Raw genomic sequence first — 140632 nt, 5'->3', positions numbered from 1 at the left:
AAGGTCTCTGTGAGAATTCAGTGAGAAAAGTAATTCAACAAATATTATTTGCCAGGAGTCTCCAAAAATGCTGGCTGTGCAAGGCATTGGGAGGCTATGTAAAGGCACTTGGTAATCGCTAACAAACGGGAGGGATTATTGTAACCACAAAAGAGAAAACATCATATTCCTGTGTGTTACCCAAATAGCATTGCCAAGCAATATGATCCTAGCTAGAACTCATTTAAGTACTGTTATATTCCAGACAGTGTACTAAGCTTTTCATATCATCATTTAATCCAATAGACAACCCTCTGAGCTAGGTGCTATGATTATTCCCATTGCATAGATAAGGGAACGGAGGTTTATAAGAGGTTAAGTAACTTTCCAAAGAACTTTGGAAACTGCCAGATGTGCCAGAACTACATTAGAATGCAGGCCTCTTTCACTCTTGATATATTCAGACTTGGGCCAAATCTTTGGCCCCTACCTCCCAATATTTGCAAGACTTTAAAAGGTAATGTTTATATGCTTTTAGATCATATTTGGTGTGACCTCTCTTGTCCCCCGTGCTTCTCCTTTGTTTGGTTTTAAACAATAATCCATGCTGATGTTACAGAAAGCATTGGCATTAGACAGTTTTTTGCTCCAGGTGCTTTCCTTTGCCATGTGACCAGCCACACAACATTCCAGGGGGTCAGTGGTGTTCCCCTTTACAGATGGGGAATGGGGGCACAGGCCAGTGGAGGGACTTGCTCAAGGTCCCACTGCTTGCTAGTATGGAACCAGGACCATAGACCAGATCTCTTAACTTCCAAGTCAGGCTGTTACCATGTTTCCTTTTGGGGGAGGGGTAAAGGGATGCTGAGAGCCCAAACATGTTTGGCCGAATCCGGCATGTAAAAGATATTTTAAAAGGATAATTCAGATTTATTGAGCACGAAACATTTCTAGGCATTTTAGGGAGGGTTCCTATGTTTTAACTTATTTAATAAAGATATTCTGAGCAAATAAAATAGTCCATTCATGCTTACCCATACATGCCTGGTACATGCCTGGCACATGCCTGGCACATGCTTGGCACATAGTAGGTACTCAATATATTTGTTCAGTGAAGTAAAAGTTTCAGGCTTTCCGAAGAAACTCTTATTCTTTATCTTTTTGGGAAAAAAAAAGCTCCCAGGATGTTTTCCAAATCTACACAAAAATTTTAAAATGTGATACGGGTGGAAGAACGCATCCGCTTTGTAGGAACCTAGACTGGTACTGGTTTGCTAGCTTAAAGTAACTTCAACTGAGAAAGATGGGCAACAGGGAAGAACATACAACATACAAATTCAAAATGGCATGTCCTAGCAAAAAAGCTGCTCCCACCTTCCACTCCTTCACCATGGCAGGCATTGCTAATAGATCACGGCACAATTTCCTGCTGATCCTGGACAGAGCCTCAAGTCCTCTAACACCTTGCTCCAGGCAACTACCACTGATCCATCAGAACTGACACTCACACTGAAATCTATTTGTCATCCCTCGTAGACTTAAAGGCTTTTTCTCTGTGACCTAAGGGGACCAGAGAACCAGTTCAAGCTGTTTGTACATCTCTTTGACTGCCTAGAGGACAGGAGGGGCCCAATCTATAAAGCTGTACTTTGGGATCATTCTGATTTTGTTTAAACTTTATTGAAGAGTTATTGGTCTGGATTATAGAATCTCTGAATGGGTTACTATGTGTGGCTGTGAAATCTCTAAAATACCTTTATAAATAAGCTAGATCCCTATTGGTCCAAAATTATTGGACATAGTCCTGCCTATGGAAAGGATTGAAACAAAATAACCTCCAGAAATCATCTCTGGTCCTATTATTGGATTTTCCCACCAGCTGTTAATAACAGTATCTCTGACACAATCTGTGTATGTTCAAAGTTTCAAAGAAATCTCTAGCTCAAAAATGTTGAGAAAGAAATTGGGAAAATTCTTTCATCTATGATTAAGGGATGTCTTGTGTGCATTTAAAAATATTTCCTAAAATATGCATTTGTAGCATGTTAGAAACTTTAAAACAGAACCTTTTTTGGAACCACACACTGTATTACCCTTGATAGGATCCCACATGTTAAGCCCTCAGAAAATACCATAATACAATTTACCCCTAGAACTGATGAGCTAACAGATTAAAATTAAATCAAAATCTTATCTTCTCATTAATGCACATTCTCAAGGAAGACAGTTACAAGAACAGCTAAGTCATAGGATGGTTAAACGATGTCTTGATTTCACACTGTGCCATTTTAAATACAATGACTCATAATTCTGAAATTTATCAAAATTTCCTGAGCAGGTGTATACCTAGAAAATGATATTTAAATTAAAACTGTTAACCAATATAAGCAGAGCTATACACTAAAAGCTTGGCTTGGAATGGCAGCAAATTAACATAAGATGTCAATCTAATAAGAGTAAAAGCATTGTAGAGGTTCTTGTCCAAAAGAGGGGCCTGAAGAATTTAATTGATCCACATCAATCAGCACAGGACGTCACTGTTATTCCAATCATGGAGAACTCCACTGTAAGCTGCACTAACATTGAAACCAAATGAGAAAGACGTGCTCCTGGTGTAGAACCTAACCCTATGACAGAGGACCTTCATTGGGGAAAAAAGGAAAAGTTAAAAGGAGTTAACTGTGAGCTATCTGTTGTTGTCACTGTGAGAAAATATACACTTTAATGAATTTTCTAGTTTAAGAGAGAATACTTTGAGCTGTTTTTTAAAATACCATATATATCCAATAAACTCCCTAGAATGTTAATAATCTCTGTGAATCCCAAGAAAGAAGAAAATTGAACTGACACAGAAATTATATCAGGCATAAATCAAAAGTTTATGAGGCTAAATATGTATCAGTAATATTCACCATTTTTTGAATGCTTACTTTGTGCCAGGTATTCTTATATGTATGCAGCCCCACAATAATCCTGTGAGGTCAATGCCCCATTTCACAGAGGAAGAAACTGAGGTGCAGGGAGGTTGTACAACTTGCCCCAAGTCAGTAAGTGGCAGAGTAGGGATCTGAACTCAAAGTCCACCTAGTTTTTAGAACAATTGATTCCATTTTTTTTGACGTCCTAAGTGAGGCATGCTGGTAATGTGGATGATGAGGAGCCTTACATAATTATTTTGAGGTTGGCTCAAAAAATGTACAGTCCTATTGTAGAAAGAGACGCATAAAAAACAAATGATGTCAAAGTCTAGATGGTCAAATGCATGAATCTGATTGTCCTTCCTTCCCCGTATGATTACAGATTCATTCTCCCTGGATGCCTTTATGTTGCATTGCTGCTCTCTTGTCTAACTTATACTGGCTGGAAGTTTTTCTTTTATCAAAAACCAATGCATTGATATTTGACTGAATATGGCACTCTGAAGTTTCCATAATGAGAATTCACACACACACACACACACACACACACACACACCCCAGGTGGGTATGGACCTCTACCATGAGAATTACCTGTTTATGTGGTTGGTTTACATATTATTAAATCACCCATCTGATCTCTAATGGCAGCCCTGTTGACACTGTCTGACCCAGTTTGACAATCTGGATAGAAATTGTAGGGTTGGCTGTTCAATGGCTGTGACTTTTAACAGCACTGCTTTTGGGCCTCAAATCAATTCTCTCTGTTTACAGACCATTTCACAGCCCTTTACCTACAACATCACTTGTGTCAGTCCCATAAATACTTTGGTGTATATAATGCTTGAATTAGCATAATGGTTTAGCCTCTGAGCTCTTAGCCCAAAGAAGGACACATCAACATGCTCTCTTCACTTAAGCAATTAAGAGCCATTATGCTGCTTCAGTGGAAATATCACCAAGGTTAAAGACAATCCCAAACAGCCCTTTTATTCTAAGTCTAATAAATGGGGCACAGAAATTGAAATGTTAGTAAACAGTCCTACTTGCAAGCTCTTTTTGGATCATGCTTAATCAGACCCTTGTACACCAGACATCTGCAACAGATTCAGAAATGTATATATTGAATTGTTCATTTCATGCAAGAAAACAGTTTGCTGATTTAATTTCAAAGTCATAATGAGCACTGATTTATTTTGCCAACCTTTTAAAATTTTAGCATCATTTCATAAAAAATATTTCTATACTTTCATTATTCAATATGGCAAAAGTTACATTTTTAAAGGTGACAATTTCGTTGTGACTTTTAAACCAAAAGATATTTCCAAGGTCTTTCTATATTTTTTCTTTTTAGATTTTTAAAATTACTTTATTGAGGTATAAATTTGCATATAATAAAATTTAACTTTAAGCGTACATTTTGATGAGTTTTGGTAAATGTATATAATTGTGTAACTACAACTACAATCAAGATGTAGAATATTTCCATAAACTGAGAAAGTTTCCTCGTGCCCCTTTGCAGTTAATCCTCTTCCCACACCCCTGATAACCAATGATCTACTTTCGATCACTAGTTTTACCTTTTCTAGAATTTCATATGAATAGAATCAGATGGTATCTACTCTTTTGTGTTTGGCTCCCCATATTTCTTTTTCTTTTTTTTTTTAATCTTTATTGGAGTATAGTTGCTTTACAATGTTGTGTTAGTTTCTACTGTACAGCAAAGTGAATAAGCTATACATATACATATATCCCCTCTTTTTTGGCTTTCCTTCCCATTTAGGTCACCACAGAGCATTGAGTATTCCCATATTTCTTTATACCTTTTCCTCTATATATTAGCAGTGAGAAGGTAATGTGGGAAACATAAACTGGGTGGAATTCTGGTTCCACCACTTCTGGCTCAATGACCTTGAGCAAGTGATTTAAATTCTCTGAGCCTTGATTTCCTCTTCTGTAGAATGGAGATAAAACCCCCACGTGGTTTATAGGGGGTGTAAATAAATCTGTGTATGTACTTAGGTTAAGCATCCAGAAAGTGCTCAATAAATGTTAGTTCCTTAGATTGGTCATGCTCTCTCCAGCCATTTAATTTCTTTAACGGTTACCCGCTACAGCTCTTGCTATGAATGAATACAGTGACAGGATTCAGACACAAGGGTACTTTTTCAGGTTTTGGGAATATTCTATATCTTGATTGTAATGATAATTACACAATTGCGTACATTTGTCAAAACTCATCAAGTTATACCCTTAAAATTGAATTTTATTACCTGTAAATTATATTACAATAAAGTTGACTTTTAAAAATTTTTAAATAATGAAGAAATACAGAAAGAACTTGGAAGTATCTCTCAGTCTAAAATTCACAGGTGGTAAGAGATACCCGCAACTCAGTGCTTCATCAACCGAGCTTGCTGCTTTGTTCAAATAAGGGAATTATTCAAGAACAGCACATCTGATATCACCAGCAAAAGCCCTACATGTTGTTTTCATAAACCACTGTCTTTGTGTTGACTTTAAAAGCTTAATAAAGCAATTGTGAAAAACAGACTCACAGACATAGAAAACAAACTTATGGTTACCAAAGGGGAAAGAGGGTGGGGGAGGGATAAATTAGGAGTTTGAGATTAACAAACTACTATATATAAAATCGATAAACAAAAAGGTCCTACTGTATAGCACAGGGAACTATATTCAATATCCTGTAATAAACCATAATGGAAAAGAATATGAAAAACTATATATATATATATATATATATATATATAAAACTGAATCACTTTGCTGTACACCAGAAACTAACACGTAAATCAATTATACTTCAATATAACAGAAAGAAAGAGAGAAAGAAAGCAATTGTGCAATGAGCTAGGAGAAGTTGTGTGCGAGAAAGACTCGCGCGTGTGTGTGTGTGTGTGTAAAAGAGAGAAAATGCAGTTAAGTGACATTGTATTGACCATCTTGAACTAACGGCTTCAAAATGCCATAAACAGCCTGTTGGATACAGAACAGTTTTTTGAAGCATCACTTGCTTTGGGACACCTTCCCCAACTCCCACCAATACCCCATTCTGAGTCAGATGCCCCTTCTCTGTGTTCTGATGTTACTCTGTCCCTACCTCTATCACATGATTTATCACATTGTATTTCAATTACTTGTCTATGGGCCTAGTGTCTATCCTTGTCACAAGACTGTGCAGTCCCTGAAGAGAAGCAATTTTTCTTTTTTTCTTTTAACATCTTTATTGGAGTATAATTGCTTTACAATGGTGTGTTAGTTTCTGCTGTATAACAAAGCGAATCAGCTATACATATACATATATCCCCACATCCCCTCCTTCTTGAACCTCCCTCTCACCCTCCCTATTCCACCCCTCTAGGTGGTCACAAAGCACCGAGCTGATCTCCCTGTGCTATGCAGCTGCTACCCACTAGCTACCTATTTTACATTTGGTAGTGTATACACGTCAATGCTACTCTCTTACTTTGTCCCAGCTTACCGAGAAGGACTTTTTCTTTGTGTCTTTATATTCCCAGCACCCTGAGCAGCCCTCAGTAGGGGCTCAATAAAAGTTTGATGAATAAATGAGGTCTTACTCACATTACCTCCATTTATAACATTACAAAAAACATTTATCCCAGGCTTTCTTTAAATGGTGATTTGGGTCCAATGTATATGAGAATCTGAAGTAACAAGGGAGCCACTAAAAGGCATGAAAAAATAATGACTGAGGAGAAGATAAGAAATACAGTGGGAGGAGAGGGAATAGTTAAGAGAAGTGACTTTAGTCCTTTACTCCCAGAATCCCTGGTTTGGGTAAACTGTACCACAGGAGTTCTGAGTCCAGGTCCAGAGCCAGAAGACTTGGGTTAGATTTCAGCCCTGGCAAACTGTGACCTTGGACTAGTTACTAAACCTTCCTGAGCTTCAGTTCACCCGTGACTTCACTCCTCATTGTAAAATACAGAAAATAATATTAGATGTCCTTCCCAGGGTTTCTGTGGAATTGAATGGGGTGATGCACATAAAGTGCTCAGCACGGTGCCTGGCACGCTGTGAACACTCACAAAATGCTAATTTTCTAGCATGTTTCAAGAGTGGGACTCTGGAGTCAAACAGATTAGATCTGAATTTCAAATCTTTCCAATTCAGCCACCCATTATCTGTGCGAACCTTGATAAGCTACTTTTGTTTTTTTGGGCACACCATGCGGCTTGTGGGATCTTAGTTCCCCAACCAGGGACTGAACTCCGGCCTTTGGCAGTGAGAGCACGGAGTCCTAACCACTGGACCACCAGGGAATTCCCTTGACAAACTACTTATAACCTTAGGTTCCTCAACTGTAAAGTGAGCGTAGCAACAATACCCTCCCAGAGGGTTATTTTGAGTATTAAATGAGATAAAGAGCTTACATCCTGACTGGCACATAGTAAGTGCTCAATAAAGGTTCGTTATGATCCTAGCTTGACAGGATTTAGCTCTACTGTTACCATATGAGCCCTGCTTCTCAGCAAGAAGCTTTTGAGGTCACATGGCCTGGGTTCTACTTTTCTGCTTCCAGTTGTATGGAGATATAATGGACATACAGCACTGTGAAAGTTTAAGGTGTACAGCATAATTTGACTTTACATACATCATGAAATGACTCCCAGAAGTTTAGTGAACATCAGTAATCTCACAAAGATGCAAAATTAAAGAAATAGAAAAATAATTTTGTTCCTTGTGATGAGAACTCTTAGGATTTGCCCTCTTAACATCTTTCCTATATACCATACAGCAGTGCTAATTATCTTTATCATGCTGTACACTACATCCCTAGTACTTATTTATCTTACAACCGGAACTTTGTACTTTTTGACTGCCTGCATCCAACTCTCCTACCCCCATACCCCGCCTCTGGTAACCATAAATCTGATCTCTTTTTCTGTGAGTTTGTTTGTTTTTGAAACATAATTGACCTACAGACTATGTTAGTTCATGTTACACAACACAGTGATTCAATATTTCTATACATTTCTAAATGATCACCATGACAAGTCTAGTTACCATCTGTCACCATACAAAGATATAACATAATTATTGGCTATATTCCCCATACTATACATTTCATATCCGTGACTAAATGATTGGGGTTCTTAATATGGCTTTGCCAATCTCCCAATTGCATACAAGGCACCTAACCTTCCTGGATCTGTTTTCACCTGTAACATGGAGATGATAACCCTCACTTCACTGTCTTGTTGTGAAGATTAAATGAGATCATATGTAATAAGGTGCCTAATGTATATGCGTTCTGCTTAATAAATTTTAGTTTCCAGTCCACTGTTTCTCCCAGTCAGGCACACTTGCCCTTTCCTTTCTACCTATCCAGACATCTTCTCCCCTTCAAGACACACCTAAAAACCCCACCTCATTCTGGAAGCTGTCTGGGAAGCTGACCCACCTTGATCTCACAAATGGATTGAATATCATATACTGTTCTTATTTTGCTGATTCTGTAAATTAGTCTCGTCTCTCCAACTGGACTGATTAATCAACCTCTCTGAGTCATGGAACCCTCTGATAATCAGCTATTTCTTTGACTCTTCCCTCAAAGATATTCACATATACATGGAAATTTGCCAATAATTCCAAGGTGCTAATAATATCCCCTGAAACCTCCGAAACAGATTATGATCTCCCTGAGAGCAGTGACTACGTGATACTCTTTGTATCTGGGGCTAAGTTTGAGTAAAGACTGGGTGGGTGATGGACCAATTAATGTTCTGGCTCAGAAGATAAGTGTGGCAGCACCTACGGAAAGGCGCAGGTTGCTGACCAGGGCGCAGGATGAGAATCTTTTTAGCGGCATCTCAGTCTTTAACTTTTCCAAAACAAAGCAAGTCAAAATCTAAGGAGGGTACACAAATATTGGAACAATAAAAAGAAATATGGAAAAGGAACCATGAAAATATTCCGTTCTTGCACCACAGATGTGTCTAGTCAACGGAAGCCAAAAGAGTCCCCATCTCCACTTCTCTTCGGACCCAGGTCACAACTTTTCCCTGGGCTTTGCAGCCTCACATTCCCCCTTTTGGGCTGGATGCTTGGTTTGACTGGTTTTTTTTTTTAACGTATTGGCCTTTGGGTTTGCGATTTAAAAGTTCACTTTTGTCTCTGCTCACATAAAATTCTTTGATTTTGGTTTTCCAGTCTGTCATCCTTGATCTAATGAGAGAGGTGCCATGTATGGGATGGAAGCAGAAAGCACCCAACCTGAATCCTAGCCATGGCTCTGAGTAACAGTCTGTGCAGCCTTGGGTAAATTACCTGTCTTTGTGGCCTCAGTTTCCTTCTTCATGCAACTTGGAGATCTCTCCCAGCTCCAACCCTCCACGATTCTGAGACACTGCAGTGATTCATGGTTGGAACTAAAGGAGTGTCTAAAAGCGTCCCTGTTGCGCATAACGAATGTATGGAGAATGGCTAGGAGGTATGGGTTTTAATGGTTCAATTACTAGGTTAAATGAAAGGTGTACCATATGTACCATACAAAGTTTTCTAAACCATCCCACAAAATATGCTCAACACTAGACAACAATGAATATAAGCTTTTTCTCTTTGATGATTCAAAAAACTTACAGATCTTATATCCACTGTTCAAAGCTACAAAAGAAAAATGCAATTTTTCATGCTTTCAGGTTGTGGTGATCTGGAAAAATGGGAGTAGCAGTTCTCACCAAAGTGAAATATATATCTTTAGATCATTTATTGTACCTCTTCCTACAGCACCTGTATAACATTGCTGATAAAGAAAGTAAATGGCATAGTAAAGACCTTTCTTGCTACAATGAGTATTCTTTTGGCAGAGAATGATCATCAAAACATCTTAACGTTCTGATATTCTAGTAACAACATCTGCCTACAACAAAAGCTGGAAGCATGTGAATAGCCAGTTTCTAATTTTATCCTGCCTATTCAGACTATGCAAGAGGAAAAGAAGATGATAAATAGCCAGAGAGATTTTCTTGACATCATGCTTAACTGAAATTTCAAAATAAATCAGTTGGGCTCATTTTTAAAGACCTGCAACTAAATTATCATTGGGTCCTTTTGTTCTACTCCCAACTAGGTTTCTGAGGGACAAGTGGTGAGACACAGTGAGATCTGAAAATGGGCCACAGTACGCAAACATTGCAGTTTGGTTTGATTTAGTCTAACTCTTGTGTAATAACTTTCTTTGAAGTGTGGGTTGGGGAGCAGCTTAGAAGCCCGAGGCCACAAGTTCATCTTGTTCCTGTTGCAACTTGGATTGCAGTCCCCACACTATGTATCAGAGGCTTGGCACTGGAGTCCCCGGCTGATCCGGAGTGGAGCCCTCACCCACTGTGCAGCAGCGCAGCTGAGAGACAACACGGTTATGCTTGCTTGGGAAAGCCAAACTCTAAAAGGACACAGGTGGGTCTTCGAGGAGCCTGTGAGCCAGAGGAAGCTCTCAAGGTAAGGAAAGCGGTTAAAAAACCATCCACCTGGTAGAAAGATTGATAGTTTCCCTGACCTTGGGAGAGGCTGGACACATTTCCCGATTGCTGGCTGGCCTCTCGCCTTCTCCAGCTTTGAGGATTGTTACTTCTCTGCGGATCCTCTGACCCAAGCAAATCTCAAGGCAAGTCCCCTGCTCCTCTCTCGTCTGATTTTTCAGCAAAGTGAGGGCGTTGGACCAAGTGATCTGTTAGGCCCCATCTACTCTAAAATTTGGAGATTCTGACCTTGTGACAGTTTTGTAGCCCCCAAGGGACTAGCTTCCTTCCTCCCATTGGTCACATATTTTCCGGCAGCCTGAGTTAGACCCTTAGAGCTGATTTGGACCATGGACAATTCTAGTAAATAATAATACCTGCATTGTTCCTTAGAACTTGTAAAATACATAGAGTATTTCATTCGGTCCTTAAGAAACCCTTTGAGGAAAGAAAGGGTATCATCCTCCTCATTTTGTAGAGAGGGGAAGTTATGCTAAGGGAGGTTAAGTCACAACTGCCAAGGCGAAGAGGGTGCTACAGTCAGGGCCAAACCTCCAAACGCAAGTTCCTTAGGCTGGATAAAGCACACACATTCAATAACAGACACGTGATGAGTCTCACAGACGGGAGCAGTGAACCTTCTGGGAATCTGCCTCAGAATTCAGCCAATTAGATGAGAGAGTGGCAGGGACATATATACACCACCAAATGTAAAACAGATAGCTAGTGGGAAGCAGCCGCATAGCACAGGGAGATCAGCCCGGTGCTCTGTGACCACCTAGAGGGGTGGGATAGGGAGGGTGGGAGGGAGATGCAAGAGGGAGGGGATATGGGGATATATGTATATGTATAACTGATTCACTTTGTTATAAAGCAGAAACTAACACACCATTGTAAAGCAATTATACTCCAACAATAAAGATGTTTAAAAAAAAAAAGAATTCAGCCAATTAGAGCCTCCAGCGCAAACTGTGTTTGTGTGAAGAGGCGAAACCCCAAAAAGAGAGTATAGAGGTTGGAACTGCTTTTCACTTCCAAGACAAAGACTCTTGGCCTGACTCTAGGGGACAAAGGTTGTTCTTCAACTCCCCGTGCAGGGCCCTGAAAGGGCGAACAAAGGAGGGGGTTGCGGAATTCATCTTCCATAGCTAGAGGAAGGGCACCAGTTCAAACCAGGGGCACTGGTGGAGGGCTGGTGGGAAGTGACGATTTGGGGTGATGTACTCTGGGCACTGAGCACCGACTCTATGCCAAGCCCTCAGCAGAGCTTATGACTGTTGCTTACCTCTTGAATTGTCTTCTGTCTCAGCCCTGAAGGAATCCTGGGATGAGGTAGGGAGCCTGTCAACAACCTAAAGGTAGGGTGAAATAAATAGGGTGTGTAACGCTGATGGGGGGTATTAAAACACGTACACACACGCACACACACCTAGAAAGTATGCCTTCCTCTGCGGCATATAATTAAAGAAGTGCGATGCTTGGGGGTGGAGGTCCTCCCCGTCTGAGTGCAGGGCCTGCTGGGCCAGAGGAAGGACTAGGGCGGCTAGAAGCAAGATAGACGCTAACGACGTCACCAACAACGTGGGAACGAGCAGTGCACAGCGGAGTGACACACTCCAAAGATACACCCAAGTCGGCGGCTCCCACCAGGAGGGACAGCAGGGCAGTGGCAGCAACAGCAGAGGCTAAGGGGCAACACGTGTAGAGCCACATCAGCTGCCGCAGTAGAACAAACTGTCAGCGAATGTTCCTGAGCTGCTCTGGGATCAGGAAAATGTCGAGACAAGAAAGGTATATAAGCCTCAGACGAAGGTGAAGGGGAGATGCAATTAGAGCTTAACCTCCAGGAACCCTTATCAAACTAAAAGTGTGATTGTAAAAATATGATTGTTTTGAGTCTTGAATCAGTCAACTTTCATCACAGACAAACGCTGGGTCTACAAACCCAAGAAGGTGAAATTTCACAGGAACATATGTAAGTCCTGCACGTAGATTCGAAAAATCAGTTAAACTGAATAGGACTGACAGGGTAAAAAAGACTTAGCTCAGGGGTTTTGGTGACCAGAAACTCAGCAGGTGCTAATGATTTGGCTGCTAAAAAAACCCCTACGAACCTCAGGCTACATTGATGAAAACGCACGTCCGGGCCACTGGGCTCTTGTGGGTAGTACAGTCATCCCTTGGTATCTGCGGGGGATTAACTGCAGGACCCCACGCAGCTACTAAAATCTGTGGATGCTCAAATATCTCATATAAAATAGTGTAGTGCAGCTGGCTCTCCACATCTGCGGGCTCCACATCACAGGAGTGGGCCCACTGTATTATGATGGTTTGTTGGTGCTGTTTCTGAAGAGGATCACTGACATTTCATGCTTGTCTCCAGAAGCACAAACAAGATGTAAGGAGTCCAGAAACCATGTCCCACAAGGAGCAACTGGAACTAAGGAAACCTCACGGGGATCCAAAAGTCATCTTTAATTTCTGAGTAAGACTTCTTCTTGAAAAAGAATCACACTTGTGTGGCGTTATGGGATATAACCAGAACCAAAGATTAGAAGGCCAATTTTGGCTCAGTGTAAAGCAGAACTTTCTAATAGAACTGTTCAAAGGTAGAAGGCGCTGCCTTAAGAAGTGGCAAAATCCCCGTCTCTGGAAGTGGATTTCAAGCTGAGGCTGGATGATCTTGTGTCCAGGATACTACAGAAATGGTTCCTGCATTAGGTAGAAGCTTGGACTAAGTGACCTCTGAGACTCCCTCCAGCTCTTAGAGACCAGGTTAGGGTTCTTTGCCTTGGAAACCAGCAATTCCGTTCTGGAGACGAAACCCCAGAGGAACCCAGCTCTTCCGTGGACCTGTGGGGTGCAGAGGCCTGCCATAGCTTCTGTCTCAGAACTCCCCTTCTCAGCAAATGATAACGCTCCAACTTATTTAGAATCTGGAAATAAGAAATGTATTTTTATGAAGCAAGTAGGTGCTTGTCTTCCTCGTGCCCCCTAAACGCAATCAACCAAATGTATTTTGCCTGAGTCTCTGAAGAACGTCTCAAAAGTCCTTTCTTCTTCTCCATCCCCAGTAACACTGCCTTAGTTCAGGCCGTCATCAGCTTACCCTGGGACTTTTTCAATAGCCTCCTTACCTCCCCTCTTATCTCCTTCAATACACCCTCTGTAGTGCAAGAAGAGTAGTTGTGAGAACTTGGCTTCTGTTTTTTTTTAAAGTGAGAAGTACCCCTGGGAAAGAGGGTTATTTTAATTATTTATTTATTTATTTATTTATTTTATTTATTTATTTATGGCTGTGTTGGGTCTTCGTTTCTGTGCGAGGGCTTTCTCTAATTGTGGCAAGCGGGGGCCACTCTTCATCGCGGTGCGCGGACCTCTCACTATCGCGGCCTCTCTTGCTGTGGAGCACAGGCTCCAGACGCGCAGGCTCAGCAATTGTGGCTCACGGGCCCAGTTGCTCCACGGCATGTGGGATCTTCCCAGACTAGGGCTCGAACCCGTGTCCCCTGCATTGGCAGGCAGATTCTCAACCACTGCGCCACCAGGGAATTGGCTTCTGTTTTGAATAGCTCCCCACTGACCGCATGGGAGCTCTTAATGTTGCATGGAAAGCCCTGCAGCCTCATATTCTGTGACTTCCCACGCATGCCACCACCCCCTACACACCACACACACACACACACACACACACACACACACACTCACACCTTCTGCTTCAACAATACCAAACTATTTGTGACTTTTCTGAGCATACTATACTGTTATGCATCTTTGCGCCTGCGCACACTGTTCCCCCTTTCTGAGATGCCTTCTTCCTCTCCAGCCCCCACCTTACTCACCATAACTCATGTTTACACTTTTTCGTACATAAAAGCTTTGCTTGGGTATAACCTTTAAGAAGCCTTCTTTTAATCTCCTCCCCAACTCACCCCATCTCCCAAAGTTAATCATTCCTTCCTATTTGCTACCTCTACACCTCTGCACATGGTCCTCTTACAGCATTTATTATGCTGTATTGAAATACAATTACTTATGTGTCTGTCTTCTCCACTGTTCTTAGGCTCCTCAAAGGCAGAACCAAGTAATATTCATCTACAAATTCCTTGCACTTAGTTCAGTGTAAGTAGATCTCTATATTTGTTGAACTGACCTGACAGAGGGATCTTCATGAACATGTCTATCATTTGCTATGATATTGGACTTTGTATTGTAATACACATGGACACCAAGCTCTACAATGAAAAACAACGTGAAACTATTGAAATTGCCCAGTAATTTTAAGTTAAATAAAAAGGACCCAGGGCTAAGAACTTAGTCTTAGAATGGAAGAAGGGGAAATTCTAACCTGTAAGTTTCTGCTACCCTTATTGCTTTTGTCTTGAAAAGATTTAATCAGGAAGCTGATCCCAAAGAACATTGGGCTTCTAGTCTTGACCTCCTAAAGACGATATTCTCAAGTCAGAAACTGAACCACTCATTTTATCAAACATTTACTGAGAGTGTACAAAGCATGGTGGTAAGCACTGGTATATTCCAGAAGAGATATTTTGAGGCTAAAGTGAAAAAATAGAAGAGCTTTACCGTACAGAGTTATAGGGCCATTAATATGTGTAAGTAGACTCTTGGCTTATAGTTATCCTATACTATGCACAATGACAACTTTTAAAATAATAGTTAACATCTACTGAGTGCTCATTATGTGCTATGAACTACCCTAAGCCCTTCTTTTATGCATTCAACAAATATTTATTGAGGTCTAATATATTATAGGCACTCTACCAGGTGCTAGGAATCCAAAAGTAAACAAAACATACAAAAACAAAACCCCCTGGTCCCTAGGAATTTACATTCTACAGGGGAAGACACAATAAACAAACAAATAAAACACATAGAATGCCAGGTGGTGACAAGTGCTATGGAGAAAGGTAAAACAGAACAGAAATAGGAAGAGCCTGATGTGGATGAGGCGGTGAGGGGGGTGCAGTCATCAATGAGGTGGTCAAAGAAGATACTGGTGACAAGGTGATATGCATGCAAATACCTAAAAGTGGTAAGGAAACAAGCCATGAGAATATCTTGGGGAAGGGAGTTCTAGGCAGAGGGCAAAGCAAGTACAGAGACCTAAGGCAGGAGCCTACCCGACATGTCTGAGGGACAAGGAGGCCATGTGGCTGAGGAAGAGTGAGTGATGGACAGAGCTTGAGGAGACAAGGTCAGCGGGGTAACTGGGGACCAGAACATGAAGGACCTTGTTAGTCATTATGAGGACTCTGGTTTCCATATTGAGTGACTGGGGCCCCATTTGAGGGTTCTGACATGCTTTTTGTTTGTTTGTTTTTTTAGTTGCAGTATGCAGAATCTTTAGTTGTGGCATGCAAACTCTTAGTTGTGGCATGTGGGATCTAGTTCCCTGACCAGGGATCCAATCTGTGCTCCCTGCATTGGGAGCACGGAGCCTTATCCACTGGACCACCAGGGAAGTCCCTGACGTGGTTTTTAAAAGATCTCTCTGTTGGCTATGTTGAGAATAGACTATAGGGGGACAAGAACTTAAGTACAGAAGCTATTGCAATAATCCAGGTGAGAAATGACAGAGGCTTGGAACAGGATGGTAGCAGTGGAGTGCTGAGGAGAGGCTGGTTTCTAGATGTATACTTAAGTAGAGATGGCAGGATTTGTTGATGGAATTGATACAAGGCATGAGAAAGAGAGAAAGAGGAATCAGGGATGACTTCATGGGTTTTGGCCTGAGCAACTGAGTAGCTAGAACTGCCCTTTACTGAGACAGAAGACTGTGAAGAATGCAGCTTTTTCTTGGTGGTGGGGGGGGGGGCGGGCAGGATGGGGAGGAGAGATCAGGGGTTTAACTTTGATTGCATTGCATTTGAGATGCCTACTAGATATCCAACTGGAGATGTAAAGCAGCTAGTTAAGGGAGAGAGTCAAGCTGGAGTTATACATTTGGAAGTAGGCACCATATAGACGGTATTTAAGGTCATGAAACTGGAGGAAATCATCAAGGAGTATAAACATAGAAGAGAAGAAAAAAGACTGAGGACTAAGCTCTAGGGCACCCCAACATTTACAGATTAAAGAGATGAGGGGGAACTTTAGAAGGAGCAGTGAAGGAGGAGAAAGACCAGGACAGCAAAGATCACCCTCTGAAATCCTCATGCAGGTATGTGGCTAGAAACTATCCCTAAGCTCCCTTTTCTCATCTCCCTTAAATCCCAAATTTCCCACAATTCCCACCATTAAAATAACTTTATTTTTGTTGTAATTAAAGTATAAGGTGTCTTCCAATTTGTGGGCTACACCACCTGTGGTCCTATTCGGTTCTCCCTTCATTCCAGGTCATATCCAAGTCTTGCCTCAATGTTACCATCTGTGATAAATGATGACTAGTAGCAGATAGAGATGTGAATTCAGGCATTAGAGATGCTGTGTAGACACAGAAAAAGAAGTGTTGTTAGGATCTGGTTATCTTACCTTACTGTAAACCCACAGCCAAGTCAGGTTCAATCAAGGCCATACCCACATTCTCCTGCTCTACATAGATGCACCAAGGTGCCATTTTGCCCTGCCAAAATAACTCTTGCTGGATAATTCTCCTCACTGTCTCACCAGGCCAAGCACCTGATTGTCAGGAGAAAACAAAAACTATCATTGCAAAATTGAAGTATAGTCAGCTTTTCCTTATTTCTTTTTAACCAGCATGGATGGGGGTGGGAGGGGACAAAAAGCAAAAAGAACATGGTCCTAATGATGTAGCTACAACTTAATTTTTCCAGACAGATCCAAGCCTGGTTCTTATAGACTGGAAAGAAAATCTGAGCAACAAAAGAAGGGTTCTAATCAGAAGAATGTGAACATAAGACTAAGTTTCCCACTGACTGGGCTCTTTCCTAGGTAAAAAGGCTTAGAACAGCTCAAAATAATATCTTATAAGCATTTTGACCCTTTTAAAATCACACATAGCCCTTGAATACAATGAGTAAACAGGCTGGGTGGCTTTAGGTCTGTCCGCAGCTGCAGGCAAGATGATGCATTTAGCCATATCCGCCCCCACAAAGGTTGTTTCCCCCACATGCCACCCTAGCAGTACACGGATGAAAATGTGGATTTTTTTTTTTTTTTTTTTTTTGGCAGCCGAGAAGCTGATACATGATCCTATTACAGTCCTAGGCACCTATTAAATATGATTGAAACAATGCCCATTGGAAGTCTTAAAACCTTAACAACCAGTTTTACTTCCAAAATAAAGTAAACTGCCAAAAGTTCTGATAAAAGTGACAATTTATATTTTTAAGTAGTACAACTGGAATTTTCCTATAGCTATAGACAAAGGAATTCTTACTCAGATAAGTAGAAGAGCACCAATAAATTTAAGGTAGCTTATGCAAGTTAGGCACTAATGAATGTCATCTTCTGTTTTGTCATGAAAAAAGATCTTTCTGCTGCTAAAGGAGACTGATTTAGATTATGAATAGCTGTAGTGATTTGCAAAAATGGCTCCAGAGAGATAGAATGAGACTCCATATACTCATGGCACTTGAGGTTTCTGCCCTTTTTGTTGAAAATTAATTTGTCCTGTGGGTTATTGGATTCTAGCTCAGCCAATGTATATTGCTCAGTCATCACAAATTTACTTAAAATTTAGTGTAGCTGAAGTTCATTCAACAAGACAAAAGTCTACAGTTGAAAGCTTCTAAAAATCTTTTTTAAAAACTGGCTAACAGTGTAATTGAAAGTGCTGGCGTCTAACTAGATTCACATAATGTTTTGCAGGTATCAATATATACTATATTACTATGTTAGAAATAGATTTTACACTCATTTCCCAAGAAAAAGCAGATAGGGAAGATTTATCATCCTTTGGTAAATGGACATTTTGCTTGAAGTTTCCATATTCTGAAAAAATACAAATCCCTAAATTCAGATTTGATTCTGGAGTATGTACCATATAGTTCATTCATTTACGTATTTTATGTAATTTCAAATCAAATATTTTTAAAAGCAAATCGACTATACAACTCCTAATGTTTCCAAATCCCAAACACATTACACTAGAAAAAAATTTTAAGTATCTAAATTCTGTCTCCCTGTTTCAGCAACTCTTACTGCAGGTCACTCACTTCCTACTTAGGATGCTACAACGTAGAGGTTTATAGACTGGGAGGGTCAGAGTAAAGAGAGTCATACTTCAGACAGAGCATCAGGATACAAATCACTTGCTTTTGACAAAGAGAACACTAGTTTAGTGGCCATGCTCCTTTACCCAACAATCATGAGAGGGAAAGAAAAGGGAGTATTCTTCAAAAGGGGCTCTTTTGAGAAGATACAAGGGAGACATAAAAAAAGAACAAGCAGCTAATGGTGAGAAACAGAGCAGTTTTTAATTAATCACTCCCTTAAAGTGATTTTCCTTAAGATAATCTATATTTTTCATTTTTACACATTTAAATATGTGCATTTAACACATTAAACACGTTTAAATGTGTGTTTGACAGTCTTTTTTCCCTTTGAAAATCTAGCTGAATCTCAAAACTTAATAGCTAAAATCACACTAGAGAACCTCAACGGTGATTAGGGCCATTGGGGTAGCTCCTAATTAAACTGATACACCGGAGGCCACAAACATTATTTGTTCAGTTCATTTATAGCTGAAAGATTACTAGATAATAAGACTGCTTTCTATTGAAATAATATATGACAAAGCAATTAACAGCTAAACTGAAGTGGTAAAAACATTAGGATGTATCATCTCATTAAGAGAAGAAAGCAGATAGTATTGGAGGTGACCTAGACCATAGTTTTGGACTTTTTTTGGAGAGCGCCTTTTGTTTTATTCCTTGCACTTAGATTACAACTGAACTACACAACTGATAAAGTTCAAACTCTGAAGCGATCAGCTCTTTGCTTGAGGTACCATTGCGCAAATGAGATACAGAGTGCTAACCAAATCATGACACGGTGGACCGGAAATTTTACATTAATAAACCTCTTCCAGTGGAGAACTAAATAACTTTTACAGTTTTATCTATGGTTATTTGTTTCTCTGAAGATTTATGGTCCTCAGAACAGATATGCATCTTATCTTTCACTTTCCAGATTAAAGAAAGATGATTTCTTAAAAAAATGCTAAAAGTGAACTTGCAAGTCAAATGAAAATGACTGCGCGTGTCAGGTGCACAGGGGGATAAAAATCTGCATACAGCTAAAGAAGGCTGATCTTCTATTACCAATACTGATCCCCTCGCCCTACCTTGAATCAGCCAGGTGCAATCTGTACATGCTTAACCAGGAATTAAAACTCTTCATGCTGCTGCTGCTTTAATTGATTGATGCTAAAAGTTTAGAAAATAAAACCTAACCAGCTATTACAAAGTGCCTTTAACCAAGCCTTTTCCTTTGAAAGCAGGATCCTCAATTGAAACTGGCAGACCACATTTTTAGGTTTCAAGGAGCTCTGTCATTCTACAAGGAATGTGTCTGCCACTTCACAGGATAGCTTGAGCTGAAAGACATGTACTTTGAATCAGAGAATCAATAGAACACTTAATGGACAATTAGGAGAACAGCTGTAGGACTGTCAGAGACCCATCTGTACACAGCTCAAACAGCAAGCCTGGACAGGGCCTGGAAAACAAAGTACACTGCTCCAGGGCACTGGTCCCAGTACAAAACCTCCCTTTCATTTCTCATTTAATGTTAATATAGTGTTCTTTTTCATTACAAATTTTAACACGTGTAGAAAATTATGGAAATTGCTTAAGCCATTTGTCAACTTATATCATGTGAATTGATCAATAAATTTCAGTACTTTGTTGTTAATGTAGATAAATTTTGGCATTTAATTAAGCTCCAGTGAAAATGTGGCCACTTTTAATTTCAGCAGATGCTGCCGTTTCATTTGTAATACATAACTACAGGGGTAAATACAACCCAATCATGAATTATCACTAAATATTTATAGACAACACAGCAATTCAGAAAACAGACACAGAAGATTTTTACAATGAAACAATTACTATGAGCAAAATCTGAAATAGGTGGTGATGAACTCTAATAGGAGCTGTGAACAGAATCTTAATATAGTAGCTCTGCAGAAGAATTCCATATGTATATTTTGGTCTCATGATCCTGCCTCCATAGATTACTCTCTATTAGGCAGAAATAATTTCAGATTCTTTTCACAGAATTGTTCCAAATGTTAAAAGATAGTTTTCTAAGTTTGTGGAAGCTTATGAAAATTCATAAATTAAGATAAAAACCCATTACTTCTTTTTACTAAATTTATTCAGATACAGTTGGGAACCCTCTCTTAATAAGAGGAAAATCTTACAATGCTTATTTCACAGACATGATTTGGATTTGGACTCTAAGGTTGGTCAAGAGGACACTGGGATGGGAAAAGGAGGCAAGATGCTAGACAATGGGAAAAGGAGAATGAACTTTTTAGGCTTCCTCCATATGGCCTGAGGGGTCCCAATATGAAATCCTGTTCCTGACAGCCAGAAGCCCGATAGCCTTAACCCTCCGTGGCGTAGTCTGACATGATAAACTGCTGTATCTCATTTGAGGGGGAAGAGGCTACCTCTTGGTGATTCTGCTGGTGCCTTCAGGGAAAAGGGGATTTAAAATCACATGGCTGTCTTTACAGTGTAATCCACTCCATAACACCCATTCCCACCATTGTCTACATGCTTCAGTAAGAGGGCCCTGCTGGCAGTGTAATCACTGCCTTTTCAGCAGAAAAGCAGACCTGAGTGCTTGTGTGTAGCGCCTTTGTAAGTATTTTTAAAAATAAAGTTTAGGGAGATCAAAGCTGATCCCTCATTCCTATTTTTCCAATGTCTCCAAGTCAAGTTGGCCATCACTGCCACGTCAGTTTGGCACTTTCTGTTGTTCTGGCAGAGGAGTACCTGGTCAGAGAAGACGATTCTCTAAATTCAGACTCTATTAGAGAAATTAGAATGCAGCAGCCAGAGGGAAAATGGATTTGGTCTTCTTGCTGAACCAAATTACACATCTAAATTCCCAGTCAAAATTCTCCCTCTGACTCACTCTCACACGTTCATATTTCTTTTTATTCCAAAAGTTAAATTTCCTGGGACTTGAAGTCTTCTTTTTATACCCCTGGAGAATAAAAGGGGCTGGAAAATTCACCTCAGATCTCATGCAGATAATCAGGGATATTTTTGTAATCTCTGAAATCTAGAATTTCACAACGTCATAATCCTAGCATTTTCCTGAGTTGTGTATGTCTGTGAATTTCTTTGTCTTTAGGGGAAATTGAGGAAAGATATAGGTTATTGCCTGGGCTAAGGAAATACTGGCATTTGTTGTATGTTTGATATGGACATTAAAAAGGTAAGAAAGTTAAGATGTAAGATTGGTTGAGAAACAAAAATTGAGATTCTAAAAAATTGAGATGATCATGGCTTAAAGATGACCACAAAATTCTTTGCCATTTCTCTCATCAGTAAATGGAGTGTATTTCCTCTACCTGTGAATCTGGGCTGGCCTTTTGAGTTGCTTTTGCTCAATAGAATTTAGCAGAAGTGACACTGTGCAATATCCCGGCACGAGCCTTTTGAAGGCCTGGAAGCTACTGCATTTGTGCTCTCTTAGGAGTTGCCATGCACTAAAAAGTTCAGGTTAGACTAGCAAATGATGAGAGGTTACTTGGAGACTGGTCTTGGAAGATGACACCATCTTGGCTGTTCCAGCACAAGACATGACTGACTACAGCTTCATCACGAGGAGCAGAAGAACCTTACAGCTGAACTCAATCTACCCACAGAACCACGAGGAAAAACAAATCCTTCTTAGGTTAAGCCGTGACATTTTCAGGTGATATGTTACATGGCAATAGATAAGTGAAACAGATTTTATACTGGAAATCTCCATTCGTTTTCTTCTCACATCTGACCTTCCTTTTGAAGTTTTGCCAACCGGCAGTCATCACCTGTTTTCCTATTCCTCTTGCAGAAGTGACTCAATAACAATAACACAAAAAGCCAAGATATGAATTGGGAGGGAGGGGTAGAATTTTTTTTTTGAAAAGGAACTCAGACTGGGACTTCCCTGGTGGCACAGTGGTTAAGAATCTGCCTGCCAGTACAGGGGACACAGGTTCGATCCCTGGTCTGGGAAGATCCCACATGCTGCAGAGTAACTAAGCCTGTGCGCCACAACTACTGAGCCTGCGTGCCACAACTACTGAAGCCCGCGCGCCTAGAGCCCGTGCTCCACAACAAGAGGAGCCACCGCAATGAGAAGCCCACGCACCGCAACAAAGAGTAGCCCCTGCTCGCCGCAACTAGAGAAAGCCCATGCACAGCAACAAAGACCCAATGCAGCCAAAAATAAATACATAAATATAATTTTTTTAAAAAAACCGCAGACTGATTCCCTCTGCTCTTAGTTTTCTATTTTCTCTCTTGATGGTTTCACTCACTATCCCAAGTCTACAACAATGCTCAAATTGGACACCAAAGGAAAGGCAACTCCTGTAACAAGAACTCTATCCCTTTTCAGGACTCTAGTCTTGAAAGTCAACTGAACGACCCAATTTACTTAAATGAGAGTAGACTTTTAAAAAGACATCAGTAGATGTTCTGCTATCTATATTAAAGCTACCAAATATTAACTCTTTAAAATGAATTTTCTCTCTGCTAAAAGAACAAACTGAATTCTAATTAGAGCTCTGTCCTACATAGCTGTGTAACTTGGGCAAGTAATTTTATCTTTGGTGGCCTTGGTTTCCTCATCTGTAAAAAGAAGACAATGGACTAGATAATCTTTAAGGTCCCCAAAACTTGGCCACCTTTCAAAGATATATGTCATTTTTCAGGTGACGCCAGCTCACTTGTAATCCCTTATTGTAATCATGTTAGTGTCAACTAAAAGGTCCTTCTCTGTCGCCCAAGGCAGGAGTGAATATATCCCTAATCTAATATTCTACCCCTGAATAATTGAGGTGATTGTATAATTAACTTTCTCTCAGAAAGCATAATCCTATTTTTTTTTTTTTTACTCCATCATTCTATAAGAACAAAGAAGCATGACAATTTGTCTTACAATGCAGTTCTCTAAATGGATACCCATACTTCATAAAGTTCATAAGAAGTCAGTACGTGTTTTGTTTGTGGAAAAGATCTGAGAGGAACTGAGAGAGGGTAATAGCTTTTGCATGGAAGGTAACAGCTTCAAAACTTACTGATTCTTATGTCATATCTGACACTGAAAATGCTGACACTGAAAATTCCGTTGCATTTCAAGGGGTCTTCATGAAACCTTGCTAACTTCTGGGTTTTGTCAGAAACAGGATATTAATGTGTCATATACATCTAATTAAAAAAACAAGCAAAAATAAAAACTTAGGGCTCTCTATCTCATTGCATTACTATAGTAAATATTTGGCATGGTGGATATGGTAAAGTTAGTTTTAACTTATAATATCTAGGAAAAGAACAACATGGTTCATTAATTCTACATACAATCCCAAAATTTAGCAGTTTCAACCATTTATGGAGTCAAATAGATCTGGGGTGGAATCCTGAATGAATCATTTACCAGCTGGGTAGCCTTGGGCAATTTGATTAATCTCTCTGAGTCTCAAGTTTCTTCCGTATAAAGCACAGATTTCTGTCTATGGCATAAAAATGAGATAATGCATATAAAGTGCCTAGAATAGTAAGCACTTAGTAAATAGAAGTTACAACTAAATGTGAATTCCATGAGAGCAGAAACCTTGCCTGTTTCCTTCACCTTTCTATCTCAAGTACATAGATAAGCTGTATAAGTAAAGGATTATTTCTCTGGCCAACAGTTCCAACTTCTTTCCATGGCCTTGTTACATTGTTTATCAAGTAGAAATCATTTCGTTTGAGTTTCATGCCCTGTAACCTCCTCTGCTCATTAAAACAAGGAATGAACCATCTAAAAGATAAAAATCAGAGGGATAAACCCTGCATAGATCACTGATCCCTGGTAAATTAAAAGTTATGAGCATGAACTGAAGACAACCATGGCTCATGTGGAATAGGAGGATCCCTGATCACAAAATAGGTACCTCTGGAAGTTGTACTAACTACCTCTACAAAGGCCACGCCTTAGGTGAGTTTCTGCTTTGGTAAAAGTTTTCTAACAAACAAGCGGATTGGGTTTTAGGGGAGTCCTGTGGAGTAGCTGAAATTCAGTCTAGTAGAGGAATAAAACGAAAAGAGGTTCTAGACAATTTTCCCCAAGTCAATCAGTGACCAAATTGAAATTATAACTCACATTGCTTAATTTTCCAATCGTTATTCATTATTGACCATACTTATTTGCTTCCTGTATTGAGAAACAATCTGCTTAGTGGTATGAAGCAACATTAGAAAACAAGGTATGTAACACATGTTCTCAATCTTCCTTCAAGGAATCCTTCCTTCAGGCTGAATTTGCAACACACCAGAAGAAATCTTACAAAGATCGATGATCAAAGCCTGCCCAGGGGTCCTGCTGCCCCAGATGGAGAATCAATTCTGGTTCATTTTCATATGAACCTACTTCTAGTGTGGCAAACAGTAATTGAGGATAAGATTATTCCATCCCAAACTGTACCAAATCTATGCCTAATCGATCATCTCTTATGAAATGAGTCAGTTTACTGGGTCTCTACATATGGCAGCCACAAAATACAAAAAGATTCACACTCCAAAACAAAACTACTGAAGTCCAATCTTCCTATAATTACAGAGAATTAATATGGCTATAGGTAAAGCTAAAGCCAATGAAGATATAAGACTTAAGAGCAGAAAAAAGAGGGGTATCTGTCAGAGTGGGGGAGTGGGGCGTGTCAAATCATAAATATCGAACCTGGTATTAATTGTTCTAAGCCCTTGATAGCACATGGTATATGACATGAACTCATCCAAATCACAGTGACTACTTTCATCTTTCTCCATTCCCACTCCTGCGAGAAGGAAGACAGCGGGCTACAGGAAATAGGAGCATATAGTTCATAAGAAGCATTACCACAGACAGAACTCGGGCTGAAACTTGGGTTTCTTGTTCTTTGCACTCAGGGTTGAATATACCAAGCTATAGAAGAGCTTTCATTTGATTCTAAATCTTCACTTTCATATCAGCTTGCTTGTAGCTCTTGAGATTTTAAGATCCTAAGAGCTAGTCTATCTAAATGCAAACAACAATAATAATAATGGTGTTTCTTTTCTTTACGTTGTTAATATTAAGAAAGCATCCTTTTTATGTTGCGGAAGTCAGGCAAACCATAATCAAGGTCTGTCTGGGCTTGAGGAGAAGCGGACTCCATTCAGAGATTGTGGGTTTGCTTCAACTTCCAGAGTATACCAGATAACTTCAGAGGATCACAGGGAGCCTAATGCTAGTTCTTCTTGAGAAGCTGATGTGTACGTGTGCATAAAATGTATATTAGAAGTATATTAATGCAATTCTATCTCAACAGATTTAATTCTTAAATGCTACATATACTTGTTTAATCTCCCATTTTAAAAGTAGAAAAGGTTAGATTATAACATCAGGTTAGCTCTCTTTGAAGCAGGTAATAATTAAGTTGATTCACTGTTGCAATTACTGTCAAATCCCCCTTAATTACCAGAGATTTTATAGCAGCTTCATTATACGTCTGCTGTAATGCATTGTGGCCCTAAGGAGAAGTGTTGCAGGAAATTCTGCATAGCACGGATAATTCTACCATGCAGTTACAGCTTCCAGCAAAAGCTTCTGCACGAAATTTATCTTTTTTTGACATTTCTCCCTGTTACCCAAGCAGTTAAATGAGGTAACAATACTAAAATACCTACCTTTGAAAGTTACAATTGATTTCTCCATGGATATTAAAAACAAACAAAAAAAATAGATGAAGGGATAAATTAGCCTTCCATAATTCCTGAAGAAGCATTAAATTATGTTTAATAATGAATTTAGATTATGGCATTCAAATAGATGTGAGATCTATATCTAAATCACAGGTATACCTCATGTTTCTACTTCTTATGGATATTTCTTAATATGATACGCAAGACAACATTATTGCTGAATCCCTAACAGATAATCTTGAAGAGAATTATCAACCACTTTTTATTTATCAATGATTTTTCAACTAATTTCTGGGAAAAGTAATCATTTAAAATAGGTCATTTTTAAGTTTCCATATCACTGCTTGTTTTCACTGGAAAAATCTTTACAAATCAGAGCCTCTAAATTGAGTAAAGTTCAAAACAGATAACTGAATAATGTCTCTCACAGATCTTTTTTTGACCAAGGAATTTACTCCACAGAATATATTAGATTCAGAAAGAGTTGCAGTGTCAATGACACTATTGGCAGCTGTGTTAACAGTTAAGGGCCTGGCTTTGTACAGCAATACAGTTATTAAATTTCTCCAGAGACCATGACTCATTAATCAAATATTCATACATCTCTGTAAATACACACTGAACAGAGAATACCCTCAGAGCTGAGTATCCCAATACAAGTGCTCTTTCATGTAACACTGACAAAATCCTGAGAACATGCGGTCATGTTTTGCATTTCTAATGCACTATGTACTCTTTAATACTCCATTTCCTAAAAACAGAACACAAATGATCTTACTGATGGCAAGTGTTAGAGGGTTACAATTAAAATTATTCCACTATTGCTTCATACCATCTTTTTTTAAAATGAGGACAGTGAATCAATTCTTCTGTTCTTTGTTTACCATCAAACAAGTAATTTTTTCCCAGGCGGATGAAGAAACCCAGGCCATGCTCCTATTAATACAAGAATTTGTATTAGCATGAAAACAACAAATCACTACTTAAACTAGGGAGGCCAAATAACTTAACATATTAGCAGACATGAACTTGCTATATTTTGCAAAGTCCTCAGCCTGTTTTCTACCACTGGGAGTTTTCCCCCTATTGTACAGTAACAAAAGGTCTTTCTCATTTGTGGTCTCTGGAAAATTGGGGTCTGAAGGCCAGGCAAAGAAGAGAGGGCTCGAACTGTCGCCTCATAAGGCTACTAAGATCAGACTCTTCACCTCAGGGTAAGTAAGATGTACTACTTGAAGGGAAGAGAGAAAAGGAGCATCTTACGAAAACTTCCCATCTATTTAGCAGTTTCTCAAACAACGGGAATCTGATTCTCAACGCCAGTAAAACATAAGCAAATCTGTCAAGTGTCTCTCATCTCTTCTTCAACCTCTTCAAACTGCCTGTGTCTTTATTCCCAGTTTTCCAAAATTCTGGCTACATTAGGTAAAAGGCTACCCTTCGACAGTTGGCCCCATTTTCATCCCCATCCAGCCCAGCCTTCCTCCACTCTATGTGCCATTTTCACTAGCGCCTGCTTCTCGGTCCTTTGGAGCCTCTAACTCACTACCCTCCAGGGAAAGTTAGAACAGCCTTTGGAATAAGAGAGGTTTAAATCCCAGATCTGCAAATTATCAACTGTGCTAATCTGGCAAGTTACTGTATCTGAAATGTCAGTTTCTTCATCTGTAAAAGATGATAAAAATAACTAATACCCCAGGATTTTTGTGTAGATTAAATGAAACAATGTTTTTTATAAAATACTTGGTAAGTACCCAATAAATGGCAGCTGTTGCAATTGTTATCATCATTGCAATCATTAATCCTTTCTCTTCACACTGACTCAAACTTTTCTTTCCCTGACGATACTAATTCCCATCTAAACTCAACCAGCAGGGACTCCTCCTTCTATTTGAATCCCTCCCATTGGGGGGGGCTGGTGAGGGTGACTCTGCATTCCCGCTTCCAGGTGCTGCTCTATCATCATCTCACACCCTCTCCTCCTGATGTGCATCCATCTACTTCAACACTAAAAATGCTCCAACTCCTGATTTCAGCCTGAACTTCTTCTGCCTTGCCTATCATCCTCACGACCTTCTGTCATTCCGTTTCTCCCACTTCCTCACTTTAAAGCCTTTGCGAGCCTGGTAAAGTCTATGGACCCATTCTCAGTAAAATATTTTAAAATGTAAATGAAACGCACATGGTTACAAAGGGAATAGTTATGAAAATATTTTGAAATTTGATATATAGTAATATATTGGCTTCTTTATCAACGCATTAATAAGTCCTAGCAGCAAGTCCTACCGTAATTTCAAGGCAGTGTAAATATTTCAAGATAACCGCATTAACCATGAATTTATGATTTCAATGAGTTGCAAAGTCCTAGGTACTGCTAATATGACTATACTTTTTTGCCTACATTCTTAGTGGAAGGAAATGCTATGTTTTAGTTAGATGTTAGTGAAAATAAAGATGTAATTTTTTTCACATCCAAGTTCATAGACCCTTGAATTCTACTCATGGATTCATCAGGTTAAGAAGCTCTACACTGGGCTTCCCTGGTGGCGCAGTGGTTGAGAATCTGCCTGCCAATGCAGGGGACACGGGTTCGAGCCCTGGTCTGGGAGGATCCCACATGCCGCGGAGCAACTAGGCCCGTGCACCACAATTACTGAGCCTGCGCGTCTGGAGCCTGTGCTCCGCAACAAGAGAGGCCGCGATAGTGAAGAGGCCCGCGCACCGCGATGAAGAGTGGCCCTCACTTGCCGCAACTAGAGAAAGCCCTCGCACAGAAACGAAGACCCAACACAGCCGAAAATAAATACATAAATAAATAAAAATTAAAAAATAAAAAAAACCTCTACATTAAATGACTTACTGTTCCTCAGCCCCACCTAAATTCACTAAGTTCATCCATAGACTCTACAGAATTATATCAAAGTAAAACAGACTCTAAGGATAGGGTTTGAGAAATCATCTTCCAATTTTAAATCTTCATGTTTTAAAGTGTTAGAACTAAACCCCAGTTCTTCTGACTTCTACGCCCTTTGTTTCTTCCTTCATACATCCTTGCTCCTGTGGCCCTCCTCCCAGGCATCTACCTACTTAAGTGTACATTTCAGCCTGACCCTCAAGATCCTCAGTAATATAGCTTTGACATATGTTTCATTCTTAATACATATTCTTCTATCCACATCATTGCAGGATGTTTATTATCATCATTCCCTTACTAAATGCCACCAGTGCTCCCTGGTCAGTAGAACCACCAAAAGCAGCCACATGCACCTCAAACATGCCCTATGGGGATAACCCTCCACCCCAACCCCATTTTCATTTAGAAAACATGTCCACGGACCCTGTCTCTGAGTCTTTGTGCTGTTTCCTTATTAGCCCCACTACTTACTTCACCACTGCCTATATACCAGACTTTTAAGGTTCACCTCAAATGACACCTCCTCCATGAAGACATTCCTAATCTCCATAACCAGATATGAGCTCTCTTTTGAAACCAAATACAATTTTATTTTATAGAATTTCTATTATAAGTCTTCTCTTCCCCTACAAAGCGTGACCATCTTTTGGTGTATTTTCCCCACCCTTAAGTAAATTTCTAAGCTTCCTGACAGAAGTGTCACTTTTTTACCTCAAGGTATTCTATAGAGCCCGACAGACACTCAATATTGGAGTGGAATTAAGAAGTTTTAGGGGTTTTGATTTTTTTTCTTTTCTTTTCTAACTCTTGTTCTTCAATGCCAGTTCCAAAAACAAAAAACTTACTCTTAAAGCCTTTTCAAATATTAAGACAGAGATGAATGAAATCTTGACAACAGTTTTAAAGACTAACACTTATTGAGTACTCACTATGTGCCAGGCATTTTTCTAAGTGTTTTTGCATGTTTCCTCACTTAATCCTCACAACAGCCCAATGTGATAGTTACTATTATCTATATTTTATAGATGAGATTAAGTTACTTGCTCAAGGCCATGTACATAGCCAGTAAGTGCTAAAGTCACAATTTGAGCAGAGCCAGTCTGACTCTATAGTTTAACCAGTTCATTTATGCCATCTCCACAGTGGAACACTGGAGCTTGACAGAGAAATTAAGTATCTGTTTTTCCCTAAATATAAGGATTCATAATTTTTTCCAAACTAGTAGTATTAAGTGAATATGTAAAGTCTTAGTTTTGAAACACTTGTTCTGGCTGTAATCTAGTGTAATTTGATATGTTCTTTTACAATATGACCATACCTATACGACCTATCCTTTGCATGTTTTATTCCTTTTCAAACAAGTATCTTTGGTGTTTGGGGCCGACTTCATACTATGTGGAAATTCGATAACACTTTATGTTTTCAAAATAAAGACTGAAAAAAAAAAAAAGAAAAATTTTGCAGAAATTGACAAGCTGAAGTTGATATGAAAATACAAGGTATTCAGAATTGCCAAAATTATCTTGAAAAAAAAACAAAGTTAGAGGACTCACACTTCTCAATTTCAAAATTTACTACAAAGCTATAGTAATCAAGATAGCGTGGTACTGGATAAACAACAAGGACAGCACAGAGAACTATATTCAATATCCTGTGATAAACCATAATGGAAAAGCATATGAAAAAGAATGTATAGAGATGTATAACTGAATCACTTTGCTGTACAGCAGAAACTAACACAACACTGTAAATCAACTATACATCATATACATATGGCATGAGGATAGACATATAGATAAATGGAATAGAATTGAGAGTCCAGAAATAAACTCTTACATTTATGGTCAATTAATTTTCAATAAGAATGCCAAGACCATTCAATGGGGAAAGAATAGTCTTTTCAAGAAATAGTGCTGGGACAACTGGTCGTCCACAGGCAAAAGAAGGAATTTGGACACCTATCTCACACCATATACAAAAATCAATTCAAAATGGATTTAAAAACCTAAATGTAAGAGCTAAAACTATAAAACTCTTAGAAAGAAGTACGTAAATCTGTGTGATTGTGGATTAAGCAATGGTTTCTTAAATATGACGCCAAAAGCACAAGCAACCAAATAAAAAATAGAAAACAGATAAATTGGACTTTATTGGTGTTTCAAAGGATACCATCAAGAAAGTAAAAAAATCCACAGAATGGGAGAAAATGTTCTTAAATCATGTATATCTGATAAAGGACTTGTATCCAGAATGTGCAAAGAACTCTTATAACTCAATACATATAAAGACAAATAAGCAATTTTAAAACGAGCAAAGAACTTGAATACACACTTCTCCAAAGAGGATATACAAGTGGCCACAAACATATGAAAAGATGCTAAACATCCTTAGTCACTAAGAAAATGCAAATCAAAACCAGAATAATGTACCATTTTACACACATTGGATGGTTAAAATTAAAGACAGTAACAAGGGTTGGTGAGGAAGTAGAAAAATTGGAACCTTCATACATTCTTAATGGAATTGCAAAATGGTGCAGCCACTTTGGAAAACAATTTGGCAGTTCCTTAAATAGCTAAACATAGAGCTACCATATGACCAGCAATTCCATTCCTAGGCATATTCCCAGAAGAAAGGAAAACAAATGTCCACATAAAATCATATACACAAGTGTTCACAGAAGTGTTATTCGTAATAGCCAAAAAGTAGGAACAACCAAAATGTCCATCAACTGATAAATAAACAAAATGTAGTATACCCATCTAATGAAATATTATTCAGTCACAAAAAAGAATGAAGTGCTGATACATGCTACAATGTGGATAAATCTGCAAACATTATGTTAAGTGAAAGGAGTCAGCCACCAAAGGCCACATATTATATGATTCCATGCATATGAAATGTCTGGAATAGGCAAATCCACACAAACAAAGTAAATTAGTTAATAGGTACAGGGTTTCTTTTTGGAGTAATGAGAATATTCTGGAATTTGAGAGTAGTGATCACTGTATAACTCTGCAAATACATCTAAAACCAATGAACTGTACACTTGAAAGGGTGAATTACATCTCAATAAAGTTATTTTTTTAAAAAAACATGATACCACGTCATGCCCACTAGGATGGCTGTAAATCAAAAAGACATTAGACTTTCATATAATCTGATACTCCTAAATGACCTTTAATATTATAAAACTTGGACTTTTGAACATCAGCTGACAAAGAAGCACTATGAGCTCTGAGCTGATGCTGTGTGCCAGCTAATACCACAGTCTTTGTGTAGCAGCTTATACAATACTGGATTTTATATTTCATTTCCCCTTATTTTGTAAACATGACAGGAAAATAGAAAAAAGAAAGTGCTAAAACTCACGGTAAGAAATGTAGGTCTCGGCGGCGACACCCCTCCCCGGGCAGGCGCGGGCGGAGCCGGGCCCGCCTCAGCCGGCAGCGGCGGTAGTAGCGCCGCGCTGCGCCGCACCGCGGGCAGCGAGCTCCGCATTCGAACCTCCCTCGCAAAGACAGTCTCCGCCCCACAATGCACCGCGGCGGGCAGCCTTTGAAAAAGCGGCGCGGCTCGTTCAAGATGGCGGAGCTCGACCAGTTGCCTGACGAGAGCTCTTCAGCGAAAGCCCTTGTCAGTTTAAAAAACGGAAGCTTATTTAACACATGGAATGAAAAGTACAGCTCTTTACAAAAAACACCTGTTTGGAAAGGCAGGAATACAGGCTCTGCTGTGGAAATGCCTTTCAGAAATTCAAAACGAAGTCGGCTCTTTTCTGATGAAGATGACAGACAAATAAATACAAGGTCACCTAAAAGAAATCAGAGGGTGGCAATGGTTCCACAGAAATTTACAGCAACAATGTCAACACCAGATAAGGAGGCCTCACAGAAGATTGGTTTTCGATTACGTAACTTACTCAAGCTTCCCAAAGCACATAAGTGGTGCACATATGAGTGGTTCTACTCAAATATAGATAAACCACTTTTTGAAGGCGACAATGACTTCTGTGTGTGTCTAAAGGAATCTTTTCCTAATTTGAAAACAAGAAAGTTAACAAGAGTAGAATGGGGAAAAATCAGGCGGCTTATGGGGAAACCACGGAGATGTTCTTCTGCATCTTTTGAGGAAGAGAGATCAGCATTAAAACAGAAACGGCAGAAAATAAGGCTCTTACAACAAAGGAAAGTTGCGGATGTTTCACAGTTCAAAGATCTCCCAGACGAAATTCCTTTGCCCCTGGTTATTGGAACCAAAGTTACAGCACGATTACGTGGTGTTCATGATGGTCTGTTCACTGGACAGATAGATGCTGTGGATACTCTTAATGCTACTTATAGAGTAACTTTTGATAGGGCAGGGCTTGGAACTCATACTATCCCTGACTATGAAGTTCTTAGTAATGAGCCTCATGAGACGATGCCTATTGCTGCCTTTGGACAAAAACAGCAAACTTCTCGATTTTTTATGACTCCACCACGGTTACATTATACTCCTCCTCTCCATTTTTTGGTTTTTGGTTTTTTAAGGAAAACCCTGCCTAAGATGTTAATCTTGTAAAAAGTGTGTATTTGGAATTTTCTCTGTTTTAATATAGAATATTATAAAGTCAAAATAAAATAAATTGTTTTTAGATTTGGAGTTTAAGATATAGCTGTAGAAGTGGCTTTGATTCTTTTAGATGTCTCATAAAATGAGACTTTTTATATGTTAATGTATAATAAAATTGAAACAAGATTATTTTCCATTTGAAATTTTTGTATAGTTTAAAAATGCTTCCATATTCTTTGTTGGTATTGTGCCACTGCAGAACTTTAGTGCCGAGTTTATATTTAGCTAAACTGTTATGTTAATTAAGAAATGCATAAATCTTTTATTCTTAATATTTGTAATTCTAAATAAATTGATCTATGAAAATTAAAAAAAAAAAGAAATGTAGGTCTCAAATTTCATATAATTAATATAAAGATAGACATAATCATCAGCCTCAATGACATGCTCACTGGACTTTAAGTCAATCAACTGTATGTTTGACTATAAAAGACCAAAAATAAAGAACATCTATGAAATGCTAGAACTATAAGATTATGTCAAGACTATATGATTAAAATAATTTTATAATGCTTTCAATATTTCCATAATATTTTATACTCTCTGGGACAGAACCTTCCTTAAAATATTGTTTGAAAGCATCTATGGCTCAGTTCCTTCACATTCAGCTGTTTTAAGTGTTTACAGGAACATATTATGTACGAAAATAAGAGTCTCTCTCTAGGTCTCTCTCTCTAGACATGGGCTGGTAGCCACAAAACTGGCCAAGCACAGTGAATCAGGTTTAGGAACCAGACACAAGACACAGGAAAGACAACCATGCAAGTCAGAGAGACAATGTCATTACACAAATCAAAAGCTGAAAGACTGATAAGTAGTGGCTCTCTCCATCAAATAGAATGCAGTTAAATTTTTAAAATAAGAATCAAAATTCAACCTATTAAACACAAAATAGAAGACAACATAGACAAGTGAAAATACTATGTTGAGGTAGCAGAAGTGTAGGGTGGATTTTTTTCTATGATATCTAGTTAAAGTAACTTGGAAATAACTTAAATATGTATGTGTATCTCTCCATTAAAACTCCCTGATAAATTACTAGAGTCCTAACTATGGACTACTCCTGACCTGCTCCATTATAGGATCATCCAAGTCTCAGGACTCCTTAATAGTCTCCTTAATCCCAGATCTAATTCCCCATCTTAGATTCATTAGCTATAATTTGATACAACTGAATTGATCAGAACAGTGCTGTATAAATAGCAAGTAGCTACAAGGATGCCACATTGTACAACTCCAGGAGTGCCATTCACATTACACTGAAAACAGTGCCCCCCTGGAGTTATGCAACACAGCAGCCACATATCTACCTTTTGGTATCAGTCAGTATTTACTTTCTACCAATGCCTACATCAAATTTTAAATCATCCCAGGGACTTCCGTGGTGGTCCAGTGGTAAAGAATCCGCCTTCCAATGCACGGGACACGAGTTCCATCCCTGGTCGGGGAACTAAGATCCCACATGCCGCAGGGCAAATAAGCCCGTGCACCACAACTACTGGGCTTGCATGCCTCAACAAGAGAGCCCGTGTGCCACAAACTACAGAGCCCACGCGCTCCGGAGCTCACACACCCTGGAGCCCGCATGCCAGAACTAGAGAGAGGCCCACGCACCACAACAAAAGATCCCACGTGCCACAACTAAGACCCAACGCAGTCAAAAAAAAGAAAGGAATAAATATTTTTCAAAAAAATTTTAAATCATCCCAGCCTTCCAGCCTTTTAAATTCATACTTTTTACCTGTGTCAGTTTGATATGGTGTATTTGCCTAGACACACTCAAAACTTGCTGTCAATAATTCTCTCATCCTTTTGTTATCAGACTTCTATTGGACTCCTAACTTTCCTTTCTTTACCTTTCCTGCTTATAAAATAACTTCTTTTAAAACCCATGAATTCCCAATTCTTATTATATTGTCTTAGTATAATATATAAGTATTATATTTATACTTATTAATTTAATTTTCAGTAACATTATAAATGAAAGATAATTCTCTGTAGAATTTTTTTGTGATTCATTCTTGAATGACAGCAGTATCTGGACTATTGACTTAAAATAGGGGAAAATTGAGTTTCTAAATTTCCGGAGGAATTGGTTAGAGGGTAGCACAATAATTTTTCTACCTAATACAAACATGTATTCTCCACTTTTAGCATATTTTTCTTTTTCTTTTTCTTGAAAGTCTTTATTGAATTTGTTCCAATATTGCTTCCATTTTTATGTTTTAGTTTTTTGGCCCTGAGGCATGTGGGATCTTAGTTCCCCGACCACGGATCAAACCCACACCCCCTGCATTGGAAGGCGAAGTCTCAACCACTGGTTCACCAGGGAAGTAAGTCCCTAAGCATATTTTTCTTATTGTGAGAAAGTAAGTGAAACTTTATAGTAGTTGTGAATATTTTGGGCCATTGCTTGCCACCAATAATGCTGAGGACTTCTGCAATAATGACTCTAAATATAATATTTTCCAAAGTTTATAGGCAAAGAGAAAGTCTTTATATAACCATGAAAGCCACACAAAAATGCTTCAGATTTCTAAACTGACTTAAGATTCAAACTATAAAATGATAGAAAATTTATATTTTAGGATCAATAGGATGTTTCCAATTTTTCCTGGTCTGACATTTCACCTTTTCAATTTGGTACCTGAAGATATTCAGTCTAAATGCTTAACCAAATATAGTACTATTAAATTGTGGTTGATTGACAATACTGAGGCTATAATAAATATTACTGGTTAAGTATTTATTCTCCTAAAATTTTTCGAAAGACATTTGCTCTTCTTTTTATAGAAAATAATAATCCATTATCCTTTCTAAGAAATTGCCTCTATCAACATATTCTGGATATCTTGCTTCTACTTCACTATTATTTTAAATTCTCAATCTCCTCCTTATCTTATGTCTGTTTCAATAGAAATTCATATAGTGATTTAATATTTCCAAGTGTTTTTTCATTATCTGTTCTTCCTATTGTGTTCTGTTTTTGGAAAATCCTTTATAGTGTTTTTATGATTGTGTATGAAAATATAGTCAAGACCTAGATGTACAATGCAAGCTACTGAAAGTGACCTGTGATAAACCATGAAAATAAATCTTTCTCCTAGTAGCAAAGAAATCAGCAGAGAAAAGGGAAAAAAAAGACTGGATTAGTACGATGTGACCAGAAATACAGTGCTTTCTGGCATGGAATAAGAGAAACTAACAAGAGATCTCTAAAAAAATAGAGATTTCTGACCTAAAATTGGATAGACTATACAGATGTTATTTTTGCTATTTTGTTTCCATTCTCCTAAAAATAAGATGAAATTAACATATATATTTTTAGATATGCTTGCCCTTGGACAATGCTAAATCCTAAGGTTAACCGAATTTTTAATCCTCTAAAGTTGTCTTCTCACTAACACAAATTCAATGGGGTTGGTTTAACGTAAAAACAGAAAAATGGATATCTCTGGGAAATTCTTTTGCATAGACTTACACTATAAAGGATCTTTTCATGCAGTCATTCACCAAATGATGACTCTCAAGATTGCCTGCTGGTGGTTAATACATTGACAAAAGGGGATTCAAAGTGTCAAATTTTATGAAGAAGAGAGAAAAGAAAACTTTGCCACCAAAAAGTCACATCAAAATTTTTTTTAATTCATTTCTGAAATGTTAATGGTAAAATCTAGTATCTTAATATTGATGTCCAAATGGAGGATCCTCCTATCATAATTCTAACAGAACACCCATCTTAGAATCTTGTCCTTTATTACTTTCTTTTATTCCAGGCTGAAAGAGATCATCCAATAGCTTTATTGACTGAGTCTACTGGCTGTCAGAACTTTAAATGAAATCTGTGTTCAAAACAAAGTCTGAAACCTCTATTCTAAATCTAATGATGTAGTTTTGTTGCTGTCTTTCCAATAAAAGATTAGCACAAGTTTTGGCTGGTCCTTGGCTGAAGCTGATTTTTTTATTATTAATAGGCAAGATAAATCCATCAGCCTATCTCTCAATTTTCATGAATGCATGCATTCATTCATACGTATTGTTGAATACTTTTTATATGCATATTATTCTAATAATTTCTGATCCTAACCATTTATTCTCAGTCATGGGGATGATTGTATTGTAAGATCTGTCTTGTCTATGCAATATTCTGAGTATTTTCAATATAATGCAATGTAAAGGAAGTTTCTCCCTCCTCTCACCTCAACTTTGTCCAGGTGTAATTTTGTCTCATCCCCCAATATGCTGTGAAAATAACAGAGTGCTATCCTGTAATTCTAAGCTTGTATATAGTCCTTGTAAGAGAACACTTACAGTCAGTTCTGATTTGTTTGAAGCTAATGCTGCTCTCATTTGATGTGTTTGTTGTAGAATCCTGTGACTACTGCAGGTGTATAGGAACAACAAATTGCAGTACTTTAGACGAGGGAGCTGCAGTGTATAAAATCAGGCGTACCACTGGCTTCTTGTTGTACCTGTACTGCTTTCGCATTCTAGGAAAATCAGTATCATACTTAACTTGTCCAGATTTCATCTAGGGTAAAGGAAAATTTTAGATTACTGACTATTTTTTGAATTCAATAAACTATCTTCACCAGGAAGTGCCAAACCTGATTTCTCTCGTCAGGCATACCAAAGCAGTCTATCCGCCCAGCCTCTTTCAGTTTTGCATGTAACTGTACAACTAACAAATAGGCTTCCTGAAGGAAAAAAATCAATGACTTTAAATGATACACAATTTCTTGTCTTATAAGTCATCTTTTCACACTGAAACGTGGAAGCTTCATAAAATAAGTTAATACTTGCTTTCAAAGCAACAATATTATTTGCCTTCATTATAAATAAACAGAATTCATTTGAGACGATGATTTTTCAAATGAAGGGATTAAAATAATCCCATTAAAACCAAAACAAAGGCATTTTATGTTCTTACATCTTTATTAAAGTACTTATTTTGTAAACCTGGCTCAATAATAACTCATACTTTTATATCACAAACTTGCCTTTAAGCAATACATAATACACTTAAGGCAGATTTACCTTACAGATGGCCTCAGCTTCTAAACACCACTGCACTGATTTATACAAATAGCAAAAATCACATGGAGGAGCATCTACTGATATCTTTCCTGGTACTTATCTTTAGATTTTAAAACTGCATAGTAAGTAGAGTTTCCATAAAATTTCATTTTTGAGATAGGAAACAAACAATGTTGCCTTTATCTGTTAGATTGGATGTAGTTATTATGAATAACATAACCTTTAAATCAGTGGGGAAAACCAATACCTTACCTCCACTCCTCAGACAAGGCTCAACAGCAAGCAAAATGAGGAGCCATTATAAAATCATATTGCTAAGTATTACCTCAACTCAAAATTCTGCTTAGGTAATTGTATCATATCACAGCTAAAAATTACTATTTAACATATATCAAGATACATCCAAAAGCATCCTTTGGTTGCATCAATATCAGGAGGCTTAGGCAGCATTGAAGATTCATTCTCTGCTCTTCTGGTCATTAGTATAAACTGAAGCTTTTGAAACTATTTGGCAATCCTATTTTGGGGCCCAATATCACAAAACCTTCAGGAGAATACTGGACCCAGGTGGAAGAATTTGAAGACTGGAAGACTTGCAGTTAAGGTAGAGTTATCATTAGCAGATCTTAGGGAAACAGGAATGCAGCCAGAATCACTTGATATTTATTAGAAATCAAGATTCACTGAATCATTTCTCTTTCAAAAAAATATCTTTAAAACTTGTATATTTTCAAATGTTCTTTTTTTAAAGAACGTACAAAATTAAGGTATTTGTGAAAATAAACCAGTTTCAAGTATACTTGTTTCTCTTCATTTTGCTTCCTTCAAAGGATTTCTTCTCATCAAGCACAAATGTGCTAATCTTTACAGCAAGACGAACTCTTCTGTGCTAAATCTTTTTAATCTTTTCTTTTCATCCTCTGAGAAAAGGTCTTCTTCATTGGTTGTAGTAGATGTAAAATCATAGTCTCTGGAATGACCGTTTACAAAAGTAAATAAGGGATATTTCTCCTTAGAAGAAATTTTCAGCATCTGTAACAGAAAGAACAGAAGAATCCCTTATTGGATGCAATAGTGCACAGTAGAACCACATGATGAAATCTAATGTTTTAGGCCTGAATCTCTCTTGTTAGCTTCTCTAATTTACATTTATCCAGTGCTACTGCTTTACTGTTCTGGCTAAAAGACAAAAGTTGATCAGCATTGTATAGTTTATTTATTGCTAAATACCTACTTCCCCATTAGGACTAGACCATCAGAAATTAACTATATTATCATTCCTACCCAAAACCCCCAAAAGTAAAGTCTTCTGGTCACATTCATTTGAAGGCTTACTAGTGAGTTAAGATTTACCTTCTATTGTTGGTAATAGACAATAAAACAAAATGGCATCACTGATTATGGTAAAATACTGTGAATGTTTAGTACCATAACACAGAAAAAAACATTAAACTAAGTCAAAAGGTCCATTCTAATCTCACTTCTACAACTTACCTTTGATGTGATCTTTGACAAATCACTCTACCTGAGTATCACCTATAAAACTGGGCAAAAGTTATCCAATCTCCTTATCTCAGAGAAATGTTAGGATGACCAAAAGCAATAAAAAGTTATTTTTTAAAATCAAGTTTGGTCTCTTCAAAGATTTCTATATTAAAAAAATATATGTCTGCAATAATCTAGTTAAGATGAAAAACAGTGTTCTTATACACAGTAACAATCCACACTTTACATATTACCTTCTAAAGTTACATTACACAATTTAGAAGTAAAATAAGTAATACCTGGAATTTTGTGAGAACACCGACAACCCTTATATAACCTCTGTCAATATGGGATTCGTTGACAAGCCAACAACCCATTCTAAACCATTTAAATATTTCTGTTAAACAAAGTCTATTAAAAAATTAAAACAATTTTCATTTTAAGGTGCATAAAAATTTTTGAGTGAAGGATGTTTTTATAGAAATAAACATTTCTATAGGTAACCAGGACTTATAAGAATGATTCTGAAAAGTTTATGTGAGTTACAAAGAATGCTGAAAAAATATCAATAGTACTTATACATCATTAATCATGATCAATTAAATATAATTTAAGGATAATTTTAGCAGTAAAAACTAAATTCTCCCAAATGTTGATACTCACCTGAAGGCTCATCAAATTCTTATATATTACATTTATAGATTATCTTGGCTAAAATAAATATGTAGCCCTAGGATACAGATACAATGTTAAATTTAAAATATTTCAATGAGACACTTTATATGAAATCCACTTTCTAATTGAGTGGAAATGAACCATTTAAAAACAATCAAGTACTTAAAAAACCAGACGTGATGAAATATGATCTATCCTATAATTCATATTGTGCTCCTACTTTTTACACGTCTCAAATTTATTTAACTTACATTCTAAAAAAAAAAAGGTAGAGAGAAGGGCACAAATGTGGAAATGAAAAGTAAGAGACAGAGGGGGCCGGCATCTGATCAATCATCTTTCACCTCGAGCCAATGGCTGGAATACAGTTCAAAATTGTTACCATTTTCTATTCATTTAATGTCACTTATAAAAGTCCAGTATCTAACAAGCAGGTATTATTGTATCATTTTCAACTCAACACGCAGAGCTAACATTATCATGTCTTCATCCTTTCTTTCAAAATCAGATGCCTTTCAAATGCTTTTCAAAGCTCTAAGCACCATATCAAGAATTTCTTAGACTTTTCTTTTTTTAAGAATAACCATTGATTTGAACTTCTATTAGAAGAGAAAAGTTTAGTTTTCTTTTTTATACTACAAAATAGGATGCACTGTCAAAACATTAAGGTCCCTCCATAATGGATAATGTTAAAATCTATACAAAAAAAATTCCAAATTAGGTTATCTATATGACTTGGGGTATTATATCAATTGAGATATTATACAAAATAAAGATAATGAAAGACATTTAATAACTTGGGGAAATATTTAATATTTTGTTGTATTTCCTTCTAGACTTTTTTAAGTACAAGTTTAAAATTACTTTAACAAAACTGAGATTAAATTTTATATATAGTGCTTATCCTGTTTTTCCTTTAACATTACATAATAAATACTGAACTACAATCCTGCAGCCTGTGGAATGAAAACCACATTCACAGAAAGACAGACAAAATGAAAAGGCAGAGGACTATGTACCAGATGAGGGAATAAGATAAAACCCCAGAAAAACAACTAAATGAAGTGGATAGAGGTAATATTCCAGAAAAAGAATTCAGAATAATGATAGTGAACATGGTCCTAGACCTTGGAAAAAGAATGGAGGCAAAGATTGAGAAGATGCAAGAAATGTTTAACAAAGACCTAGAAGAATTAAAGAACAACCAAACAGAGATGAACAACACAACATCTGAAATCAAAAATACACTAGAAGGAACCAATAGCAGAATAACTGAGGAAGAAGAATGGATTAGTGACCTGGAAGACAGAATGGTGGAATTCACTGCCACAGAACAGAATAAAGAAAAAAGAATGAAATGAAGACAGCCTAAGAGACCTCTGGGACAACATTAAATGCACTAACATTCACATTATAGGGGTCCCAGAAGAAGAGAGAGAGAAAGGACCCAAGACAATATCTGAAGAGATTATAGTCGAAAACTTCCCTAACATGGGAAAGGAAACAGCCACCAAGCCCAGGAAGCGCAGAGAGTCCCAGGCAGGATAAAACCAAGGAGAAACATGCCAAGACACACAGTAATCAAACTGACAAAAATTAAACACAAAGAGAAATTATTGAAAGCAGCAAGGGAAAAACAACAAATAACATACAAGGGAACTCCCATAAGGTTAACAGCTGATTTCTCAGCAGAAACTCTACCAGCCAGAAGGGAGTGGCATGATATATTTAAAGAGATGAGAGGGAAGAACCTACAACCAAGATTACTCTACCCGGCAAGGATCTCATTCAGATTCGATGGAGAAATCAAAAGCTTTACAGACAAGCAAAAGCTAGAAGAATTCAGCACCACCAAACCAGCTCTACAACAAATGCTAAAGGAACTTCTCTAAGTGGGAAACACAAGAGAAGAAAAGGACCTACAAAAACAAACCCAAAACAATTAAAAAAATGGTCAGAGGAACATATGTGTTGATAATTACCTTAAATATGAATGGATTAAATGCTCCAACCAAAAGACACAGGCTTGCTGAATGGATACAAATACAAGACGCATATATATGCTATTTATACGAGACCCACTGCAGACCTAGGGACACATACAGACTGAAAGTGAGGGGATGAAAAAATTTTCCATGCAAATGGAAATCAAAAGAAAGCTGGAGTAGCAATACTCATATCAGACAAAATAGACATTAAAATAAAGAATGTTACAAGAGACAAGGAAGGATACTACATAATGACCAAGGGATCAATCCAAGAAGAAGATATAACAATTATAAATATATATGCACCCAACATAGGAGCACCTCAATACATAAGGCAAATGCTAACAGCTATAAAAGAGGAAACTGACAGTAACACAGTAATAGTGGGGTAATCTAACACCTCACTTACACCAGTGCACAGATCATCCAGACAGAAAATAAATATGAAGACACAAGCTTTAAAGGACACAACAGACCACATAGATGTAATTGATATTTATAGGACATTCCATCTGAAAACAGCAGATTACACTTTCTTCTCAAGTGCGCACAGAACATTCTCCAGGATAGATCACAGCTTGGGTCACAAATCAAGCCTTGGTAAATTTAAGAAAATTGAAATCTATCAAGCATCTTTTCCGACCACCACAACGTTATCAGAATAGAAATAAATTACAGGGAAGAAAACATAAAAAACACAAACACATGGAGGCTAAACAATACATTACTAAATAACCAAGAGATCAATGAAGAAATCAAAGAGGAAATCAGAAAGTACCTAGAGACAAATGACAATGAAAACACAACAATCCAAAACCTATGGGATGCAGCAAAGGAAGTTCTAAGAGGGAAGTTTATAGCAATAAAATCCTACCTCAAGAAACAAGAAAAATCTCAAATAAACAATCTAAACTTACACCTAAAGGAACTAGAGAGAGCAGAGCAAACAAAACCCAAAGTCAGTAGAAGGAAAGAAATCATAAAGATCAGAGCAGAAATAAATGAAATAGAAACAAAGAAAACAGTAGCAAAGATCAATAAAACTAAAAGCTGGTTCTGTGAGAAGATAAACAAAATTGATAAAGCTTTAGCCAGACTCATCAAGAAGAAGAGGCAGAGGACTCAAATCAATAAAATTAGAAATGAAAAAGGAGAAGTTACAATGGACCCCACAGAAATACAAAGCATCATAAGAGACTACTACAAGCAACTCTATGCCAATAAAATAGACAACCTGGAAGAAATGGACAAATTTTTAGAAAAGCACAACCTTCCCAGACTGAACCAGGAAGAAATAGATAATATAAACAGACTAATCACAAGCACTGAAATTGAAACTGTGATTAAAAATCTTCCAACAAACAAAAGCCCAGGAGCCGATGGCCTCACAGGTGAATTCTATCAAACATTTAGAGGAGAGCTAACACCTATCTTTCTCAAACTCTTCCAAAATATAGCAGAGGGAGGAACACTCCCAAACTCATTCTACGAGGCCACCATCACCCTGATACCAAAACCAGACAAAGATGTCACCAAAAAAGAAAACTACAGGCCAATATCACTGATGAATATAGATGCAAAAATCCTCAACAAAATTCTAGCAAACAGAAACCAACAACACATTAAAAGGATCATACACCATGATCAAGTGGGATTTATCCCAGGGATGCAAGGATTCTTCAATATACGCAAATCAATCAATGTGATATAGCTGATTCAGTTTGTTATACAGCAGAAACTAACACAATATTGTAAAGCAATTATACTCCAATAAAGATGTTAAAAAAAAAATCAATGTGATACACCAATATTAACAAACTGAAGAATAAAAACCATATGATCATCTCAATAAATGAAGAAAAGCTTTTCACAAAATTCAACACCTATTTATGATTAAAAACTCTCCAGGGAGTGGGCACAGAGGGACCCTACCTCAACATAATAAAGGCCATATATTACAAACCCACAGCAAACACCATTCTCAATGGTGAAAAACTGAAAGCATTTCCTCTAAGATCAGGAACAAGACAAGGATGTCCACTCACGCCACTATTATTCAGCATAGTTTTGGAAGTCCTAGCCATGGCAATCAGAGAAGCAAAAGAAATAAAAGGAATACAAATTGGAAAAGAAGAAGTAAAACTGTCATTGTTTGCAGATGACATGATACTATACATAGAGAATCCTAAAGATGTCACCAGAAAACTACTAGAGCTAATCAATGAATTTGGTAAAGTAGCAGGATACAAAATTAATGCACAGAAATCTCTTGCATTCTTATACACTAATGATGAAAAATCTGAAAGTGAAATTAAGAAAACACTCCCATTTACCATTGCAACAAAAAGAATAAAATATCTGGTAATAAACCTACCTAAGGAGACAAAAGACCTGTATACAGAAAATTATAAGACACTGATGAAAGAAATTAAAGATGATACAAAGAGATGGAGAGATATACCATGCTCTTGGATTGGAAGAATCAACATTGTGAAAATTACTATACTACCCAAAGCAACCTACAGATTCAATGCAATCGCCATCAAACTACCACTGGCATTTTTCACAGAACTAGAACAAAAAATTTCACAATTTGTATGGAAACACAAAAAAAACCCATATAACCAAAGCAATCTTGAGAAAGAAAAACAGAGCTGGAGGAATCAGGCTCCCTGACTTCAGACTATACTACAAAGCTACAGTAAACAAGACAGTAAGGTGCTGGCACAAAAACAGAAATATAGATCAGTGGAACAGGATAGAAAGCTCAGAGATAAACCCACGCACCTATGGTCTCCTTATCTTTGATAAAGGAGGCAAGAATATACAATGGAGAAAAGACAGCCTCTTCAATAAGCGGTGCTGGGAAAACTGCACAGCTACATGTAAAAGAATGAAATTAGAACACTCCCTAACACCATACACAAAAATAAACTCAAAATGGATTAAAGACCTAAATGTAAGGCCAGACACCATCAAACTCTTCCTCTATGACATAAATCACAGCAAGATCCGTTTTGACCCACCTCCTAGAGAAATGGAAATAAAAACAAAAATAAACAAATGGGACCTAATGAAACTTAAAAGCTTTTGCACAGCAAAGGAAACCATAAACAAGACCAAAAGACAACCCTCAGAATGGGAGAAAATATTTGCAAATGAAGCAACTGACAAAGGATTAATATCCAAAATTTACAAGCAGCTCATGCAGCTCAATATCAAAAAAACAAACAACCCAATCCAAAAATGGGCAGAAGACCTAAACAGACATTTCTCCAGAGAAGATATACAGATTGCCAACAAACACATGAAAGGATGCTCAACATCCTTAATCGTTAGAGAAATGCAAATCAAAACTACAATGAGATATCATCTCACACTGGTCAGAATAGCCATCATCAAAAAATCTACAAACAATAAATGCTGGAGAGGGTGTGGAGAAAAGGGAACCCTCTTGCACTGTTGGTGGGAATGTAAATTGATACAGCCACTATGGAGAACAGTATGGAGGTTCCTTAAAAAACTAAAAATAGAACTACCATACGACCCAGCAATCCCACTACTGGGCATATACCCTGAGAAAACCATAATTCAAAAAGAGTCATGTACCGCAATGTTCACTGCAGCTCTATTTACAATAGCCAGGACATGGAAGCAACCTAAGTGTCCATCATCAGATGAATGGATAAAGAAGTTGTGGCACATATATACAATGGAATATTACTCAGCCATAAAAAGAAACAAAACTGAGTTATTTGTAGTGAGGTGGATGGACCCAGAGTCTGTCATACAGAGTGAAGTAAGTCAGAAAGAGAAAAACAAATACTGTATGCTAACACATATATATGGAATCTAAAAAAAAAAGGTCATGAAGAACTTAGGGGCAAGACAGGAATAAAGACGCAGACCTACTAGAGAATGGCCTTGAGGACACGGGGAGGGGGAAGGGTAAGCTGGGACAAAGTGAGTGAGTGGCATGGACATATATACACTACCAAATGTAAAATAGATAGCTAGTGGGAAGCAGCCGCATAGCACAGGGAGATCAGCTCGGTGCTTTGTGACCACCTAGAGGGGTGCGATAGGGAGGGTGGGAGGGAGGGAGATGCAAGAGGGAAGAGATATGGGGATATATGTATATGTATAACTGATTCACTTTGTTATAAAGCAGAAACTAACACACCCTTGTAAAGCAATTATACTCCAATAAAGATGTTTAAATAAATAAATCAATAAATAAAAATTAAATTAAATTAAATTAAAAAGTCACAGGGACGTATTGTACAGCATGGGGAATATAGTCTATAATATTGTAATTACTCTGTATGGTGACAGATGGTAACTAGACTTATCATGGTGATCACTTCATAATGTGTAAAAATACTGAATCACTATGTTGTACACTTGAAACTAGTCTAATATTGTATGTCAATTATAATTCAACTTAAAAAAGGAAAAAGAAAAAACACAATTATTAAAAAAAGAAAGAAAAAAGATTAGAAGGAAATGAATTGTAGTGCTAATCTAAAATGGCAGCATCCTAGGTGAAAGACCTATACACTAAAAACTATAAAACACTGATAAAGGAAATTGAAGATGATTTAAAGAAATGGAAAGATATCTCATGCTCTTGGATTGGAAGAATTAATATTGTTAAAATGGCAGTACTACTCAAAGCAGTCTACAGATTTAAGGCAATCCCTATCAAATTATCCAAGACATTTTTCACAGAACTAGAACAAATAATCTTAAAATTTATATGGAACCACAAAAGACCCAGAGTTGCCAAAGCAATCCTGAGGAAAAGAACAAAGCTGGAGGCAAAACCCTCCCAGACTTCAGACAATACTACAAAGCTACAGTAATCAAAACAGCATGGTATTGGCACAGAAACAGACACATAGATCGATGGAACAGAACAGAGAGCCCAGAAGTAAACCCACACACCTACTGTCAATTAATCTATGACAAAGGAAGCAAGAATATACAATGGAGAAAAGACAATCTCTTCAGCAAGTGGTGCTGGGAAAGCTGGACAGGCTCACATAAATCAATAAAATTAGAACACTCTCTCAAACCATATACAAAACAAAATCAAAATGTCTTACAGACCTAAATACAAGACATGACACCATAAAACTCCTAGAAGAGAACACAGACAAAACATTCTTCGATATAAATCATAGCAATATTTCCTTAGATCAGTCTCCCAAGGCCAAAGAAATAAAAGCAAAAATAAACAAATGGGACCTAAGCAAACTTATAAGCTTTTGCACAGCAAAGGAAACCATCAACAAAATTAAAAGACAACCTATAGAATGGGAGAAAATATTTGCAAACGATGCAGCTGAAAAGGGGTTAATATCTAAAATATACAAACAGCTCATACAACTCAATAGCAAAAACAACAAACAACCCAATCAAAAAATGGGGAGAAAACCTAAACAGTTGTTTCTTTAAAGAAGACATACCAATTGGTCAACAGGTACATGAAAAGATGTTCAACATCTGTACCTCAATAAATAAATAAACAGACAAACAACAAGGTCCTACTGTATAGCACAGGGAACTATATTCAATATCCTGTGAAAAAACCATAATGGAAAAGAAATCAAAAAGGAATATATATATGTACAATTGAGAATATACATGTATAAAAGAATATATATACAACTGTACAGCAGAAATTAACATAACACTGTAAATCAACTATACTTCAAAAAATTCAAGAAATAAATACATTTTTTTAAACGTAGTATATTGTAAAATGTACTACTATTTAGCAGTTTAAATGAATAAGCTAGACCAACATGAATAGATATAATCTCCAAGTCACTATCAAATGAAAAAGCAAGTTGCAAAAGGATACATACATTTTTCTATGAATATATAATTAATGACAAGTTTAAGAACATACCAAAAAAACAGTGTATGTTGTTTACAGATACATCAAGTATACTAATTTACACTAATTTAGGATAGTGGCTACCAGTGGGAAGGAAATAGGGAATAAGATTGGGGAAGGGTAATACACTTCGATTATATACATGGGTTTTTTTTTTTCCCTTAAGCTTAGAGGTAGCACATGGGTATTTATTATTCTATCCTCTATATTTCTGTATGCTTGAAATTTTTAAAAACTAATTTAATAAAATAAACGTATTGCAAAGTACAAACTTCTTCAGCCTGGCATTCAATACTCTCCACAATATTATTCCAACCTCCTTTTCTAGCCTCATCCTTCACTATTTCCTATAGCAGTGTTTCCCAAGCCTTGGACATTTATATACCTCCTTCCTTATTTTCACTATATATGCCATCTCTATTACAATTAATGAATATTTTTCTTTTCATAATTTTAACCCCACTAGCCTTGTGCAGGTCAATGATAAGTAGGAAACCACATGTTTAATAAGCCAGCTATTCTTTTTTAATATGAATATACATATATAAGTATCAGAATATTTGTCCCAGGGTCACCTAAAAATATCAAGTATCACACTTTGGGTTACACTGTCTTACACTAGTGGTTCTCAAATTTGGTGTACAAGATTACTTGTGAAGTTTGTTAGAAATGGAGGCTACCAGGCCATACCTCTAGGGATTCTGATTCGTGCAATCAGAAGACAAAAAATCGTGCCCTATATGTACCCATGGCACCTAACAAATTGGACGATTTGCCATTCTCTAGAGAAGCTCTACATTTTTCTTTTCCAATACTTTTCCTCTTGTTATCTCCTCTGCTTGACATACCCTCCCCCTTCTCCCTTAGCCAACAGAAATTAGGCGTACACTTTAGGGCTCATATTAAATATCACCATCACAATAAAGAACTTTGACTTGGATGTGACATCTCTCTCATTTTAACACTCTTCCTTACCCTATCAATTTATCTCTATTTCTGTATGAATGCTTACCATATTCAATGTAATACATGTCTACTTGTCTTATTCCGCCTCCTGAACTATAAATGCTACTTGAGGGCAAAGCCTTGGTCATTTTGTGTTTTCAACATGACAGTTATTCAGATACTTGCTGGACTGAGCTCTGCTAAACACTGAATTAATTTAACAATTTTTATTAACATTTTAAAACTCATGTGGCATAAGCATTAGAATATTCATTCACATAGCATTACAAATTAAACATGAGAATCTAGACTACCTGGCCTCAATTTCAAAATGAGAAAACTGAAAATATATCCTATATAGAAACAAATAATTTAAGATGTTTTAATTTTCAAAGAAAAAAATAACAGTTTAACTAAAAATGCTGAATTCAGGTTTTAAGAAGGAAAATTGCTTAACTTACAATCTTCCAAGCAAAAGTAAATGATCAAGTTATTAACTGACAAAGTGAGGTTTTGATACTGCTACCAAAAAGCTATTAACTTAAGAACAACAGTATAATTAAAGCAAAGTTAATTGACTCTGGCCAAATTCTCAGTACTTCCATATTATATTCCAACATGGTTTCTCATTGCTTTAATACTGCATATTACTTGGATGCATCAAGAGCAATAACTTCTAAGTAGTTTTCCAGTGTAAAGACTATTAGTATAAAACCACAAAACTATCTGTTTTTAATCAGAAAATATCAACATGCAACTCATTTATGAATATTGTTTTTCTCAATTTGGTAACAGTAATTTGGGCTTTTTTCTATTCCAGAGGTAGACTACATCACTGTTCTAAATATACTTATTTCAACCTAGATAAAAAATAAACTAACGGAAACATAAATGGGACTTTTTAATGGAAAATGTTCATCAACGTCAATCTATATTACCATATCATCTGTATTTGTATATTTTAGCACATACATGATACTTTATAAAGCCAGAGAATTGTCAAACTAAAATATACAAATGTATATACTAATTTCAAGTAATAAAAGAGGGGAAAATGGAGAAAACATATTTTCTTATGTTCACTTGGCCTTTCAGGTTGAAAAGAAGAATGAAAAGACGACAACTGTGAGAAATGAGGAATAAGAAAAGGTTCTCACATATCTCATTTTCTCCTCTCCTCATTCATTTTTCTGTCATGTTCCTGTTAAATTTCCTCTTTTACATGGCAGGTCAAGTAAACTAAACCTAACTTAAATGAAACTTTTTATTTAACTTTTCCATTCTATTTTTACGTTATAAAAATAAAATTTCAACCCACTATGTCCATTTTCCTGAATAAAATTAATTGGAAGTGAAGCAGTAATAAGGTATACATATTACAACTGAGCTCAAGTTAAGAATTCCCAAAAATGATTCTAGTTTTAGTTTTACTTACCATAAAAAATGATAACCTATAATATTGATACGAATAAAGAGAGCCATCCAATTAGGCTTACTTCCTAAATAAGTAATTTTTTTACTTTCTAAAGTACTAAATATAGACAGAGTTTATGGCCCTATACATGTTTTAGCAGTACTCAAGGGCCAGAAAAATGCAGAAGTTTAAAGGTAATAAGAGGAGTTAAATAAACCTATTTCCAAGATCCTATAAGTAGAATAGATCAGATTAAACAAGTTTATTGGAAGGTAACAATACAGCTCATTTGATAAAACAGTTCTGAGAAATCCAAAAACACCATTTCTCTTTAAAAAAATCAAAACACTTGGACTAACAAGAAATAATGCACAATTTGGCTTGATCAAATACTTCATTAATTTTTTTCTACCCCCTAAGGTATTGCCCTTTTAAAATCCTCTTCAAATAAAATATAACCTAATTGCTTGCACATGACTAGTTTGCAGAGATTTTTATTTCAACAGTGCCACCTAGTGGAGCAATCAATACTTTCAATTGGTCACTGATCTCATCATCCTCAAAAGCTAGGAAGCCCCAAATAGTTGTATTTTCTGGTTCAAAATATTCTTAATAATATTAACATTCAAGGGGGAATTTTATAAACGAATCATAATCTATAGACTTTTATCTTCTGATAGGCTACCTCTAATAAAAATTAGGTCATTTACAAATATTATTATAATATTTAAAATAAAAGTACCTTAGTGATTTCTTCAGAAGCTCGTTTGAAGTCCTGAACATTTCGACAGTAAAATCCTATTGTACAGCTAGGATCCATTTTTCGAAATGACATCTTTTTGGGAGAAGGGCAGTGGAATGTCTGTAATTTTAAAAGTTCTTTAGGATTAATTTAGTTTTATTTGATGGACTTAAGTATACAAAAATATTACTTAATTTAAAATTTGCTATCTAGCTTTTCTCCAAACTACAAACATGCTTTCAAATGGTGTTTTAGTCTATCCTATGCAGATGATCCCTCCCAATCTCCAAAGCTGTAAAACGTAAGCGCCAACACTGTGTATATTCAATTCACCAAATCTCTACCTGATGCAACATTAGTGCCATTCTGCAAAAGAAAGGAAGTGTGTCAAAAGTGGTGTGCATTTCTAACACTTGCAGAAGGGAAGAAAAATGTGTCTCTGAAAAAGACATGAATAAGCTAGTACAAGGTTTAGAATCAAGTTAGCTATTTCTAAGAAAGTGTAATTAAGTCTGTTTGGTTAGAGATTTTTTAAATGTTTATAAACCTTTGAATAAGAATACGAAGACTTTGTAAACAAATATGCGGGTTCATGAAAATGTTCCATAATGATATGAAAAGAGATCAACGTGAGAGTTTTAGCGATTGACACAATTAGCACATAATTACACATTCTCCCAACCCACTCTTCTACTGAGCTTTACCTCAAGTTCTTGTTCAGGCCCACACAGGATACAGGTGAAAACTGTTCTCTTACGGTCCTTGCCCTTCTCCTCACCAGTCCTCCCGTCCCTTAGTTCACTTTTCTCAAGTGGTCACAGTGCTAAAGATATAAATGAGCTAAGGAGACTGCTCTAGACTCTCTACTCTTGTCAATAGGCTGTGGCTACCAGTAGAGTCCGGTATCTTTAGAGAATGCAAAAGGAGGAAAAGGGCAGAATATAAAGCTAATCATTCCAATGTTTTTTTTCTTCACCACTACACTCTGGTACTTTGTTCAAAAGATTTGTTTTTTAACTGCGTGAATGCTCAGACACTTGTCCTTAAAAATTATTGATGCTACCAAATCTTTTTTGTATGTATAAAAAAAAGTTTATGTTAAAAAGGAGGGCCATAAAAAATATATATATATTCATATTTGCTTATATTTGCATAAAGATATCAAAAATTAACAAGTTTAAGGAGAGGAAGAAAACTGGGCAGATGGGAGACAGGTATGGGAAATTCTTCATTGCATATTTTATATTTTTGAATTAAAGAAGAAGCTCAAGAAATCATCTAGGCTGGATATGAACCCATAAACTTAAAATTTCCCTACATTTAATGCCTGAAACTAAGGGATTTCAACTAGAAACTATCTATTAAAACACAGAAAAATATAGGCTTTCATATTTATGTTCATGGTGAATCAGTCAAAATCACTCTTTTCTCTCCCCCTACATACAGTATTCCTAGTGATCCAATTAATATCCCATATTATCATCAGACGATATGCAAAACGAATACATTCCAAGCTGCTTTTTTTTCCCTTACAGATAGTTCAGTCACATACTAGATTCAAATCCAACATCATGCTAGTAAGCATAGACCAAACAAATGTGTTTTCAAAACTATGACTTCTATGAAATGCTTAGCTAACACTCACTTCATAGTGAGATCCAACCTAGCTAAACTGGAACGTCCAGTGTTCTAGTCAACACAAGTATTGTCTTAGTTGGACTTTTTTCTAACATTGTTTTACCTGTTTTATTTATAAAGAGATATTAAAAACAGATCTGGAAAGGCACAGAAAAGCTAGGTAAACCTGTTAGTTAACAATATACAGGAGTATTACTGTTTAAGGCTCAGACAGTTCTAGGTCATAGTTACAATAAAATTATTCTACATACAAGGTATCTAACAATAGTCATTTGCCCAACTCCTTCCAAAGCCAATAATAAGGAATGTTTATTCAGTTTTTGCTACTTGGGGATGAGAAAGAAGAGCCAAAAGTTTGTACGGTCCAACAAGTATTTTTTTAACCTGTCTACATGGGTGCCCTAAATTATATTAAAGCATTGATTAAAGTTGTCACGTAAGAACCATTGGGACTAAACCGGAATAAGCTTAGTGCTATTTCACTGTATTGCCTCAATCATCATAGATAATAATGACAAACACTAGTTAATCATAGTTGTTTTGATACCTACAAAGAACTTGCAAACTATTCACCAAAACACAGATATAAATCTCTGATGACTGAAAAGTGAAATTGTTATTGGGTGTTCCTACATGAGTACTAGGACTCATATTACAGAGAGGCATTTTATACCATTTAAATTATAATCTTTTGTTCACCCAAGAAGAGTCTGAAACAAACCAACATTAATTTATAATTCAGAATCATTTCTGTTTATTGTAAAACAAGTTAGACTTTAAAATATTTTCCCAAGTGGCATTACACAGCTACGTTCACTTTGTGATAATTCTCTGAGCTATGCACTTAGATTTCTTTTTTAATTTTTAAAATTCTGATGACTGCTAAGAGTAGCAGCTTCTACTTCACAAACACATTTTAGCAAGTATCACTAGATACACTTCTGTGACAATAAAATATGTTTCTGAAAAAACTGGCCAGAGTGAGTCAATTCCCATTTATTTCATTTTTCAACAAACTGTTTATTCATTGCCTCAACAAACAGTTAGATATTAGGCACCTACTAAATGCTAGGCCTGTTCTAGGCTTATTATATGGAATAGTGGATTCTATTACCTAAACATACAAATAATACTGAAACAAATACTTTTAGGTGTAGCTGTGTTATTCTGGTGATTTAGATAAAGCTTCCTAAGATAACTAATTAGAGAATACATCCTTACTAAAAAGCACCTCCTACGAACTGCAGTTCACATGTGTAATTCATAAAGCGTACATCTTTCACCAATGAATTCACTCATCTATCTACATAACCACATCACATCATTCTAATAGCTTTAATGCCACTATTCTCTGAACTTACTAGGATATATTAAAATAGTCACCACTGTATAAACCTCCTAAAACCTGAAACTTGGAATTGGGGGCCCAGGAATCAGAAGAGACTAACATATCTATAATAAGGTTTTTCTTACACTATTAATAGAATATTAATATTAAGGTAATACAATATTACCTTAATAATAGAATAGATTCAGTATTTGTAAAGAGAGAGAATCAGTCATTCTGAAAGTATGTCATAAATAGCATGAAGCAATAGTCTCTGGTTTAAGAAATCTTAACTTATTAAATATATACATGCATGTATACACACACACACACTTCATAAATATGTATAAGAAAATGTATATCCACTAGTCCTCTCATCCCAACAATTGAAACTCTGCCCTGCCCTAGCCACTAGCAATGTGAACCCACAGTTCAACAGACCCTCGCTGCTAAAGCTCATCTTAAACCCGCTTTCTTGGTGTCCCAATATATAAAAAATAAATGCTTCTGTGCATTCAAGAAGTTACCTAATTTCACCAAATTTTACTTTACAAAGTCTCTTAAAATCAATTCTTCTTCTCCATTCTCACTTTCACCCCACTTCAAGCTTTTACTGAAGTGCTGAAGTGTTGCAACAGTCTCCCAATAATGAGCTGCGACCTTCCTAATATTGACTGTATAGACATAACCAGAATATTCACTGACCTGGCATCTTTGCAGAGTCTCTCAAAATATCAGAAGAATAGTCTCTTTCTACTGGCCAAAATAACCAACACTAATAATCTTTTAATTTGCCTATTTTAGACGTCAGAATACTGTGAACAAGTTTCCATCTGAATCTCAAGTACTTACTTTTCTAAGGAGTCAGTTTGACACAGACACACCGGAAATGTAACTCAGACATAGGAATCAGGGCCACAAGACCACAATGCAGCAGCGAGAGAATTACAGTGTGGTTCACATAGCACAATTCTATGTGCCTCCTCCCACAGTATCAATCAGCCAACTAGAAATATTTATTAAAGTTTACATGCAAAATATTATGAAGGAAGGAAGTAGAAAGCAAAGCTGATTCTGGCCTCAAGACACTTGTACTTTAGTTGAGGTAATAGTCTACAAAAAATGCTAGGCTGTTTTATAATGTATCTTTTAAAACCAGTTTTTAATCTTGTGGTTTATCCATTTTCATAATCTACCCCCTAAATACTTATTAGGTATTAATATTAGCTAGCAAGCTATTACTAAAACAAAGTACTAAACCACATTTCCAACTTGTCAAGCCCTTGAGAATTAGTGATCCATGCCACTCAAGCGATTATTTTAAAAGTCTGTAAAAGCATCACCTGGGAAAACAAGAACCAAAACCATGTTAATAATAACGTCTCACTTATGCACTCTCAAAATTTTCTGAATTAAAATGCTGCACATGTATAATTGATTCACTTTGCTGTATACCTGAAACTAACACAACACTGTAAACCAACCATAATACAATAAAAGTTTTTTTAAAATGCTGGATCAGAAAATGATTAACATAAAGGAAAAGAAGACTTTAAGAAATCAAAGCTAAAACAAATATTAGAAACCCAATTAAAACTTGTGAAAACTTAACTAGAGGCTAAGACTTAATTACTATACTTAAAGCAAAATAATTTTGCAGGCTCCTTCAACCACTTTGTCACTCTAACCCAACTCCATCATCTTCTTTATTTTTCTTTTTTTCCCCCCTTTCTTTTTTTTTTTAAACATACCTAACATTTTAAATGCTTCAGTACTATTCAGCTGTATATGTACAAAATTACTTGGAGGCTTGATCATTTATTTTGGTAGGGCTAGGGTATCTAACAAGTTAGAGACAAAGATAAATGAAGAAGAAAGTGTATTGTAAATTAAAATTCAGCAATGAATTATTTAACCTTTGACCACTGTATGTATTATGGTTTTATAAATTAGTAAAATATTTATTACTAACTTGTAACTGTGATACCATAAAAGCGTAGCTGCCTAGCACATCTCTAAATAATTAGAATTTGCTTCATACGGTAAGAAAACAGTACCAGCTCTTTATCCACAGTACCTCAAGAGGGAAATCCTTTATGCTGACATCTACAAAAGATTGGCAGTAATGAGGATCCATGTAAATCAAACTGTCATCTACAAGGACAAAACAGAAGACAAGTAATTCAAAAAACACCTTATTATTACACTGCTTACAATCCAATCTCTATGTAGAATAGCTGAAAAAAATCTGGGAGTAACAGCTTGCCAGACTGATATTCATTGACTGAAACACAGGTTTGCACAGGACAGATTAACTTTTGCATAATCAAATATGCTTGTATAAGCAGAATTTTTATAAAGTGATGAGACTGTCATTTAATTTTTGGTGATAAAATTACTTTCACAAACACACAATTATATTCTACAGTTTGCATATGAAAAATGTATTGCACTACTTTATCCTGACAGGAAGAACATATTGCTTGTCATTTTATCATCAACTAGCACCACTAAAACTGGTAAAAGGTAAATATGTAAATAGCAACTGCCAGAATGTGGCAGCAATATCTTCTAAAGTTTAGTAAAACCAATAAATTATGCCTTGTTTATGCAATAACAGAAATTAAATATACATTTTACAGAATCTAATTATGTTGTGGACCAAATGACAGATGAGTGGCTATGGTAGGACTGATGAATTTATAAGGTACTCATTTTGCTCCGTTAATCATCCTGTTTCTAGATGATCCTATATTAACTTTCCAACTTTTAAAAGAAAACAGAGAAGAAATATATTTTACTAAATCACTAACCTTGAAATCCAGCAAAGTAATATGACTGTTTAGGTTTGCCACCAACAATACCCACACAATATTCAAGGCTTAAAATACCCTGCCAAAATAAATTAATTCAGATTTAGAGTCAAGAGACAAATGATAATTATTCAAAACAACCAAATTTGTATTACTAATAGTAGTAGTAGTTCCCAAATTTTTCACCACCAGTTTTATTTTTATTACATTTTCCCCATGTTCTGAAATCCTTTTGTCCACCAAACTATCTTCCATTTTCTTTAAACCATTCAACAACATTAAACAATTACTATGTGCCAGTTATAGAGATAAACAACATAACCATGGAAAGGCAATAAAAATGCCTGCCAAAGTCAAAATATTTGGCCTTTCAGTTAGCTGGTGCAGCCTTGCTGTGATCAATGTAGTATTTTCATCAGGCTTTTTGAAACGCTAGAAATAATTATTAGACATTGTTACTGTTTTCACTGAAACTTGAGTCTTAGAATCACAAACTAAAAACCACTTTCAATCAATGGCATTCATGACAAAATTTTTACACTACTTCATTTGGAATAAATATAAAGACTAATGAAAACAATTTAATCCAAGGAAAATAATAATTATTACCGTATTTAAACTCAGTTTATTTTACTAATCATAAAATACCAGTGATACCTCAATAAATTGTTTAATATTTCCCTCAGCATCTATTCTAAGCAGAACTCCATTTAAGCTGGGCCAAATAATTCTATACTTTTTTAAAAAACATGTCCATGGAATGGAGTCAATTAAAAACATGTCCAGTGGAATCAATTAATATCCTATCAATAGCTTCTGCATTAATTTTAGCATATATTATGTTAGAAAACACTAATAATGATAAAGTATATGTTATAAAACCCCAAAATATTAAACAATAAACTTTCCTTCTCTTAAATGAGAGAATGTTTCAAAATCTAGAAGATACAAAAATAAAGACTGTATGAACAAATGCCTTTTCCCTTTAACAAGTAAACAAACCACAGTTTTGTTTAAACTTAATTATTTTCTTAAAAATAATATGTGGTGGTTATTGAAAAACCACACACAGAAATTTCCCAAAACCCCAACACTCATCATTATTAACATTTAGGAGAATACCTTCTTGACATCTGTCTGTATTACATATATTCACATATAGTTTATAAATACAATTTTATGTATATGGCATCATACAACATATGCCATTGTAACTTTTGTCACTCATTATCTCATAAACATCTTTTCCTATCAGTAAATATAGATCTATATTATAATATTCAATGGCTGTAAATTTTGTATATTTTCAGTCTTGTGAAAATATCATAGAGGTTTTTTTGGAAAGGAGAACTGCACTGAAGGAATTACAGAAACAGAGAAGGCATATAAAGTTAAAATTTTAGAGCTAACTAAAAAATAAATTAAGATGAAATTATACCAAAAAACTTGATAATAATAGTTATTATTATTCTATTGTTATTATCATTCTATTAACAGTTCTATTATTCTATTGCTTTCCCCCTAAATAAAAATCCTTAACTCAATTAGAGAGTGCCTTACTTTAATCTGAAGCAATCTGATCAGCTGAAATACAATGTTTCTGATATAGGAACCCATGAGGAAGTGAAAGTTCTAAGTCCCTCACAGCCAAGAAAAAAAAGAAAAAATACATATATATATAGCAAGAATCATCACAGACTCTCTTCAGAAAAAGAATGATTTCAGGTAATGGAAGAAAGACTTTGGTTCTTGACACCTGTATTTCCTTTTCAACAGAATAGAGCAGATTTAGCAATAAACATTTATAAGTAGATTAAGAGCTAAAATGCCATTACATATAAGAAGCTGTATCTTTGGAAACCTGAAACACTTTTCAGTTTCTAAAAAAGCTTTTTCACAGTTATCTAGTGGTGAGAATTGATTGAGCTGTATCCATGAAGCAATAAATAAGACTGAAGTAATCAGTCAAAAAGGAAAGTCCTAATTTGTCTTGCTGAAGAAAGAGAACATATTGGATTTTCCTCATTCCAGGTCCTTTTAAAAATAAATAAATAAGTAAACTTCCTGTGGTTAAGAGCTGATAAAGCACCACACCAAATTTCTTTCTCCTCACAGAATGCAGCAGGAGATGGTAACCATCTCTGAAATACTGTGGAATTACCTCAATCAATAAATTTTAAAACTAGAATTGAACGGTGAATTTTAGAGAGTATAATGCACAATGGTTTGGCAGGAAAAAATACAGCTGCTGACAAAGGAGGAGGAGGAAGAAGTGTAGTGGTGGGCAGTGGGTGGGGCAGTGATGGAGGTACAGGAGGAGGTGGAGAAGGAGGAGAAGAAAAGGGAGCGGAAATGGAAGAGAAAGATTACTTTTCTTTTAGGGCTATTAGACACACTATGTTTTCACTGCTAACTGAATGACTCTTTACATGCTCTCCTTTTGGCTTCTGACCCAACCACGCCCTGACCAAGCAAAACATAACACTACTTCACTCAGCCGTTTCAGCCATTTTTACCTGAGAGTTGAAAATTTTAAATGTATTAACAGTCACTACTCTAAAAGGGGACTGTAACATAAATTAAATTAGTAGAAGCTCAAAGAAATGTTACATTTTAGAAAGTCCATATTTTAGGGGAAAATATGAAAAAACAATAAAAGTTCTGGTCTGTGTCACCAGTTTGTTACCCGAATTTGAACATATCACTTAACTTCTGTCATTTCTGTTTTATAAAGACAATCCAGTTCCTAGCTAGTATGAGGGTAAAATGAGATAAATCTGTATTAAAAGTGTTATACAAATATGAGAGTTAACAAATATTTGCTGAGCAGCTCCTATACGCTAGGCACTAAGGATCACTTTAACAGCTAACCATGGTTTGTTTCACTACAATGCAGACTCCAATGAATCACTCAACAGCGTTAAGCAGTCCTGCCATCTGATAACTGTTATCAACACCACCAAACAGCAAAGCCCTCAGCCAAATGAAGTATGCCTCAAAGCTATCTGCAGTCCATTTCACCAGGAGTGGGGGTGGCAAAAGAGTCAGTTCTGAGACTGCCTCAATTTCTGATCTTCTCACGGTAGTAGAGAAGGCAGGGGAATTCATTTCAGATTTGGTTACAACCAACAGAGACATGACAACATGCGAGAAAGTCTCGAAACCCTCAGTGGATCCACGAGATGAAATGGTTCATATCTTCCCACATTCCACCAATAATTCTACTAAAGAGTCCACATGTTAGAAATCAAAACCCCACTTTTATCTAGGGTATGTATATGTTATTGGTTATCGTACTGGTATTATTAGTAACAAGTATGCCTGTAACAGTTTAGTAACGATTAGGAAAAGCCAATATACCAGCTAGAAGACTTCCATATACCACATATGGAAAACAAATGCTCTAGGTTTTTAGAATTGGTACAATCTAGAGTGAGGATATATGTTCTACCTATATACATAGGGACCACAATATGGGGTTAATGCTTCATGTGGGGAACAAATCTAAACTTTATTTCAAGATTACTATATGCCATAACACTCCATTCAAAGAGGAATTCTATCTCTGGTCTTGATTTTATTAAAACTATGAAAATAACATAAATACTATACTCTCAACTAGAAACTAAGTAATTCAAAAGTTAAAGTTTTGTAACAAGATAACCTAATTAGACAGGTTCTTCTGGAAAAAAGAATTATGTGTTCTGAAACAGAACAGATTTTTAACTGGTTAATATGAAGAAAACAAAGTTGGAAGCTCCCCATACTATCTTCATCATTTCGGTCTATATAAATAAGTATTCTACCTATTGATGGACCTTATGGTAGCACAGGAAACAAACTAAGAGATAATGCAGCAGCAATTAAAAAAAAACTCATTTTGTTTCAATAATTACCTAGATATAGTTTAATGTGGGTTTTATGAATAAACAAAGGTACATACATTTAAAAATCACAAATAAGGATGATGGGAACTGTAGACATATTTCAGACTATGATTATTGCTGCACTGAATCCCCTTAATTAGCTGCAAAGATTAAAAGCCTTTTTATTTTGTCATAGAACACCTTACTCTTCAAATCACATCTGATCTTGTAATACTGAAATTTAAGGTCTCTAATGTCAAACTTTACAATCTACAACTATAAAATCATCACTACCCATTTCATAGAAAAAAGATTGCAAACCTTCTCTATTTTTCATATCAGCCAGCATTGTCTTCAAAAACTTTTAGCTCTTATTTCATACCTTTACAAAATCTAAATAGTCGGCATTGGTTCTTTCTCCACCAAGTCTAACAGGAACTAGAATAATAACAGCTTTGTCATCTGTATTATCAGAGGCCATGGAAGTGCACTGTTTATCAATTACATCAGAACTGTAAACTGAGAAAAACACAATTAATATGTATTAAATTTTATAAAAATGATTTTCAGAAACATTTGTACCCTAATTTCCCCCCCACAATGGCCAGTCATATGATCTCTGACATCACTAACAAGGTCTCAATGAGTTAAAAAATACCTACCTCATTTATGCATTCAATAGATATTTATCAAATAACTACTATATGGCACTGGGTCCTCAGCAGTGAGCAAAATGGAGAAAAACCCCTCCCTCATAAGGCATACCATCTAACACATAGGGAAGTAGACAATAAATAAGTAAAATATAAGATATGTCAGATGATGATAGGTGCTTTCAAGAAAAACAAGGGAGAAAAAGATGGATAAGAAATGTAGAGAAGGGATGCAATTTAAAATAAGGTGGTAGGGAAGTCAAGACTTAAAGAAAGAAAGAAACCAAGAAATGCAGATACCTGGGGGGAAGAGATTCCACATAGAAAGATCAGCAAGTGCAAACGTCTTAAAGCAGAAGCATTGCCAGCTTGTTCCAGGAACAAGAGAGCAGTGCCTCTGCAGGGAAGTGAGCAAGGGGTACAATAGTAGAAAATGAGGTTAGGAGATAAAGTTACAGATGGGGAGAGAACGAAGACAGATTGTGGGAAATCTTAAAAGCCATTAATAAAGACTTCAGTCTTTACTTTGAGTGAGATGGGAAGCCGCTGAAGAGATTTTTAGGAAAGGAATGTCCTGCTCTGATTTATACTTTACCAGTCTGGTTCCTGTGTTAACAGACTGCAGAGGGCAATGGCTGAAGCATAGAGAAGTTAGAAAGCCACAGCAGGAACCCAGCAAGAGATGATGGCGGCTTGAACAAAGGCAGTAATTGTCAAGATATGGAACGGTCATGGGATGATCATGTGGAGGTGGTGAAAACTGATCAGTTGAAAATTAAGAACTCCCTAATACATTAAACATAAGATGTGAGAGGAAAAAAGGAGTCATAGATGATTTGAGTGGTTTTCATATAAGCAAACAGAGTAGGCGGGCTGCCATTTACAAAGACATAGAAGACTGTAGGAAGGGAAAATATAGAAAGGAGGAGTGGGAATTCAGTTTCAGACATGCTAAGTTTGAGATATCTATTAGACATGCAAGCAGGGAGGATGAGTAGGCAGGTAAGGACATAAAAGCCTGCATTTGGGGACAGGTCTGGGATGGAGCTATAAATTTGGGAATTGACAGGACCCAGACGGTACTGTAAAGCTATGAGACTGGGTAAATCCAAATCTGTATACACAGAAAAAAAAGTTGAGATCTAAAGACGTAGCACAACACACCAAGTACTTTAGAGATAGGGGGATAAGGAAGAATCCGCACAGGAGCCCGTGAAGGAGCAGACACAATGGTAAAAGGAAAACCTGAAGAGTAGTGTTCTGGAAACTAAGTAAATAAAACATTACAAGGAGTGGGGGAGAAGTCAACAGTGTCAAATGCTGCCGACAGATTGTGAGGTAAAGACTGAGAAGTGACAACTGGATTTAGTGAGATTAAATTATTGACAAGAGTAGTTTTGGTAGAGTGGTGGGTATGAGAGCCTAAGTGGATAGTTCAAGAGAAAATGGGTGGATTTGGTGGAAGCAAATACAGACAAAACTTTATTTTGTTTTGTTCAACAAAAAAAATAGTTTTATTCAAAACTTACTTTACACCCATACTCCCTGTCAGCAAACTCTTTTACTCTTCCACAGTTAGCTGATTAACAAATTCTGCCACTGCTGTCCCAGTTCTTCCCTAAATTCCAAATTTAGATTATGAGCTATCACAGTCTCCTGTTCACCCGCTTCCCTATCCTCCACAGTCAGTCTAAACCGAAGCCACAAAAATGGAAAAACAGTTCTTTCCATGTTTCAATTCTGTCATTTTATTTTTGCTAAACTACTCAGTAAAGCCTTCTAATTATAAACCTTTAAATTCTCTCACTTTTCTGAGGCAGTGCACACATGACCATCCCTATCTTCCACTTGCCACTAGTAAAAGTATTTCCACTAGCATATACAAGTTCTTCCTTATCAAATGCTTCTTACCCTTCAGTCTAATTCAACACACATTGATTGATGGCCAACTATTCATTGAAGTTTTCTATGCCAGAGAAATATAAAAGTAAATAAGATCCTTACTTCATAGTGTCTGGCTCAATTGTTTTGGTATTTTTCCTTCACTTTCAACATATGTAAGGGCTATGAAATAATCCAATTCCATAGCACAGGCTCACTACAGCAGTGATTGCCAACCAAATGGTTCTGGTACCTTTCCCCTACCCCTGCTACCTTAATAATCATTGATCTACAAGGAGATACAGATAAGCACAAAGTGATATTAAAAGTGAATTACAAGCACAATATTTAATAGAGGTATTTCCAAAATGTTACAGAACACAGAATAATAAACTAATTCTACCTGATGGGAGTTGGTAAAGGCTTCACCAAAGGTGTACCTTCGAGCGTGTTCATAAAGAACGAGTAAGAGTTAACAAAAGACATTTTAATAATAAGGGGCATTCTAAGCAGAGGCAATAATATCAGCAAAGACATGGAAAAAAAATAATGATAGTATGCCCAAGGAATGGCTTGCAGGTTGATGGTACTTTGGTGTATCAGCACGGAAGATAGTGTTGAGAGGTGATGCTGGAAATGTAGGTCAAGACAAATGGTAAAGAACTTCATGTGCTTTACATGCTACAATAACTTGAGACTAAATAGACAGTCATTGGTTTTAAATTAAGGGACACAATCAATTTCTTTTGATCAGATGAATGAGAAAAAGAAAAGAAAGATAGGGAAATCAAGTTAAAGTCCAAGTTAGAGATAAGGGTCTGATCTAAATCAATGAGAGTGAAGAAGAGAGAACAGATTTCAGATGCATTTTTTTAAGTATAATTTGTTAAGCTTTGGTTGACTAACTAGATATAAGCAACGAAAAAAGAGTCAAGAATAAGTACGCACGCATGTGGACATGATACTATTAGTGAAGAGAAAATAGAAAGCAAGAAAGGAGTGGTGTAGAGGGGAATGGCAGGGTTAATCTTAAACACGCTGAATTTGAAGTGTTTGTAGAACATCCAGATGGAAATATTTGAAGGACAGCAGAAAATACGAGTTACCTCATATTAACACAAGTAGCACTAGAAATGCAGTTTTAGAAGTCCTAGTATATAGAGCACAGTCCTAACTACTTAAAGGCATGGAAAAATATGCAATTACAAAGGAAGAGAATACAGAATGAGAGGAAGAGAAAATGAATAGAAAGTGGAGCTTTTAAAAACACTAATGAAGATGGGGGTGTGGAGGGGAATTATTAATAGACTCTGGCTTCACCTAGTTCCTAACCTCACAATCTATCAAAATGCACTACAGTAATATAAACTCTCCCTTTAGAATTTTAAACATCAGTGTTCAAAATTTTAAGATCTACTTCAAATTACACAAACCACTTAGATATTGAGTAGCTTTGTGTTCTTTAATTAACTAACAATATGTAACGCATAAGACCAAGGCTGATTGATATCAATAAAAGCACAAAAGGCAAATTCATAAATTATTTAATGACTAATTGTTTAAGCACATCCTCTGGCTTAATTAGAACTCTTAACACAGTACATTTTACTTGCAAGATTTCCTACCTGAAAAGCAAATACAGTACCTGCAAAATTCACACACTCATCTGAAAACTTAAAACTTTCATGTTCATATGGCTATAATCATGGCTTATCAGTCTTTCTTAAAAATCCCATTAACCTTAACAAAAGGCCGAACAAAATGCACGTGTATTTGGTAACGATTATATCCACACTATAAACACTAGTCAGTTACCAGGGTAATCACAAGCATTTTGTAAATACCCTTATATTAAACATAATTGAAGTATATTTAACTTTCCCCAAACATATTTTATCCTCTTAACAGCATTTCGGTAAAAAATAAACAACATGAGGTGCTTTATTTTGAAGGCACTTTTATTTTATTAGGAAATTAAGGTCTCTATTTTATCCCCAATAGAGTTTCAAAATTACTATAGATACTGGTCATTAAACAGAATAGCCATAACAATAAAACAAAGCAACATTCTGGACAATAGCTGCATCATGATCAGATGATTTACTGAAGGACTAGTGAGAAACAAATCAAACAGAGAATTTTCCTTCCTTGAAACACATCCCCAATGAGATGAGACTTGGCAGACATGCACCCCAAGTATATACCTATGTTAAATTTTCCCACCTATCTTTTTTAAGTAGTCATTTTAAATACTGAAATCTTCCTTAAGAACTTATTTTAATATTGCAACTAATAATTCATAGTATATATTCAATCAAGAAATATTTAATCAGTGCCTATACAGGGTGCAATGTAGGAACAAAAATGTGTAAAACATGGTCCCTACTTTCATCATTTACAGTATAATTGGGATAAGCTAAATACTTATGAAAAATCTAATTATAAATGGTATTGGGAAAACTGGACAGCCACATGCAAAAGAATAAAATTGGACCACTATCTTATACCATACACAATAATTAAATCAAAATCGATCATCAAAGATTTGAACACAAGACCTGAAACCACAAACTCCTAGAAGAAAACAGGTAGACAGCTCCTTGACATTGGTCTTGGTGATAATTTTTTTTAATTTGACACCACAAGGCAACAAAAGCAAAATAAACAAATGAGGATACACCAAACTAAAAAGCTTCTGTCCAGCAAAGGAAACCACCAACAAAATGGAAAGGTAACTTACCAAATAGAAGAAAATATTTGCAATCATAAATCTGATAAGGGGTTAATATCCAAAATATACAAAGAACTCACATAATTCAACATCAAAAAAATAAATAATCCAATTAAAACATTGGGCAGAAGATCTGAAGAGACATTTTTCCAACGAAGCCATACAAATGGCTAACAGGTACATGAAAAGGTGCTCAACATCACTAATCATCAGAGAAATGCAAATCAAACCACAAGATATCATCTCACACCTGTTAGAATGGTTATTATCAAAAAGACAAGAAACAACAAATGTTGTTGAAGATGTGGAGCAAAGGGAACCCTTGTGCACTGTTGCTGAGAATGTAAGTTGGTGCAGCCACTATGGAAAACAGTACAGTGGTTCCTCAAAAAATTAAAAATAGAACTACAATGTGATCCAGCAATTCAACTTCTGGGTATTTATCTGAAGAAAACGAAACCACTATCTCAAAAAGATAAATGCACCCCTTTAATCACTGCAGCATTATTTACAATAGCCAAAATATGGAAACAACCTAAGTGTCCATCAATGGATAATGGATAAAGAAAATGTGGTACGTATATACAGTGGAATATTATTTAGCCATAAAAAAGAATGAAATCTTGCCATTTGTGACAACATGCATAGACCTTGAGGGTGTTATGCTAAGTGAAATAAGTCAGACAGAGAAAGACACATACTGTATGATCTCACTTATACGTGGACTCTAAAAAGCAAAACAAAATGAATAAACAAAACACCAAGCTCACAGATACACAGAACAGACTGATGGCTGGCAGAAGTGGGATGGGGGGACACAATGGGTGAAGGGCGCTAAAAGGTACAACTGCCAGCTATAAGATAAATAAGTCATAAGGATATAATGTACAGCATGGGGATGGGCACTATAGTTAATAATACTGTATTGTATATTTGAAAGTTCTCATCACAAGAAAAAAAAATTTCTAACTATGTATGGTGACGGATGCTAACTAGACTAATTATGGTGATCATTCACAATATATACAAATATTGAATCATTATGTTATACATCTGAAACTAATATAATGTTATATATCAATTATACCTAAATTTTTAAAAAGGTTTGACCAAATAAATGGATAAAAAGTAGAATTATATAATACATTCCTCACCTGTACAATCTTGCGCAACATAAATAGTTATTCCTTGTAAATCTGGGTGTCTTGCTTCTTCAACTGCTTTTCTAAGAAAATAACAAGCATTATCCTTTAAAATCCTAACTAACATTTCCAGTTAATAACCAAAGATTAAATTTAAGGGAAAAGAAAGCCATCATTTTCTTGACTTTCCTATTTACCCTATAGCATCTGCTTTCAAAACTATCATCTGAATGGTATCAAAAATCAAGTCAATTTTTTCAAAGTAGAATATTACATAAAATTACTCAAAAAACATTAAAACATAAGTTTAAAAAACATATTTTAAAATTCTTGGGTACAAAGGTGTGAACCCCACCCTGCCCCCCAAAAAAGAATTTCTCTCAAACTCACCTGGCTATATTAAATGTTTTCTACCCAGTGGTATTACAATATGCTTCAAGGTTTGCTTCATATTAACTGACATTACTGACTAGCAAAGTATGATTGTCCTCTGGTACATTTATGAAAGATTTTTTCTTTTCTTTAAACAATAGCATGACCTTTTTCCTTCATTCAAAAACCTATATGACCTGAACAAATGAATTTTCTACTTTCAAGTCTTAGAATTCTATAAGTAAAACTGCAAATTGAAAAGTATTTCCAAGTGAGTACAATATTCTCAATGCTGCACATGAAGTGAGAAAAAAAATCACAATAATATATGTAAAAGGAAATTACACAAATTGTGGAAAAATACTTTTATTTAACTGTATCTTTATAATTTTTTAACTTAACATGCCTTATTATGCATGTTTGTATGTGTTAATATAAAAGAGGGATGGGAAAACCATGGCCCATAGTCCAAGCATGACCTGTGGCCTGTTTTTGTACAGCCTGCAAGCTAAGAATGGTTTTTACAGTTTTCAACGACTGTAAAACAAAAAAAGAAAAAAAAGAGCAAAATAAGCAATAGAGCCCTTATATAGCCTGCAAAGCCTAAACTATTTACCATTAGGCCTTTTACAGAAAAAGTGTTCTGATCCCTGGGGTACAGAACATAACATCTTGAAGAGCAGAAACCATGCTTTTATGATTATGTTTTTATACATGTCATACCAAGCTGGACTTGACATTATTAACAATCCATTTAATAATATTAGGCAACTACTTTTTCAAGTATAAGCATCTGACCTATAAAATATAAAAGCCTGTTAATAAGCAAAAGAAACCTTTGTACTAATTTGGATTTTGTATATTATTCTAAATAGACTAAATTTACTATAACATGCTGTACTTGGATGACAATATTAATGATTCAGTTAATAATAATAGTGGGACACAATAAATAAGACAATTTTTTTAAAAACTTACGTAGCATCCAAATAATTGGCACATAAAAAGCTGAGGTATAGTGAAATTTGACTTTCGACTTTTTTCTAACTACTCTGAATGTCACAGACACTTTATTTTACTATGATATAATTATAATATTAATAGTCCCATACATTTACAATTCACAAGAATTTGATGTGTGCAAAGAAATGCTGAAAACATCAATTTTAGCTCTTGACATTTCATTACACTATCAGTACATTACAGCCCACAGGTTACACTATTAAAAAAAAAAACTATAATGTTATGCATGTTCCAAGGTTGAAAGAGTTGTTAGTTTTTAGAACATTTCAATAAGGTAGTCTAATGAAAACCTGGTTAGAAGGAGACCTTGGGTATCTATACCTATGAGCAAAAGAAGAAAAATTTGTCAGTAGATAAATTAAATGTAACTAGAGTCACAACATGTCTTGTTTTTTCCCTAACAGTAAATGAAAGCTACTTTATGAATATTCTCATACAGTTAGACTTTAAAAGTTCCAATAATACATATGCACTGCAAAAATCACTATCTCTGAGCCTGAGGACCTCTGTCACAAGATGAAAGATTTTAAAACAATTTTACCTTAAAATGTGAGCAACCACAGCTGGTCCATACCAATCTCCAGCTTTTTTCCCAGACTTCTTTCCATACTCTATTAGTTGATGTAAACCAAAGAGAGCCAAGCGGGAATCACCAAACCAAGAGATGATTTTCCTGTGATAAATTTCATTTTGCATTTCACGATCATCAGAATATCTCCCGATTGTTTCCTTCAGAGAAATTGTTGGGGTTTTGAGTTCTCTTTCCACTGAAAGCGATGCTTCGAATGATGCAGTAAATTTTTTTACAGTGTTGGAAGTCCATGATTCAGAGTCTGAATTTTCAATGTTCAAAGCATCAGGCCAGGTCCAAGCTATAGCAGTTCCAAAGCAAGGTGTTCAGATCTTTTAAATAGTTAGACTTTAACAATTCTACTAAAATAAGTATGTAGCATTTAAAGTCATATGGGTTACTAAACTAAAATAGCAAAGTCAGAAATAGGCAAATTTATAGTGACAGAAAGTAGATTAATGGCTGCCTATAGGGAAGGAGGGGTATTGGGAATGACTGCTAATGGGTATGAGGTTTCTTTGGGGGAAGATGAAAATGTCCTAAAATTAGATTATGGGGATAATTGTAGAACTCTGTAAATATACTAAAAACCACTGAACTGTTGTTCACTTTAAATGAATGAAATTATGGTATGTTGATTATATCTAAATAAAGCTGTGTAAAAAAACAAATAAAGGTACAAGCAGAGGAAACATGCCAATATACCAATGATGTTTACTTTTGAGTTGAAATATTATTCTCCAGACTTTTCTGTAGTTTCTAAAGTTTTTTAAATGGGGATATATTACATATAATCAGGAAAAAATTACCGAAATGAAAGAGAAAAAATAGTAAACTTAGGTACAAATGGACAATTCTGGAATATGTTTTTCTTTCTTTTCTTTTTTTTGACAGTGCTAAGGTGGCATAAAGACTTTTGTATTCCATTACCAGTACCGCTCACCAGACATCCAGTCTTGACTACCCAAAGGCACAATAAACATATTCACTAACAATCATAGTATTTATGAGAGTTTAACTTCAGAAAGTGGATTTTGTTTTGGTTATATGTTAAAATAGAAGTTTGACCATGGAAGTTTAATATTTCTTTGCAAGGTGTTTTTTTTCTCATACAGTCCTTTCAAAATAACTTTATTATTTAGGGAATAACATCAATTCTCTAGTAAATGAAGTTAATAAATGAAGTCATTAGAGATCAAAGATTCCCCCCCAAATCAATTATATCACTACCTCACTGTTTTCAATAACACAACAGTCCCCAAACATTCATGTAATTTCAAGCTAACAAAATGAGTCACAGATTCAGAGACCTAGTCAGGAGTGTGAAAAGTATTCCAATTCTTGTCCATGACTGCATGAGACTATAAATAAATCATCCCAGAAAAAGCTGAAAAATTCGTTTTCCTTGCAATATCCACACTGCTCTTGAATAAACATTCTCTCCAAATGACCTCATCAATAATCCCTACAGGGCTTCCCTGGTGGCACAGTGGTTAAGAATCCGCCTGCCAATGCAGGGGACACGGGTTCGTGCCCCAGTCGGGGAAGATCCCACATGCCGCGGAGCAACTAGGCCCGTGAGCCACAACTACTGAGCCTGCGCGTCTGGAGCCTGTGCTCCGCAACGGGAGAGGCCGCGACAGTGAGAGGCCCGTGCACCGCGATGAAGAGTGGCCCCCGCTCGCCGCAGCTAGAGAAAGCCCTCGCACAGAAACGAAAACCCAACACAGCCAAAAATAAATAAATAAATAAATAAATAAATTTTTTAAAAAATAATAATAATCTCTACAGAAAGGTTATTAAATATTTGCCATGCACTGCAGAAAACTGTCTGACACTTAAAAAAATAAAACGACACTTACTAATAACCAGATATGATAGCCTATAATGGTAAACTAAAATCCTCCAACAAATGTACACATTATATAAAAATGAACTAATAGAAATGGTAAGAAAGGTGGCACATTGGAAAAAATATATGTAAGTTAGTATCAATGACATTTCTGAGAGTCTAAAAGTCTAAGCATGATGACCTTATTAAGAAAATGCCCTAATCAATTTAACTGATTATAATCACATTTATAAAGATAAAAATAATTTTAAAGCATAAAACTGTAAAATTTCTTAAGATTTAAATAATGTAAAAACATTAACTGCTCGAGCAACAGTCAGCTCTACCCACCACCAGAGCCTCCCATCAAGCCTCTTAGATAGCCTCAACCACCAGAGGGCAGACAGCAGAAGCAAGAGAAACTATAATCCTGCAGCCTGTGGAACAATAACCACATTCACAGAAAGATAGACAAGATGAAAAGGCAGAGGGCTATGTACCAGATGAAGGAACAAGAAAAAACCCCAGAAAAACAACTAAATGAAGTGGAGATAGGCAACCTTCCAGAAAAAGAATTCAGAATAATGATAGTGAAGATGATCCAGGACCTCGGAATAAGAATGGAGGCAAAGATTGAGAAGATGCAAGAAATGATTAACAAAGACCTAGAAGAATTAAAGAATAAACAAACAGAGATGACCAATACAATAACTGAAATGAAAACTACACTAGAAGGAATCAATAGCAGAATAACTGAGGCAGAAGAACGGATAAGTGACCTGGAAGACAGAATGGTGGAATTCACTGCTGCGGAACAGACTAAAGAGAAAAGAATGAAAAGAAATGAAGACAGCCTAAGAGACCTCTGGGACAACATTAAACGCAACAACATTCACATTATAGGGGTCCCAGAAGGTGAAGAGAGAGAGAAAGGACCAGAGAAAATATTTGAAGAGATTATAGTCGAAAACTTCCCTAACATGGGAAAGGAAATAGCCACCCAAGTCCAGGAAGCGCAGAGAGTCCCATACAGGATAAACCCAAGGAGAAACACGCCGAGACACATAGTAATCAAAGTGGCAAAAATTAAAGACAAAGAAAAATTATTGAAAGCAGCAAGGGAAAAACGACAAATAACATACAAGGGAACTCCCATAAGGTTAACAGCTGATTTCTCAGCAGAAACTCTGCAAGCCAGAAGGGAGTGGCATGATATACGTAAAGTGATGAAAGGGAAGAACCTACAACCAAGATTACTCTACCCGGCAAGGATCTCATTTAGATTTGATGGAGAAATCAAAAGCTTTACAGACAAGCAAAAGCTAAGAGAATTCAGCACCACCAAACCAGCTCTACAACAAATGCTAAAGGAACTTCTCTAAGTGGGAAACACAAGAGAAGAAAAGGACCTACAAAAACAAACCCAAAACAATTAAGAAAATGGTCATAGGAACATACATATCGATAATTACCTTAAATGTGAATGGATTAAATGCCCCAACCAAAAGACATAGACTGGCTGAATGGATACAAAAACAAGACCCATATATATGCTGTCTACAAGAGACCCACTTTAGACCTAGGGACACATACAGACTGAAAGTGAGGGGATGGAAAAAGATATTCCATGCAAATGGAAATCAAAAGAAAGCTGGAGTAGCTATACTCATATCAGATAAAATAGACTTTAAAATAAAGAATGTTACAAGAGACAAGGAAGGACACTACATAATGATCAAGGGATCAATCCAAGAAGAAGATATAACAATTATAAATATATATGCACCCGACATAGGAGCACCTCCATACATAAGGCAACTGCTAACAGCTATAAAAGAGGAAATTGACAGTAACACAATCATAGTGGGGGACTTTAACACCTCACTTACACCAGTGGACAGATCATCCAAAATGAAAATAAATAAGGAAACAGAAGCTTTAAATGACACAATAGACCAGACAGATTTAATTGATATATATAGGACATTCCATCCAAAAACAGCAGATTACACGTTCTTCTCAAGTGCGCACGGAACATTCTCCAGGATAGATCACATCTTGGGTCACAAGTCAAGCCTCAGTAAATTTAAGAAAACTGAAATCATATCAAGCATCTTTTCTGACCACAACGCTATGAGATTAGAAATGAATTACAGGGAAAAAAACGTAAAAAAGACAAACACATGGAGGCTAAACAATACGTTACTAAATAACCAAGAGATCACTGAAGAAATCAAAGAGGAAATCAAAAAATACCTAGAGACATATGACAATGAAAACACGACGACCCAAAACCTATGGGATGCAGCAAAAGCAGTTCTAAGAGGGAAGTTTATAGCTATACAAGCCTACCTAAAGAAACAAGAAAAATCTCAAGTAAACAATCTAACCTTACACCTAAAGAAGCTAGAGAAAGAAGAACAAACAAAACCCAAAGTTAGCAGAAGGAAAGAAATCATAAAGATCAGAGCAGAAATAAATGAAATAGAAACAAAGAAAACAATAGCAAAGATCAATAAAACTAAAAGTTGGTTCTTTGAGAAGATAAACAAAATTGATAAGCCATTAGCCAGACTCATCAAGAAAAAGAGGGAGAGGACTCAAATCAATAAAATCAGAAATGAAAAAGGAGAAGTTACAACAGACACCGCAGAAATACAAAGCATCCTAAGAGACTACTACAAGCAACTTTATGCCAATAAAATGGACAACCTAGAAGAAATGGACAAATTTTTAGAAAGGTATAACCTTCCAAGACTGAACCAGGAAGAAACAGAAAATATGAACAGACCAATCACAAGTAATGAAATTGAAACTGTGATTAAAAATCTTCCAACAAACAAAAGTCCAGGACCAGATGGCTTCACAGGTGAATTCTATCAAACATTTAGAGAAGAGCTAACACCCATCCTTCTCAAACTCTTCCAAAAAATTGCAGAGGAAGGAACACTCCCAAACTCATTCTATGAGGCCACCATCACCCTGATACCAAAACCAGACAAAGACACTACAAAAAAAGAAAATTACAGACCAATATCACTGATGAATATAGATGCAAAAATCCTGAACAAAATACTAGCAAAGAGAATCCAACAACACATTAAAAGGATCATACACCACGATCAAGTGGGATTTATCCCAGGGATGCAAGGATTCTTCAATATACGCAAATCAATCAATGTGATACACCATATTAACAAATTGAAGAATAAAAACCATATGATCATCTCAATAGATGCAGAAAAAGCTTCTGACAAAATTCAACACCCATTTCTGATAAAAACTCTCCAGAAAGTGGGCATAGAGGGAACCTACCTCAACATAATAAAGGCCATATATGACAAACCCACAGCAAACATCATTCTCAATGGTGAAAAACTGAAAGCATTTCCTCTAAGATCAGGAACGAGACAAGGATGTCCACTCTCACCACTATTATTCAACATAGTTCTGGAAGTCCTAGCCACGGCAATCAGAGAAGAAAAAGAAATAAAAGGAATACAAATTGGAAAAGAAGAAGTAAAACTGTCACTGTTTGCGGATGACATGATACTATACGTAGAGAATCCTAAAACTGCCACCAGAAAACTGCTAGAGCTAATTAATGAATATGGTAAAGTTGCAGGATACAAAATGAATGCACAGAAATCTCTTGCATTCCTATACACTGATGAAAAATCTGAAAGAGAAATTATGGAAACACTCCCATTTACCATTGCAACAAAAAGAATAAAATACCTAGGAATAAACCTACCTAGGGAGACAAAAGACCTGTATGCAGAAAACTATAAGAGACACTGATGAAAGAAATTAAAGATGATACCAACAGATGGAGAGATATACCATGTTCTTGGATTGGAAGAATCAACATTGTGAAAATGAGTATACTACCCAAAGCAATCTACAGATTCAATGCAATCCCTATCAAATTACCAATGGCATTTTTTACGGAGCTAGAACAAATCATCTTAAAATTTGTATGGAGACACAAAAGACCCCGAATAGCCAAAGCAGTCTTGAGGCAAAAAAATGGAGCTGGAGGAATCAGACTCCCTGACTTCAGACTATACTACAAAGCTACAGTAATCAAGACAATATGGTACTGGCACAAAAACAGAAACATAGATGAATGGAACAAGATAGAAAGCCCAGAGATTAACCCACACACCTATGGTCAACTAATCTATGACAAAGGAGGCAAAGATATACAATGGAGAAAAGACAGTCTCTTCAATAAGTGGTGATGGGAAAACTGGACAGCTACATGTAAAAGAATGAAATTAGAATACTCCCTAACACCATACACAAAAATAAACTCAAAATGGATTAGAGACCTAAATGTAAGACTGGACACTATAAAACTCTTAGAGGAAAACATAGGAAGAACACTCTTTGACATAAATCACAGCAAGATCCTTTTTGACCCACCTCCTAGAGTAATGGAAATAAAAACAAAAATAAACAAATGGGACCTAATGAAACTTCAAAGCTTTTGCACAGCAAAGGAAACCATAAACAAGACGAAAAGACAACCCTCAGAATGGGAGAAAATATTTGCACACGAATCAACGGACAAAGGATTAATCTCCAAAATATATAAACAGCTCATTCAGCTCAATATCAAAGAAACAAACACCCCAATCCAAAAATGGGCAGAAGACCTAAATAGACATTTCTCCAAAGAAGACATACAGACGGCCACGAAGCACATGAAAAGCTGCTCAACATCACTAATTATTAGAGAAATGCAAATCAAAACTACAATGAGGTATCACCTCACTCCTGTTAGAATGGGCATCATCAGAAAATCTACAAACAACAAATGCTGGAGAGGGTGTGGAGAAAAGGGAACCCTCTTGCACTGTAGGTGGGAATGTAAATTGATACAGCCACTATGGAGAACAATATGGAGGTTCCTTAAAAAACTAAAAATAGAATTACCATATGACCCAGCAATCCCACTACTGGGCATATGCCCAGAGAAAACCGTAATTCAAAAAGACACATGCACCCGAATGTTCATTGCAGCACTATTTACAATAGCCAGGTCATGGAAGCAACCTAAATGCCCATCAACATACGAATGGATAAAGAAGATGTGGTACATATATACAATGGAATATTACTCAGCCATAAAAAGGAACGAAATTGAGTCATTTGTTGAGACGTGGATGGATCTAGAGACTGTCGTACAGAGTGAAGTAAGTCAGAAAGAGAAAAACAAATATCGTATATTAACGCATGTATGTGGAACCTAGAAAAATGGTACAGATGAGCCGGTTTGCAGGGCAGAAGTTGAGACACAGATGTAGAGAACGGACATATGGACACCAAGGGGGGAAAACTGCGGTGGGGTGGGGATGGTGGTGTGCTGAATTGCACGATTGGGAATGACATGTAGACACTGATGTGTATAAAATTGATGCCTAATAAGAACCTGCAGTATAAAAAAACAAACAAACAAAACAACTAATACTAAACTTTCATTGGGTTATTTGTATGGAAATATGTTAATATAAATGTTTCAGACATTACATGAAATTTCTAAAAATCTTATATTTGTATTTGTATGGAAATATGTATGGAAATATGTTAATATAAATGTTTCAGACATTAAAAAAAAAAAAAAAAATTAACTGCTCAATAATTTTCTGCTCAAAGTCACTGCTGTTGACCTGCCCAGAATTTACTGAACTGGAGATAATCCAGAGTTCAATCAAAAAGAACTAAATGATAACAGCAACAAAAAATCCAAAGACTACTAAAATTTGAACTTAATTAACTCATAGTGGTAGTCATGAATAACACTTATGTTTAACCTGTATGTTTGAAAGGTGAATGGCCCAGTCCAACAAAGATGTTACATGCTAGATTAGTTACAACTTTAGAAGACATATGGGACTCAGGAAATTAACATCAGGGAATTTTATTCAGTTTGCAAGCTAGAGTTCAAATTTAAAAAACAGTAACAATAACAAAACCCCCCAAAACCAGAGATTTGATTTACCTCTACCAAGGAAGTGTAGTACGAGTCCTTGAGCCAACAGCATCTGGCCAGTTCTTAGTGTACAGCCCCAACCACAGTCTGTTGTCAAAGCTGAGCCTTCTATTGGAGGAAACTCTTCCCTGTAGGTAAGCCATATTCTTGAAATGAAGTCTTTACGAAATTCTTCTACACTTCCCGCAATCACATGATCTTCTACTGTACATCCTGAGCTTACAGGTAACAGTTCATTTTCATCTACAAAATAAAAATATAAACTATACTCTAAATAAATGCAAAGAAATGTCAATAATGGTACCATAATCTCATTACTCTCCGTACAGAGCACAGCACAATCTTTCTAATTCTTTTTTTTCAATTTAAATGAAGATAAGTCTCATGTTCCTCCTATTCAGGCTGTTATGAAAATCAAATGAGAATGAATGCTGAAATGTTCTGTACACTCTGGTGCTAACTAATATAAGGTATTATCAGTACTACTGTTATTAATAATAATATCCTATATTCCGAATATAATCAACTCTCTTATGAGGACATAATATAAAAATATATTTTCTTATTGCCTCATTTGGCTCAGGATATAGATATTAGTGCTCTCTAAAATGAGATTTGCAAATAAAATATCATGATTTATCAATATGTAAAAATGTATGTAATCACATAACTAGTTCTTAAAATCAAATAAAATGTGCACATTGTATTTATTGTCATGAATATTTATACTCAAATTATAAAATCAAAACTAACAAGCTAAACAGTAAGAATATAAAATTCTTAAATATATTTGTATCCTTTCATGTTGAAGTATATATATTTTTAAATTGCTGTGACCCACATATATCATTTTTAAAGGCTTTTCCAAATTGATTATCTCTTATGCAATTTCTATGTGAAAACTATGGTCACTATTTGCCCAATAATTTACAAAACACTAGTGCTCAAAATGAACTAACATTTCTTGATTCCTCCAGACAGAAAGTCTTAGTCATCTTTTCAACCTCAGAATGAAGCACAGTGCCTAGCACAAATAGATCCTAATAAATGTTGGCTGGCTTGGGTGGGTGGATGCATAGGTAGATAAATCCGCCCGTAACTCTCAATTCCAAGGAGTTTAATTTCCAATGCCCTTCTAAAGGATGTTAAAGCAGTGTTATCATGCTTTTATTCCTCATCTTTCCTGCACCTATCCCTTTTCAAGCTCATTCTGAAAAAAATTACAATCACCCAAACTTCATAATATTCAGCTTAATGGAGCTAAGTTGTAGCATATAGTGTCAGTGGTAATGAAAAGAATACATGCCGGGGAGACCTTCAAGATGGCAGAGGAGTAAGACGTGGAGATCACCTTCCTCCCCACAAATACATCAAAAATACATCTACATGTGGAACAACTCCTACAGAACACCTACTGAACGCTGGCAGAAGACCTCAGATTTCCCAAAAGGCAAGAAAATCCCCACGTACCTGGGAAGGGCAAAAGAAGAAAGAAAACACAGAGACAAAAGAATAGGGACAGGACCTGCCCCTCTGGGAGGGAGCTGTGAAGGAGGAAAAGTCTCCACACACTAGGAAGCCCCTTCACTGGCGGAGACGGGGGGGTTACGATGGGGGAAGCTTCAGAGCCACGGAGGAGAGCGCAGCAACAGGGGTGCAGAGGGCAAAGTGGAGAGATTCCCTCACAGAGGATCACTGCCGACCAGCACTCACCAGCCCGAGAGGCTGGTCTGCTCACCCGCCAGGGCGGGTGGGGGCTGGGAGCTGAGGCTCGGGCTCGGAGCACAGACCCCAGGGAGAGGACTGGGGTTGGCTGCGAGAAGACAGCCAGAAGGAGGCCAGTGCGCCACAGCTAGCCGGGAGGGAGTCCAGGAAATACTTTGGACCTGCTGAAGAGACAAGAGACCATTGTTTCGGGGTGCATGAGGAGAGAGGACTCCTTCCCCATGTGCCCACAGAAGGCAGAGTACCACCTAAGCAAGCTCCAGAGATGGGCACTAGCTGCGGCTATCAGCTTGGACCCCAGAGACGGGCACGAAATGCTACGCTGCCACCGCTGCCACCAAAAATCCTGTGTGCAAGCACAGGTTACTACCCACACCCCCCCGGGAGCCTGTGCAGCCGACCACTGCCTGGGTCCCAAGATCTAAGGACAACCTCCCCGGGAGAACACACGGTGCGCCTCAGGCTGTTGCAATGTTATGCCAGCCTGTGCCGCCGCAGGCTTGCCCCGCATTCCAATTATGACTATTGTACCCTCTTTCTCCCTGGCCTGAGTGAGCAAGAGACCCCTAATCAGTCGCTGCTTCAACTCCCTCCTGTCTGGGCAGGGAACAGATGCCTGAGGGTGACCTACACGCAGAGGCGGGGCCAAAACCACAGCTGAACCCCAGGAGCTGTGCGAACAAAGAAGAGAAAGGGAAATTTCTCTGTGCAGCCTCAGGAGCAGCAGATTAAATCCCCACAGTCAAGCTGATGAACCCTGCATCTGTGAAATACCTGAATAGACAACGAATGTTCCCAAAATTGAGGCAGTGGACTTTGGGAGCAACTGTAGACTTGGGGTTTGCTTTCTGCATCTGATTTGTTTCTGGTTTTTATGTTTCTCTCAGTTTAGTTTTTAGCGCTTGTTATCACTGGTGAATTTGTTTATTGGTTTGGTTGCTCTCTTCTTTTTTTAATTTCTTTTTTATTTATTTTTCCCCCTTGTTTCTCTTTTTGTGACTGTGTATGCATATGTTTCTTTGTGTGGTTTTGTCTGTTTAGGTTTGCTTTTACCATTTGTCCTAGGGTTCTGACTGTTCTTTTTTTAATTATTATTTCTTTTTATGAGTGTGTGTGTGTACGTTACTTTGTGTGATTTTGTCAGTTTTGCTTTTACCATTTGGTTTGGGATTCTAACTGGTTTTTTTCTTTTCCCCTTTTTTTTCTTCCTTTTCTTTCAAGCCATGGGGCTGGCAGGGTCTTGGTGCTCCAGCCGGATGTCAGGCCTGAGCCTCCAAGGTGGGAGAGCCAAGTCCAGGACATTGGACCACCAGAGACCTCCCAGCCCCACGTAATATCAATTGGTGAGAGCTCTCCCAGAGATCTCCGCCTCAACGCTAAGACCCAGATCCACCCAATGGCCAGCAAGCTCCAGTGCTGGACTCCCCATGCCAAACAACTAGCAAGACAAAAAAACAACCACACGCATTAGCATAAGGGCTGCCTAAACTCATACTAAGTTCACAGACATGCCAAAACACACCACCAGACACAGCCCTGCCCACCAGAAGATCCAGGCCCACCTACCAGAACACAGGCACCAGTCCCCTCCACCAGGAAGCATACACAACACACTGAACCAACCTCACCCATTGGGGGCAGACACCAAAAACAACAGGAACAAAGAACCCACAGCCTGTGAAGAGGAGACCCCAAACACAGTAAGTTAAACAAAATGAGAAGACAGAAATACACAGCAGATGAAGGAGCAAGGTAAAAACCCACCAGACCAAACAAATGAAGAGGAAACAGGCAGTCTAACTGAAAAAGAATTCAGAATAATGATAGTAAAGATGATCCAAAACCTTGGAAATAGAGTGGAGAAAATATAAGAAACGTTTAACAAGGACCTGGAAGACCTAAAGAGCAAGCAAACAGTGATGAACAACACAGTAAATGAAATTAAAAATTCTCTAGAAGGAATCAATAGCAGAATAACTGAGGCAGAAGAACAGATAAGTGACCTGGAAGATAAAATAATGGAAATAACTGCCACAGAGCAGAATAAAGAAAAACAAATGAAAAGAATTGAGGACAGTCTCAGAGACCCCTGGGACAACAATAAACACACCAACATTCGAATTATAGAGCTCCCAGAAGACGAAGAGAAAAAGAAAGGGTCTGAGAAAATATTTGAAGAGATTACAGTTGAAAGCTTCCCTAACATGGGAATGGAAATAGCCACCCAAGTCCAGGAAGCGCAGAGAGTCCCACACAGGATAAATAAAAGGAAAAACACAGCAAGACATATATTAATCAAACTATCAAAAACTAAATACAAAGAAAAACTATTAAAAGCAGCTGGGGAAAGCAACAAATAACATACAAGGGAATCCACATAAGGTTAACAGCTGATCTTTCACCAGAAACTCTGCAAGCAGAAGGGAGTGGCAGGACATATATAAAGTGATGAAAGGGAAAAACCTACAACCAAGATTACCCCACAAGGATCTCACTCAGACTTGATGGAGAAATTACAACCTTTACAGACAAGCAAAGGCTAAGAGAATTCAGCACCACCAAACCAGCTTGACAACAAACGGTAAAGGAACTTCTCTAGGCAGGAAACACAAGAGAAGGAAAAGACTTACAAAAACAACCTGAAAACAATTAAGAAAATGGTAACAGGAACATACATATTGATAAATGTAAATGTAAATGTACCTTAAATGTAAATGGACTAAATGCTCCAACCAAAAGGCACAGACTGGCTGAATGGATACAAAAACAAGACCAATATATATGCTGTCTACAAGAGACCCACTTCAGACCTAGGGACACATGCAGACAGAAAGTAAGGAGATGTAAAAAGATATTCCATGCAAATGGAAATCAAAAGAAAGCTGGAGTAGCAATTCTCATATCAGACAAAATAGACTTTAAAATAAAGACTATTAAAAGAGACAAAGAAGGACACTATATAATGATCAAGGGATCGATCCAAGAGGAAGGTATAACAATTGTAAATATTTATGCACCCAACATAGGAGCACCTCAATACATAAGGCAACTGCTAACAGCCATAAAAGAGGAAATGGACAGTAAAACAATCATAGTAGGGGACTTTAACACCCCACTTTCACCAATGGACAGATCATCCAAAATGAAAATAAATATGGAAACACAAGCTTCAAATGATACATTAAACAACATGGACTTAATTGATATTTATAGAACAGTCCATCCAAAAACAACAGAATACACTTTCTTCTCAAGTGCTCATGGAACATTCTCCAGGAATAGATCATATCTTGGGTCACAAATCAAGCCTTGGTAAATTTAAGAAAATTGAAATCGTATCAAGTATCTTTTCCAACCACAACGCTATGAGACTAGATATCAATTACAGAAAAAAAATCTGTAAAATATACAAATACATGGAGGCTACACAATACACTACTTAATAACGAAGTGATCACTGAAGAAATCAAAGGGGAAATCAAAAAATACCTAGAAACAAATGACAATGAAAACACGACGACCCAAAACCTATGGGATGCAGCAAAGGCAGTTGTAAGAGCGAAGTTTATAGCAATACAATCTTACCTTAAGAAACAAGAAACATCTCAAATAAACAACCTAACCTTACACCTAAAGCAATTAGAGAAAGAAGAACAAAAAAACCCAAAGTTAGCAGAAGGAAAGGAATCATAAAGATCAGATCAGAAATAAATGAAAAAGAAATGAAGGAAACAATAGCAAAGATCAATAAAACTAAAAGCTGGTTCTTTGAGAAGATAAACAAAATTGATAAACCATCAGCCAGACTCATCAAGAAAAAAAGGGAGAAGACCCAAATCAATTGAATTAGAAATGAAAAAGGAGAAGTAACAACTGACACTGCAGAAACACAAAGGATCATGAGAGATTACTACAAGCAACTACATGCCAATAAAATGGACAAGCTGGAAGAAATGGACAAATTCTTAGAAAAGCACAACCTTCCCAGACTGAACCAGGAAGAAATAGAAAGTATAAACAGACCAACCACAAGCACTGAAATTGAAACTGTGATTTAAAATCTTCCAACAAACAAAAGCCCAGGACCAGATGGCTTCACAGGTGAAATCTATCAAACACTTAGAGAAGAGCTAACACCTATCCCTCTCAAACTCTTCCAAAATATAGCAGAGGGAGGAACACTCCAAACTCATTCTACTATGCCACCATCACCCTGATACCAAAACCAGACAAAGATGTCACAAAAAAAGAAAACTACAGGCCAATATCACTGATGAACATAGATGCAAAAATCTTCAACAAAATTCTAGCAAACAGAATCCAACAGCACATTAAAAGGATCATACACCATGATCAAGTGGGGTTTGTCCCAGGAACGCAAGGATTCTTCAATATACGCAAACCAATCAATGTGATACACCATATTAACAAATTGAAGGATAAAAACCATATGATCATCTCAATAGATACAGAAAAAGCTTCTGACAAAATTCAACACCCATTTAAGATAAAAACTCTCCAGAAAGTGGGCATAGAGGGAACCTACCTCAACATAATAAAGGCCATACGTGACAAGCCCACAGCCAACATCATTCTCAGTGGTGAAAAACTGAAAGCATTTCGTCTTAGATCAGGAACAAGACAAGGTTGCCCATTCTCACTGCTATTATTCAACATAGTTTTGGAAGTCTTAGCCATGGCAATCAGAGAAGAAAAAGAAATAAATGGAATCCAAATCGGAAAAGAAGAAGTAAAGCTGTCATTGTTTGCAGATGACATGATACTATACATAGAGAATCCTAAAGATGCTACCAGAAAACTAGTAGAGCTAATCAATGAATTTGGTAAAGTTGTAGGATACAAAATTAATGCACAGAAATCGCTTGCATTCCTATACAGTAATGATGAAAAATCTGAAACAGAAATTAAGGAAACACTCCCATTTACCATTGCAGCAAAAAGAATAAAATACCTGGGAATAAACCTAAGAAGACAAAAGACCTGTATGCAGAAAACTATAAGACACTGATGAAAGAAATTAAAGATGATACCAACAGATGGAGAGATATACCTTGCTCTTGGATTGGAAGAATCAACATTGTGAAAAAGGCTATACTACCCAAAGCAATCTACAGATTCAATGCAATCCCTATCAAACTGCCAATGGCATTTTTCACAGAACTAGAACAAAAAATTTTACAATTTGTATGGAAACACAAAGACTCCGAATAGCCAAAGCAATCTTGAGAAAGAAAAACGGAGCTGGAGGAATCAGGCTCCCGGACTTCAGACTATACTACTAAGCTACAGTAATCAAGTTAATATGGTACTGGCACAAAAACAGATATATACATCAATGGAACAGGATAGAAAGCCCAGAGATAAACACACGCACATATGGTCACCTTATCTTTGATAAAGGAGGCAAGAGTATACAATGGAGAAAAGACAGCCTCTTCAATAAGTGGTGCTGGGAAAAATGGACAGCTACATGTAAAAGAACGAAATTAGAACACTCCCTAACACCATACACAAAAATAAACTCAAAATGGATTAAAGACCTAAATGTAAGGCCAGACAGTATCAAACTCTTAGAAGAAAACATAGGCAGAACACTCTATGACATAAATCACAGTAAGATCCTTTTTGATCCACCTCCTAGAGAAACGGAAATAAAAACAAAAATAAACAAATGGGACCTAATGAAACTTAAAAGCTTTTGCACAGCAAAGGAAACCATAAACAAGACGAAAAGACCACCCTCAGAATGGGAGAAAATATTTACAAACGAAGCAGCAGACAAAGGATTAATATCCAAAATTTACAAGCAGTTCATGCAGCTCAACATCAAAAAAACAAACAACCCAATCCAAAAATGGGCAGAAGACCTAAATAGACATTTCTCCAAAGAAGATATACAGATTGCCAACAAACACATGAAAGGATGCTCAACATCACTAATCATTAGAGAAATGCAAATCAAAACGACTATGTGGTATCACTTCACACCGGTCAGAATGGCCATCATCAAAAAAATCTACAAACAATAAATGCTGGAGAGGGTGTGGAGAAAAGGGAACCCTCCTACACTGTTGGTGGGAATGTAAATTGATACAGCCACTATGGAGAACAGTATGGAGGTTCCTTAAAAAACTAAGAATAGAACTTCCTTATGACCCAGCAATCCCACTACTGGGAATATACCCTGAGAAAACCATAACTCAAAAAGAGTCATGTACCACAATGTTCATTGCAGCTCTATTTACGATAGCCAGGACATGGAAGCAACCTAAGTGTCCATCAGCAGATGAATGGATAAAGAAGATGTGGCACATATATACAATGGAATATTACTCAGCCATAAAAAGAAAAGAAATTGAGTTATTTGTAGTGAGGTCGATGGACCTAGAGTCTGTCATACAGAGTGAAGTAAGTCAGAAAGAGAAAAACAAGTACCATATGCTAACACATATATATGGAATCTAAAAAAAAAAAAAAAAAAAAAAAAAGGTTATGAACAACCTGGGGCAGACAGGAATAAAGACGCAGATGTAGAGAATGGACTTGAGAGGACACAGGGAGGGGGAAGGGTAAGCTGGGACGAAGTGAGAGAGTGGCATGGACTTATATATACTACCAAATGTAAAACAGATATCTAGTGGGAAGCAACCACATAGCACAAGGAGATCAGCTTGGTGCTCTGTGACCACCTAGAGGGGTGGGATAGGGAAGGTGGGAGGCAGACGCAAGAGGGAGGAGATATGGGGATATATGTATATGTATAGCTGATTCACTTTGCTATATAGCAGAAACTAACACAACAATGTAAAGCAATTATACTCCGATACAGATGTGAAAAAAAATTTTTTTTAATTAAATAAAAAAAGATGTGGCACATATATACAGTGGAATATTACTCAGCCATAAAAAGAAATGAAATTGAGTTATTTGTAGTGAGGTGGATGGACCTAAAGTGTGTCATACAGAGTGAAGTAAGTCAGAAAGTAAAAAACAAATACCATATGCTAACACATATGTATGGAATCTAAAGAAATGGTTCGGATGAACCTAGTGGCAGGACAGGAATAAAGACGCAGACTAAGAGAATGGACTTGAGCATATGGCGGGTGAGGAGGGTAAGCTGGGACGAAGTGAGAGAGTGGCATGGACATATATACACTACCAAATGTAAAACAGATAGCTAGTGGGAAGCAGCTGCATAGCACAGGGAGATCAAATTGGTACTTTGTGACCACCTAGAGGGGTGGGATAGGGAAGGTGGGAGGGAGGCGCAGAGGGAGGGGATATGGGGATATATGTATACATATAGCTGATTCACTTTGTTATACAGCAGAAACTAACACAACATTGTAAAGCAATTATACTCCAATAAAGATGTTAAGGAAAAAAAAAAACGAATACATGGCAAATCTCTATTATCAATGAATTTCTCTCAAGATTAGAGTTTGAATTTAATTCCAAAAAAAAATAAAAATACCTGAAAACTGAATATGGCACTACAAATAAGGCCAAATTTTCCACTTTGGAGACATTTAAATTTGTTTGAAATTGGATATAATAACACATAACTCTCACAGCTCATCCTGAGGCTTGCCAAACACATAGTTCTAATCTCCTATCTTGACAACGTGATTAATTCCTTATCCTTTTAAGATCTAGTCTCCTCTTAATATTTACTCTAAGTATTATTGTGAAACTGTTCATACTAAATGAACTTTGTTGTCTTGTTGACTTTCCACTATAATACTACTCCTGCTATTCCACTTTTTGACTGACTTTCCTTTTCACAGTATTAACTAATTATATCTAGAATGCTTTTTATCTACATCTGCTCCCCCTCCAGATTTCAAGTATTCTAGAGGAGAAGAAATATGTTTATCTTCTAGACCTCTGAATGTTCAGCGCCTAACAGAGTTCAGTCCATAGTAGGTACACAATAAATATTTGTTTTGCTTTGCTTTTGTTTTCTATGATGGAAAAGACTTCTGAGCAGAGGTTTATGAAGAGTGAGAATGCCTGAAAGAACCACTACAAAGGATGAGAAAGAAAGCTGATAAAGGAAATAGAAGAGACCTGCTAGTAATATTGAGGGCTCAGTCAAGGGTGCTTATCGCAATCAAAAATCACAATTACACCACAACTAGAGAGAGCCCGCGCACAGCAACAAAGACCCAATGCAGCCAATAATAAATAAATAATTTTTTTTAAAAATCACAATTAAACAAGCTAATATGAGAAATAATCAGAAGTACAATAAACTGCAGAAATAAACTCTGAAAGAGTACAACTATTGTAATTATCAGGTATGGGATAAAATAAGTATGCATATGTTTAAAAAGTAGAAGGGTACTGAAAGGTGGACAAATAACAGAAAACAATTAAAGTTGACCAGGCACATGTAAAAGAAAACCAAATAAAACTACTAGAAATGAAAAATATAATAAATGAAAATAGAAATTTGGTATAGGTTAAATAGAAAATTATACAAAGCTCAGAAGATAATCAAGGAACCAGAAAAACTAAAGAAATTACTCAGAACACAGCACAGAGAGAAAAAATAACAGAAAATACAAAAAACAAGAATTTCAGAGACATGAAAAACAGTCTAACAGAAAGACTTATCAGAGATGCAAAAGGACAGAACAAGAAGAATGGAGAAAAACTATAATTAAAAGTGGCTGAAATTTCTTCAGATTTTAAGAAATATATGATTCTGAGTAGAATAAAGTGAAATCCACATGAAAGACAGAGTTGATCTTAAAAGCAACCAGAGAGAAAAAACATAGAAATGACAGCTTCAAAACACCAGACAGACTATCTTGTCCTAAAGCGAGCAAAGATTTACTAAACAGAACACAAAAAGTACTAACCATTTAAGAAGATAAAAAAGTTAACCAGACTATATTAAAATTAAGAACTGTGCTCTTCAAAAGATAAACTGAGTGAAAAAGTAACGAAGTAGGAGACAACATTTCCTATAGACATATCCAAAAAAGGATCCATATCCAGAATATATTAAGAAAACCTAGAGAGATAATCTAATAGAAGACATATTTAAATGGAAAAATATTTATGAAAATATGCTCAATTTCATAAGTTAGACAAATGCAAATTAAAATAAAATGTGGCTCTAATAAACACGGAAAAATACCAAGTATCGGTGAGCTGAGAGCAAGCAGAATTTGCATACACACCTGGTAGAAATACAAACTGGCACAACTGTTTTATAAAACTATTTGGTAGTATATACTGAGGCTGAACATATGAATACCCTATGACCCAGCAATTACATTCCCAGGTATACATACTGAATGAAAATCCATACACATGTTCATTCACCAAAGCACATGTACTAGAATATTCACAGCAGGGCTCTTAACGAATGCCAAAAATTGAAAACTATCCAAATGCCCACCAAGAGTAAAATGGATGAAGTGTGGCACATTCACACAATGCAATACTCAGAATACAAAAATATCCAGCTCCCAACAAGGTAAATAACACGACGTCTGGCAATCAATCAAGCATGCAAATAGGCAGGAAAACACAAGCCAAAATGAGAATACTCAACCAATCAAAACTGAACCCAACCTAACACAAATGCTAGAATTAGCAAACAAGTACATTGAAACAGTTATTACAATATTACATATGTTCAAAAAGATAAGTAGAAGAAGATTAAGTAAGGAAGGAAGATAAGTAAGGAAGATTTTTTTTAATGGAACTTTTAGATATATAAACTACAATGACCAAGATGAAAAATATACTGACTAGGATTTATGGCAGATTAGACATTGCTGAGGAAAAGATCAAAAGATTAGTGAACTTGAAGACACAGCAATAGGAACTATCCAAATTAAAACACAGAGAGGAAAAAGAATTTTTTAAAAAATAAAAGCACATCTGTGAGATGTGGCACAATTTCATTCATGCTAATATATGTTCAACTGGAGACCCAGGAGAGGGAAGAGAGGGGAAGACAGAAAAAAATATTTGAAGACAAAATGGCTGAAAAAATTCAAAATTGGTGAAAACTATGAAACAACAGGTTCAAGAAATTCAACAAAACCCAAGCACAAGAAACATGAAGAAAACTATACTCCACATCATAATCAAATTGTTCCAAACTAGTGATTAAAAAAAAATCTTTAAAGTAGTCAAGAAAAAAAAGACACATTATGTACACAGAAAGATAAGGATGACATCAGATTTCTCCCTGGAAACAAAATAAACAAGAAGATAGCAGGGCAACATCTTTAAAGCTACTGAAAGAAAAAAAATCATCAACCCAAAACTCTATACCCAGCAAAAGTATCTTTCAAAAATGAAAGCAAAACCCTTCTTCAGAGACACAAAAGCTGAAGGAATGTATCACCAGCACACCCTGCACTATAAGAAATGTTAAAATAAGTCTTTCAAGCAGGAAAATAATGGATTTTAGCAGATGGAAATATGGATTCACACAAAGGAATGAACACCAAAAATGATAACTATATGAGCAAATATATTATTTTTCTTATTACTTAAATCTCTTTAAAGATATTGACTGTTTAAACAAAAATAATAACAATGTATTATGGCATGTATAAGATACAAATAAATAAAATGTATGACACCAGTAGCATAAAGACCAGGAGGAGGGAAGTGAAGTACACTACTCTAAGGTTCTTATACTATATGTGAGTTGGTATAATATCATTAGAAGGTAGACTGTGATAAGTTAAAGATATACCCTAAAACCTTAAAGTAACCCAGTAAAATAACACAATAAAAAGTTACAGCTAACCAGCCAACAAAGAGATAAAATAGAAATCAAAAAATATTCAATCTGAAAGAAGGTAGAAAAAGAGGAAAAGGGAACAAAGAGCAGATTTAACAAATAGAAACCAAATAGTGAGATAACACACAAACCTAACTATATCAATAATCATATAGAATGTGAATACAGGCATACCTTGTTTTTGTTCTTCACTTTATTGTGCTTTGCAAATACTGCGTTTTTTTACAAATTGAAGGTTTGTGGTAACCCTGTGTTGTCAGATGATGATTAGCATTTTTTTAGCCATAAAGTATTTTTTAATTAAGGTACATATATTATTTTTTTAGACATAATGCTATTGTATACTTAATAGACTATAACACAGTATAAACATAACTTTCATATGCACTGGGAAACCAAAAAATTTGTGCAACTTACTTTATTGAAATATTTGCTTTATTGCAGTGGTCTGGAACCAAACCCACAATATCTCCGATAGGTATGCCTGTAGTCTAAACAACTTAATTAAAAGGCAGAGATTATCAGATTGGATAAAAAAGCAAGACCCAACAATTTACTTCCTACAGGAAACGAACTTTAAATATAAAGAAAAATAGATTAAGTGTAAAAGAACATAAAAAGATATACCATATAACCCTAAGCAAAAGAAAGCTTAATATCAGACAAAGTAGATTTCAGACCAAAAAAATATCACCAGGAATAAAGAAGGGTTTTATAATTATAAAGGGGTCAATTCATTAACTGACCATAACAACTCTAAATGTTAATGTACCCAATAACAAAGCTTCAAAATTGAAGAAGCAAAAACTGATAGAATTGCAAGGAGAAACAAACAAATCCACAATTATAGTCAGAGATTTCAATATCCCTCTCATAAAAACCGGTAGAACAAGTAGGACAGAGCAAGAAGAGAGAAGACGTGAACTCAACCAACGTGACCTAACTGTCCTTATAGAACATTCCAGTAACAGAATACATATTCTTCTCAAGCACACAAAGAACATTTACCAAGTTATACCATATTTAGACCATAAAGCAAGTCTCAATAACTTCAAAGAGATTAGAGTCATAAAAATATTTTCTCTGACCACGATGGAATTAAATTAAAAATCAATAACAGAACAAGATCTGGAAAATTTCCAAATTAAGTAATATACCTATAAACAATTGATTTCATCCTGCACACCCTTTCTTACTAAATGGCAAAAGTCATGTTTCAAAAAATTCCAAATTGTGGGATCTTATTTCCACAACATTTGGGCATAATCTTGGCAACACGTGGAATAACACAGATCCCTGAAAATAGTAGAGATAGTACAAGAACCAAGAGCACACAAAGGAAGACCCCTTGATACCTTACTTTCATGCCCTTTATGTCCTATAAAGAGATCCCTAGGCAAAGCTCCACCCTGGGCTGGTTTCAGTGCAGAAAAAACTTTTATTATTTTCTAGCCTCTGTGCTACCCTCTCTACTTATTTTTTTTTTCCTTTTTTCCATGCACTATTTTGGGGTTTTTTTGTCCATAGGTTAGAATCATTGTCTATAGATGCTCCTCAGCCCCAAAATTAGGAAGGAGAGAGCCTTATCTCTGTTATTCATGTTAAATCATTTGGGTCCCTAAGATAGAACTGGTATACTAGAGATAACCACAGATACAGTTTTTCCTTAATGGTCTCTGGGCCCATCATGTCCTGAACCATCTAAGAGAAAATCTGGTGGAGATTGACCAATGCACAGTAAATCTAAAAAGCTATGAGTACATAATGACACACAGAGAGAAAAGGTTAGCATTAAAATATTTCCAATGAGATAAACAGAATATTATATTTCTGTTGAAGCTATAAAGAAAGTCATGACAAAACAGGGCAATAACCTTAGGACAACTGTTATGAACTAGAAATTCACCAAAGTAATACCATAATTATAGGATTAATAAACCTTTACATAATATGGGTTTGTATACCCACAACAGGAGAAATAATAAAGAAAATTAGTCCCCCATAATCAACAGACCTTTATGTCATATATTTCAAAAGTTTTAAAACTTCATTAACAACCAAAAAAATCCTTAATATGTTACTTCCACCATGTCACAATCCCTTTGTTTTTCTGAACAAATATTCTAATTCCCTTTTACCCTACCTTGATTATTGTGACCCCTCTTATTTTCAAAATGTACATTGAAATCTCTTTTCAAATGTGTATTTGATCTTATTCAGTGTTATTCCTCCCGTTTTCAGAATTATACTTGACTCACTTAAATTTGTATGCTTTTAAGTACAAGGGCCTCCCCCTCTCTGAGGATACCAAAAAATTCCTAGAAAGGTGTAAGAAGGTGGTTTGGGGTTAACTCATTAGAAAAGAGAATCTATAAAGTGGATGATAAGAACAGAAATATGATATTCTTCTGGCTAATGATTCATTCCCTTCATTCTGCATGTAGATATTTTTAAACAGCAAATGTCGTATTTCAAAAACTTCTGAGACTACAGTCTTATTTCTACAAAAATACAAGAATGTACTGTTATACACTATTTAAAATGGCAAAACCAAAGCAAACTAAATGTCTAACAATAGTAGAATGAATAATTTGTGGTAATTCATACAATGGAATATTATACAGCAGTTAAAAATAAACTAGAACCTACACATAACATGGACAAATCTTAAAAACACAACCTTAAAAGCCATAAGCAAGTCACAGAAGCAAAACATAGTTCGATTTCATTTTCAAAAAGGTCAAAAATAGGAAACACTAAATTCCACCACTTTAGGATAGTAGAGTTTTTTGGCATGGGAAGGACTACAGTTGGGTAGAAGCACAAGGAGATTAAAACTTATTCATAATGTTGTACTTCTCTTGTCTAATGAAATTTCATTACTATCCTTGAAAGTGTATACACAAGGCTTTTGTCTTCTCTGTGTATGAGTAATTCATAATTTTTAAAATGTAAAGATTTTAAATAATATAAAATTATTAAAATAATAAAAATTCATATTTATAATAAAGAAAACAAAGAAGAAAAAGTCCTACTTCCACTGGATTCCGTCATATCTGCCATATGTCTTATAATGGTACTAAGATAGGCACTTGTTACTATGGGAGAGGTAGATGAAGATAAGACCAATACGCTGAGATTAGCAGAGTAGGAAGATGGACAGAACGAACATGGGTCCTTGATGATGTCACAGAGGCACTGATTAACCAACCTAGAGCCATCCCTACGTCAGGACTTCCGCTTGTGAATGATAATAAATACCCTTACTGCTTTTAAGCTATTTTGAAATGGACTTTCTGCTTATTTGATCCAATCACATCCTTTCTAATTTGGTCTCTGTTTATAAAAACCTGTACTTCTGTTTTATCATGACTATCATAATCAAATTAATAATTTTGTAATTATTTGTTTAATGTCTCTCATCTACTGGACTGTAAGCTCCTTGAGTGTAAGTACTGTGCCTGCAATACTTTCAGCAGTAACCCCAGTGCCTGGCACATAACAGGCTCTTAATAAATACTTTTGGAATGAATGAATAACCTTATCCATCTAATCCACTAGTAGCGCATACTTGTTTTCAATATTTTTTGTTATTTCAACAAAGCTACAATAAACATCCTTGTACAAGTGTTCTACACATATACAGAGAACTTCTCTGGGGTAAATACTTAAAGGTAGAATTGCTAGATCCTAAGTTGTATGTATTATCAATTTTTCTAAGTACTTTCAAATTCACGAAGAGGTTGTACCAAGTTGCCTCCCATCAGCAGTGTTTGAGTTCCTATTTCTTCACAACCTTGCTAAAATTTGATATCATGAAGCTTTCAAATTTTTGCAAATTTGATAACTAAGAAACAGTATCTCATTTTAATTTGCACTCCCTTTATTACTGTGGTGAACATTTTCTTATGTTTGGCCACTCAAGTTTCTACTTTAAAAGCACCTGTTCATTTCCTTGGCTCATTTTTTTTGAATTGTCCATGTTTTTCATATTATTTTGTAGACATCCTTTGTCTAAGATATAGATGAAGAGATAACAGATGGACAGATAGATCTTCAATGTACACACACACACACACACACACACACACACACATACATATACCAATACAGAGAGAGAGAAAAAGAGAATGAGAGCGCGTATACAAATATCTTCTCTCTCTGTCTTGCTTCTAAACTTTGTTTATGGTGTCTTTCGTGATGCAGATTTTTAAATTTTTATTTGGTCAAATACATCAATATTTTCCTATACAGGCTGTGTTTTTATGTTTTATAAAAGCAGTTCTCTACCCCGATATCATAACCAATAAATCTTTAAAAGAATACGCTTTGGGGAATTCCCTGGTGGCGCAGTGGTTAAGAATCCGCCTGCTAATGTAGGGGACACAGGTTCAATCCCTGGTCTGGGAAGTTCCCACATGCCGCGGAGCAACGAAGTCCATGTGCCACAACTACTGAGCCTGTGCTCTAGAGCCCGCAAGCCACAATGGCGTGCCACAACTACTGAAACCCGCGTGCCCTAGAGCTCACGCGCCACAACTACTGAGCCCACACACTGCAACTACTGAAGCCCGTGTGCGATAGGGTCTGCATGCCGCAACTACTGAGCCCGCATGCTGCAACTACTGAAGCCCGTGCGCCTAGAGCCCGTGCTCCACAAGAGAAGCCACCACAATGAGAAGCCCACACGCCGCAACAAAGAGTAGCCCCCGCTCGCCACAACTCAAGAAACCCCACGCATCGCAACGAAGACCCAATGCAGCCAAATAAATAAATAAATAGAATACACTTTGGCTTTCGTGCATAACAAAGAGCCACACTCGGTAAATGCAGGTTAGCTGCTGTTAATTTTACCGCTTTTACTTTTCTATCCTACCACTCCAGTGAAACTGATCTCTCAAAAGTCATCAGCAATTTCTCACTGACAAATCCTACAGCCTCTACTCAGGTTTTTTCCTGCTTTAACCTCTTTCGAGCATTAGGCACTTTGTCCCAACTTTTCTCCTGAAAATCTCTTTCCTTCAGTCTCTATGATAAAATACTGTCATGGGTTTTGTCCTATATATTGCCTACTCCTTCTCAATTTCATTCACTGATTCTTCTTCATCAGTAGATCCTTAGAGATGAATATTCTCCACCTATACTTTCCATCAATGTGACCTTATTCATTAGCCTCAAATGCTACCTCTTTGAAAATAACTAACCAATCAATTCTAAACCACCTACTTCATTCAGACTGTTTACTTCTGAATGGCCTACTTCAAACACTACATGTCCCCGCAAAATCCACACTTCCTCTAGTATATCACATTTGGTTACTAACACTACCTATAATCCAAGATAGTAGTCTTTAAGTATTCTTTATCTTCTCTCTCTCATGACCTCAAATCCAATCATTTGTCAGATGCTATCAAGTCTACCTTAAAATATCTCAAGTCAATCCTCTCCATTTCCACTGCCCTATATCAGAGTCATCGTATCTTGCCTGATAACTGACTTCCAATGGTTCTTCTACATTGCTATCAGTTATTTTTCTAAAGCATGTATTTAGTTATGATTATCATATGCTCCTTCTGGGCAAGATCAATGTCCTAGCTAGCATGTTCTCATTACATGATCACTGAAAATAATTAAATGAAATCTGGTATTTTGTTGTTCAAAAACCTAGGATAGCTTCCCTGGTGGCGCAGTGGTTGAGAATCTGCCTGCCAATGCAGGGGACACGGGTTCGGGCCCTGGTCTGGGAAGATCCCACATGCCGCGGAGCAACCGGGCCCGTGAGCCACAACTACTGAGTCTGCGCGTCTGGAGCCTGTGCTCCACAACAAGAGAGGCCGCGATAGTTGAGAGGCCCGCGCACCGCGATGAAGAGTGGCCCCCACTGGCCGCAACTAGAGAAAGCCCTCGCACAGAAACGAAGACCCAGCACAGCCATAAATAAATAAATAAACAAATAAATTTAAAAAATTAAAAAATTTAAAAAATTTTAAAACCTAGGATAATAATAACCATTGTAGCTAAGAAGCTGTGTACACCACCCCCTATCTCTCTGATAACTTAGAAAACTTGCTTGAACCAAAAATTCTGTGACATGTAGAAGTTCAAAGCTAGCCCCGCAGATTTCTGTTAATTCTACACAGCTTAAACTCTCTTGGTTCCTCCCCTCCCGCTTCTAACTCCTACAATGATATGAGTTGTCTTTTTCATTCCAGATGCCAAGTCCATCCCCTTTCCAAAAGAACTTTTCCTACATCAAGCGTTTCATAAACTTACCTGACTTTGCTGAAGACCAGAGCACGTCAACAAGGAAACCTCTCGGTGGACATGCAGAATCCAACCACCCTTCTGGCTCGCTCTCCTTTCTCCTTCCCGAGCCCCATACCCTTGTCTTTCTTTCCCTGTATCCCTAATCCTAGTCCAAAACAAAACAGTCTTCTATTTGTCCCATTTGTATCCCCTATATCAGTTAACTTTTCATCTCGAGTTGAGGACCCCCAAGAATCCACTTACTGCTCAAAGTATTTCTTCCAAAAAATATATAACGCTATCCTTAAAAACAATTCTAATAACTTTTTCTCACATTCCTTTTGTCATGAATAATAATATCATTTAGAATGCTTACATGTACAAGAGATATCGCTAAATGCCTACGAAACAGGTATCATTAATACTTAGGGAAATCACATAACTTGCCAAAAATAACAACTAATCAGCAAAAAGAGCCAAAATTCAAACCCACATTAGGTCTCACCCTAAAGCCCGTACTCTCCTCTGCCTGTAAACAAGTGACCGAACTCCTTAGCACAGCATTCAAGATGCTCCTCCATAATGTGATCCTTTTCATAATTCTCTCCCACCATAGTTACACTTGACACTTCTGTTTCCTAAATATACTGTCTAACATCTCAGTGCTATTGCCTTCATCATGCCATTCTATTTACCTAAAATGCATGCCTTCTTTATCCACCAACTTCCTACTCATCTTTCAAGAATACTGTGAGGACTCAATGAGTTAATACATGTAAATTACTTAAAAATCCTGTCTGGCGTACTATAAATACTCAATAAATGTCAGCTGTTCCTATTACAAACCATTTAGGCTTTAGACAACTGCTGATGTGACCAAAACAGATCAATCAAAAAAACGAATGAAAGCCTTGATAATCACATACTGTCACATACATTCTTCCCCTCTCCTCTCTCTCTCTCTCTCTCTCTCTCTCACACACACACACACACACACACACACACAAAACACACACACTCATACATACAAAATACCAGGCAAAGACATATAGTACAAAGAATGCCAGTATTAAAATGAAACATAGTCTTGGTTTAAAATTCAGCCCTGTCATCTAATACCTGTGTGATTTTGGACAAATTATTTAACTTCTCTAAACTCCGGCTTTCAAACGTATAGCATAGGGACACTTAAATCTACCTTGTAGGCTTGTTGTGAGAATTAAAGACATTTCCCAAAGAGTTTAGCATGATGCTTGACACATAATAGGCACTCAATAGGGGACATAAATTATTAAAAGAAAATATAGGATAATTACAGAAAGGATGAGGATATATGAAAATTCAGAAACATCAAATACAGTAAATAATTTCAGAAATTGGGGCATCCTTAAGAATTGGAAAACTTACCATTTTTTACGTTAACTAACGTGATACTTTTAATTATTATCATATATTTTAAAATTATCATCAGAGAACTTGATAAAGAATATTAAGATATTGACTCAAATAATATTTACTTAGCACTCATACGGTAAGTCCAAAATGATGAGGGATATAACAAATGGTGTATGACGGTATGAACTTTATTTTCAAGGAATTCACAAGAAACCCAAACCATATGGCAGTAGTTTATGTGTTACATAAAATACAGGTTTTTAAAAGATAAATGCCAAAACATAGGCATAAAAAGTAGAATGGCAGTTGCCAGGGGCTGAAGGGAAGGGAGGAATGAGGAGTTATTGTGTAATGGGTACAGAATTTCAGTGTTACAAGATGAAGAGTTCCACAGATGAATGGTGATGATGGTAGCACAACATTATGAATGTATTTAATACCACTGAACCGTACACTTAAAAATGACTAAGATGGTAAATTTTGATATGTGTATTTTACCACAATAAAAATAACTGGAAGTAAAAAACAAAAAGAAATATGTCAAAAGTAGGTTAATCTGGAAATAAAATAATGAAAACAATTACACAATGAATTTCTACAAAGATTTTTAAATGGATCACAAATTTAGCACTTACCTTCATATTTAAAATGGTAACACTTTCCAAGCAATAATACAGGGGAATTTCTACTAAAATATGTCTTTGTTTTCAACACCCAACCTAAATGAGAAAAAGAGAAAAACAGTTTTGCAATTAAAGGATTTCAGACTAAAAGTTCAGCAGCATTTTCTTGTATTTAACTTCAAATCACCAATTCTCAATTATGGATGTGCACTTTTTACAAGTGTAGCAAAAGTATTTTGACAATGAACTGAAAATACAGACTACTTATGCTACTTTCAAATAAAGCAAAGTATTTTAACCACATTCTGCCCACTTAAAGAACATGGCAGAGAAAAAAATCTGTTTTAATTTATTTTCAAACAGGTCACAATGTTCTTATGGTATAAAACTTAAAAGGTACAAATTCTACTCCAGTTTCCCTGACACCAACCTCTTTTCCCAAAGGCAACAAATGTTACCAATTTCTTATATTTTCTTCCATTTTAGATATTTTTAAAGGTTTAAAGTATTTGAGTATTCCAGTGAAGTAATTTAGGGAAAAGATCACACAGTACACTAATGCTTATGATAAAAGTGGATCTCTGAAGTTTCCTAGGGAAATCTGTTTTTACCCCATCATTTCAGCCAAATGAGGATTTCTGAAAGTGATGTATAAAGCTTTCAGACATTTTCATCTCAATTTTCCACCTCCCAATCCCCAATCCTCAACTCTTAGTTGCAAACTCTAATTCTTCCAATTTTCTTCCTACTAAACTGTCTGTATCTAAAAGGAACTCTCCTTTTGGTTTTTTATGTTGCCATTAATAGTTCTCAATTTCCTGAGAAAAGCACTTGCCCATTACATTCCTGAATATTCCTAAGTGTATGAAATTCCTGAGTGCTAATGGCAGACTTAAAAGCAGCTCCTAAAATGCAAGAACATATAAATAAAAAGAATCTGAAATTGGGAGTTAAGAGACTTAGGTCTAGTCTTAAGCAGACCAACATTTATATTTAACAGAGTTGTTACAAAATTTTAAATGAGCGATTTTTATGAAAGTGCTCCCTTAAGTACTATAATACAAATAAGCATAAAGAACAAGTATATTAAAATATGTATTTATAATAAAAATCATGCAAGTATCTGAGTTTGGTAGTGAAAAAGAAAGAATGGAGGGACTTCCCCGGTACTGCAGTGGTTAAGAATCTGCCTGCCAATGCAGGGGACATGAGTTTGATCCCTGGTCCAGGAAGATCCCACATGCTGTGAAGCAACTAAGCACGTGCACCACAGCTACTGAGCCTGTGCTCCAGAGCCCGCGCGCCACAACTACTGAAGCCCGCGCACCCTAGAGCCTGCGTGCCGCAACTACTGAGCCCACGTGCCGCAACTACTGAAGCCTGCATGCTCTAGGGCTCGCGTGCCACAACTACTGAGCCTGCATGCTGCAACTACTGAAGCCTAGAGCCCGTGCTCCGCACCAAGAGAAGCCACTGCAAGTGAGAAGCCCAAGCACCGCAATGAAGACCCAACGCAGCCAAAAAAAAAAGAAAGAAAGAATGGAAAGTCAAATACAGTAATCAGGCTTTGGATTACTGCAATACTCCCCCAAAATGGCTTATCTGTAATCAGTTTTTCCCCACTCTAGCATATGCCACATATCCCTGCCAAATTAATCTCCCTGTGGCTCAGCTTTGATTAGGTAACTCGTCTGCTCAAAAACCATCCTCAATGATTCATTACCTAACAGATTTATAATGAACTTCTCTGTGATACTAAAGACTTTCCACAATATGATACAAATCACCTTTACAGTCATCTTTTCCACTACTTCTCATCTATACTCAAAGTGGGCTTTAATATTTGGTTCATACTATTCCATAACAAAAATATCCTCCCCAATATCAGCCCATTTAAATCCATTTAAATCTTCTTCTTCTGACTCAAACACGCACTTCTAAGACATCTTTTCCTGTTCCCACCTATCTCTCATTCTCTTCTTTGAACTCCAATGGGAAAATAGTATTTACTGACCATCTATTTTATACTAGGAACTAAGCTAGGTGCTTTATAGACATTGTTTCATAGGAGTATTATTAGCACCATACTAGAATGATTCTAATCCCCAAAATGATAACAATCCCCTCTCCCCAAAAGGCAGTACTTCCAAAGCAAATCCTAAGAACTTCATAAAAACAACCTCAAAAACTAACAAACAAAAAACCTTTACGGAGGAACTTCTCTCTTTCTCCCTATGCTTTACCCTCTACCTGTATACCCTCTTACCAGTCACCAGCCCTTCCAAAAGAAAAGAAAGGTGAACCTGACAAGTCAGAGCCTGAGGCTTTGCAACGATCTACATTTTACACGAGCAATGAGTTATAGTGCACACACCAGGCAGAAGTTGTCTCTTAATGGCTAGGCCTGGAATTGACATAGCTTCATTTCTAACTCATTCTATTGCTTGATATGAGACACAAGCCAGCCCAGATTCATATGAGAAAAGAGACAACACAAAATGTGATTCACTGAGGACTGTCTTTGGAGACTAGCTACCATAAACAAAATGTTACCAAAAAACCGATAGCCCATTAAGTCAGCAATTTGAAAATCACAAGTCAGGCTTTAAAAGATGCAAACAAGCCAAAGAGCACAGAAATAGTAGAGATGATAATGATTTTCTGGAGGAACAGAAACACCCAGAAGGATGATTTACTTCGTAATATTTTAAAAAGGAAATCAAGTTTACATACCTCATAAAGTCATGTAAATATGGGGGGGGAAGCAAAAATGAAACACTTTTTCAAGAAAGTAAGGTCCAGTTCTTTTAAATTTTAAGTGCTATGCCATTTCTAGTTCCATCTTTATATAATAATATTGACATTGATAAAAAATAATCCTAAATTATGTTCAGTGTATTCAGAGAACAGCAAGAATAGGGAGCAAGGGAGGCTGGGTTTGAATACAAGTTTCAAGACTTACCTAGATATACGACCTTGAATATGTCACCTAATCTCAGTTTTCTAATTTGCACAAAAAGAATACCTTAGAAACATATTAGGTTTAAATCTCAGAAAGATATCTAACTCAGAAAGATATGAAATTTAAATGAGAAGGTACATAAACTACAACATACTAGTGGGTGCTCAATCGATTTTAATCCTTCTTAAACCATCCATACTACACAAACTCTAAACAATGAAAATACATTCAACATTTTAGAATAATTTTCACCAATAAAAATAAAACTAAAATTCTACTCTATAACTTAAAACTATCTAGAACATGTAGTTACCCTGAACAATCTGTTCTTCGGAGATTAGGGATTACCATAATCTTATGATGCCCACTTAAATATCTAGATAGGGAAAGCTACACATATGTAAATAATAGGTTAAATAACAATTCCTAGGTCACTGCTGAAATGTGTTGAGTACCTGTATGACAATGTTCAGACCTTATAAATGAAATCTTCATCACATAACCTATCCATCAGATTAAATGGTTGAAAAAGAACATAAGCCTCTGTTTGCAGATGACATGATTTACACACAGAAAATCCTAAAGAATCCACAAAAAATTATTAGAATAAAAGAGATTATCGAGTTTACAAGATACAAGATCAAATCATAAAAATCAACTGTATTTCTATATACTAGCAATGAAGAGTCTAAATGAAATGAAGAAAATTCATTTTAAAATAGCATTGAAAAGAATAAAATACTTAGGAATAACTTTAACAAAAGAAGTGCCAAGACTTGCACACAGAAAACTACAAAACATCATTGAAATTAAAGACCTAAATAAATGGAAAGACATCCCATGCCCATGGATTGGAAGACTTAATATGGCAATATTCTGTTAATATGCCAATACTCTGAAAATTGATCTACAGATTCACTAAAATCTATATAAAAATCCCAGCTGGATTTCTTGCAGAAATTGATAAGAGGATCAAAAATTCATATGGAAAATGCATGGAATCCAGAACAGTCAAAACAATCTTGGAAAAGAAGAACAAAGTTGGAGGAATCATACTTTCCAATTTCAAATTTTACAAAAAGCTAAAGTAATCAAGAGAATGTTCTACTGGCATAAGAACAAACATACAGATTAATGGAATAGAATTGAGAGTCCAGAAATAAATCTTTACATCTATGGTCAACTGATTTTAGGTAAGTGTGGCAAGACCAGTCAATGGAAAAAGAATATTCTTTTAAACAAATGATGCTGGGACCAGATAGCCACATACAAAGAATAAAGTGGAACCTCTACCTCACATCATATGCAAAAATTAACTAGAAATGGATCAAAGACCTAAATATAAGAGCTAAAAAGATAAAAACTCTTTAAAGAATAGGTGCAAATCTTCATGACCTTGATTTAAGCAACAGTTTCTTAAATACAACATCAAAAGCACAAGCAACAAAAGGAAAAAAAATAGGTAAATTGGACCTCATCAAAAAGTAAAAGTTTTATGCTTCAATGGACACTATGAAGAAAGTGAAAAGACAATCCAAGAATGGGAGAAAATATTTGCAAATCATATATTTGCTGAGGGATTTTTATCTAGAATATATAAAGAACTCTTACAACTCAATAATAAAAAGACAACCCAATTTTAAAACACGCAAAAGATTTGAATGGACATTTCTTGAAAGAATATATACAAATTGCCAATAAATACATAAAAAGAGGATTAACTTCATATGTTCATCAGGGAAATACAATCAAACTCACAGTGAGATACTTCACACTCACTAGAATGGGTCTAATTAAAAAGATAGACATTAACAAGTATTGCTGAGGATGTGGAGAAATTCAAACCCTCAAACATTTCTGGTAGGAATGTATAATGGTGCAAACAGTTTGGAAAACAGTTTGGTAGTTCCTTAAAAAGTTAAACTTAGGGTAAACACATGATCCAGCAATTCTACTCCTAGGTATATACCCAAGAGAACTGAAAACATATGTTTACACAAAAACTCGTATACAATATTCATAGCAGCATTATTCATATAGCCAAAAAGTGGAAACAACCCAAACATCTATCAACTAATGAGTGGGTAAAGAAAATGTGATATATCCATACAATGAAATATTATTCAGCCGTATAAGAGAATGAAATATTGATATATACATGCTACAACATGAATTAACTTTCAAAACGTTATGTCAAGTGAAAGGAGTCAAAAACGAAAGGCCACAAGTTATACGATACCATTTATATGAAATGTCCAGAATAGGCAAATCCAGAGAGGCAAAAAGTAGACTGGTGGATGCCAGGGATTGGAGAGAGGTGGGGAGGAATAGGGAGTAGTTGCTAATGGGTACAAGGTAGCTTTTGGGGGTGATGAAAATGTTCTGGAATTAGATAGTGATGATGGTTGTACATTCCTGTGAGTGTACTAAAAACCACTGAATCATACACTTTAAAAAGGTGAATTTTAGTAGTATATGATTTAAATCTCAATTTTCAAAAAATTAATGTCTATAATCTTCAAAATACAATGTCAAGTTATTATCAAGTTTTAACTGTCTAAATAGCTAGCTGGCCATGACTTCCAGTGAACCAGGAGCCAACAGCCAATTGTGTTTCACCTGAATTTGCGCTGTCAAGGGGTTTTACTAAATTTTATCATTCCTATCTTATGGATATTAACTTCTTCCAGTTGAAACTGGTTCTGCTGAGTATTTCGCCATCGTTGAAGGATTTTTCATCTCCAATTTGTTTCTAGTCTTTAAGTGGGCTTCAAAACCACCATATGATCCCTATTGGATTTGTATGCAAACCAAGAGTAACTAAGTTAAAAATAAGAATCTGATTGTGTTCCTAGAAGAAAGTCGTATGTATCAGCAATGTGAACTTTAAATGGTCTGCTTTGTGTGTTCAGCAGTCTATTTTGCTTGCTTCCTGGTTCATACATGAGGGTGCCTGATGCTGAGTCTGAAAACCTGAGGTATTATCATCACCTGAATAAATTCTATCTTCTTTGGAATTTTCTTTTTTAAAGGACCACATGATATGCCTGAGTTTCTAAGCAATGTTTACGATGGTCTCTGGCTCTCTCTTCAGGTAGTATTCTTATCTACATTCCTTACAGAAATATTTCATTCAAAGAGAATCTCAGCAATTGTCAGTGACTTAATAAGGGAGATAATACATGTCTTCAAATATTTCTTTGGATTTATACAGTTTTCAAATCTTCATACTTACTATATTTCATATTGTTCCAAGCAGATATAAATTTAGTTTTTAGCTTGTCAGCTTCATCTGTTCCTGTGGCCTCCATAGTCAGATTCTAAAGAAAAAGCCATCACTTGATTGCATTCTTCTGTAAGTTTAGACTTCTGTTCTGACATAAAGAAGTTAAAGAAAAATAAGTAATGAGTACATATTATATGGTGCACTATCTGCTAAAGTTACTTAAGTGATTAAATACAACTTGAACTGGAAATGAGCAAATCAATTTTTCATTTTACAGAATAGAATACAATATACTCTAAAAATATTTTAATTACAAAATATATTTTATTGTTGTATATTTTATGTACAATAAAAATTATCACACAAAACCAAACAATAAACTCCCCCAGACACTCACAATTAAGAACAATAACCTAGTAACACAAGTCAGTCTTGGTGAGATTACTCAAGACTTGTTTCATTTGTAATCAGAGAGGGTGATTTGAAATCGTATAAGAAATGGCGACTATCTTCAGAATGGAGGCCTCCACTTATATTGATTGTCACTAGTTTCATATAAAGCCTAGTTGTTTTTTTTAATTAAGGCATTTCCTATATTTCCAATACATCCTTGCTTCCTACTGCAGCATTTTTTTAAAAGTCGAATGGCTTAAATTTACAAGACAATGTTTTCTTACTTTAAAATAAGAATAAATGTAGCTTGTAAGTATTTAACTTACTTGAGAGAAAACTGATATACGTGATACGTAATCTGAAAGAGGAACAAATTATAACTGAAAATGTTTGAGCTTATTTGAAATAATTCACAGACAGTTTTCTTTTCAAGTAAAGAATGCCACACAGAACATTATCCTTTCAGGGTTATAAATATCAACTCAAAGGTATCGATACATTTGTTTCTCTGACAATAGGCATTCCGTTTTATAATATGTATTAGAAGCTACTAATTATACATTATAACTGTGACAGAAGAAAGCACAGTCCACCGGAAGAATTTAAAAAGCCAACGCGACTAAGCACAGAATCCAAAAAAGTGGCATGAGATGTGGCTATTGGGTTAGACAGTGGCCGAAGCACACAGGGCCTTGTAGACCATGTTAAGGGTTTTGTTCTTTATCCAAAGAGCAACTGGTTCCAAACAGGAATATCAGAATCAGATTCTGTGGGTTTGTTTGGTTTTTTTTTGACTCCAACACAGAGAACAGATTGAAAAGGGACAAGAGTAAAGGGTGAGAGTTTACTACTACTGTATAGGATGAGGAGAGAGATGGTAGCTTGGACTAGAGCAGTGGAGGTGGACAGAAATGGACATATGAAGAAATGTCAAGAATTCATTAGGTCTCAGCGATAAAATGGATGTGAAAGGTGAGAAAGAGGAATATGTCAAAGATACACCCAGGTTTCTGGCTTGTGAAATTAAATAGTTGGTGCCAATCACTTAAATAGGGAACATTAAATTAGGGGGACTTCCCTGGTGGCTCAGTGGTTAAGAATCCGCCTGCCAAAGCAGGGGATACGGTTCGATCCCTGGTCCAGGAAGATCCCACGTGCCGCGGAGCAACTAAGCCCATGCGCCACAACTACTGAGCCAGCACTCTAGACCCCACAAGCCACAACTACTGAGCCCATGTGCCACAACTACTGAAGCCCACGCACCTAGAGCCTGTGCTCCACTACAAGAGAAGCCACGGCAATGAGAAGCCTGCACACTGCAACGAACAGTAGCCCCCGCTCACCGCAACTAGAGAAAGCCCGCGTGCAGCAAAGAAGACCCAACACAGCCAAAACTAAATAAAATTTTTTTTAATTATTTTTAAAAATAGGGAACATTAGGAGAAGGGCAGGTTAGAGGGAGAAGATCATGAATTGGATTTATGTGGAGTTTGAGATGGCTCTGAGATATAGTAGGGAATCATTCATTTTTATTTAATCACTCGATAAATTATTGCCAGGCACTGTTCTAGGTAGTGCAGATATAGCTTAGGGCAAAGGGAGTAAAATACTTGCTTTCATGACGCTTACATTCTAGACATTCTAGAGAGGCCAACAAGGCAGTTGGATATATAGCTCTGGAGCTCAAAGGTGAGGTTTGGGTGAGAGCTATTAATTTGAGAATTGCTGATGTACAAATGAAGAGTTAAGAGCTATAAACATGTTTCTCAAGGATTCTGCCTCGTCCATGATGGTACCCCAGCCTTGAGGATGATATTCAAAGCCCTTCATGAAATTACATCTGCCCACTTACTCAGCTTTCTCTCTTGCCACTCCCTCACACGCACTATATACTAAAGCCATTTTTAATATTAATATTAAAGCTTCCTAAACTTGACATGCTAATACCTCCATGCCTTTGCATGTGCTCTTCCCTCCACCTACAATGCCTTCCTGCTCACCCTCATTTTTTGACTGTCTTATTATCATGAGTCCCTACGACCCAGCTTAAGTTTCTCCTCCTCTGGTAAGATTAGTAAGATTTTTACCCTCCTCCCAACCTCAAACTAAGACAGAAGCCCCTCTTCTTAGCTCCTTAGGAGCCTATGTCTTCCTCTATCACAGCACTCATCACACTGTATTGTAATAACTTGCTTCTTACCTGCCTCTTACACCAGACAGTAAACTTTTCAAACGTCCTTAAATTCTGCCTGGCACACAATTGTTTCTCAAAATGTTTATTAAATGAACCAGTGAACTGAAAAATTATGAAACGTAAGCAGTAGTCTTACCTGCTGTAATTAGAATTCTTTAACTGACAACTAGAATAAAGAAAAAAATTTCCTCCACAAAAGTGCATTATTTAACAAAATTTGGAAAAGCAAGAAGGAGAAAAGTTTATAAAATGTGTGATTATATATAGTGCATCCACATGATGGGTTATATATCCATTAAAAATGCTTACAAAGAGTCTGTGAAAATGGGGAAACACTATGCAAAATCTAAAACTTTATGTATCACACAATACTGCCTGGGGGCTGAGGGGGAGGTGAAGGAGTAAAAAAAAGTATACCAAATTGCTGACAATAGTTTCCCTGACAAATTGCGTATGGCTATTTTTTTTTATCACTATCGCTCACCTTTTCCAAATCTTATACAAAAAACACAGGTAATTTTTAGAATTTAAAAAGTTTATTTTTAGGGACTTCCCTGGTGGTCCAGTAGTTAAGACTCCGAGCTCCCAATGCAGGGGGCCCTGGTTCTATCCCTGGTCAGGGAACTAGATCCCGCATGCCACAACTAAGAGCCCACATGATGCAACTAAAGATCCCACATGCCACAAATAAAAAGATCCTGAATGCCGCAACGAAGATCCCATGTGCCACAACTAAGATGCGGCGCAGCCAAATGAATAAATGTTAAAAAATATATATAAAGTTTATTTTTAAAAAGCCACCAACCATGAATCTTCTAAATACAAAATATTTAAAATAAGAGAATGTAAGGAACTTCCATACTGTTCTCCATTGTGGCTGCACCCATTTACATTCCCACCAACAGCATAGGAGGGTCCATTCTTCTCCACACCCTCTCCAGCGTTCATTGTTTGTAGACTTTTGGACAATGGTCATTCTGACCAGTGCGAGGTGATACCTCATTGTAGTTTTGATTTGCATTTCTCTAATAATTAGCAATGTCTAACATCTTTTCATGTGCCTTTTGGCTATCTGTATGTCTTCTTTACAGAAATATCTATTTAGGTTTTCTGCCCATTTTTTGATCGGGTTATTTGTTTTTTTTATATTGAGCTGTGTGAGCTATTTGTATATTTTAGAGATTAATCCCTCGTCGGTCACATCATTTGCAAATATTTTCTCCCAATCTGTAGGTTGTTTTTCATTTTGTTTATGGTTTCCTTTGCCGTGCAAATACTTTGATTTAATTAGGTCCCATTTGTTTCCTTTTGTTTTTATCTCCATTACTCTAGGAGACAAAGCCAAAAAGATATTGCTGTGATTTATGTCAAAAAGTGTTCTGCCAATGTTTTTTGGGGGGTTTTTGTTTTTTTTTATTTTTTGGCTGCATTGGGTCTTTGTTGCTGCACATGGGCTTTCTCTAGTTGGGCAAGTGGGGGCTACTCTTCCTTGTGGTGTGCGGGCTTCTCATCGTAGTGGCTTCTCTTGTTGCAGAACACGGGCTCTAGGCACACGGGTTTCAGTAGTTGCAGCACGCAGGCCCTAGAGCGCGCAGACTTCAGTAGTTGTGGCATGCGGGCTCAGTAGTTGTGCCTCATGGGCTCTAGAGCGCAGGCTCAGTAGTTGTGGCACACAGGTTTAGCTGCTCCACGGCATGTGGGATCTTCCCAGACCTGGAAAGATCAAACCTGTGTTCCCTGCATTGGCAGGCAGATTCTCTTAACCGCTGCGCCACCAGGCAAGTCCCTCTGCCTATGTTTTCCTCTAGGAGTTTTATAGCATCCGGTCTTACATTTAGGTCTTTAATCCATTTTGAGTTTATTTTTGTGTGTGGTGTTAGCGAGTGTTCTAATTTCATTCTTTTACATGTAGCTGTCCAGTTTTCCCAGCACCACTTACTGAAGAGACTGGAGGTTCTTTAAAAAACCAAAAATAGAACTACCATATGATTCTGCAATACCACTCCTGGGCATATACAGGGACAAAACTAATTCAAAAGATCCATTCACCCTAATGTTCACTGCAGCACTATTTACAATAGCCAAGACATGGAAGCAACCTAAATGTCCATCGATAGATAAATGGATAAAGAAGATGTGATACATATATACAATGGAATATTACTCAGCCATAAAAAAGAATGAAATAATGCCATTTGCAGCAACATAGATGGACCTAGAGATTATCATATGAAGTAAAGCAAGCCAAAGACAAACATCATATGAGATCGCTTATATGTGCAATTTAAACAAAAATGATACAAATGAACTTACATAAAGAACAGAAACAGACCCACAGACAAAGAAAACAACCTTATGGTTACCAAAGAGGAAAGGGGCGGGGGAGGGATAAATTAGGAATTTGGGATTAACATATACACACCACTCTATTAAAAATAGATAACCAACAAGGACCTACTATATAGCACAGAGAACTATACTCAATATTTTGTAATAACCTATAAGGGAAAAGAATCTGAAAAAAATAGACCTATGTATGTATGTATAACTGAATCACTTTGCTGTAAACTTGAAATAACACAACATTGTAAATCAACTATACTTCAATAAAAATGAATAAATTAAAAAATAAAAATAAAATAAGAGAATGTACATGCATGTATTTTCTTTCTAAGTTAGAAAGAAAGTAGGCCACAGGGAGGACCTTGATTCAAAGAGTTCCCAATACCAGCTACCAGGAACACTCTGGACAGTCCTTAGCAACAGTGTGAAAGTCAACATGACTTTCAAGTGTGCTGGGGGAAAATCAAGACAAAATGAGACATTTTCTATGAGGAAAGTCTGTATATTAGATAAAGACTCCTAAATAAATAAATAAATAAATAACCAAGGTAAGATGCTGTGACAGATACAGAAATTAATGAGACAAATATACTAACCTCAAGGAACTTAGAGTGGAATAAATTGTTAAATTATTCTTTTACTGTTATTTTTACTTCAAACTCCTGCTACTTATAGACTATTTACTCAGAGTAATTTTACCCCAAACTTGAAACATTTGAAATGTTTTTGGAACATCTCAACTATTTTATAAGAATGCATTTATTGCCATTGTTTAATATAGAGTACATGGAAAGAATAAAATTATTATCATAAGGTCAAATTAACTAAGCTGTTATTAGTTTAACAATTCAGTATAGTTACTTTCCATATAACTAAAATTGAATTCCAATCTTCTATAAAGACAGAAACCCACTTTATTTCCATAACAAAAATTTAAATGGCTGTTTCTAAAAATCCTAACTTTTTAGAGCAGAGATGATTTTGAAAGGTGATCCCTCGAACCATATTAGAAAGTACTATAAACTAAAACACTTTAAAAAGGAACCAAAAATTCCTAATGAGGAAAGCATTTTCCTTACTGCATATTAAAACACATTATAAAACTACAGTAATTAAGTTTAGTAATACTTAAATTTATTGATCTTATTAGCAAAGGATGACACTGAGTAAAACATAACAGGGAGTAGAGAAATAAATCCAAATATATTTGAGAATTTAGTGACTGATACAAGAGATATTTCATATCAGTGAGAAAAGATAGCTGATTTAGTAAATAGTACTGGAATAATAAACTAGCCAGTTTAAAAATAAAGCTACCTCACACATTATAAATTCTAGACCAATCACAGAATTAAATGAAAATGCAAACACATGGCATGTTTGCACATACTACAGGGAAGTACTGATTTAAATGTTTTTAACAGTCTTGTAGAAAAGACCTTTCTAAGCATGGTATGCAATACTAGAAATCAGAAAAGAAAATGTAATCACATAAAAAAGAAAACTTCTGCCAGGAAGAAGAAAAAGAAAGCATTAACAAGGTTGACTTGCAATTCATAAATTAAGAAAAAAATCCAATTCATATTGTATAGACAAAGCATTAATGTCCATAATATACAAAGAGCTCTTAAAAATCAATCAGAAAAAAAAAACTAAATGGAAAAAAAAACAAGCATTCTGAAAGAAAAGGACCAATAAACATATGAAAATATTTTCAACCTTACTAGATCAAAGTAATGCACATTAAAGAAATTTAATATTTTTTTCATATTCACAAGAGATATTAGCAAGCCTGAGGTAACAAGCATTTTACAAAATTATTTCTCAGATAACAAACTCCTTGAGGGCAGAGAATGTGTCTTGTTCACTACTATATCCTCACACCTAGCACACAGGAGTGCTAGCAGACACAAATATCTGTTGATGATACATATCATGACCTATATTTATCACCATAAAGAGATATCCAGTAAAAAGTTTTTAAAAAAAGATATCCAGAGAGCATCAAAATATGTGAGGCAAAACTGTAAGAAGAAATAGACTAATCCACTGTTATAATTGGAGACTTTAACACCTCTCTATCAGAAATGAACACATTCAGCAGGCAGAAAATCAGTAAAGACATAACTGAGCTCAAAAGCAGCATCAATCAACAGCTACAGACTACCCCTCCAAGGGGCCTCTGTAGGGGGGAAAAAAAAAAACAGCTACAGACTAGACAGCTACAGACTACTTCACCTAACAACAGCAGATTACACATTCTTCTCAGGTTCATACAGAATATTCACCAAAATAGACCACATTCTGGGCCATAAAACACCCCTTAACAAATTTAAAAGGATCAAAATCATACAGTGTTTGCTCTTACCATGGTGGAGTTGAACTGGAAATCAAAAATGAAAAGATAGCCTAAAAATCCCAAAATACTTGGAGCTTAAACAACATACCTCTCATGGGTCAAAGAAGAAATCTCAAATCTCATGGGTCAAAGAAGGGAAATTGAAAAGTATTTTGAATTAAATGAAAATGAAAAAGTAGTATCTAAATTTGTGGGATGCAACAAATGCATGGCTACAGGGAATTTTATAGCACTGAATGCATATATTAGAAAAGAAAGATAAAATTAATAACATAAGCTTCCACCTTAGAAAACCAGAAAAATAAGAGCAAATTAAATCTAAAGTAAGCAGAAAAAAGGAAATAATAAAAATTAGGGCAGAAAAAAAAATAATCAATAGAGATTGAATGAAACCAATCAATGAAACCAAAAGGGGCTTCTTTGAAAAGATCAATAAAACCTATAAGCCTCTAGCCAGGCTAACTAAGAAAAAAGAGAGAAAACACAAATTACTAATACCAGAAATAAAGAGAAGGCATCAGCACAGCTCCAACGGAAATTAAAATAATAATAAGAAATATTATGAACAACTCTATGCTCACAAATTTGATAACCCAGATGAAATGGACCAAATCCTTGAAAGATAGTCTGCCAAAAGTCACAGAAGAAAACACAGACAATCTGAATAGGGCTATATCTATTTTTAAAAGTGAATCAATAATTCATAACCTTTAAAACACAAAGCATCAAGCCCAGATGGCGTCACTGAGTTCTACCATACATTTAAGAAAGAAGTTATGTCCATTCTCTACAATTTCTTCCAGAAGATAGAAGCAGAGGGAATACTTCCAAACTCATTCTATGAAGTCAGCATTACCCTAATACCAAAACCAAAGACATTACAAGAAAAGAAAACTACTGACCAGTATTTCTCATGAACATAGCTGCAAAATCCTCAACTAAATATTAGGAAATCAAATTCAGCAATGCATAGGAGATGCATCTGGGTGGCCTCTTTAGTGGAGTAGGAAGACCCTGAGCTCACCTCCTCCCACAGGCATACCAAAATTACAAATATTTACAGAGCAACTATTGATTATAGACCGGAAGACCAACAGAAAAGATCTTCTACAACTAAAGGTATAAAGAAGTAAACATACAAGATGGATAGGAGGGGCAGAGACTTAGTATAGTAAAGACCCATTCCCCAGGGCTTCCCTGGTGGCGCAGTGGTTGAGAATCTGCCTGCCGCCAATGCAGGGGACACGGGTTCGAGCCCTGGTCTGGGAAGATCCCACATGCCGCGGAGCAACTAGGCCCGTGAGCCGCAACTACTGAGCCTGCGCGTCTGGAGCCTGTGCTCCGCAACAAGAGAGGCCGCGATAGTGAGAGGCCCGTGCACCGCGATGAAGAGTGGCCCCTGCTTGCCACAACTAGAGAAAGCCCTCGCACAGAAACGAAGACCCAACACAGCCAAAAATAAATTAATTAATTAATTTAAAAAAAAAACAACCCATTCCCCAAGGTGGCTGACCCAGGAACAAAATGATAATTACATTTGTAGAGGTTTCTCCCCAAGGAGAAAGGGGGTCCAAGCCCCACACTGGGGTCCCAAGCCCCCCAAAAGATTTGGCTTGGAAAGCCAGTGCGGCTTACTTTCGGGAGAGGAAGAGGACTGGGCAAAATAGAGACTCCACTCTTAAAGGACGCACTCAAAACCTCACACTCTCTGGGACCCAGAACAAAAGCAGTAATTTGAAAGGAGTCTGGGTCAGACCTACCTGCTGATCTTGGCAGAGAGGCAGGAGGCAACTGGAGCTCATCCTGGGGACATACACACTGGCGGCCGCCATTTTGGGGAGCTTGTTCTACCGCAAGGACCCCGGTGCTGTCAAGTACCATTTTGGACTCCTCTCTCTCGCTTATTATCTCTGGAACCAAGCCCTTCCCACCAACATGTCACCACCTGTAATGGGGTTCCTAAGGCCATGCAACTAGTCAGGCAGAGACACAGCCTCACACACCAGCAGGCCAGCTACCTTAAGACGCCCCCCTCCCCCAAGCCCACAACTGCCACAGGACCCGCGCTGTACAGAAGAGGGCCCAGGACCTGGTCCCACATACCAGTGCACCAGCACTAGCCTCGGAACCGCCAGGCCTTGCAGCCAGAGAACCCAGGGCCTGGCCCCACCCACTAGTGGGCAGTCACCAGCCACAGAACTCCCTGGGCCCAGGCCTTACCCATGAGTGTGCCAACACCTCAACTCCAGGACCCCCAGGGCCCTACAACCAAAGACCCTGGGACCCAGCTTCACCCACCAATTAGCAGGCACTAGCCCCAGGACCACCTGGGCCTCACCCCGCCCCCCACACCAACAGGCTGCTACCAGCTCTGTAATCCCCAGGCTCTACAGCCAGAGATTCCAGGATTCAGCTCTACCAACCAGTGGGCTGGCACTAGCCCCAGGACCTCAGACACTAGTGGGTGGGCACCAGCACCAGAATCCCATGGGCTACGGACCCACCCATCAGAGGGCAGACACCAGACCCAGGACCACCACAGCCCCACAGCCTGTCATGTCAGGACACAGCCCACCAACCAGCAGAAAAGCACCACCCACAGGACACACTGGGTCCTGGCCCTGCCACCCAGCAAGCCAACACCAGCTCTAGGATACCCTGGGCCCCTCAGCCAGCCTCCCCAGGATCTAGCCCAACACACGAGTGGGTAAAAAATCAGCTTTGGGACACCCCAGACCCTGCAGCCAGCCATGCCAGAAAATGGACCTGACCACCAGCAGGCTGACAATAGATCCAGGACCCCCCAGCCCCACACCAGAACCCAGTTCCCACCCACCAGTGGGACAGCCCTAGCCCCAGGACCCTCTGGGGCTCTGCAGTCAGGTGCCTCATGACCCAGCCCCACCAACCAGCAGCCAACAGCCTCTGCACAAGACAGGGCCTGACAAAGAAATAGACTGGGGACCAGTCATGCCTACCAGACCAACCACAGTAGCCAGCTCACCACAATAGAAGAACCCATGCAGCCCACAGAGCGGGCACCCTTAGACGATATAGCTCCGGTAACTACAAGGGAGTGCACTGCTGGGACGCATAGGATGTCTCCTACACAAGGTCACTTCTCCAAGGCTGGAAACATAACCAACCTAACAAATACATAAAAATAAAAATAGCAAATTAGGCAAAATGAGAAAACAGAAAAATATTTTGCAAATAAAGTAACAAGATAAAATTTAGAAGAACTAAAGGAAGCAGAGATAAGCAATCTAACCAATAAAGTGGTCAAGGTAATGATCATAAAGATGTTCAAAGAACTCAGAAGAAGATTGGATGAACAGAGAGAGAAGTTAGAAGTTTGTAACAAAGAGTTAGAAAATACAAAGAAGAATGAACAGAGGTAAATACAGTAACTGAAATAAAAAATACAACACAAGAAATCAACAGAAGACTGCATGATATAAGCAATGGATCAGTGAGCTGGAAGACAAAGTAGTGAAAATCACTAAACCTGGATGGAAAAAGAAAAAGTAATAAAAAGAAACAAAGACAGTTTAAGAGACCTCTGCACAATGACTCACATTCACATTACAGGGGTCCCAGAAGAAGAAGAGACAGAAAAAAAGCAGAGAATGTATGAAAGACATAATAGTTGAAAACTTGCCTAAACTGGGAAATGAAATAGACACAGACGTCCAGGTCCAGGAAGCATAGAGAGTCCCAAATGAGACCAACCCAAAAAAGACTACAACAAGACACATAGTAATTAAATCGGCAAAAATTAAAGATAAAGAGAACATTAAAAACAGCCAAGGAAGAAGCAACAAGCTACAAAGGAACTCCCATTAGGCTATCAGCTGACTTTTCAGCAGAAACTCAGCAGGCCAAAAGGGAGTGGCATAATACATTTAAAGTAATGAAAGGGAAAAACCTACAACCAAGAAGACTCTACCTACCCAGCAAGGCTTTCACTCAGATTTGATGGTGAGATCAAGATTCACAGACAAGCAAAAGCCAAAAGAGCTCAGCTCAACCAAACCAGCTTTACAGGAATTGTTAAAGGGACTTCTCTAAATGAAAAAGAAAGGCCACAACTAGAAACATAAAAATTACAAAAGGAAAACCTCACTGGTAAAGGCAAATATACAATAAAGGTAGTAAACCAACGAAGTACAAAGTTAGTAGGAAGGTTAAAAGACAGAAGTAGTAAAACCACCTACATCCACAATAACTAGTTAGGGATATACAAAACAAAAAGATGTAAAATATGATGTCAAAAACAGTAAACATGGTGGGGGGAGAGAAAATGCAGGGTTGTTAAAATGTGTTTGAACTTAAGAAATCAGCAACTTAAAACAATCATATAAATATATAGAGATTGCTATATATAAACCTCATGGTAATAACCAAGCAAAAAACTACAATAGATACAGAGAAAAAAAAAAAAAAGAAAAAAGGTATCCAAATACAACACTAAAACTAGTCATCAAATTACAAGGGAAAAGAGCAAAAGAAGAAGAAAGGAACAAAAAGAACTACACAAACAACCCAAAACAGTTAACAAAATTGCAAAAATTACACAGCTATCAATAATTACTTTAAATGTAAATGGACTAAATACTCCAAACAAGGGCAGAGAGTGCCTGAATGGATACAAAAACAAGACCCATACATACGCAGCCTACATGAAACTCACTTCAGATCTAAAGACACAGACTGAAAGTGAGGGGACGGAAAAAGGTATTCTATGCAAACGGACATGAAAGCCAGGATAGCAACACTTATATCAAACAAAATAGACTTTAACAAAGACTATAACAAGAGGCAAAGAAGGAGCTTGCATAATGATCAAGGAATCAGTCCAAGAAGTAGATATAACTGTTGTAAATATATAAGCACACAACATATGAGCACCTAAATACATAAAGCAAATATTAACAGACATGAAGAAACTGACAGTAACACAATAACATCAATAGTAGGGAACTTTAACAGCCTACTTACATGAACTGAAAACATCCAGATAGAAAATCAATTTGGAAAAAGGGGTTTAAATGACACATTAGATACGATGCATTTCAAAGATATATAGAGAACATACCATTCAAAAACAGCCAAATACACATTCTTTACAAATGCACATGGAACTTTCTCCAGGATAGAGCAAACGCTAGGCCACAAAACAACTCTCAGTAAATTTAATAAAATCCAAATTATATCATGAATCTTTCCTGACCATAATGCTATGAGACTAGAAATCAACTACAAGAAAAATACTGCAAAAGAGCACAAACAGGGCTTCCCTGGTGGCGCAGTGGTTGAGAATCTGCCTGCCAATGCAGGGGACACGGGTTCGAGCCCTGGTCTCGGAAGATCCCACATGCCGCGGAGCAACTAGGCCCGTGAGCCACAACTACTGAGCCTGCGCGTCTGGAGCCTGTGCTCCACAACAAGAGAGGCCGCGATAGTGAGAGGCCCGCGCACCGCGATGAAGAGTGGCCCCCACTTGCCGCAACTAGAGAAAGCCCATGCAGAGCAACGAAGACCCAACACAGCCAAAAATAAATAAATAAATATATAAATTAAAAAAAAAAAAAAACCCAGACCCTAGTTAAAGTGGTCAGGACAAACATATAAAAAAAAAAAAAGGCACAAACACATGGAAGCTAAGCAATATGCTAGTAAACAACCAATGCTTACTAGCATGATTTTGAAGTCACTGAAAAAATCAAAAAATACCTGGAGACAAATGGAAACAAAAACACGACAATCCAAAATCTATAGGACAATAAAGACAAAAATAAACAAATGGGACCTAATGAAACTTAGAAGCTTTTTCACAGCATAGGAAACCATAAACAAGATGAAAAGACAACCCTCAGAATGGGAGAAAATATTTGCAAACGAAGCAATGGACAAAGGACTAATATCCAAAATACACAAGCAGCTCATGCAGCTCAATATCAAAAAAACAAACAACCCAATCCAAAAATGGGCAGAAGACCTAAATAGACATTTCTCCAAACAAGATATACAGATTGCCAACAAACACATGTAAGGATGCTCAACATCACTAATCATTAGACAAATGCAAATCAAAACCACAATGAGGTATCACCTCACACCAGTCAGAATGGCCATCATCAAAAAATGTACAAACAATAAATGCTGGAGAGGTGTGGAGAAAAGGGAACCCTCTTGCACTGTTGGTGGGAATGTAAATTGATACAGCCACTATGGAGAACAGCATGGAGGTTCCCTAAAAAACTAAAAATAGAACTATCACATAACCCAGCAATCCCACTACTGGGCATATACCCTGAGAAAACCATAACTCAAAAAGAGTCATGCACCACAATGTTCACTGCAGCACTATTTACAATAACCAGGACATGGAAGCAACCTGTCCATTAACAGATGAATGGATAAAGAAGATGTGGCACATATGTACAATGGAATATTACTCAGCCATAAAAAGAAACAAAATTGACTTATTTGTAGTGAGGTGGATGGACCTAAAGTCTGTCATACAGAGTGAAGTAAGTCAGAAAGAGAAAAACAAATACCGTATGCTAACACATATATATGGAATCTTTAAAAAAATGGTTCTGAAGAACCTAGGGGCAGGACAGGAATAAAGACGCAGACATAGAGACTGGACTTAAGGACATGGGAGGGGGAAGGGTAAGCTGGGACAAAGTGAGAGAGTAGCACTGACATATATACACTACCAAATGTAAAACAGATAGCTAGTGGGAAGCAGCTGCATAGCACAGGGAGATCAGCTCGGTGCTTTGTGTTCACCTAGAGGGGTGGGATAGGGAGGCTGGGAGGGAGACACAAGAGGGAGGGTATATGGGGATATAAGTATACGTATAGCTGATTCACTTTGCTATACAGCAGAAACTAACACAGCAATATAAAGCAATTATACTCCAATAAATATTAAAAAAAAAAAAGAAGTCCATAATGTTAAAAGTGGAAATCTCTAAGAGATGCAATATCATTTTTTTTAACATTAGGAGAAGCTTTATTTAACAAGGTATGATTAATGTTGAGACTCTATGCTGACATTATGCAATGTCATTTCTACTTTCTTTTTTGTACTTCTCTTTATTAAAGTGTTTACATTGAGCCTCTTTTAAAATAATAACAGAATTATTCAAAAATAAATCGCTCAAATGAAAAACTTAACACAGGAAATTACAAGTGTGTCCAGGTTATGTTAAATTCTAACAAAAACAACTTAAACTGCTCAACTAATGTTGGAAGCCATCCAGACGCTGCAACGCCATGACAAGGTCATGGGGCGCTCCAGTGCGGAACTGCAAGGCGGAACCGCACGTGGAAGGTGGACTACATTCCTCGTAAAAGCAATACTTATAATTTCTATATATGTAAATTTAAGTGTGGCAGGATTTGCCCCAAGGAAAAATCTTAGATTTCCTGACTTCCCCTTTGAGTACTGTTTGGCAAGGCCCAGTGCCTAAAGAGGGACATTGGGAAACAGTGACTAAATCTGGACATAGGGAAATGTTTCTTTGGAAAACACCATCCTCCCTAGAGATATGGCCATATGAGGGTGTTTATGATGGTAATAATAATTTGTGGTTCAATATTAATGGTAGTTTAATGATATTTGATCAATTAACTGGTGAACAGATATGTTCTAGATTAGGGACAAATAGAAATGATTTGGAAAGTTATTCTTTAATAGATTATTGGGATCCTAATATTGTTTGTTGCTATATTAAATTGCCTTTGAGTAGCAATATTCAAAATAGAAATTGTAAAATATATTTTAGATATTTTAATGGCATTATAAAAAAGGAATGTCCATGTAGGAAAAGCTATGTGGGGGCTAGGGATATATAGAATATAAGGATATATTTAGACTTAGGTGTTAAGGTTGGTTAACCACCAAGAATAATTCTTAGAACGTGTACTGTACTTAATGGTAACCTTGGAATTTATCTTATGAGAAAATCTAGAAACTAAAAGGTATGGTTTACATAATCTTTTAAGGAAATCTTTGTGGGTTCAAAATGATTCATTCTTTCGACCCAAAACAATAGTATTACAATGTATGTTAATGATTTATGTAATTCTACTGTAATCTATATATGAGTATATGAAATAAAGAAAGCACGAGATGGTGCTATTTTTACTTGGCTGAGTCCACGAGTCTCAGTCTCCTTCCTGTTGTTCATCGCCGACGCTGTCCATCCTTTTGGGGTATCCTGGATCCTGTTGGAGCTGGACTCCGACAAACTAAGAAATCTACAGAGAAGACATTCTATTACAAAATTCCTAAAAAGCCTATGAGAAAGATAAAAATGCTGAGACAAAGTGCTTTTTTCCTTTTTAAGATAAACAACATTATTCTTGTGTTTCTCAAAGACATCAGATTCAGCTATTTAGTCATTTACAAAACTTAACTTCCTCAATGTAATTCCCCAGAACAGCTTTAGCTGAGTAAAATGACTTGGAGGCTACCCCTTGTTAACTCATAATTTTTTTTCTCCTAAAAATAAATGTGGTGAGATCTGGAAAGAGGAAAAAGCATAAATTAATACTTGCATCCATTCAGTCTACTAAAATATTTTCTTTAAATGAGTCTCAGGTATGAATAGGGAATATAGTTAATAATTACATAATATCTTTGGATGGTGACATACTGTAACTAGACTAATTGTGGTGATCATTTTAAAATGTATAAAAATACCAAATCACTATGTTAATAGGAACTAACATAGTGTTTAGGTTAATTATACTTCAAAAACAAACAAACTCATAGAGAAAGACATCAGATTTCTGGTTACCAGAGGAGGGGATGACAGAGGAGGAGTTGGATGAAGGTAGTCAAAAGGTACAAACTTCCAGTTATTTAAAAAAAAAGAAAAGTTACAAACTTCCAGTTGTAAGATAAATAAGTACTAGGGATGTAATTAACATGATAAATATAATTAGCACTGCTGTATGTTATATATGAAACTTAAGAGAGTAAATCCTGAGTTCTCGTCACAAGAAAAAAAATTTTTTTTCTATTTCTTTAATTTTGTATCTATATGAGATGACAGATGATCACTCAACTTATTGTGATAATCACTTCATGATGTATGGAAGTCAAATCTTTATGCTGTACATCTTAAACTTATACAGTGCTGTATGTCAATTATATCTCAATAAAGCTGGAAGAAAATGTATATAATAATTTAAAAAATCAATGAAGAAAAAAATTTGTTCCTTTTGTTTGTGTGAGAAAAGCCAGGGAAAGGCAAGACAAACAGTACTTTTAGTTTAACTATAAAAGAAAAAAAAACATACAAATGAAGAAACCGCAATTCTAAACTATCCTCACCTACAAATTCCCTTTCCCGAAGCTTTCCTGATTTAAAAAAAAAAAATTAAAAATGAATTAAAATTCACTAGTCTATCAATTATAAAGTGAAGAGATGATTTACCCATTATCCAGTATATTTCAATCTCCTGTGATACCTAAAATACATGGTTTGACCGCTCCAGGAAAAAAAAAAATGATACGCCAAAACTCTTGGTTATTTTATGTAGTGTTGTCAGAGCCTCAGTCTAAAAAAACCATCCAAATAACATTCTCCACAATTTCCAAATACTTTTTAGAAGGGATTTATGGTTTATTTCTTAAAACTTTAGAGAAATTGGCAATACCTTTTTCAAGTAGACATTCTTCACTAACGCATACTACAACAAATTTTATCATCCACCATTTCCATATTTGTTTGCTGTTTACATTCTGACGATTCCATTTTTAATTTAAAAATAATAGCATTAAAGAGGAGAAAACTCTTTACCTCAGTAAACATAGATAAAGCCACTAGATGAGGTTCATTCCTCAACTTTATTGTTAATGATTTGAAGTGCAGAGTGAAGACTAAACAGAGCTGTTTTGGAAGACAGAACTACAACATTTGATATGAAAATCATAGATTGAGACCCAAATGTCATTTTTAGAGAGTCACTTTTCTAACCACAACCACACATTAAGATAGTCGATAAATTATAAACTGATAAATGTAAAAGGTACTCAAATCAATGTCCTTGAAGAGTAGATAAGGATAATCAGCCTCCCCCATATGGCAATAAATAGAATATTTTCTCCACTGAGGATTTAAAGCCAGTAAAAACTCCTGACAGAACTTTAGGGGACTGATTCTACAGAATATATCTCAGTCACGCAGCACAACCAATAAAAACACTGCAGGATTCCAGGATTTGTGTATGGTTGGGCATCTTCCCCAAATGGTATTCTGCAGCAAAAGAAATATAGATATTGATTTAGAATTTTTCATGTGCTTTTAGCTATGCCATCAAATAAATTGAACTGTGAGGAAGTTTTTCATCCACTGTAACCTTTTCTACCTGCTTGCATTTTTAGTAACAAATATCAATCAATCCCTTGTCTGACCTTGAATGTCTCTCAATATGTTGGTCTGTCACTTCTGCTCTCTTATTTCTTTTCTCCATCTCAGTTCTTTGTTTACAGAAACGTCAACTATTGTATCCATTTCTATTCCTTTGCTTTTCCTATACTTGCCAGTCTTCTATCTTCATGTCCTGAACTTGTCTAAAAATGTTCAGTTTGAAAACCCAGCACGCTTTTTTTTAAGTAGCAAATATGAAGACAGGGGGAGCACTAGAAATATTTACTTGGATTGCCCTCTTTCAGAGCTAACAGTTAGGCAACGTAGATGGCAGTAAGAGATAAAGATAAAAAGACTGAGAAAAGGGACAAGCAACATAATAAGGGTAAGACACGCACATCCAGAAACTGGCTTGGTAGTTTTGCCTAAAGGATACATCTTGTCAACAGTCTTAGAACTCTTTAGGATTGCATCCTCCAGTTAAAGACACTAAATCAATGCACAGCTACTTCATAATGATGACATAAATAAAAGGTACTACTTAAGGTGTTCTTCTCTGAAATCTAAAATGAAACTTATATGGAAAAACCTAAGTACTGAATAGACACTTACCCTGACATATGACTTGTATCAAGTTCCTATAGGCAAAAATCTCCACCTATGCAGCACTGAGTATTACATGTTCACAGACTGTAAAGTCATCACCATAACCAACCTAAATGGTTGAAGGCTACAATAGGAACCATTAATGTTATCTGGGCTGTCTTAAACATTCCTTGATCTTATCTCTAAGAAGAACATAATATTGACTATAGTTTGATAAATAAATTTTAATCATGTAGTTGTATGGATACTCTAGAACTCTGTCAGTACTTTAGTAACCTCTGATGAGTCCACGATAAATATGAATGTTTGCAGCCTCCATACTTTAAAGTGCAACTTTGCAAGGTGTTAAGTACACAGTCTACATATAAGAGATAACATGGTGAGTCAAATCATTTAATCAATAAAATGAACTTAACCTCTCTAAGAACTGAAGGATGTCAGAATCTTAGGATTAAAAGGGAACTTAAAAGCATCTAGTAACTATTAAGTAGTACTATTAATAGTTCTTGACCATTTTCCTACACAATACACTCCAATCTACCAGTAATCTCTCCTAACTAGCACTGCTTGGATGGGGAGGAGCAGTGAAAGAAAATGTGTAAGTTTAAAAAGCAAAAAACGCAAAACAAAAAATCACTCCTATCCCTAGGAATCTGATCTGCTCTCTGGTTCGGGCTCACTAATCGCTAATCAGTTCATCCACCCATATGGCAGCAAGATTTCCTTTACAACATCTTTGCCAAGTGCATTTACCCAGCCTCTGAGTGAACACTCCTAAAACAGGGAGCTCAGTATATAATGAGCTTTGTATTGAGCTGAATATACAGCAGCAAGTTTAAAAGCCTGATAATATTTTAAACTATTTTTTTTCTACTAACATAACTGCTCTAGAGTATCCATACAACTGCCTGATATCAGCTAATTTTAAACACCTACACTTGCTTGAAAGACATACGGAACCAAAAGTCTATGTCCTTCTAATTTCTAGTAACTGGTCCTGGCTGTGCTCTCTGAAGTCAATCCCTCTTCCATTTGATAGTCCATGAGATATTCAAAGACATATTTCCTGCTCTTCACCCCACCCCATCATCTCTTTTCCACATTAAATATTCTTAATTCCTTCAATTAGTCAGAAGATTGTTATGAGTGGTAATGAGTGCCTCAATCAGAGTGCTGGTAAGGGGATAAGGAATAAGGAGATACAAGTAACAAGCTGAGACGGTAGAACTAGCAACATCATATAAATATATGAATGTTTATATGCCCACATACAGGAGAGAGAATAAAATGACTGAAATTTCAGGTCTGATGTCTCAGAGAATAATGATACCTTTAACAGAAAAAGGGAACCCAAGAGGAAAAGGCTAAGGGAAGATGGGGAGTTCAGTGTGAGACACAGTGACTTTGAGATTTGTAACAAGTAAATACCAATAAGATCTTTTCCAAGCCCCATTCCATTAGATACTTTCATCAAGAAAAAGGTGCATCCATATTATTGACACTAGTATTATATGTCATTTAAACACAAAGTATCACATTTATTCATTCATCAAGTACTGGAGTACTTACTTCTATAAGGCACTATGGGAAATATAATAAGCCACGAAACCCAGTTCCTGTCCCCATTAACCTTGCATTCTAATAAGCAACATGTTTATAACTAACCAGAACTCAAGATTGAATGTGGCTATGTCTCACAACAAAAATATAAAATGCTATAATAATTAAGAGAAATATTTTTCCATTTCCAATGAGAACATTCACACATGAAAAAAAATCACAGGGTAACACACAGTCATAACTGGCATTCTTCAAATACAAAGAACAAGGACATACAAATAACATGAATCTTTCTATTCTGCGTGTCAATACAGGAAAACACTAGCCATATTTTTTAGGAATGAGTTAAAGTACCCTGAACAATTATGTCTATTGTTAAAGATTAATGCTTGAATTGTATCATCAGTCAAAAGAAGAGCACTGTTTAAAATGTTCACAAACATAATTGTTTTGGCTTACAAATGGAATTGCCTGATGTCATTTTTCTCATCATTTCTAATTTTAAATAATAAAAAATTATATCAATTTGAAAAAAGAGCTACAAATTTAAAGCCTTATAAAGATAAAAACTGCATATTCTCTATCTGATATAACTATCCTAGAGCTCCCTATTACTATATATTATGATAAAGTTTTAAATTATTATGTCTACTTTAGTAGTTTTACAGATAACCGATTTTACAAAAAGAGTCTATTAAAAAGTGGTTTAGTAGGAACTTAACTATATTTTAAATTGATAACATAATCACAGAAGAAATCATTCAAATACCTTTGAACACCTGCTTTCTTTGACTATATATCTTTAGTGGGATATATTATAAGGACATAAAGTGGCAAAGAAATCTTTACTTGGTAAATCTGTTGCAGGAGAGAGTATCAGTATAGCAATTCCAAAACTATCATATGCGTGTGTAGGGCAGATTAAATGAGTAAATATATTGATATGGTTGAGAATCAGAATTCTCCCTGTAGGAAAAGGGAGATACAAATATGAACTGAGGAAAGGTAAAGTTGAACTCTGTGGTTCTGAACTTGAATTGAAGGTATCCTATAAAATCATGATTTCTTTTAAAAAATGTGTGTGTATGTGTGTAACCATTTAAAGGGCCTAGGAGCAACAACCGTAGTAGTAGTGAGTATATTCAATGTCCAAATTTTGGTTTCTAAGTACCATTTTCCACTAAAATGAACGAGGGCTCCACTGTAAAATAGTTGATTCCAAGTAGAATATACAAGGTGAGCCTGGAACACCTTATTGTACAAAGAAGTAAGAAGGTGCCCAAATACCAATGTGGACATATGCAAAGGCCACAGGAACTAGTTTGAAGGGACTAAACAAATTTGAGATAATTCAGTCATCAAAAAGCATAATGGTAACAGATCATCACATTGGATACGTTTTTTAAAAAGGAATCCTTGCGTACAAAGAAGTACTAAAATAAAAGGAGAGGGACTTCCTTGGTGTTCCAGTGGTTAAGAATCCGCCTTCCAGTGCAGGGGACGAGGGTTCCATCCCTGGTCAGGGAACTAAGATCCCACAGGCCGCCGGGCAGCTAAGCCCGTGTGCTCTGGAGCCCACGCGCCACAACTAGAGAGAAGCGCACATGCCTCAACAAAGAGCCCACTCACCGCAACTAAGACCCAATGCAGCCAAATAAATAAATAAATATATATATATATTTTTTGTATCTTCCTTTAAAATAAAATAAAAAGAGAGAGGAGGAATAACTCTTCTTTAAAGAAAATAGCCAGCAAACATATGTAGAAGGATTGAGAGAACTGGAAAACCATTATTTGGCAACAACCAATGCAATGATTGATTCAGGCAAGGTTCATCAATGGCTACTAAAGCCACCGTATAGAAAAAAAATTGTTGGAAAACAGAATATCTAATGATAAAGTATCACCTCCACAGATTAATTGTTAAGTATAAAAGGGAAAAGACACCTTTAAAATGTAGGAATCTGGTTAACCTAAGTGATCAACCTTAACATCACCAATAAATGGACAAATTATCATTACATTACTCTTGATGTGATCAAATGGAAAGTTTACAATAACTACCATGTAACAGTCTTGAAAAAAAACTATTTAGCCTGAAACTGTGAAGAAACAATCAAATTCATTTTGTGAGGCATTCTACAAAACAATTGGCCTAGACTTTCCAAAAATGTCAATGTCTTGAAACACCAAAAAAAGAAAAAAAGGAAGGAAGACAGGAGGAAAAAGAAAAGGTGAGGATTGTTCTAGATAAAAGAAAACAGAGAGACATGACAACCAAATACAATTCAATGAAATCTCTTATTCAATTCAGTGTTTTTTTCCTAAAAAGCTATGAGACATTACTGGAACATCTGGGTAAATCTGAATTTTTTCATATGGCCTACACATTAGATAATATTATCATATCAAAATTAAATTATTTGGCTATGCTAATGGCATTATAGTTATGTAGGAGGATGTCCTAGTTCTTAGGCGATGCATGGTGAAGTATTTAGAAGTAAAGTATCATGATGTTTCCACCTTACTTTCAAATGCTTCAGCAAGGAAAAAAACATGTGTGCATTTGTGTGTGTGTGTGTGTGTTAGAGAAAAAGCGAAAAAGCAAAAGAAGCATAATGCTAACTAGTGAGTCCAGGTAAAGGATATACAGGTATTTGTTGTACTACTCTTTAAACTTTTTTGTATAGGTTTGAAACTTTCAAAAGAAAAAAAGTTGGGGAAAAAAGTATGATGGAAATTAAATCGACTTTAGAGCAGCTGATCAGACTTTATAACGTTTAACTATGTCTTCACCCTATCCATAAGACCTAAAAGCCAGTACAAAGTTCAGACAGGTTGGACTAAAAATAAAAGTAATAATCCTAACAAATATAAGTAATTATAAGCCAATCCATCATTAGCTTCCAGTTATAGCTGTAGAATAACCATAATCTCTGATGAGAATTCTGTGAAAGATGACATGTGCTGACTCACCTAGGACAACTGTGAATAAACAAAAGCTGTCTTGTATTGGGATGGGGAGGGTGGGAGGGAGGGAGATGTGGGAGGGAGGAGATATGGGAACGTGTGTATATGTGTAGCTGATTCACTTTGTTATAAAGCAGAAACTAACACACCATTGTGAAGCAATTATACTTCAATAAAGATGTTTAAAAAAAAAAAAAAAAGCTGTCTTGTATAATATTTTCTCCAAATCCAAATATGACTACCAAACGATTTTTTCCCCAATCAAGATCTATTAGTTAAAAGGAACTCTAGGGGCTTCCCTGGTAGCGCAGTGGTTGAGAATCTGCCTGCCAATGCAGGGGACACGGGTTCGAGCCCTGGTCTGGGAAGATCCCACATGCCGCGGAGCAACTGGGCCCATGAGCCACAACTACTGAGCCTGAGCGTCTGGAGCTTGTGCTCCGTAACAAGAGAGGCCGCGCACCGCGATGAAGAGTTGCCCCCGCTCACCGCAACTAGAGAAAGCCCTCGCACAGAAACGAAGACCCAACACAGCCAAAAATAAATAAATAATTAAAAACAAACAAACAAAAAAAAAACCCACCCCCAAATAATAACTTAAAAAAAAAAAAAGGAACTCTAAATTAAAATGTTGTTACAGAAGTACAGATGATCCCAGACACCACATCACTATAATAATAATAATGATAACAATAATAATAAACAAACTCTGTACCAGGAATTTTGTAAACCTATGCACACATAACATCTCATTTAATCCTCACAACAACTCTATAAGGCAGGTACTATTATCCTCATTTTATAGATTTAAAAAATAACAAAGGCTAAATAACTTTTGCAAGATCATACTGCTACTAAATAGCAAAACACACCTTGAATCCAGGCAATTTGACTCCAAGCCCAAGCTTTTTGCTCTGTACCCTCTACTGCTTTACTATGAAATGTAAAATTTAAATAATAACTGACTGTATTAATTCAATATCTACCAAAAACTACACAATGGAGTTATTTCAAAGAAAATCATAAGCATGTCTTTTTTCCCTAATACACATTTATATTTACACATACACCAACTGAATGAAGTTAGAATTTAACCAGATGCCCAATTTATTGCCAAATCCCAAGTGCAATTAAAAATGATATAGAGCTATATTACTCAGTTACCTATTCATATATATGGTTGAATATGTTACATATAAATTCAAAACAAATACCAACATATTTCCAAAAGCCTTCATCTAGAACCTTATCCCTGCCCACTCAAGGGAAAAAATACTGAAAAAACTTATTTCAGGTACAGCATTCCTCAAACATACTTAACTTAAACAATGACATAAAAGGAAAAAAAAGAATAATTAAGACATAAACCTTGAACACTGATGCCACGGTGAAAAAATATTAACAAACAAAGCATGTCCCCCCAAACCCAGTCATCTTACAATGTTCTCAACCTCAATGAACTGTACCACAATCCATCCAGTTACAAAAGCCAAAATGCTAGTGGTGGCTGATGGCACCTTTCTCTCCCTCATTCCTCATATCCAATTCATCAACCAGTTCCACCTCCTAAACATCTCTAAAACCCATCCACTTTTACCTGTCTTCACCACCACCTTGTCTAAGATATTACCATCTCTCATCTGGCCTCTCCTCATCCACACTCTTATCTCCTCTGTAAACAATTTTTCTTCTGTATAACATCAAGTCCTTTTTCATAGAACTTACAATAGTTGCAACTTTACATTTCTTTGATGGAATATTTGATTTATGTCTGCCTCCCCTCATAAGTTCTATGAGGTAGAGACTGCATTTACTCATCACTATATCACTGTGGCCTAGAAGCGTGCCTAGTAAATAAATAAGTGTTAAATGATTGAATGCACGTCAAAGATTACAAACATTTATAAACAGTCCAAAAAAATTAAGTAGTTACAAGGCTCACGAACCATCATAAGGAGTACCTTATTTCATCATTTCCAGATCACACATTTTTACATTTTAAACTCTGAAACTGAATACATCTTACAGTTGACAATCTTTTTATGTTTAATGGGCAATATTTTTTTTCTTTCACGGCAGTTCATAAAATAACGGTGCATCTTGGAATAAAATAAACAAACAAATAAAAAACCCTCATCCCAGGTAAATCTACAATACACCTGACCCACTCAGTTCAAACCTGGTAGGCTAGCCTCCCTTCTCCTTTGGCCACCATGCCACTCCCAACATTCAGTAATTAACAGTGCTTACTGGTTCTTTCACCAACAGTTATCCAATTAATTCTTTTCTTTAAATCCCACAATAATAACACTAGATCTATCTAATTCCTCATTGCCTGGTATCTGAGCTCTTGCCACAGCTTCATTCATTTAAACATTTGTTTCAAATTCAGCCAACACTGCGCACCTATATGCAAAGAAATGAAGATACAAAGCAGTCCAGTTAACTGTCCCTCCCACTAATCTCTCTCTCCTACAATTTACAATTTTGCTCATTTTATGCCTCAAACTGGAATTACTTTCCTCCCAATTTCTACCTATCAAATTTATACTCACTATTTTAGTTCTAGATCAAATCTCATCTTCTTCATGAAATATTCCTTGGTTAATCTCTCTTTTCAACCTTAACATTCTAAAACACATAAAACCAAATGCATACTGGCTATATTTTGTTTCTTGAAGGCAAGGTTTACATGTCAAACATTCTGATAGAGTGTAAGCTCCCTAAGAGCAGGGACTTTTGTCTCTTGTTCACTGTTATATTCCCAGCACCTAGAAGAGTATCTGGTACGTAATAGCTGCTTAGCAAGTATATTTATTGAATTAATGCTCTTTATATAGTCCAGAGTAGTGAACAAATCTTTGCAACTGTAGTAAGTGGGAAGAGTCAAAAGGAACTGGACTAAATTACTTGAATTCTTTGAGCTTCAGTTTCTTCATCTGCTAAATGTAAATAATACTCAATAGCTCAACGAGTTGGTATAATGATTTAATGCAATAATGCTTTAAAGCAGCGGTCCCCAAACTTTTTGGCACCAGGAACCAGTTTCGTGGGGAGGGGAATATGGTTCAGGTGGTAATGCAAGTGATGGGGAGCAGCAGATGAAGCTTCGCTCGCCCACCACTCACCTCCTGCGGGGCAGCCCCGTTCCTAACAGGCCTCAGACCAGTACCAGTCCGTGGCCCGGGGGTTAGGGACTCCTGCTTTAAAGCATCTGGTACAGAGCTGAGGACAAGAGAATGTTCTCAATAAATGTTTTGATGATATTGTGACAAAAGTTAAATAGTAAGAAGCATTTAATAAATGCCTACTAAATGAATAAAATCTCAAATTTGAGTAATGTCTAGCCTCATATCATTTATCCAATAAAGAATTTCATGAGTAAATTAATTCTGAAATATTATACATTTAGCCCCACTCTTAAGCATGGCTAAAACCATTTCTGATTAATTAGGAACCACCTCATTTAGACTGGGTACAAGTATTAATATTTATATTTTATTGACATAGAGATTATATTTGACTCCTAAAGAAGAACAATAATTTTACTATTAGAATAGTAAAATACTCAGAATAGAAGAAAGCTGCAAAGTTATTTAAGTTACATGGTCCCCAGAAAGACAAGAAGTACAAAACTTTCTGTCTACAAAACATTACTGAATAGTCAACAATGCTGTTTTACCAGATCTATCAAATGATGTAGAAGGGGCTTCCCTGGTGGCGCAGTGGTTAAGAATCCGCCTGCCAATGCAGGGGACACGGGTTCGAGCCCTGGTCCGGGAAGATCCCACATGCCGCAGAGCAAATAAGCCCGTGCGCCACAACTACTGAGCCTGAGCTCTAGAGCCCCCAAGCCACAACTATGGAAGCCCGCGTGCCTAGAGCCCGTGCTCTGCAACAAGAAGCCAACGCAATGAGAAGCCCGCGCACTGCAACAGAGTAGCCCCTGCTCACCGCAACTAGAGAAAGCTGGCGCACAGAAACGAACACCCAACACAGCCAAAACTAAATAAATTAATTTTAAAAATATATATATAGAAATATGTCATAAACAATCACAACAAATAAACTTTTCAATATATTTGTATTCCATTTTACAGAAAAAGGAGCATCAGTTAAATGGTTTTTAAACTCTTTTTACTAAACTATAAAAGTTCTCATATTGGCTACTTTTTAACTTTAAACACTTCCCAAAATTTTACAGTGAAAGAACTGATAATTAATTCAATATAGCATCAGATTATTCGACTAATTAGAAACGCTCCCTTGTTCAGGGAAGACACTTTATTTACTTGTAAATTGGTACACACACAGACTTTACCTTTCAAAGCTTTTCTAATCCCTCTGTGTACTTTCAATGACTCACAATCTAATTACAAATCATAAACAACCAAGGAGGAAAGAGCATTCCCTTGTGTCTATCTGCTATTAATTGACACAAAATCATCGCAAAAATTCTACTGGGGACATATGTTTCGAATAGGAGAAGGGAAAAAAATCCCATCTAAGTAATTCAGATACAAAGAGCTGTAGGACGAGGTATTCTCCTCTAACCATAGGGTAGCAGTGAACCCCTTGTGGGAAAATAATCAATACAAAACAAAAATGTAAGCCAAATAGATCTTAAGTATAAACTTCATAAGCAGAGTCAGGCTTGGCTGTTCGTTGACGTCTCTCGTATTCACCAGTCATCATAACAATGTGTTTGAACATCCAACCTAAAAAGCCCTGACATGTGGATGGAAGTCGAAGAGTTGAGGATGAGTAAGAATCAAATAAAATGATTAAACGTTAATGTCTGAATGGAAAAGCATTAAGATATTCAGGCAAATGTGTTAAGAGTCTGAAGCAGTAACAAAGGCCTAAAAAGGGATAAAGGAGTTAGGAATGAGAAGATTGAGATCTTGAGAATCTCATTTGGGGGGATTTTTTTTTCTCTTTTCTGTTCTTTTTTTAATGGAGAGAAACAGGGAAGGAGTTAAATGGATGCAATAGCTTAGAGGACGAGAGATCGTGCCTGAAACACGTAAGAAAAGCCTCTAGGAGAGGGGGAACAGCTGCCCACAGGAAGGCTTACGGTTCGTTAGCTCTGGAGCCCAGGAAGGGCAAGGAGTCAGAAAACAAATTACACCAGAAACAGAGATGAGGGAGGCGCCAAAACCCTCAGAGAGCCTAAACGGTTGGCTACTGGGTCTCCACTGAGGGCAGGGCCCCCCAAGAAACCCGGTCATTTGGAAGGACCGGAGACACTAAGTCCCAACCTTCTCTGAGGCTAGCGGAGTCAGAGGAACCTCAAGTCGACCCCTCACCGAAAAACCGAAAACAGAACTGGAGAAATGTAAACAATGTGCAGGAGCCACCAACCGGGAAATGTTCCAGCTCCACCAGCAGCCGCCACAAAAGCAGCCGACACACACGCAGACACCCCGACCTCAGCGCCGCGGCTACAGGCACCTCGAGCTCCCCGGCCACTGTAGTAAGAGAAACGCCCCACCCCCCGCTTCAAACCCAGTAGGTCAGCCACTTCCGGGGCACTAACGCCTATTGATTGGCAGCAGCAATAGCAGCGGCCTACAGGCCCCCGGTCCGTTTACTTCATCCTTTTTTCCTTTTTTCGTCCTGTTTGCCGCCTCAGACTGTAAGTCACCAATATAGCAAGCGCAGAATCAAGAGAAAGTATCCATCTATAAGCGGTGTCTCCGATAGACAAACTACATTATTCCTGCCATGACTTCCTGCTGAACAATTGGACTTCAACTCCCAGCTTGCCATGCAACACTCCCTCGCTTCCAGCGCGGGAACTACAAGGTCCAGCATGCACTGCGCCCCTTATTCTTCACTCTGCCCCTGACACCTGCAGACCTCAAAGGCGATTTCAGAGGATTCATTAAATCCTTTAGGTTAATGTAGACCTTTCTAGCAAGCCCCACTTTGGTAAAAATACCAGTATTCCCTCCTTTACTTTTGTGAAGGTATTAAATATCAAGGAATATGTGCGTTCATTTTCGACGTTCAGATTATTTTCCAGAATTGAAACAGGACAGTCTGCAAAGGCTTTTTATGAAATGGAAATTTTTATCCTCATTCATAAGGGGTGTTGAGAGAAATACTAAATTATTGCAAAGTGTAATCCTGTGTCGTTTTTGCAGTACTGCAAGGTTGTGCTGTAACAAGGGTTACCAAACGTGCTCCCGAATTGCATAGGAAATTACAATAAGAGCGAGAAGTGAAAAATTAACAGTCTGTACTACCAGACTATGAAACCACGAGGGAAAGAAAATCTTTCAGAATGCAGAGTTGAAAAGTTCAAAAGTAGATTTGAAAAGGGTTTTCAATTTTTTTATGTGTTTAATGGTTTGAATTATCTTATTTTTATTATTCTTCTCACAAAAACAGGTAATGCAACTTTTTATTTTCTGTTATGCAGTAGGGCCACCAAGTAACCTATCATACAAAGGATATAGCAAGATGTAACATTTTTTAGAGTGAGCAAACAAAATACCTGTTTTCTTGCCTGATTGGATAGCCAGTGGTTCCACATTTTAAAATACGGAACTCTGTTTTGATTTCTTAGGACAGATAACATGCATTTAACAAGCTGTCTGGATGCTTTTTTGTTACTTTCATAAAGACTCGGATTACAAGAATGAATGTATTTCATTTTTAATATCATACATTAACAGGACGCGAGAAGCAATGCTTTGATTCTTTAAATAAACTACATGGTAATTATACAAAATAAAACTGTGTGTATACCACAAACATTGGTAGTCTGTGGATTTACAGCAAAAACAAATTTTAATTGGTTAGTAAAAGAGTAGAATACTTTCCATTTTTACAACTTCACGTAGAAGTCACACAGGGAAATTGTATTCTCTAACACTGGCATGGCATCAGCTACCATACAAACTGCTTTCCAACTCCAGTGTGCTAAATTATGCAGCACAAGCAGGTAAATATTTAAAACCTACGATCATGGAAAACAATCTGCTGCTTTTGATACTCATACACCAAAGCAACATGAACTCTGTGAGAGAAAACATTTTCATCGGAATGATTCAGAGGTAATAATAAACTATAATTAGGTTATCTGTTATTCATAGGTGTTTGTAGTAAATAAACATGTAATTGGATCCACTTATTAGGGTTGTTATTAAGGAAGCTTTAAAATATGCTAAATGTTTGATACACATATTTCTAAAGTGGTTTCAATGATCAATTGTATAAATGAACGTGGGAAAGAGTCTAAAGAGTACATAATTTATGTAACAGACTTTAGGTTTTTAAAAGAGATTCTTGCAGCTGCAGTGCTCAGCAATATTCTCTCCTCTAAATGTGTCTTTGACTTTGCAATTCAGCCAATTGCCAACCACACAGAGTCAAAACTGGACAAGATGTTCATTTCGGTTCAACAAATACATGATAAGTGCTGCTAGGGGCAAAGCACTCTGCCTAGGCACTATAGTCTTTTTTTGAAGCACATACAGTTTTGATAATTAAGAAAGAATTAAAAGGAAGTGAAAAGATAAGAGAGCTTTATCTGAATGGAAAACAGAAAGTAAAATATGTGTAACATCAACTTTTTTTATTATACACACTTTTATTTTTAAACCACGTGAATGTCTTACCTAGTCAAAAAAATTTTTAATTAAAAATTAAAAGGCCATTGCAGTGGAATACCTGTGTAAGGGTCACAGCTCTACACTTGGGCAAATTACTCTTCTCTCTGTGTTTCAGTTTCCTCAACTGTACAATAGGATGATAATAAAAGCCACCACAAAGTATTTAGAACAGGGCTTGGGACATAAAATATGTTTTGAAGGTAAAATTTTAGTCAGCGTGTTGAAAGTTTTAAAAATAAACTATAATCCTATTTTTAGAAAGTACCTAAATAATATCAATCATACAATTAGTGAAAAATATGCTACTATATTTGAACCAGATAGCGTTCTAAGTATTTAGAAACTACCTTCAACATCAACTTTCAATAATCACTTATGCATTTGGTTAACTGGAACTCTTTAGCAGTGAATATACTTTCTAAAAGACAGGAGCTACATCTTAAACATCTGTGTCCCGTTCAGCTGTAAGCATCGTACTTTGAGTAATTCTCCATCAGTCCTTGTGGGAGTTCATGGTGATGACTGAGGCCCTGAAAACTCCCTTCTCATTCATACATAAGCTGTTTTTAACACCCGTGCTTTATTATTTTTTAATATTTACTTACTTATTTGGCTGCACCGGCTCTTAGTTGCGGTACACGGAATCTTCATTGCCACGTGCGGGATCTTTTCACTGTGGCATGCGGGATGTAGTTCCCTGACCAGGGATCGAACCCAGAAGCCATTCTAGTAGCACTGATTGTGATACAGCTCCAGATTTTTGCTAGTAAACTTTTAATTCTTAACTTCTACCAAGTATACTTCTTATTCATCTCCCTCCAGGACCCAGAGAAAGACGAAGGTCCTGTTTAATAAGTAAACAGGTACCATGTATGACTGATCAGGAACGTTATTTTGAGATAAATTGAACTCAGCCTTGATGAGATGAATACCTTGTGGAAATTATAAAATTATTTTAAGGAAAACTTGGTGAAAACGTTTTCTCCTTTCCAAGTGACCTTATTTCTATCCCCTTTCCTACATCCTCAAGCTCACTCTCTCCACTGCCCCCTTTGCCTCAGCCTACAAACATGTACTGAATCCCCACAATTCTGAAAGCAACTTCAGCGGACTCAGTTTCCCTCCTAGATGCAATATTATTCCATCTTCCTTTTCCTTTCATAACCAGACTTCAGCAAGTGCTACAAAGTAAACCTTAGCCTTGAAATGCAGCACAAAAGCTATTCACAGCTAATATTTACTGAACACCCAGCGCTGTGCTAAGTCATGGAAATATGAAAAGAATTCAGAGAAGTAACTTACGGCTCACAGTGTGATAAACATTATGATAGAGGTATGAACAGGGTATTAAGAGAACAAGGAGTGTCAGTTATTCTCAAATTGAGGGATCCTGAAGGAGGAAGTCCTGAGATAACTTAAATGACAAAAATAACTAGCTTCAGAAGAGGGAGATTCGACCAGTTTAGGATAACCCAGAAATTTATTATAGCTGGAACATGAGAGTTGGGGAGTGGTACTTAGTATACTAAGATAAGAGGGTTGAACTTTAATCTGGTTATAAAGGAAACCATTTAGGGAATGACATAATTAAATTGCATTTTAGGCTGCTGCTTGCAGGATTATGGAGAATGGCTTGGGGTGGAAAGAACAGTTAGGAGATTGTTTTCATAATTCAGGTTTTAAAAAAAGGAAGATCTGAAATAAATAGTAATAAGGGAAGAGCAAAAACTGGTCGGAGATATTAGGACAATAGAACCAAGAGGAGTGGTGAAGGAGGGAAGAAATCAAAGGAGACTCCCAGGTTTCTGTTTTTTCACTTTTCCACGTGTTGAGTTAGTTAGGAATGCTTAAGCATCATCAGAGGGCTATGCCCAGGAGGCAATTAGATATGGAGCTTAAGAGGAAGATTTGAGCTGAATATGTAGCTTTGGGACTCATTAGCTTTAGGTGAGAGTTGAAACCATGGACATGGATAAGATTACTAGCCAGGTGGATGGGCATCTGAGCTAGTAACCAGGCAGCCAAAAGGTGACAGAAATGAGGGAGGGTGGAGAACAATATATGTAAATATCATGAAATTTTTCAAGGAACGGGATTTTTACATAAAAACAGAGGGTTACTGGTTTAGATGTAACATTGAAGAATAAGGAGCGAGCTGAACTCACCTCTGGACCCAGTGTTCATGAATAAATGAGACCAAAAAGACAAAAGGACATACTTTCAAGAAAGTTGCAGGGGGACAGAATCTTCAGAGAAGTGTCAGCATTTGTTAAGACCAGAAGGTGAGGCAAAAATTCTGTGAGGAGAATCCAGAGGTAGCGAATTAGAGCATCAGAGAAGCAATGGAAAGATTTTGAATGGAGAAAAGTAGCGGGAGATTGGGTCATGAGAAAGGAAGCACATGTGAGAACACACAAGAAAGATGATGACCAAGGATGCCAGGAATATGAGGAAGTATTCACTAGCCTCAAGGTCTCAAAACAGAAATCCTATATAAATCTGAGGTTCACCCTAACTTGTGCAGGTAGACTTCACTAGTCTTGACAGCAGAGTGTGTAACTTACTGACTTATACTCACAACCTTCTTTTACAATGGAACCCTAAATCAAACACTGTGGCCCATTTCTCTTGGTTTAAGCATGAACATGTGAGATAATTCTTGGCAATGAGGTGTGAGGGAAAATCTGCTATGGGTGGCTTCTGGGAAAAGTTTTTCTCTCTAACAAAAAGCAGCACATGCTGTGTACCCACATCATAGCAGCATTATGCACAACTGCTAAAAGGTGGACGCAGCCCAAGTGTCCATCAACAGATAAATGGATAAGCAAAATGTGGTGTATGGACATAATGAACTATTACTCCTTAAAAAAGTAGGAAGTTCTGACACATGCTACAATATGGATGAAACTTGAGGACATTATACTGAGTGAAATAAGCCAATCACAAAAAGACAAATACAGCTGACCCTGGAACAATGAGGGAGTTAGGGCACCCATCCCCGCGCTTTTGAAAATCTGCACGTGTAACTCATAGTCAGCCCTACATAACCACAGTTCTGCATCCACAGAGTCAGTCAGCCATGGATTCTGTAGCACTGTAGTATTTACTATTGAAAAAAATCTGAGTATAAGTGGACCCATTCAGTTTAAACCCATGTTGTTTAGGGGTCAACTGTACTGCAGGATTTCACTTACCTGAGGTACCTAGAGTAGTCACATTCATAGAGATAGAAAGTAGAATGTGATTACCAGGGGCTAGGGGGAGGGAGGAATGGAGTCATTATTTAACGGATATAGAGTTTCAGTTTTGTAAGGTAAAATGGATTCTGTAAAATAAAATGGATTCTTTTTTTTTTCTTTTTCTGGAGCTAGCCATCCTGGGAGGCCTGGTTTATTACAAATTCTTTCGCAAGCATTGAACCTCTTACAGGGAAGGGTTTGTGGACCAGAACTTCGACTCTGTGAATGAATGGTGTTAGAGATGTGGTGATGGTTGCACAACAATGTGTATGTACTTAGTGTTACTGAACTGTACACTTAAAATGGTTAAAATAGTTAATTTTATGTTATGTGTATTTTACCACAATAAAAATAATTGAAGAGAAAAAAAGCAGTGAATGCCAAGACCATTCAATTGCCAAAGGATAGTCTCTTCAACAAATAAATAGTGGTGGAACAACTGGGTTTCCACATGCAAAAGAATAAAGTTGGATCTTTTCTTCATACCATGTTCAAAAATTAACTCAAAATAGATCAAAGATCTAAATATAAAAGTTTAAATGATAAAACCCCTAGAATAAAACATACAGGTATATCTTCATGACTGGGATTTGACAACAGCTTCTTAGATGACACCAAAATCACAAGCAAGAAAGAAAAAATAGAGAAATCATACTTCATCAAAATTTAAAACTTTCATGCATCAAAGGACACTATGAGGAAAATGAAAAGACAATCCACAGAATGGGGAAAAAAATATTTGCAAATCATATATCTGATAAGGGTCTGGTATCCAGAATATAAAAAGAACTTAAAGATAGACAACAAAAAGACAATAATCCAATTAAAAGATGGGCAAAAGACTTGAATAGGCATTCTCCAAAGGATATGCACAGATGGCCAAAAAGCACATGAAAAGGTGTTCAACATTGCTAATCATATTTTTATGAAAAAGTGTATTTTATGTTTAAACATGCATATACATACATTTAACGAGTAATATATAATGCTTGAAATTGCAAAATGTTTCTCAGCCACTGTATTAATCATGTATTTTGTATAACAAATTATCCATGTCTTAGTGGTTTTAAAAAACAATATTTATTATCACAATTTTTGTGGGTTAGGAATCTGGTCATGACTTAGCTGGGTCCTCTGCTTCCTGGTCTCTGCCAAGGCTGCAATCAAGGTCAGCCAAGGTCTGTGATCCCATCTGAAAATATGACTGGGAAAAAATGTGCTTCCAAGTTCATTCAGTGGTTGTTGACAGGATTCAGTTCTTTGCAGGTTGTTGGACTGAGGGCCTTCGTTTCTCACTGGCTATTGGTCATCACCTCTCTCAGTTCTTTGCCACATGAGCCTCTTGAAAAAGCAGCTTGTTTCATCAAAGCATGTGAGCCAAGAAGGCAATAGAGAGAGTCTGCTAGCAAGATAGAAGTCACACGCTTTTAAAAGCCAATCATGGAAGTGACACCCCATCACTTTTGCTGTGTTCTACTTATTAGAAACAATCTGCTAGGCTGAGCCCACACGCAAGGGGAGATTATTACACAAAGGCATACATGCAAGGAGGTGGGGATCACAGTAGGCCATTTTAGAAATATTCACCACAGTCACCATACACAACTGTTGCAAATACCATGTTAATTCATAATTAACTTGGAACCACACATTGGAATAGGAACAGAAGCAAGAAAATGAATGCCTGGCTCTATTGTGAAATGAGTCTCTGCTATACAGGAATCTATGGCATTCATGCTTTTTGAAACACAAGATTTGACAAGTTGTCTTTTTTCTTACCTAAGTATTTTGCCACTCAAATCCTCTCCATACTCTGAAGCAGTATTTATGTTTGATGTTGCTACCAGCAAATCCCAGAACTTTACAGCATTTGCATATAGCTGTCTTTTGTAGGGCAAAAGATGTGGAGAAGCATTTTCCTGGGACCTGAACAATGTTAGTCACAGGAACAGCTGTTTTAGGGTGAGGGGTGGCACCAGTTTAGTGCTGAGAGCCAGTTAGAGAATGATAAACATACTCTTGTGTTTTCAGTATGATTTTTGTGATCATATTACACGTAGAGCCCTCTAAGGCAGGGGTCCCCAACCCCTGGGCCGCAGACCAGTACAGGTCCGCGGTTTGTTAGGAACCGGGCCACAGAGCAGGAGGCGAGCAGTGGG

At 36.6% G+C, this 140632-nt stretch overlaps 1 protein-coding gene and 1 pseudogene across 4 annotated transcripts; one reads left to right on the top strand and one right to left on the bottom strand.

The window, feature by feature from the left end:
• Positions 1-32698: 32698 nt before the first annotated feature.
• On the top strand, positions 32699-33724 carry LOC137760583 (protein lin-9 homolog pseudogene; annotated as a pseudogene).
• Positions 33725-38691: 4967 nt separating this feature from the next.
• ATG4C (autophagy related 4C cysteine peptidase) lies at positions 38692-133334 on the bottom strand. Of its 4 annotated transcripts, none has more exons than XM_068540020.1 (12): positions 132977-133334; positions 120245-120356; positions 104800-104938; positions 98615-98698; positions 77822-78055; positions 69954-70284; positions 68030-68100; positions 61993-62129; positions 57745-57823; positions 57009-57085; positions 51967-52086; positions 38692-39844 (listed from the first exon to the last, which is right to left on the bottom strand). In XM_068540020.1, the coding sequence occupies exons 3-12, from the start codon at positions 104873-104875 to the stop codon at positions 39677-39679; spliced, it is 1377 nt and encodes a 458-aa protein (XP_068396121.1). In that variant the 5' UTR covers positions 104876-104938; positions 120245-120356; positions 132977-133334; the 3' UTR covers positions 38692-39676. The 4 variants fall into 4 exon arrangements, with proteins under 4 accessions (XP_068396121.1, XP_068396124.1, XP_068396120.1 ...); XM_068540023.1 differs by having other exon boundaries at positions 104800-104933; XM_068540019.1 differs by lacking the exon at positions 120245-120356.
• Positions 133335-140632: the final 7298 nt, after the last annotated feature.

Source organism: Eschrichtius robustus, chromosome 3 (genome assembly GCF_028021215.1).
Source record: "Eschrichtius robustus isolate mEscRob2 chromosome 3, mEscRob2.pri, whole genome shotgun sequence".
NCBI lineage: Eukaryota > Metazoa > Chordata > Mammalia > Artiodactyla > Eschrichtiidae > Eschrichtius > Eschrichtius robustus.
Note: the sequence above shows the minus strand (reverse complement) of the source record. Positions and strands in the feature narration are given on the sequence as shown.

Excerpts from the sequence above, each read along its gene's own strand:
- ATG4C (XM_068540020.1), bottom strand. The coding sequence starts at position 104,875 with ATGGAGGCCACAGGAACAGATGAAGCTGACAAGCTAAAAACTAAATTT. Across the intron at positions 70,285-77,821 it reads ACTACACTTCCTTGGTAGAG|CTTGGACCTGGCCTGATGCT; the intron begins GTAAATCAAATC and ends GAACTGCTATAG. Across the intron at positions 68,101-69,953 it reads GTGGTTGCTCACATTTTAAG|AAAAGCAGTTGAAGAAGCAA; the intron begins GTAAAATTGTTT and ends TTATTTTCTTAG.